The sequence below is a fragment of the Martes martes genome (genome assembly GCF_963455335.1).
Source record: "Martes martes genome assembly, chromosome: 1".
In the NCBI taxonomy this organism is placed as follows: domain Eukaryota; kingdom Metazoa; phylum Chordata; class Mammalia; order Carnivora; family Mustelidae; genus Martes; species Martes martes.
The window spans coordinates 202366875-202499586 of NC_137888.1; the positions used below are offsets into that span (position 1 = coordinate 202366875).

Consider the following 132712-nt stretch of genomic DNA (forward strand, 5'->3'; position numbering starts at 1 on the left):
GGGCTGGCTCCCACTGGTACATTCCTACCGGTGGAGCAAAAGTCTATCTGGGAGGGGGGCAGAGCGGACAGTGAATCTCCAGGGGTCTACTAGACACTGCTCTCTCCTTGTCTTCCCCAGGCCTGGCCAGTATGACCCAGAACTTGGAGCCACTTCTGACACAGGGCTGGGACTGGGCGTGAGTCCTGGGAAGTGAGGTGGGGCAAGGGCTGGCTGGGATTCGTAGGTGGGTGGTGCTAACGGGCTTTGGGGCCTCCTGACCCTTCTCTTCTTCCCCAGGCTCCCTCTGGCCAAGCTGGCCGTCCGCATAGGGCTGGCATTCGTGGGATCCATGCTGGGTGCCTTCCTCACCTTTCCAGGCCTGCGGCTGGCCCAGACACACCTGGATGCACTGACCATGTCGGAGGACCGGCCCATGCTGCAGTTAATGCATAGTGCCAGACTGGGGGGCGGGGTGGGGGGGAACCTAAAGGAGAGGCTAGGGGGATGGTGGGTGCCCAGGCCTCACTCCTCTGTGCCCTTATCCCTAGGTTCCTTCTGCATACCAGCTTCGTGTCCCCTCTGATCATCCTGTGGCTCTGGACCAAGCCCATTGCACGGGACTTCCTGCACCAGGCACCCCTGGGGGAGGTGCCCCTCCCCCTGTGCGCATCCGGTGGTGCCTGGACGGGGTGTGGGGGGAGGTGAGGGAAGGGGGGGCAGGGGGTGGGGTGGGTGCTGTGTAGCCCAGTCTCTGAGGCTCAGGGAGAAGCCTTGGATCCTGGGGGAGATCCTGGAGCAGGGGCGGCCTCCCTAGCCCCCTCACTTCCCTTCCCACAGGCTGTCGGACTCAGCCTTCGACTCCCTACGTCTCTGGGTGCTGGTGGCCTTGTGCCTGCTAAGGCTGGCTGTGACCAGGCCTCACCTGCAGGCCTACCTGTGCCTGGCCAAGGCCCGCGTGGAACAGCTGCGGCGGGAGGCCGGCCGCATAGAGGCCCGTGAGATCCAGAGGCGGGTATGGGCACCGAAGGTTGGGAGGGGACCTGGTGCTCAGGGCAGGGGTCCCTGTCCCTGGGGCTTAGGGTTACCAGAAGCCCAGAATGCCCCCTCCCCCACGTAGTCCCTGCTACCGGCCCCTAGGTGGTGCGCGTCTACTGCTACGTGACGGTGGTGAGCCTGCAGTACCTGACGCCGCTCATCCTCACCCTCAGCTGCACGCTGCTGCTCAAGACGCTGGGTGAGAAGCGGCTCGGGGCGCGTAGGGTCGGAGCCGGGTGCGTGGAGGTGCGGGCGGCGGGGGAGCGAAACCCTGCGGGGATGAAGGGGAGCGAGGTGGCAGCGGGGACTTGGTAATACTCGGGGGCGGGGAGCGGGCGGGGCCTGGAGGGCTCGGAGGAGGGGCGACTAGGAGGCGGGCCGAAGTTGGGGTGGAGGCAGGAGATGAGAGTTGGGGTGGGGGCGGGGGTAAGAGGTGGAGCCTAGGGCTGGGGGGAGGGTCCCAGAAGTCAAACCCCGCCTGTACTTCTACCCCTCCCTCCCTCCACCCTCTTCTCCGCACAGGCGGCTACTCTTGGGGGCCGGGACCGGTCCCCACGCTGTCCTCCGCCGCGTCCTCAGCCCGCGACCGCCTGGTGAGCCTCGGGGAGGATGAGGCCCAGCAGACGGCGGCCCGGATCGCTGGGGCGCTGGGCAGCCTGCTCACGCCTCTCTTTCTCCGCGCCGTCCTCACCTTCCTCATCTGGTGGACAGCAGCCTGCCAACTGCTCTCCAGCCTCTTCGGCCTCTACTTCCACCGGCACCTGGCGGGCTCCTAGCCACCTGCAGAGGACCCCGGGGTCCCAAGGTCCGGGCCTGAGCCAGCGGCTAAGGGCCGCCTCCTCCGTGTGTGCCTCAGTGTCCTCAGGTGCCAGGTGGGCCCGGGAGTCCCCGCAGCACCTGCTGTGCCCGCCCACTTCACCGCAGTGCCTGAGCCCTGGCCCCTCGGATCTCGTGCTTCTGCTTCAAAACTGTTGCCCTGGGCCCAGGGGCAGAGGATCCCAGGGTCGTCGTTCTCGGACTGCATGCTCCGCCCCACCCCCCATCTGAGGCAGAGGTGTGTGTGTGTGGGGGGGGGTGTCATTCTTCTGAACAAATAAAAGAACAGGCTGGTTTTTACTGTCAGGATTGGAGTGGTCTGGAAGGCAGCTTTCTGCATGTTGGCATTTGGTGCTGAGAGAAGAGAATGACAGGGGAGAGCACAGGGCGACACCGAGAGTCAGCAAAGACCTGGAAGCAAGAAGTGAAGGGGAGACAAGAAATGCAACAATGTTGAGAGGAGATGCCACAAGTCGGGGGAGAAGGAGAACAGGGGGGTTGGGCCTGGGGGGGGCAGGGGCGGGGGAGAGTGCAGGGAGGGGACTCGGGAATGAGAAGGGAGGGAGATAGAGATGACAGATGAAGCTTTAGAAATCTTGCAGGAGGAATAAAATGATAAAAGATGGAAAACAAAGGGTGGGGGACAAATGATATCAGAGAACTAGCCCCGAAGATCTCCCAAAGAAGAGACTTCTGGGAAGAGACACTGGAGCAGAGGGAGACCCTGACAGGACCAGGCGATGGCAATCCACAGGACCGCAAGCTTCCAGGTGCTGCGGGACAAGAGCCCCATCCCAAGGCATGTGTCTGGAAAGTTCCAGAATGAAGACCAGCTCCGTGCCAGGACAGGTCACACCTGGAATCAGGAGATGATGGAGTTTGTCTCCTAGTTCTGCCTGTTCTGCACTGTGGCCGGCACCTCAGGAGTCCCTGAAACTGGTGCCCGGAGCCCACTGGCACAGTCCCCCCTCACCCCTGCAGCATCAGCCAGCGGCGCTGGTGCATCTGGCCACCCAGCCCTTCGCTTGCTCAGCCAGGGCCATGCATGCTCTCTGCCCTCAGAGTGCAACACCCTGCGGTTCAGGGACACACAGGAAGGCAGAATGGCCCAAAGAAAAGCAAGAGTGGGGCGCCTGGGTGGCTCAGTGGGTTAAAGCCGCTGCCTTCGGCTCGGGTCATGATCCCAGCGTCCTGGGATCGAGCCCCGCATCAGGCTCTCTGCTCAGCAGGGACCTTGCTTCCTCCCTTCTCTCTCTGCCTGCCTCTCTGCCTACTTGTGATCTGTCTGTCAAATAAATAAATAAAATCTTCAAAAAAAAAAAAAAAAAGCAAGAGCGTGAGTGGCACCGTGTCAGGCACAGCAGGTACAAAGGGGTGTGGGGCCCACAGGCCAGCCAAGGCAGGAAGAACTCCCGACGGCCACTGGCTCTCACCGCCGAGCGTTAAACCACAGACTTTGGGACACATTTCACAACTGAAAAAAAAAAAAAAAAAAAGGAAAGGAACAAAGTGGAACCACAATCAGGGAAAAATAGGGAAGCTAGAAGGGGTGGTCAGGATCCGGTGTTCTCAGAAGTGTTACACTCCTGTTGCCTGGCTTCAGTGGTCATCACCGCACATCAGCGCTTTGCACAGGAGGGGATGAGTCTGCCCCAAAGGGACACTAGTCAGTGTCTGGAGACTTTCCAGAGACAGTTTTGGTTGTCACGACCGAGAGGAGACAGGGACGCTACTTTGTCTGGAGGGTGGAGGCCAAGGATGTTGCTCAGCACCCTGAGGAGCCCGGATGTCAGAAGCCCCGTGTTACAAGAAACAGAAGGTATCGGGGTGCCTGGGGGAGCTCAGGTCGCGATCCTGGGGTCCCGGGATTGAGCCCTGCATCAGGCTCCCTGCTCAGTGGGGAGTCTGCTTCTCCCTCTGCTGGTCTGCCTGCTTGTGCTCTTCTGCGACTCAAACAAATAAATAAAATCTTACCAAAAAAAAAAAAAGAAGAAGAAGAAGAAGAAAGAAAGAAACCCATGACAAGTCAAACTTTCAACTCCAGAGAAATGAGCAAAGGAAAAAACCAGTGAAAAGAAATGACATAACAAATCAGAAGCGGTACCCAAGATGCACCCACACCATTCACACCTCTGAACCACTCTGGTCCGGGTCCCTGGGGCCTCCATCTGGTCAAGCCCTCAGGCCTCCTGACCTTGCTGTTTCTTCCCCTGTCGCCGCCTGGTCACCACCCAGGCTCTGGACGTCCTGGGGCTTCCCGGTCAGAATTGTGAAGATCCACAAGGCTGGTGACTGGATCTCACCGAGGGGAGGCGCTGAAGTATGTTCTCCCCAAATTCTATGTGCAGATCCTAACCCCCAGGATCCCAGGATAGGACTATATGTGGATACCAAGGCTTTAAAGAGGTTATCAGGTTCAAATAAGGTCATAAGATGGACCCTGATCCAACAGGACCGGTATACTTGTAAGAGGAAATTTGCTTTTTTCCTTCCCCCTTTTCTTCATTATAAGAAAAATTAGATACAGACGATACAGACATGCCCAGAGGGAAGGCAATGTGAAGACACAGCCATCTGGTCAGCTGCGAGCCAAGAGGCCTGAACAGACCCTTCCCTCATGGCCTCGGAAGGAATCAAACCCGCTGCCATCTTGATTTTGGACTTCCGGTCTCCAGAACTATGAAGGGAATAAATTGGTTTTAAGCCCCCAGTCTGGGGTACTTTGTTATGGTGCCCACAGGAAACTCCAGACAGTGAAGGTATGAGGTACAAAGGCTACCATTGGGGTGCCCGGGTGGCTCAGTCAGTGAAGTGCCCAACTCTTGATTTTGGCTTAGGTCATGGTCTCAGGGTCTTGGGATCTGGCTCGGCTCAGTGGGTTCTCGCTCAGGGATTCTCTCTCTCCCTCTGCCCACCCCCCCCATCACGTGCATGCATTCTCTTGCTCTAAAATAAATGAATAAATCTTTTTAAAAAAATGTGCTACCATCTCCTTGCAGGAGTATCTGGCATTTCTATTCTTCCCTGATTAGATTCCCTTCAAAGATGACTCTGTCATGAGGACTCAGGGCCCATGGTTTACCTGGGAGGTCACCCCAGGGAGACTCCTTGGGGGCAGAGACACGAAACAGGGAGGGAGGAGCCCCGTGGAGGGCCTCGGGTGACAGTGGATCTCACTTGAGTGACCCACCCCAGTGGTGAGAGGCTGTCCACAATCATTGGCTGAGGGCCATTCCTGGGGTGTCAGGGCTTCCTCACAGGGGCCCCCAGACCGGGCTGCAGGGGCTTACAGCCCACAGCAGTTTTGGCAACCATGAATGCTGGACTTAGTGAGGGGCACTGGCAGCATTGGTTAACATATCCCCTGATCTTTACTAACAAATTGTTCCTGAAAAACCATAGACACACTAGTGCATAGAAGCAAAGAGGCATATACAAGATTTGTTTCAGAAAATGCCAGGAAGCTCAACGCTAACTGCCTTCAATAGACAGGATACCACCACTCCTATTGCTAGACATTGAGAAGTAGTCGAGAGCTTCAGGCCGAGCTGGATCCAGCAGCCCAGACAACATCACCAATAATCCCACTCCTTTCTTCATCTCTGCTGGGTTTTCTGCAGTGTCAGCTTCATCCGGGGATCACTTCCGATCTTGTGATCGTAGGACAGTCCCACCAGTTGCCTGTGCTGGTGTTTCTTCCCTCAAGGCCAGTGGGGGAGAGGGAGGGTGCCTCTAGAAGTTCTCTCTGGAAGTGGTTGGCAAACCTCCCCTGCTGTCATGGGCCCAAATGGGGTCATGTGCCCACCTCTGTGTTTTAGGGGATGCAATGGTGGTTGGGGGAAAATGGGGATTTGATCCCCATCTTCCAAGGATCAGAGGCTGGGACGAAAGGTGGGACTGACAGAATCAGTAGGACGTGAGAGGCAAGCTGGATGGGCCCCAGGAGCCGCCACCGCATTGTCATCGAACAACCCTGACGGCCATCAATAAAGGATGGGTAGAGGTTATCACAGGCCACCACCCAGGGGGAAACACCAAACTGTGGCTGAACAATGAGATCAACCATACGCAGTGGGGACCAAGGTATAAGAAATCCGGCTGGAAGAAAGCAGCAGGCAGAGCGGCTCCAGGCCACTGAGGCTGACCCTGCAGAGTGCGCCCACCCAGGCACACGTGCTTGCCCAGTCACCCCTCCCCTGGCACGTGGAGGCTCCTACTTCCTGCCTCTGGCTGGTTGGGCCCTGCAAGTTGGTCCAGGAGCTGGACCGCAGCAGAAGCAAGTCTCAGTGGCTGACGCGAGACCTCGGGGCCCGCAGACAGCCGCTCTTGCTCCTAAACCAGCTGCAGAGCGGATCCCCTGGCACGTGGCAGGCTGGCAGGGCACCAGGGACAAACAGCGGGACTCTGCGGCCCTGCTCGCTGCAGCAGGACGCAACCCGTGCTGACCGGTGACGTGGTGAGCCACCTACGTCCTCAAAAGGGGCAAGTGTTCATGCACAGGATGTCTCTGGAAGGACGCATGAGAAACCGGTAACAGAAGATACCTCGGCGGAGGGAACTGGCAGGTGGACCTACTTCTCACCGCAACCCTCTGTGCAGTTGGGAGTTTTCTAGAAGACCTGTATGTAGTAATAATTCAAATAATAAACAGATTAAAAAGGGTTATTCAAGGGGTACCTCACTGGCTCAATCTTTCGAGCACTGACTCTTTTTTTGTTTTTGTTTTTGTTTTCCCGGAGAGGGAAAGGTAGGGGAGGGGCAGAGAGAGACTCCCAAGCAGGCTCCACTCCCAGCACAGAGCCTGAGGCGGGGCTCCATCCCACCGCTCTGACATCACCACCTGAGCCCAAACCAAGAAGTGGACGCTTAACCCACTGAGCCATGGAGGCGCTCTGAGCATGTGACTCTTGATTTCAGAGTCTTGAGTTCAAGCCCCACACTGGGCGTGGGGCCTGCTTTAAAGGAAAAAAAAAAGGTTTATTCAAGAATATTTTATTTTAAAAAATCTGTCAAAATAACCTCAACTCTAACCATTTTTGGTTCACAGGGGTGGAGGTCAGGGGTTAAAGTTGCAGAAAAGAAGAACATAGTCAGGAAAAAACATTTTAATTTTTATTAAATATACTCTCTTGGCACAAATCTTTAAAATATATAAACATTATATATAAACAAAGTGTCTTCATGGCATCAAAATGTAACTCCAGATCAGGATGGACACTAGTGGGAGGGGTGAGGCCGAGGAGGGTACCCGCCCAGCTGTGTGCAGGGCTGGAGTGGGGGGGTGGGGCGGCGGGGGCGGGGAGATGCTGCTGAGGCCCAGTCAGCTGAGAGCCACCTCGGGGAGGCACACCGGGGCCAGCAGGACCTGGGGGCCCTTCCCTCTGTGGCCCAGCCTGCGGCTCAGAGAAGGGTGCCGCCTAACCATTCCTTTGGTCTCACCTGCCTGGGGTGGTCCCCAGCCCCTGCTGCTTTCTCTCGCCCCAGCGGGCCCTTGGGTCCCCACCCCATCTCCCTGAGAGGGGCCCCTGCCTCTCCTGCCTCTCCTAGGCACGGGGCAAGGCTGGCAGAGGAGGTGGGAAGCCCCCCAACAGAACAGCCATGGACTCCGGGGACGAGACTCAGGCTGGCTGGTGGACACATGCAAGGAAGGACAGAGAGAGGGGTCTTCACACACGCAGGTCCAAGGCAAGAACAGAAATGGGACAGAACACGAGGGAGAAATGAAAGTCATGACTGGAAATGTGCGTGGGGCAAACATGCCCTCTCAGACCCTTTCGCACAGGGCGGCTGCCCATTGATCCGGTCACCTCTGGTCACTCTCTGCTGGAACCAGATCAGGCTGGTTAGGATTTACTGTGACTAGACCCAGGGGCAGCCTGATTGAAAAGCAAAGCCAAAAGAAATCAAGAAACTCCACAGGTCATTCAGAAATGGGTGTTTCTGCATCTGTGACACCCGGCAGACCCCCGGGAACATCTCCATGAGACCGCTCCCTGGGGGTGCCCTGGGGTACCCTGATTGCCCACCCCCAGGCCACACAATGTCTCAGGGGCTCTCACTTTGGGAGGATCAAGGCTGCGGGTTACCTCCATGCACTCTGTTTATGCAAATCAGACCACCCTGTGTGCCTTAAACTGCCCCGAGTCCTGGCCAAGTGCCCGCTAAGGAGGGGAGCCAGGAATGCATCAGATACCACAGGCCCCCCAGGAGCCACTGTGCCTAGGGGCTGAGGGTTAGGGCCTGAGGCCTGGCCTCTGGTGGTGAGGCATGTGGGACAGTGGTGGGAGCTTCCTGGCCCAGAGGAGGTGACCTGGGTCCCCGCAGATGCCTCCAGGTTAGGACTCAGACCCAAAGCCATGGCGATTCTACAAACCCTTCTGGGAACATTACAAACCGGGTGGGTGGGCAACAGAGGGGATGACCCACTCCTGGGGCCCTATTTGCGCCATGGAGTCCAGGACCCAAATAATGCTCTTGGGAGAAGCCCGTTCCTGATCAGGAGGCTCTGGTGACAGAGGAGTCATGTCATCTGGGAAGTAATGGCAAAGGCAAGAAAGGTGGGTGGGGGAAGCGGGGTTGGGGGGTAAGATGCTGTTTTTCCAGCCCACACTGAAAACGAGGCCAGCCCCACCTCACCACAGCCGGGAGGCTGGGGCCTCTCTGTCCATCCTGGGGCTCCCTCCTCTCTGTAAGAACAGGGGCAGGCGAAGTCTGGCTCCAGGCCCGGTGGGCATTGGGTCACTAGAACCAGGACCGTGTCCCAGGTCACAGAGCACCAGGAGGTGGCGCTGGTCACTCCCAGCTTGGGGCATTTAGGGCAGCCCCTCCAGGAAACAGGGCCGCCCGCCTGGGGAGGAGGGCTGGGGAGAACGCGAGAGGCCCCGCCCACCAGTACCAACATTGCACTTCAAGGGCCGCTGCCTTTGAGATCCCGACCAGGTCCCCCAGCTTGTTCTACAAGGTGCTCCGACGTCCCGGTTCCCAGGGTGGAATCGAGCACACCCTCACCCCACAGGCTCAGAAACAAGGGGTCGGTGGTCCGCCGCACGCGGAAGCCCGGCTCCCTGGCGCGCCGGTCCCTAGCTCTGCAGGTGCCGCAGCAGGATCTGCATGAGGTCGAAGGTGGTGAAGCTGATGCCCACGGCGATGGGGCCCTTGAGCCAGTTCATGCTCAGGCCCTTGTAGAGGCCGCGCACGGCGCCCTCCTCCCGCACGATAGCCTGCAGCGTGCCCATGATGGAGGCGTGCGGGTGCCCGGTGACCCCAGCCGTCTGCATGCGCCGCCGCACCACGTCCAGCGGGTACGAGGCCGACTGCCCGATGAGGCCGGCGCAGGCCCCGAATATCATGCGCTCAAAGGGGTAGGGCTGCGGGCGGCCGCTGTACTCTGCGGGCGGGCGGGGACAGAGGGGACGCGTCATCGTCATTGTGTGGGGGCCAGACCCGGGAGCTGGCGCTCACATGAGCTCAGAGCTCAGGATCCGACCCCCTGCTCCCCAGGGCCTTCCCGCCCCGGGCACCCTCACCCTCTAGCCATTCCTTTTGAGAAGAAAACTTTTTAAGAAAGGCAGAAATGCACAAATAATCACTTAACCAAGTCCTACCGCGCAGAGCGAGCTCACATCTGATCCCTCTTGTCCCTGCTGGCAGCCCTCTCCACGCCCCCAGCCTGCTCCATGGGCACTGTGGGCAGGGGTACAGGGGTAGGCAGGACAAGCAGCTGCCAGGACAGGACATGTGGGCAGGACAGAGTGGTGCCAGCAACCAAACAACAGAGTTCTTTAAAAACGTGGGCTTAGGGGCGCCTGGGTGGCTCAGTGGGTTAAGCCTCTGCCTTCAGCCCAGGTCATGATCTCAGGGTCCTGGGATCGAGCCCCACATCGGGCTCTCTGCTCAGCAGGGAGCCTGCTTCCCCCTCTCTCTCCGCCTGCCTCTCTGCCTACTTGTGATCTCTCTCTCAGTGTCAAATAAATAAAATCTTAAAAAACAAACAAACAACGTGGGCTTATAAATTTAACAGGAGCAAGCCCCGTGAGACAGCGCTCCTCACCGCCCACACTGGCCGAAGGTGAAGGACTCCACCAGCACCCGAGGCGGGTGAGTGCGCAGGGATGGGGCTGGGCAGAGGGGGAGTGGAGTAAATGCCAAAACCTGGGGCTCACACAGAACACGCAGGGAGGCACTCCGGGGTGATCACCTGTGATCACTGTCAGGCTGATCACAGACAACCTGGGAACAGGGGAAGCCGGCTTACAACGCCGATGGGACAGAGCCTTGGATACTGCGGGATAGACTCAGAGGCAGCCTGGGGCCCTGCAGGGGGAGCAGAGCTGGGAGCGGGAACAGGGCGCCTTCGCTTCACCTGGAACATCTGCTTTCTTTAACAGAAACCATCTTGGAACACTATGAACACCTGGTCGCCTGGGGTAGCCGGTCCGGGTGGCGGTATACTGTTCTCTGTAGGCTTCTGCACTTTCTGAATTCCTCGAAATTACCACCACCCAAGAGGCCTCTTCCTCTTCTGGCTAGGTTGTACCCGGATGCTTTGGGCACAAGTGACTGCCACTGGTCTTGGTGACACTCAGGACATCACCAAGCTGGTCTTAAAACTCGGCAAGGAAGGCTGGGAGTCCAGCTGCCTCCATGGTGGCCTGGTGTCCGTCCCATTCTGATCCGGACCTTGGCCGGGAGCTTGTCCCTCCCAGGGCAGGGACCTCAGTGGCCCGCCTCTGAGTCTGCGCGGCCCCAGGGAGGCGCAGCCTGTCCGGCCTGCGCGGCCTCCCTACCGGCCCCTTACCTCTGTGCAGGCTCTTGAGCGTCTCGTAGGTGAAGAAGCTGAGTCCCGCGTACGGAATGACCCCCAGCACGGTGGGCGTGAAGCCGTGGTAGAGGGTCTTCAGACCCTCTTCGCGGGAGATGCGGATGAAGACGTGAAAGATGTTGCTGTACCTGCAGGACAGAGGGATGGGGCGGGTGGTTCACGGGCACAGAGAGGGGCCGCGGGCCTCTGCTAATGCACAGCTACCCCCTGCCCCCAGAGTCCGGCGGGCCGGGGGCTGAGTGTAGGTACTTGCTTTCTTTAAGGAACACAACTGTACTGCGAAATCTTTGGCACTGAAGGGGGAAATGGGTGCCTCAGGCCGTATCCCACCTTCACCATATCCCACCTTCACCGCCCAGATCACTGCAGGGAGCGGCCCTTGTCTTTTAACCGTGGCCATGTGTAACCTATCTATGCTAATTCAAAATGAAGAGTTTGAGGGGAGCGGAAGCGTCTGGGTAGTACAGTTGGTTAAAGGTCCGACTCTCAGTTTCGGCTCTGGTCACGATCTCGGGGCCATTGAATCAAGCCCCATGTCAGGCCCCACACTCAAGTGTGGAGTCTGCTTGGGATCTGTGCTCTCCCTCTCTGCCCCTACCCCTACCCTACTCTCTCTAAAAATGGACGGATAAATCTTTTAAAGAAGTGCAGACTGTGGATGTGATATAAGCAGAAGCTGAGCCCTGGGCAAGGGGAACAATTACTGCCTTTCTAGAGCGGCTGCAGGCGGCCCGCCCAGCCCGGGGACTCACATTTCCTTTGGGGTCACGGCCATCCTGGCTCTGACCAGGTCCAGGGGGTAGGTCAGTGAAGCAGCTGTCGTTCCGGCCAGCGCACCTGCAAGGAGGCGGGGCCACGGGGGCAGGGCTCTGAAAGAGGGGGAGGCGAAAAAGTGAGAACCCCTCAAGACTCGGGGTGCCCACAGGTCTCAGCCAGTGGGGAGAACCAAGCAAAGGGCAGGGGCTGGCTTCCTCATGGCTGAGTAGTGGGGTCCCTGGGGTGGATGTCATTTTGAGGTTCCCATGGCTGCTGTCCATTCCCGACCGCTTGTGCGGATGAATGAAGGAAGAGTTCCTTCCCTGCAGACACTGCGGGGCACAGCTGGGATCATGGGACCCACGGGGACTTGGGTTCTCAGGGAAGGACTTCTGCCGTGGTGAGTGTGCGGAAGGCAGGAGGGCAGGGTGATGGGACAGAACTAAAAGGGTTCTGGCGGGGGGGCAACTGGGGGCGGGCACTCACTCCCCGTGGAAGCCATAGTAGCGGCCCAGGACCCGCTTGTACTCCTCGTGGGCGCTGAACTGGATGGCGGCGTAGGGCACCACGCGCACCATGGTGGCCGAGTTCCCGCGCCACAGGCTGAAGAACCCCTCGTTGAGGTAGGTGAAGTACAGCAGGCGGAAGGCCTCCTGCCGGGGAGGGGAAGGTCAGCACACCCCCGTGAGCACCCTCTTTTGTCCACCACTGTGACAGGGGCCCACGTTATCGATCCCCTCCCCGCCGCCTTACCTCCCCCACATTCTCTGGGCCCCACACGGGGACCCCTCTCTCCCTACTACCCTGACCTTACGAGGAGTAAAGTGAGCCAGGGCAAGCCAGGTTTGCAGATGGCAGCCCCACAGAGAGGGTGTGTGGTCGGTCTGTCTGGTAGTCTAGCTTTTAAAGACACGCTTTTTCTTTCCCCAAGAAGGTAATGCCTCTTCTATTTAAAAATGAATCAAATGGGGGGTGCCTGGGTGGCTCAGTCAGTTAAGCATTTGCCTTCGGCTCGGGGTCATGATCTCGGGGTCCTGGGACCGAGCCCCGCATCGGGCTCCCTGTTTCTCCCTGTCCATCCCCCTCTCCCTGCTCTTGCATTTGTACTTGCTCTCTCACTAATAAATAAATAAAAAAATAAAAAAACAAAGAATAAAATGTGAACTCCAAGTCCTCTCTCCACCACTCCAAGGATGGGGGGGGTCTCCTGTTAGTTGCCAGAATGGGCTACACCCGGGCAGAGCTTGGGGTGCCAGGACAGGTGGCCCCCTGGTAGCTTGGGGAACTGGCTTGTGGAGGAACCAGATGGAAAAAACACTCTGGAAAGCCTCTCCCTCCACCCCGGGCCCTGTGCCTCCATCACCTCCTGCCAGCCTAGTAGGGAACACGGTAGTGACCCCAGAGCCAGGAGTTGGTGACCTAGTGGCTCACCTTGGCAGAAAATCTCTTTGAAGACACTGGAAAAAAACCAAAAACATAACAGAGACCATTAGCTGTGAAGGGCAGAGCTGGGTCTGCGGGACCCTCAACGCATGGGGAGCGAGAACCACCCATGTGGATGCTCCCCCCACCAGGGGCCAAGGGGCGGGGCGTGCCCAAGAAGGGTCACCCTCCTCCAGGGAATGGCCTCACCTGCTGCGCCCCGCACCACCACCCCCAGCCCAGCCCACCTCCCCACCCCTCAACCCCCACATGCTGACTTATCCCCAGGCAGGGGGAAAGTGAGGGTCTCTGCAGATGCCTGTGCCTCTTGGGCTTGACACTCAGCACCCCGCACCCGGCTGGACCCCAAGTCAACCAAATCCCTTCAGGAAAGGCCTCCTCGCTGCCAGCTGTGCAGAGTGACGGAGGGCCTTGGGCCTCTCAGAACAAGGTCCCAGTGTGCTCTCTGCCCAGAGCTGGCCCTTTCTTCCCCGGGTGCGGGCACGATGCCCCGACCAGCCTCTCCCACCCTCGATGGCTTGCACCTTGCTCCCCAATGCCACCTGGTGCCCTGCTGGCAGGGGCCTGAGCCGCTGCGGCCACAAGGGTGGCCGCAGCCTCCCTCTCCTCATTCCCCAAGTGTCTGCGGAGTGTCTGCCGTGTTCCCAGGACGCCCTCGCACACCCATCTGTGTGGACGTGTGTGCACACCGATGCGACAGGCATTAAACCCAGCTCCCCGCGGGGCGCAATGCTGTGCCTTCGCTCCAGGTAACAACGCTGCCGACACAAGGGGAGCTGGACGCCCAGCCACATGCCCTTTCCCATGCCAGCCTGCACCTTTGGGAGGCTGATACGAACGTCCTGTTTTGAGGATGAGGAAACCGAGGCAGGGAGAGGCTAAGCGACCAGCTTGTGCAAGTGGGGATGGTCTGGCTTGAATCTGAAGTCCCTTCCTCCCCAACAGCGGAGGGGCAGGGGGCCCAGCTTATGCCTGCCCTCCTGTAGGCACTGGTCACTGTCTGTGGGACAGAAAGGTCTCATCTTCAGGGGATCCTATGGCTGCTTAACCCAAGGAGGGAGGGTGATGGTCATCTGAACCGGGCCTCCCCAAAAGATATGTCCGTGCCCTTGAGCCCAGTACAACTGAAGGCGACTTTATTTGGAAACAGGGTCTTTGCAGATATAATTTTATTAAGATGAGGTCATACTGGAGTGGAGTGAGCCCTAAATCCAATGACAAGTATCCTTCTAAGAGGAGAGGACACCGACACGGAGGGGAAAGCAGAGACTGGGGTGCTGCGACCATAAGCCAGGGATGACTAGAGCCCGGGGCGCTGGAAGAGGCAAGGAGGGCTCTGGAGTCCACAAAAGGAACCGACCGGCTGGCACCCCGATTTCAGACTTCTGGCCTCTGGAACGGAAGCTGCTTGGTTTGTGGTACTTTGTGATGGCAGCCCTGGGATGCTAACGGTGTTTCTAAGTGGATTTTAAAGAGGCGTATTTAAAGCCAATTTGTAAGTGCAGTTTGGGGGCTGCGGAGGTGGGGGGCTGCTGAGAAGCCCCTCTGGCACACAGGACAGACGCACAGGAAGCATTTACCTTGGAAGATGATTTTGGTTCGGTCCAGGGGAGCTACAGCCGTTTTGGCAAGAGCACCAGCCAGGGCCCCAGACAGGAGGGAGCTGAGAACTTGCCTGTGATCGCTCTGCAAGAAAACACACACACACAGTCTGTCATGAGGGAGGGACGGACAGGGGTTGGCTCTGCTAGACACCTCCCCCAGCAGGAGCACCTTCCTTCTGTCCCCAGTCAAGGGCTGTAAAAGGCACAGCTGTCCAGGCTTCATAGTCCTGCTGGGCCCGGGGCACAGTGGGGCAGAGGGAAGGCTGTCGTGAGTCCAACAGCCACAGAACCTGGGTGGGACATAGTGAAAAGCTTCCGAGGGACAGGGACCATCAACATGAGAGGTGACCCACTGGTGGGGCTGTCCCATGAGTTTCCAACTTCTCAAAGACAGCCTACAGTTAAGACTGACCCCAAACAGAAGGGTCACCCCACCCCAAGAGGAGACTCTGGCTGTGCCTACCACCTGTGTGTGCTGGACAAGGGCCCCTAGGGTCCGGGGATCAGGTGGTGTCGGGCAAGCAGACCCCGTGTCCGTGTGACCCCTTTCCACAACGTTCCATCAGGCCCGCAGTGGTCAGCCAAGGCGAGGGTGATGGTGACGGTGGCCGGCCTGCATAGTTAGGCCAGCCTCAGAGCCAGCACCTTCCCGAGTCTTCTCGAAGCTCCCCGTGAGGAGTCGCACAAGAAGTCCCCTCATCAGCCTGGAGTCTCCGTCCCCCCAGCTGACTTGGCCACAGAGCTCTTGCCAAGCAATCATGAGGAGCATTGGGGACTGGAGGGGCTCGAATCTTCCCTGGCTCTGCAGTGATGAAGGACGGTGGGGGGCAGGCTGGTCAGTGATCCCAGGACTCCCCTGGAGTCTGACAGGAAGCAGGTGCCCCAAGGGGCCGTGAGACACGTGTGTGGGGGGGGGGCGGGTAGGGATGTGTATAACACCCCACTGTCCCTGGTGCTGCCAATCCACAGGGAGAGCCAGACATAAACTAAAGCTTTAGACAAACATGTAGGGCGCCTGGGTGGCCCAGGCAGTTAGGTGCTCGACTCTTGATTGTGGTTCAGGTCGTGATCTCAGGGTCCTGAGATCAAGCCCCGCATCGGGCTCCGTGCTCAGTAGAGTCTGTTTGTCCCTCTCCCTCTGATCTTCCTGCTCAAGCTCTCTCTCTCTCTCTCTCAAATAAATAAATAAATAAATACAATTAAATAAAAATGTGTGGAGTCACCAATCTAGGATCACCATAAGGAGGGGGATTAGGGTCCCAGGAGAACATAGGGTGGGGGTAGGGGGCTGAGGTGCAGCTAGCCGTGATGTGTGTGAGACTGTATTAGAGGGGGAGGAATGGAACACCCAGGGGCCTTAGTGAGAAGAAGCTGGGGGTCCCAGGGGACCACAAGAAAGGCAGGGTGGTTGACACAGGGAAAGGGAGGGGGCACAGGGAGGAGAAGATGAAAGGCGGGTAGGGGCTGGACTCCACGGTGCCTGTGGGCTCAGCAAGCAGGCTGGTGTTTACCCAAAGAGAAATGGAGATGCACGGAGTAGGCAGACCATTTTAACTGTAACCAGAGAGGAGGCAGCACCTGCAGAAGCTCAGGGGGAAAAGATGGGGGACAAGACCAGGGCACAGATAAGGGGCATGTCGGGGGTATAACCGGCAGCCTGGGTCTGAGTGGGCATGATGGGGTCCAGGGCCACTCCCCAGGTTTGCTTGGCTCAGTGGGTGGATCAGGGTAAAGGGCTGGGCTCCAAGTCTGTCTACACACCTGGCCTGAACCTGGGTTCTGTTCTGATTGCCTACAGTGACCAATGCCTCTCTGATCCCCCTTTCCTCACCTCTGACACACCGATGTGTTGTCTGCTGGCCAGGTTTGGGTGCTCCCTGGGGCCGTGACACCCTGCGACCCGGCCCTGTCCCTGGAGGGCTTCAGTTCCTTTCTCTTAATGTCCCCAGGACCTCCCCTCCCTAAAGAAGCAACTTCCCATGGCACTGTTTTCTAAGTTTCCTAGGTGGAGCTTCCCTGCGGGGTTCCATCTCCTCCTTGTTGATAGAAGCCTGTCACTGGGGAACCCTGCCTTTTCTGGATCACAAAGCAAGGTTCTGGAGGTCTGGCTATCTACACCTACTTTGTGAATTGAGGATGTCAGGCACCAGAAGGTTCGGTGGTATTCCTTGCACCAGCTCCGAGGCCCAGCCGGCCCCAATTTCCTCTAGGAGTCAAGGTGAGCACCGTTTATGTCGTGAGCCACCGTGAGCTGAGGGCCTATCCATGGTCGGTCCGTGTGCCCTGCTGCTACTAGAGGCAGAGCCGAGGTACCCCTTCCGCGGCCTTCACCAGGCAGCTGCCTGGGCCGCCTGTGGTACTCACAGTCACGTGCCTGGCACGTGCGTCCTTAAACCCTCACTCAGGATCCGGTGCTCTGGGGATGTGCCGCGAGCCCAACCCCTGTGCTCAGCAGAGGGGGCCGCCACCACCTTTGGCCAACACTCCTGGTGACTCTTAAGTGACCAGGGCCAGTTGATTCTTTGAAGAGCTCAGCCCAGGCATCACGGAATGGCCAGGCTCCATACCCACCCGCCGGAGAGAACCCGCAAGTGAAGAATGAGCCAGACAGCCCAGCAGAGAGAAAGCAGGCAAGCCCCAGACAGGAACCATGTGGGCTGTGAACACCCCGAGGCTCCTTCACCAAAGACGCGGGACTTGACAGAGTAAGCTCCTCCCATCAGGCTGGCCGAGAGAACCAGACTGACCATGGCCGTGCCGGCCAGTGCAGAGGAAAACCAGCCCCAGCAGTGTCTCTGCGCATGATGGATGCCGGGCCTATGGCCGGGCCCATTTGGTGGGATTCAGCCGACCCGCCAGGGGCTGGGGACTTTGCTACACCGGGAGGAACAGATGTGCCTGCTCTGGGGTTTGGCCTTGGTCCCCCACACCATGCCCAGTATGGCAACACCAGCCCCACACACTGACCCTACAAACCAGTCCTCCTGCCCACCCGGTGCTTCCCAGGACAATCTAGAATCTGGGGAAAGCTGGGGGTGGGGCGGAGGATGACCCAGCTGCAGCCATGGATCCCACGGACTTTGAGAATGGCCCGTGGGCGCCGGAGCTGGGTTTCTGCGTGGGGCTGGGTCAGCCTGTGCTCCGGGTACAGCCGCAAGAACCCCTACTGGCCTCTTCGGTGAACAAGGACAGGGCCGCTCCCAGTTCTTTCAAAGGGAATATCCCTTTTCTTCAAGTGAAGGGTGGACTCAGAGATGAACCTCAGAGAGGAGACTTGGAGCTGGGAGCACACACCCTGCATGCGAGCGTCTGCCCTCGCGGCTGGCCCTGCCCGTGACTCATCCTCTCATGCTCCTGGTCGCAAATCCCAGCAAGGAGAGGAGTTCAAGGACACCTTCTGACAACCTAGCCAAAATCGGGGCGAGGTTCTAGCGTCATACCAAGTGGCTGGGCAGACTGGATCCACATCACAAACGGGACTTGAAATGGAACAGAAGGTGGCCAACCTGCACCCCACTCCGCCCACAGCCTCCCAACAATACAGCTCGGCTCAGAGTGCGTGTGCGCGCGTGGGGGGGGGTGCGATTTGCCCCGGCGTGCAGGAACACGGAAGAGGGACCTCAGGAAGACGCCCATCAGGGAGGCAGGGTACTTGCCTTAGAACTGACTGGTGAGGGCAGGATGGCCTCGGCATCCTCACGCACACGCGCCGTACTCTCCTTCACACCATTACCCATTCCAGGCCAGCTCTGGGCGGCAGGAGACTTGGTCCTGGGACAGAAGGGGCAGGGTGAGACCGGGTGAGAGGAAGGCCAACCCGACTTGCCTCAGGCCTGTGACTCATCCCTGAGTCACCTGAAGCCAGAACTGCCCCAGCACGGTGCTCGTCCCAGCCTGGCTTCCGTGCCCTGCGGGGGAAGGATGTGGGCAGCACCTGCAATCCTGCCACCCAACCCTGGTCCCTGGAGCAGATCGATTAATCATTGACAAGCGCCCTCCTTGTCAGCTCTCTGATCTGATCATCACAAGCCTCTGAACTGTCTTTTTTTTTTTTTAACCTAGTACCACCCTGGCAGGTGGGCTCAGAGACGTGAAGCCACCCTGGCAAGGTCACACAGCAGGAGGAAGAGGTGGTCCCACCTGCCTAGACCTGAGCACCCACTGGGCTTTCGTCAGCTTGGACCTGAGTATCTCTCCACAGAAACACTTAGGAAATTACTTTTTCCTACTGTAAGTTTGCCTGATCTTTCTGGTCAAGCTTATAGTAAAGGGTCCTCATACTTGAGGATTCGTCCCTGGAAACCTCCATTTAACCTCGAGGAGGAAGTACCTGCAAAGCTCAGCAAACCACAGAGAGAGGAAGAGACTGAAAAACGGATGAAGGACGGATGTCACCAAGATGCCAACCTTGCACTGGTGTTTCTGGGGTCTCGGTTCCTGTGCTTTAAGATTATCCAAAAAATCAAGGCGCTTTCCTGTAAAATGCTGCAAATGACGCAGACATCCCGATAGTGGGCTGTGAAGGCCTCTCCTGCCTTCCAGGTCCTCCCAGGGACCCTACATCAATGCCGGGGTCGGGGGTGGGTGGGGAGAAGGTCCTAGAAAGCACAAATGGGATTCCCCTCCACTTGTCCTCTGCTGCTGATTCTTACCTAAAATGAGCCCTGGCTCCAGGAGGAATGACTGCTTGGAAGACGGGGCAGGAATGAGCCCCGAGCACCCTGAGCTGCCAGGGAGGAACCAAACCCATGCAGGTGTGACAACGGGAGAGGGAGGGGAAGGAAAGAGCGGCCAGTGGCCAAAGCTGGAACACCCTGAGCAACAAGTACTGGATTACAGCCCGAGGGATAAAATAAATAACCCCAAGCCCACGGTTAGAAGGAAATGATTAGGGGCAGCTGGCTGGCTCAGTGGTGGAGCGTGTGACTCTTGAGCTCAGGGTTGTGGGTTCGAGCCCCATGTTGGGTGTGGAGATTACTTAAAAATAAAATCTTAAAGGGGCGTCTGGATGGCTCAGTGGGTTAAAGCCTCTGCCTTTGGCTCGGGTCATGATCTCAGGGTCCTGGGATCGAGCCCCACGTCGGGCTCTCTGCTCAGCGGGGAGCCTGCTTCCCTTCCTCTCTCTCTGCCTGCCTCTCTGCCTGCTTGTGATCTCTGTCAAATGAATAAATAAAAAATCTTTAAAAAAATTTTTTAAAATCTTAAAAAAGAAAGAAAGAAAAGGATGATTGAATACATAAATACATAGGAAGAGATAATCTCTCAGGCAGAAGAATCCCAAATAATTTGTGTAGCTGCTCTGCTCTGGAGGAAGGGCGTGTGTGTGACTTTCCACCCCTTGGGTGTGGGCTGCATGTGGTGACTTCCTTCCAAGGAGTGCAGAACCCACAGTGGGAAGAGAGTAACTTTACAGCAGAGACATCTGACAGAGGCCACCCTGGCCAGGTTATCAAGGTCAATAGCCACCAAGAGGCTGACGGCATGTGCTGTGGATACGGTGTGACAAGGAGGACACTTCACCTGTGTAGTCCTCATTGAACCAATCACCCCAGGTGAGCCAGGAAAAAAACACAAAACAAATCCCAGCTGGGGAGCATCCTACAAAATACCTGACCAGTTCTCCTCAAAGTGGTCAAGGTCATTGAAAACAAGAAAGCCTGAGAAACTGTCTCAGCCCAGAAGAGCCCAAGGAGACATGACGACTAGGTGCAGGTGGGATTTGGGGACGAGAAAAGGACATCAGGGAAAACCAAGGCAATCTGAATGAACGAGAGCCTTTAATAATTGATAGTCACCTGTCAGTATCTACTCATTAGTTGTGACAGATGTACCAAAGGAAAGTAAGATGTCATTAGTAGGGGGAGTTAGGTGTGTGGGGAGTTGGGGAGCTGGTACCTTTGACAATTTTTATATAAATCCCAAACTGTTCACAACCCCACAGGGAGACACTAGGCCCTAGGGAACGTCTCAAGCCAGCTGCTGGGGTCTCTGCTTGTGGGGGGCACAGAGACCGCATCACCCCGACCCGCGGTTCGGACAGCTGTGGTCCGAGGCTATGGACCCCAGGGGATGGTGCCCACACCTGGGCACGCAGATGGACAGTGCAGCCTTTCTCAGCGCTGTGTCGGGAACATGGGCACGTTACTGTGGACACATTCTGTGAAACTGCCTTCCTGAGAAAGGATCCAGCCCTTTGGTCCCAGCCTCAAGTGGCCCTGCTCTGTGGCCTCACCCTCCCTCCAACTCCCGCTCCAAGCCACCCCTGCAACAATAGCCGGTTAGAAGCCGGCAGGGCAGGGGGTGGCTCCTCACTGGGCAGGCCTCGCAGGCTCAGAGGGGGCTGCCTGTCGAGCCCGCTGGACCTTTCTTCCCTCAGGTGCCTGCCTCCGGGACCGGCTGCGGAAACTCAACGCAGACCACTCATGAAGGGGCCTTGGTGTGGTGGCTGTGGACAGAAACAGTGTCCCTACACAGAGTCATGCTGACCTACGAGACTGTGTCACTGCAGGTGACAGCGCGCCGGAAGCAAGTCACGGGAGCACCCCCAGAGACATCTCCACCTGCGACTTGTGACTGGATTCCAAAGGGATGGGGTAAAAGGTCTCTGCAAATGTAATTAAGGAAGGGATCTCGAAGGGAGATCATCCTGGATCATCCCCTCACCGGCGTGATCTGGTAAGACAGAAGGGGAGACACAGATGGGAAGGCCATGCGACTGGGGGCAGAGACTGGGGTGATGTGGCCACAAGCCGGGCACCCCCGGGAGTCTCCAGAACTGGGAGAGACAAGATCCTACCCTGGGGCCTTCAGAGACTGTGCGGCTGCCACTCCCCCACCCCCGACACACACCTGTTTTGAACTTTGAACCTCCAGAATGATGAGAATGAAATTGTGTTGTCTCATGCCTCCAGTCTGTAGTGACTTGTTATGGCCGCCACAGGACACTAAGACTGAGGGCCCTTTTTAGGGAAGGGGGGAGTGTCCCGGCCCCCCACCCCACCCCAGTAGAGCGGGCAGTCTGAGACTGCCAACTGCTCCCTAGGGTTCAGCACCTCCTGGCAGCTCTCCAAGGCTCACAGGGTGGAAAGGTGATCCTTGCCCTGGGGAAGCGAGGGGGGAAAGATCTCAAGAGTTTGTCCCTTGGGCCAAAGGCTAATTTCTCTAAGAAATAAAGAGTTCTTTGCTCTTTCAAGTTAGTAAAAAACAAAACAAAAAACAAAAAACAAAAAAAACCACCCCAAGACCAAAAAAAAAAAAAAAAAAAAAGGCAAAGAAACAGCCAGGTCACCAGGAAACAACTTTAAAATATGATAAAAACAAAAAACAAAAAAAACAAAAAAAACCAGACAGGCGCCTGACTGTGCTCACAGAACTCCACGTGAAGGCAGTTTGTAAGTATAGAGCCAGGAATGCAACGGGCATGAGATGGGGGTGGGCACAGAAGGAGGCTGGGGGGACACTTCTCTGCGGAGGGGGGGTCTGGCAAACGCCTTGGAATGTGTGCTCCCCAATACATGAGCATGAGGACTCGGGGCCACTAAGATGAATAGGTAAGCGCCGGTGAAGGCCTGGAAGGGAAGCGACACAGAGGGAGGGGACAGAGGGAATGCGTGACTCACATCCCCACGGGAGAAGGCCACCCAGCCTGTCTGTCACTCATGAGCAGACCCCATCTTGACGAAGTGATCAAGGTCAACACCACCGGTGACAGGGCCGACAGGGCTGACAGACAGCTCGCCTCCCCCATGTGGTGCGCCAGGAAGGACGCCCCGTGGTGTCAGTGGGATTCCTCCCAAAGGATCATGAGGAAGCATCGGACAGACCACACCAAGGGGACGCTCAGCGACACCTGACCGAGCAGTTCTCAGCCCAAGTCCAAAGTTTGTGGATGATGAGGGAGGCACCGAGAAGCCGTCACGGGTCGGGGAGAGGAGGCAGATAGTGCGACAGGGGGGCCTGGACTGGAAGGAGCCCTTTAGGGGGAGCACTGGTGAGGCCCGTGGCCAGGCTGAAGGGGAGCTCCCACGTGGCGTTGCTGCCTATTTTCTGCCACCTGACTGTGCCCGGTACGGTGCTAACCAACACTGGGGGTGGCGGGGTTGAGCGTCTACTGGAACTCTTAGCACTTCTGCTACTTTTCTGTCACCCTAAAATAAAGGCTAAAGAAAAAAATGCCCTATAAAAACCATGAGCTTCTGGATGTGCCAGAGGTTTCAGAGAAACACACTTCAGATGCCTGTGGCTGTTGAGGGGCTGGGGGGCTGATCTGGCTTCTCCTTGTCCATTTGAGGCCTCCAAGCCAGGGGCTTAGTGTGTTGGGCTGGGGAAGGGCGCTGGCAGCCACGGGAGCCCCGTGCAAGGGACTGGGGCTCCCAGTTTGTGGGGAGACCAGCACCGTTCTCAGCGGGGAGAGCCTGACCCTGGTCTCTCTTGGGAGTGGGGTGCTGGAGGTCACAGCTGCGGGGCCTCAGGCCGAGGCCTTTGCCCAGGGCCCATCTGTGGCTCTGCATGTGGGCTGAGAACAGGGTGAAGGCAGACGCTACATACGATGACACAACGGCAGTTTTAGAAACTCCCTCTGCTCCCGTGTTCTTTAATCTGACCAGACTTCGCCACCGATAGGGGTGCTGCTTTACCGATGGGGAAACTAAGGCAGCACGAGTCCCCTGCTGCAGACAACTATGGTGGTAACTGCTGCCACCATCAATTAGGGGTGTCGTGGTCACTGGTTTCTCTCTCCACCTTGCTGATGACACACGGAAAAACTTGGGTCAGACCAAGGGCATAGGGAAATCCAACCCTGACTCCGGATTCCAAAGTCATGGCCATATCCTTCTCCTTGGAGCCCTTACCCCTGGACAGCCCCAGGACCTGAATGGTTCTCCTAGAGAACCACGTACCCCTTAAGACTTTGCTTAACCTGATGGGACAGCAGGATAGGGAAAGCGGGGTGAAGGTCCGGCTTCCCTCAAGCATCCCGTGAGGACAACTTGTACCCAGACTTCAGACAACCTGTTCACAGAAGCGTCGTGCACCTAAAGGGACAGCATAGGTTCCTGAGCTGCAAGCCAAGGGGCCCAAGGCTCTGTCCCTGGGACGGGAGCCTGGAAGAGGCAGACAAGGGCTTGCGAGGCCACCCACAGGGATAGACAAGGTGGGGGCACTGGGTAAGCAGTTACTGCTGTGGGCTGGCACCTGGCAGAAGGAAGGAATGGGAAGAGGTCCCTAAGGGACCAAGGCCTGAGAACTTCCAGTCTTGAACTTGGAAAGTATCCCTGGTCTGCTGGCTCCCACAAGCCTAGAAGAAGCCTGCAGAAATCATATCCGGGAGTTGATACCCTGGGCCTTGCATGATTCGAAAAACCTAATATCCTGGACACAACCTAAGTGCATGAGGCACACGGCAGGCTGGGCGTTTGAAACACATTCTGAAACATGGACATCTGAAAACACGGACCGAAGGTCTGACTGGGAGGAACCCCGGCTGCCCTACCTTCCGGACGTGGGGACTCACGTGAAACACTGCCCAGGGATTCCAAGGCTCTGGTTCCCTGGCAGCGGAGGACAATAAGGGGCAGTGGACAGTGACCCATGGCGGTATCTGATAAAACAGAAAAAGAAGCAGCACGGGCCTCTTGAGACCCTCCAGTGCCACGGCCTGAAGAGTCAAGAAGGGCGACCACAAAGAGGGAGCCTGGCCCGAGGTGCTGGTCGTGAAGGGGGCCCGGGCTGGCCTGGTCGGCGAGACTATTACAACTCCTGTTCCAACACGACTGTCCTCACAACTCCGGGCTTTGTTCTGTCTGGCCAGTTAGTCCCCCAGCTGCCCTCTTCTGCCCCAGAATCCCACTCCCTCATGCCCCAAGCCCATCTGTCTGAGGTGTTTTCTCACCATGAGCCTGCGGTTGTGTGGTCTTGGGAGGACCTCGGCAGTGAGGAGAGCTGAGCCCCCCTCATGACATTATACCTGAGAGCACAGATTTAATCCCGGTGAGGCCGACTTGGACCTCTTGGTCAAGGTGGGGTCTGCAGCTGTCTGTCCCCCTGCTGAGTGACCCTGTTCCAGACTCTTCTCTTTGGAACCAGCGCCCCATGGGGAGTGGGGGGAGTTAAGCTCCCCTCCTGGAGAGGGAGAATCGACATCTGTGACTAGGAGTTCTTACACCAGACTGTGCTCTCTTCTCCCCAACTGACCGACTTCCTCAGTCATTTATTCAGATCACGATGACCTTGTGGACTGCTACTTAGGCTCTGTTACTGATCTGCTGTTCCAACGCTGGCCCCAGGCCGAGATGCCTTCTGCCCGCTGGAGGTTGTGGGGCAGGAGGGCAGTGGGAGGACGGACACTGTGCAGATAAGCCGTAGTCCAGAGGATCCCAGAAGCTGCAGGAGCTGGACCAGGATGCTAGAGGACAGGTGTGAATGTGCCCAAGCCTGATTCAGCAGACGCAGAGGTGAGGCTGGGCGGTGCAGGGACCAGGGCAAGCTCCTGCCTGAGGCCCAGCTCCGCTGCTCATCTCCCTGGTCCTCATTGCACCCATGTCATCCCTCTACCCCACTTGCTCACTGTGCTCCTCCGGCTTGTGGGACACCCACCCCCAGCCTTCCGCAGGGCACTCTGGGTTACCTGGAGGCTGGGCAGGGGGCACCGAAGGGAATTCACTCCTCTGCTCCCAGTAAGAGGAGCCCGGACAAGTTGGACTGGTGCTGCTGGGCAGGCCAGGGCTTGGCTGAGCTGGGAGCCTGTGACTGGGGGCTGAAGTTTCTAGAATCCTCCTGTCCTGACACTCGGGGGGATGGTCCTAGAAAGGGGAGACTTGAAGACCGGCGTGCTCTGGTCCAATACTGACACCCCTCTGGGGTTGAATCTGATGAACCATGTGCCTGCTAAGTGCACACCCTGGGGAGGTGGCACCACAGTGGACAGGGGAGATGGCACGGGGAGTGTGGGCACATGGCCCACAGGGATGCTGCTGAGTGGGGCTCTGTGGCAGGAGAGATGCAGGGCAGGGTCTGTCCTGGGGTCTGGGAAGGCTTCCTGAGGAACGTGCAGGGTGGGAGTGGTGGAAGGAGCTCCCCGGGGTGGCCGGAGCAGTGAGAAAGGGGACTCCCCAAGGCTGGAGGCAGCTCAGGCTGAGTGCACGCGGGCCATCGAAGGCTCTGCTTGTGGGAGAACGTCAAACACCCCTGCCCCACAACACCCCTGCTTCCACCTCCGGACCGCAGCCAGGATGACCGCCACATGCCTTCCCCAGCGCCCCTCCTCAGTGCTGGCGACCCTGAGACTGCATCTGGGGACTCGGAACGCCGGCATGCTAGTACAGATTGTCTCACGGGGATGTCGAGCACCTTTTGTGAACACAGTCACACGCCTCTGGTGCCACACGACAGAGAAGGATGAGTTGCTGTCACACACAACGACAGGGACAAACCTTGGACATAACAGTGGAGAGCGAGAAGCCAGCGCGGAAGACTGAGCACTGACTGAGTCTAAGTACAATCCAAACACAGTCACACAAAGTGGTCTGTCCGAACAGTGGCATGACATTGAGCTGTAAAGAGGAAGGACCTTCTGACATGAGCCACACTGCGGATGAACCTTGAGGACATCGTGCAAAGTGAAATGAATGAGTCACAGAAGGACAAACATTTAATTCCACTTATAGGTCTCTAGACTCCTCCCATTCAAAGAGACAGAAACTAGGATGGTGGGTGCCAGGGCTGAGGGAGGGGAGCAGGGAGTCAAGGTTTAATGGGCACCGAGTTTCAGTCTGGGAAGACGGAAAAGCTCTGGAGAGGGATGGCGGTGATGGGTGCACATCAAGGAGAACGCGCTGTTGACGAACTACACACAAAGGAAATCCGATGACCGCACGTATTACATTATGTGTGCTAGGTCACGATTGGGAAAGACCCAACACAGACAATGAAGCATCAGCGGTGATAAAGATCTGACTGGGGTTGGCTGTGGGAGGTGGGACAGGAAAGGGTCAGCGAGGAGCCAGCTGGGGCCTTGAAACGCTCTGCACCTCGATCCGGTTCCACATGTGAACACACATGGAAAATGCCTTGAGCTGTACACAGGAATTACTCACTTTACTGTACGAAACTTAAAACAAGTTTAAACATTAAAAAAGAAAAACCCCCAAGCCGCACAGCCTTTCCCAGGCCAACTGACCGTGAGCCCGAGTACTGTGTTCTCAACTCCCAGGGGACGCTAATGGCACCAGAGGGACGACACGCACTGCTCACTCTTGCTCACCTTCCTCCTCACCTGCGAAGAACACCTGCTGATGATTTTGGCAAAGCCCAGAGATGTCTAAGCTCCTGGAAGGCAGGCCACATGTGCAGGGGGTTATCTGGCCCCTTTTGGAGACAGCACAGCGGGCAGCCACCCACTTTGCCTCTGTCACCTTGGAGAAGGGAGGGCTGACCCTTCCCTTGACTCCAGGGTGACCCAGGTGACCCTCAGTTTGGAGCACCAGACCCAAAGACCGGGAGGGTTGAGGGAGCCACTGGGTCAGAAGTCCCCTTTTTCTTGGGAGGGAAAGCAGGCAGGCCCTGAAGGCAGCTGACACAGAGCCAAGCTCAGGGAGGGAAGGGATGGATGTCTGCCGAGCCGGGCTGTCCTGGGGCCCAGTGGTGCCAGAAGAACCTGGGAGCTATCAAAGAACATGGAAGGTGCCAGAACCCACAAAGTTCCCCTTCCAGTTCAGCCAGCTTGAGATGGGTTTCTGTCCCCAGCACCTTCCAGAGTCCTGACCTGTGTGTTTCCCATACACTCTCCCAGCCCTGTGCTGTGTGTCCAACCGTGGACAACGGCCCCAATGGGCCCGGCCCCCGTGTGTTCTCTGGAACACATGGGGTACCCAAGAACTGAGTTCAGGTGCCAGAGTCTTCCCCAGCAGCGGGGTTAAGAGCCAGGGGTCAAGTGCAATGGGGCCACCTCCACCCCACATGCCACGGGCAGGCAGTAGTCACAGACCAGCCCCAGTGAACAAAAATTTATTTTTTCACATATTTCTGTTTAGGCAATCTTACCACCCATCAAAAAGCACAGCCAAGCAGGACGGGGGTGGCGGGGGGGGGGGCAATTCCACAAGCTAACATACTGAATGGCATGGTCTAGGAAACGGGAACTGGGGCTCTGGGATCTTAAGCAGCCCAGTCTGTGAGCGCCCCCCCCAACCCTGGGGCTCTGGGATCTTAAGCAGCCCAGTCTGTGAGCGCCCCCCCCAACCCCCGCAGCGGCTCCACGTGTGCCTCCATCCTGATACACGCACGCACACACACACACACACACACGTGTGCCTGACTCCCTCAGCTCCCTGGCCAGGGCCACCATTCCTGTTGGTGAGTGTGTGCCACTCCAGGAGATAAAGAAAATGTTTGCGCAAACAGGGGGGCAGCTTCGCAGTGGATGGAGTTTACAAGCCGTCACGGAATGGATCCTGTAATCTTTCAGTAAACGGAAGCCAATTAACATCCTCTCTGGCTGTTGATAAAGGCTGTTTTCTTTTCCAGTTAATGGGCATTAACTTCTGCTGTTAAGAGAGCGGTAGCATCTTACATAATGGCTGTTCCCTGGTAACCCAGCCCCAACCAGCTGTTGCCCGTCTCTCCCTGCTGCATTCCCTTCTACTCGGGTCTTCCAGACAAACTGGCCTCTGCAAGACAGAACATCCCACTGTCAATCACTGTCCTGGGTCCTTTCGACACAGGGCTGCTGACACCTGTTACCAACTGCACTTGAATGACCTACAACAAACCAAGGTACTCAACGCTACTCATGCTCCTCTCATAAGAGGGTACACCTGTGGAAAGCCCTCATCCCCAAAAAAGTCTTGTGTTTTCGCTGCGGGGAGCCTAGCACAGTGCTTGTTACCTACTCAATTATTTGCTGGTTGAAGTCACTAATTTTTTGGACATACCAAGTTTTGCTTTGGCTGTACTCTCCCACCCTGTGTCTGGCAAACTCCTCCGAAGCCTGCAAAGCCCTTCCTAAATGTCCTGGCCTCACCTCCCGGAACTTAGTTGCTCTGCCCTATACTGAGCACTCTGTGGTTCCCTATGGCACGAGACGCGGCTGCTTTCCACTAGCTTCCCCGGCAGGACTGGGGGGTCTGTGGGAGGCAATGGACTGGGCTGTGTTCAGGGTCCTTGCTTAGCAAGCAGTCAGAGGCACATACCTGCCAACAGGGGCTTCTGCTATCTGTCATCCGGCCCCTCGGGCACCCTTCACAGGGCAGCAGAAATGCACCTCTTCTATCCTGTCCACGTCCTTCCCTAAGTAGGAGCAAATAGGCTCCCAGCCACACCATGCTGGTGTTGTGGGAAGATGGGTGACCTTGGGCATGTTACTAAACCTCCTCAGGCCTCCGTTTCCATCCGTTACTCTATTCCCGGGATAGTGCTGGTCAGCTGGGTCACGGGTGTGGGTAAGTATCATTCCGCCTTATACTAAGGAGTCAGACGGAGCTGGGATGGAGCCCATGGCACACCACCCATTCCTACTGAGCGGGTCTCCCCAGTTCCTAGATCTCACCATTCAGCCTGCATCCCCCATGCCGGGACCTCTGAAAGAGCTAAGCATCAGTCCCTGGTGTCCAGCATCGCCCCACCCCTGCTTTCTCCAGGTTCATCTCCCCAAAGCATTAAACAGAAGCTGGCTGGCGGGGCCCTGCTGCCCGCCACATGACAATGGTTTAGGAAGCATGTGTTCCAGCCAAGCGCTCTGCCAATGCCAGCGCCCCTGTCCGGCACAACGGGCGGCGCCATCTCCCACTCTGACATTCAGAGCTAGCTGACACTTGGCTTTGACCCGTGAGCTCCAAGCCAAAGGGGCTGCTCACAGCCCCCAAACCTATCCCTTCTTCAAGGCCCAGCTCCTACATGCCCCCTTGCCAGCCCAAGGCTAGACCAGCCTAAGGCCTGACCAGTAATGGGTCCTGTCTGCCTGTCCAGTCTGCTGGAAGCCAGGCCCGCCAGCCTCGTCCCTCCCCTCCTTCAGCTACAGGATCTTCCTCCAGCTCTGGGCTGCTACTCCAGGGAGTTCTAGGAACACCTGCCCCAGAATCTCCAATACGCTTGTGCGGGATTCCTGAGCTCCTCCTCAGGCTTAATCTGGGGTCTGCTTAGTGAGGCCTGGGAGCCTGCCCTTACAGCAAGGACACATACTGCAGACTGGATGGGACTTGGGTCAGCATGGCTAATTAACACTGAACGGAAACATGTATGTTCTCTTTTTCCACTCATCCCATGGCAAAGGCACATGACCTAGAGATGGAATAACGGTGATGACATCTGTCGGGAGCACTTCATGGGCACGTTTCATCAAGGCAGGCTTGCAACTGGTCATAAGGTGTCACCTCCTGCCCCGGTTCTGGTCCCCTGTGCTGGGGAAGCACGGGCTGCTAAGGGCTCTGAGCTCAGGTATGGTGACCATGCCTTGTTGGCAGTGGCCTCGAGGTGAGTCCCCTCCTGTGCCTGTTATGGGCTCCATGGACCAGGTCCCTCAATCTCCTCTCACACTCTTTGCCTTGTGTCCCCAAATACCCAGGCTCTCTTGTTCCCTTTGCTTGCAATGCTTTGCCATCTAGCTAACTCCTTGCTGGTTTTCAGATCTGAGAACCTTCTGCCCCCTGAGTTAGCATCCCAATCCTCTGCTAGAACTCATCAATCACAGAGCCCCAGTCACTTGGTGAGAACGGATCCACATCTCCGTCCCCTACCCTTCTGAGCCCCAGTGTTTCTGCCTCCTCTGCATCTGTCCCTGTCTCACAGGTATTTACAGACCGTAGAATAATGGTATGGTCAGGCTTCAAGTTCGTCCCATTCCTGGAGCCCAGGCTCCGGGCACCGTGGTGGCGTTTCGGCCATCTTAAAGATGCCCATGTCTTTAAGCAGCAGAAAGCATGAGTGCTACCAGTGACTTGCCGAAGGGACAGGGGTCTGGATTCGGGCTGACCTGCGTCCATCTTGGCTCCTGTTATGTTCTCCCCTTGGTGACTCTTTTATAGACTGGGATGATCTTGGACCAAGCTCACAGTCCAGTAAGCACACGTGCTGAGGGCGGGCAAAGAGCAAAACATACATGCAACATGTTCACTTGTCTGCGTCCTTGCTAGCTCTGGGCAGATGCCTCCACCTTCCAGCAAGAAGGCAGGTTTAGTGAGGGGCTGCCCACTTCAACCTCCCAGCCCTGTTTTGCCTGAAACAGCAGAGGCAGCTAGACAAGCACTTCTTTGAACAACATCCTGGCAGAAATTCTGGCTTTGCAACTGGAGGGGTTAAATGGTGCTCCCCCCCAAGTTCATGGCCATCCGGAATCTCAGAAAGTCACCATATTTGGAAATAGAGTCTCTGCAGGTGAAATGAGTTAAGGATATTGAGACGAGATCGTACTGAATTTATGGTGGGCCCTAAATCCCACGATGGGTGTCCTTGTAAGAAGGAAAACACAAAGGGAAGAGCGGTGTGTGAAGATGGGGGCAGAGACTGGGTTGACGTGGCTGTAAGCCAAAGCCCTGAGGACTGCCAACAGCCACCAAGCCAGGAGAGGGGCCCGGTGACATTCTCCCTCAGGTTCCCTGGGAGGAAGCGACCCTGCAGTCTTAGTCTGTTGGGGCCGGTGACAGAAGACGATAGCCTGGGTGGCTTCCAGACAATATGTCTCACAGTTCTGGAGGCTGGGAAGTCCATGATCAAGGTGCCAGCAGACTGCGTGTCTGCTGAGAGCCCTCTCCCTGGTCCACAGATGGCTTCTCGCTGTGCCTCACCAAGCAGAAGGGGCAAGGGCCCGCGTGTAAGGGCTCTGATCCCATTCAGCAGGGCTCCACCCTCAGGACCTAATCACCTCCTCAAGGCCCCACCTCCTAAACCCATCACGTTCGGACTAGCTTTCAACACAGGAATTTCAGGGAGACAACCATCCATCTCTAGCACCTGGCAACACCTTGATTTTGGCCTTCTGACCTCCACAACTATGGCAGAATGACTCCCTCTTGTCTGAAGCCACTCAGTTTGTGGTAATCTGTTACAACAGCCCCAGGACGCTGACATGACAGGAGTCTAAGGCCAATGCTCCGGGCACTGGCTGGTGCCCTGCCCATGGCCCTGAGGTCATTCCTCCCCTCCCTGGATCTCTCAGGCCACCCTATTGACACAGCTCCGACAGAAAACCTGGCTTCTGCTGACCTTTGTTGAGACCCTAGAATCCAAGCACTCAGCTGCAGCAAAAGATACTCAGGGAAGAAAACAAACGTTGACAAGCATATTTTAAAAATAGCGCAGTGACCAGGGAGGGGCCGCCGGGGGCCATGTTCTACTTCTTCAGTTGAGTGTCAGCTTTGTTGTCCTTTACACTCTCTTTTCACACGCACATTATGGACTTGCTATTAAGAAATATTTCGCACTCCAAATAGAAAATATAACGCATTTTTAAAAGAGCTGGTTGGCAAAACCCAATCAAGCTAACAGTTCTGATCATCTCAGCATTCCCCTAGTGTCTAACTGCCAAAACAGAAGAACAAAAACAGGACAACAGGTGGGAAAAGGCCTGGCCTCAGTCTGATGATGCCCTCCACCTGGCACCAATGGCGGGAAACAGCTGAAAACTTCCCCCAAAAGATTTAACATCTGACTTAATCTCAATCTCATCTGACAGTCAAGTTCTCCTGCTGGATCCAAAGGGAAAAACAAAAACTTAGTAACAGCCAACATCTTAAATCTCCCCTCCCAGGACTGTGGCCAATGCCCAGGTCTGTCTCTAACAAGTAACGGACCCTCCCCTCCCCAAACCCGGCCCCCGGCCAAACCCAAGGTTTCCTCCAGAGCTCTACAGAGGAGGGACTCAAATATTCCTTAGATTGAACTTTAGTCCAACTGGGGAAGAGGAATAGAGATATAATGTTTAATCACCACTGCACGGGCCAGAACACCCAAGAGATGGACAGAAAGCCCAGAAGCGGCTTTCAAAAGGATCTCTCGGGCTGCGCTTTACCTATCAGACTGGAGAAACCAGGATACTTGATAGTTAACTGTTCTGGCTGCTGGGAGAAGAAACAAGCAATCCAGTTTTACAGTGAGAGAAAACTGAGGGCAGCACAAAGTCTCTGGAGGAACATTCACCATTTCAATGGATATGCCCTTTGGCCTGGCCTCTCCTAGGAAGCGCCCTGAAGACCAGGAGGTTTCGGAAGCATCTGGGCTGGAGCCCACACATGTTCATTGCATATCTGCTCATGCCTGGGTCCGTCTATTCATTTCAGCGCAGCTTGTAGGAGAAAATATGAGTGACAACTTCAACAGTCATCGGCACGTGACTGGCTATAAAACTGGCACACCCATTTGGTAAGAATCTCAGATAAATCTATCAGGGGTTTAAAAGAGGTGGGGGATATACAAGCCATAGATTATCTCTGGTAGGAAACAGGGCAAGTTGACAATGGATGCTTTTAGAAGGGTACAGGGTGCAGACAAACCCGCCTGGTTTTCACTGTATGTCCTTTTGTATTTTTTTAACCATATAAATCAATTACTTTGTCCAAGTTTATATATTTGCATATGTATATATGTAATCTATGTACATCTGTAGTATATAAAATGTGTATATGCACATATAAACATGTATGTATACATCTACATATATATACACACACACAAGCACATACATAAACACACATTTTAAATGACACTTTTGGAATGTGGACAGAAAACCCCCTTGGCTTCGGTTTCTGAAGGTGAAGGTGACACGACCCTCTGGCATATTCTGGCACCATCTTTGCCAGGAGAGACAGAGGGGGTGAGGCATTATACAGACTTCACAGGAAACCACACCATGTTATGACTTTTCCACAACAAAGCTACTGTCTCCTTCTATGCTGCACACTTGCAAATCATACTCCAGGGAACTTACACAGTTCCAGAAAGATCATTACTCCTAGCACCACATCAGTTTTACAGTTTGGCTCAGAGTGGTTATAGTGTTAGCTCTCCTCACTCTGAAGAGTGTTTCCCTACTCTCTAGGTTTATCGGCTTTAAGAGCCCAAGGAGTTCTTGAGGGTCAGCAAGGGGCTTCGGACTGCAAGAGCTGGGGTCAGAGGCCGGAAGCCTGTAACTCCCTCCCAGGCGACCCAGCCGCTGGAGGCAGCCAAGGTGTTGAAGTCCTGCGCCTGCAGTGTCCCCGCCCCCACCCAGCCCGAGACACTGAGACACGTGCTACGGCAACGATCAGGGGCCGCCCCTTCCAGCTCAGTCTTTCCGGACTCAAAGTCATGACTCCTGAGGAACAGCTGCAGAGAAGGTGGGGGTCCCCTCCCCTACCAACCCCTCAGAGAAAAGCACAACAGATGGGCAAAAATGGGAAAGATCTACAAAGAAGGGTCAGCAAAGCTCAGGGAGGGATGGGCTCTGCCTCCCCAATTCAAGTCTCTTTATGTTTGTTGCTGATAAAATGGAGATAATTCTGGGTTCGCCTGGCCAAAAGGATTATTGTAAGCCTGGAAATCACTTTACAGACTATCATAAACGAAAAGATAACATCTGGGTGGGCTCTTCTTTTGGGTGGGGGAGGGTGATATCCTGAGATTGCTAGGCTTGGGTGAATGTTGGGGGACCTGGGTGTGGGGGGGGTTGCAGTTCAAGGATTACAGAGGGGCACAAATACAGGTGCACATGTAAGAAAGTACAGGTGGGCACATAGACTGGGGTGTGTGATGGAGAAGGCCTGGAAAGGCACAGGGCAGGTGGAGGGATGGGGGAGATTACCTGAAGGACCTGACCCAAGTGGCTGAAGAAAGGAAGAAAGCAAGAGAGGGGCACAGACCTTGATGTGAGCAAAAGTAGTGAGGGGATATGAACCGGCCCAGGTGTGAGTGGGGGGCCACGAGTTGGGCACCACAGGCTCAGGCATAAGTGGAGGGGGTGTAGGCCCAGTGGCAGAGGTGGGGCTGCATGGATCTGGGTGTGGAGGTTTCATCAAGAGGAAGGATTTTAGGTGATCTGGGGGGTATATCCATGAGGACGGGGGCGGTGGCAGGTGTGTGAGGGAGAATATCGGTGGGGACACAGACTCAAGTTCGTGTGGGTGCGAAGATCCAACTGTGCCAAGCGCCTGGAGACACGGCCCCAGAGGTGTGGGGGATGTCAGCGAGGTGGACAGTCTCAGGTGTATTGGGGGGGGTGTCAACAAAAAGGGACATGGTGTCAGGTGTGCGCGGACTGACCGTGAGGGTTCAGATCCGGCTGGGAGGGCCCCCAAAGAGCACCAGACGCGGGGTGTGTGTGGGGCGGGGGGCTTTAACCTCTCTCTACCCCTGCGACGCTGCTGTCACGCCCTGTTTCGCCCGCCCCCGCCCCCGCCCCCGGACCAACGACAAGACCGTGCCTCGCCCTGGCTCGGCCCGAGGGGCGCGGGTCCCCGGACGCCTGCGTCACCCCGCGCCCTCTGCTCCCCCTCACCGGCTGGGACGCGTCGCCTTCACCACCACCGCCACCGTCGCCGCCGCCGCCACCGCCGCCTCCGGCCACCGCGGCTCCGCCTCGCGCACCACCCCTCCCAAGCGCGCGCGGCGGGAGGGGTTCACGCCACGCTCCGATTGGCTGCACGATGGCCAATCGGCGTCGAGAAAGACAACGATTGGTTGTCATGAAACAGACGGGCAGCCCCCAAGGCCAGTCACTGATGGGTAGAGGCGGGCTGTTGGGTAAGGTTTTCGGTCCCAGAGATGGTCCTGCAGGGTGCGAGGTGCTGGGAGGTGAGGGCGGGGCGGTAGGCGAGGATTGGAGCACTGAAAGAAGACGAGCATCCCTAATGACCAATCCCTGAGGGGCAAGGGCAGGGCTCCGAAGTGGTCGACGCGGCTGGCGCGAGAAGAACGGAGGGTGTAGCCTAGAGGGCGATGAGGATTGGCTGCGACGCCGAAGACAGGCAGGCCCTGTGGCCGATCGCAGGGGCCGTGGGCGGTGTGCCTAGCGACAGGGCAGTAGAGCGCAAGGTGCAGAGTTTGGCCGGGAGCGCGGCGGCGGTAGGTGGCCTCAGATGCCCCGGGCCGGGTACCCTGAGGCTGTGTCGAAGAGGCTTGGCCCTCGGACCTCCGCAGCGCGGAAGCAGGACCTCCAACTCTGGCTGTAAACATGGGCCATCTCAGCTGAAAAGACTCCTGGATGATTTTACATTCCTTCACTCCCCGCTATTTCCCTACCAACTACAAGGAGACGGCAGACTCTCTGAGGTCACTCAGGCTCGTCCTCTGCAGCTCCGGGTTGTTGTAAAGACGCGGAAACAGGTGGAATCCTACCCATGAGCTTTATGGCTTTCTGCAAGTATTGTACTTGTCTGATTTCAAGCTTTCTCGTTTACGGGATCCAATGACAGCCCCTTCCGGCCTCCTCCCGGATAAGCCTTTTGTGAATCAACTGAAAAGTAACGACTATCTCATGAGGTCAAAGCGACCACTGGCCATTTTACGGTAACACAGTGCAGAGAGCTCCTTGCCCACAGCGCTTCAGGTAGCTGAATCTAAGGGTGAATTTAGAGCAGCCTGCTCTTTGGAAGTGGGGTAAGGCAGTGTCAGAGAAGAGCCACCAGGGCCCTGAGCCATCTGGGCCGATTCCATGTCCAGCCACTGGCCCAAATCCATGTCCAGCCATAGGCCCAAGACATAACCTTGGGCAAGGTGGTTGTGGATCAGTTTCCTCAGAGGACAGTGATTCCTACACCTTGATCTTTCCTCTTTTAGGCTGCTCCCCTGGGAGAACTTATATCCCAGCCCTTGCCTTGACCTTCTGGTGAAAGCATTGGACCCACAGCAGGGCCATCTGGCCCATGAGCCTCAGCCTCTCTGTGAGGTGAAGTTCATGGGATTCTTTGAAGACATATGCCAGCAGTTTAGAGAAGACACCTGCCATCCAGTGCTTTGCTGTGTCCCTGGCACTCCCCCCAAGTCCACCCAGTTCTCTGATTCACCAAAAGCACTCTCCGAATCTCGAGGGCAGAAAGGGTTACAAATGTTCCCAGATACTGGCTCTTATTTCCTCTAGGTGCTGGCTAGGGTTGGTGGAGATCAAGTTCAGAACCAGGGAATGCTGGGAGGGAGCAACCTGAAGCTAGGCCTTAATAAGTGTTCACGTTTCAGGGCTGGGCAAGTCGCCTGCCTAGTGCTTAATCCACAACATCTCAAAGGGCTGCCGGTAAGGACGGTAAGGAGGACGGGGAAAACACTGAGGCTCACACTGTCAATGTCACTAGCCTGAGGCCACCATCTGACTCAGGATATTCCCATGATATTCCCACCTGGGCCTCTCTCCCATACCTCCCTACTGTGGTTTGCTTCCCAGCCAACTTCCAGGCCCTGATCTCCATTCTGCTCTCTGGACAAGCAGAGGACATTGAGGTCTGCTGAACACCTAATGGGTGTCAGATCCTTACTGGGTGATTCCCAGATGGTGGGGGAAGGGGACAGCACCTACTTTGCCCATGAGAAAACTGAGCCTCACACTACAAGTGTCCTTGCTGAAAGGGCCAGAGACTGGGTTTGAATCCCAGCTGTTTTTTACTTGCTGGCCACCAGACCTTCAGCAACTGACTCAAATTCTCTGCTTCAGTTTCTCCAACTACCTCCCAGGGTTGAAGGCAAGCACTAATGAGATGAATGGAAGTAAAACACTCACAACTTCACTGGTCCACAGCCAGCACTTTTTGAGTGTTGGTGATAGATAAACTGTTCTCGGGGCCTGTTTCCCTTTCTGTAAATAGCACTTCATGGAATGTGGACATAGACCAACTATGGGTGGGGTTTGCCACCCAAAGAGGGAGAGATCTTCATGCTACAGGAGTCCCTACCCACAGCACCCACCTGCCAGGCCCTGGGAGGGAGGCAGCAAGCTCCTGGAAGGTCTCACGGTACGCCCAGGGACAGTGCCAACTGAGGCAAGGGTCAGGCAGCAGCCCAGCACCAGGCTGCCTCTCCTGAGAGTGCCAAAGGCACTGCCTGGGCTCTGGCTTCTTTTGCTTGTCAGCATGCTGGCGCCGGTCAACCTCCCTGCCACCTTCCAACAACGGCCAGTAATGCCCCTTGGCACCAGCGACTGACACCCCCACTGTGGGCACTTCAGCTGTGCCTGGCTAGGGTGCCTGGGATCCCAGCTCTTCCATGTCAGCCTGGCTGGCTCTAGGCAGGACACTGTCTCTCTGTCCCCCAGTCTCCTCTAGGTCTCAGGGATCCCTGGAATCATCTGACACGATGGGTCTGAGCCAGGCCTGGGCAGAGTGACAAGGCTTAATCAATGGAGGCCAGAGAGCCATTTGCCCAAGGTCAGGTTAGCAATGCTGGCAAGAGAGGAGGGGCATGGAGGCAGGCCAAGCTGGGTTCTCATCCCACTGTGGCCCCTCAAAGGCCAGCGAGTCTATTTCTCATCTGAGAAATGGTGTGCATAGGCCCTGCTTCTCAAAGATGTGTGCATAAGCCAGGACCCTGGGTCCTTCCCTGGGTGGAGAGGTACCTGCTGAATGCAACAGTGATGTCACCCAAGCCCAGCTGGTGTCAAGGCAGTTACAGTCAGCCTCCCAGAGATTCAGAGAGGCTGCGCCACTCACCCAAGAGCACACAGCAGTAGAGACATAGCCTGAATGTGCCGGCCCCTCCCTTGCAGGGGTTTCCTCCTCAGCTCTGGTTTCCAGGTCATCAACGGAGATGGCAAACACTCTTTAGAGAGGGGCTATGTACCTTACTGGGGCTGTGGTCCTGTATAGCAACACACTTACCCTGTTTTCAGGGGAGGGGAGGAGGCTGAGGTTCACCTGAGGCGGCAGAGCAGGGACTGGAAGCCAGGTTTGGCCAACCTCAATTCTGTGCCTACCCACTCTGGGGACCTCCAAACAGACCCTGAGCCATGCTCACTGACGAAGTCCGTTCCTTCAGACTAAGGTGGGAAGGATGGAGAAGCTAGAGCCCTGCCTCCCCAGAGAGGCCTGCAACTGTAGGAAAGCTGGCCAGGAGCTCGTTGGGGGAGAGCACTAGAGCTGTGGGGGCAGAGGCCTTCCCTCCAAACCACCCCCTTATTATTTAGATGTATATTCAAAAACATTCAGAGGAAGCTGGAGCAGAGCAGGGAGACAGGAGCCTGCTTACCTGCAATTCCTGGGCAGTAGGGGACAGATAAACACGAAAGCACACAAGCAAGGTGACCTCATGTAGGCTCAGAGATCAGAGACACAGCACAAGAGGTGATGGGACCAGGGCACCAGTGAAGGACAACAGCAGATCTCTCCTGGAGGCAACATGTGAGCTAGAACTTGGTGCCAGGGAAGAGGAAGCCATGGGGAGGGCTGGGGAAAAGGTGCTCCATGTAAGGACAGCATGTGCAAAGGCCCGAAAATGGGGAAGCTGATGTGGCTAGAAAGACAACTAAAAGAGAACGTGGTGAGGGGCACCTGGGTGACTCAGTGGGTTGAGCCTCCGCCTTCGGCTCAGGTCATGATCTCAGGGTCCTGGGATCGAGTCCCACGTTGGGCTCTCTGCTCAGTGGGGAGCCTGCTTCCCCCTCTCTCTCTGCCTGCCTCTCTGCCTACTTGTGATCTCTCTCTCTGTCAAATAAATAAATAAAATCTTTTTATAAATAAATAAATAAATAAATAAATAAATAAATAAATAAAATTAAAGAGAACATAGGGAAGATGAGGTTGGGAGGTGGGCGGGGCCTGGAGGACAGTTGGTTTTTCGGAGAGGGCAATGGGGAGCCTTGGGCAGATTGAGAGCAGAGCCTGGGCAGGAATTACAGGAACGGCACCTCAGGCTTCCCCAGAAATGGGCTGGCATCACCCACCTCCCATGAGACAGATGATGATACATGAGGCTCACAGGGCCTGCAGAATGCCCCAAGGTCACATGCGTGGCAGAAGTCAAGGCAGGGCAGCCTGGAGCAGGTGCAAGAAACTTCTACATGCTGGGTGTGTTCCCAGTGGGGGATGTCAGGGTGAGGTGACCGGGTTAGAGGTTCATGTCAACCCCCCAGAGCTCGCAGGGCCCTCCCAGCCAGGAGTGGGGAACAGTTTGCCACCAAGGGGAGCTAGGACCCGGGTGATGCCACCCCCCACCCCAGCTACTCGCCCAGCCATGGAAACCAGAAGCCTTCTAGGAAGGGGCTTGAGCTGATATTAAGGACCAAATTCAGGTCCTCCTTGAGCTAGGGGAGATGTATGACAAGCAGTGGACTGGGTGTTTCGAGAGAGGTTGGGTACCACGCCTGGCGCCCACCAGAGCTCTTGAAGCTAACCACCCGATTGGGCCACATGGGATGCACAAGCTGCCGGGTGACCACAGCACGACCCCCAAGTATAAATGCAGAGGAGCGCTGGGGTTTGCTAAGCACAGCTGCTTGGGGACCCCCCAGAACACTTTGGAGGTACAGTGGATATTTGAGGCAGTAACACTGATGTCCATACTACAGATGGGGAAACTGAGGCTCAAAAAAGGAAGGCAGACTTCCCAAGCCGCCCAGCGAGCAATGACCTCAAGCAGCCAGGCAGACGAGTACAGGACAGTCCTTCGAGGGTGACTGAGGTGGTGAAGCTAAGGCAGTCGGGTGCCTCCCATGTGCCCAGCTCTGCCTGTACACCCCACGGAAGGGGGCTCTATTTCCCCCCTCCCCATTTCACAGAAGATCAGATCAAGGCTTAGACAGAATATGTCGCTAGCTCAAGGTCACAGAGCTCAGTGAGACATAATCAGAAACAGTGGCCTTGGGGCCGAGACCCCAGGTATGAACCATGGCCCCAGCAGACCATATATCCCAGGCGGTTCTCAAAACCCCTTTGCTTTCCTTAGCGACTCCATGGCCTCCCCAGACATCTGCCCCTCTCCCATTCTCTGAAGCCATGGAGGCAGCACCCATACTCCATCGCGCTATGGAAGAGATCCCTCCATTGTTAACTAACAGTCTTTTATTACTGGGCAGTACTGGCTGGCCTGGGACCTCTGGAGGCAGAAGAGCTTGGTCCCTGCTCTCTGTCCAGTAGAGCAAGGCACCTACAAACCATATTATAAGTAAGAGACGAGCAGGGGAGAGAACAGACTTGTAGGAACCGAAGCTGTGTCCCCACCCTCCTGTGAGACTGGCCAGCGAGGAACCCACATTTCGGTTAGCACTTTGCCCCCAAGCAATACTAAGGGCCCTCCTTCTGGTAGGAAAGGGCACGGGGTGGGGTTGGGTGGGCAGGACGGGTAACAGCAATGTGGTCAGCTGGCCTGGAGAACAAGGCGAAAGGAGGCCAGGACCCAGGGGCTGCTCTCTGCTGTGTAGACGCTTCACCATGGCTCCCTTCCCACCCCAGCCTGTACCTGGTGACCATCAGAAAACACCTGTCACTGAATGGGTGAGGAATCCGGGGAGTAGAGTGATGGGACATGGACCTCTTCCCTGTTCCTGAGTCACATAACTCACCCAGAGCCATGGCCCAGACTGAGCCTGAGGTCACGGTGCCAGGTTGCCCTTCTGGCCAGTCCACAGCTCTCGAAGCTCAACACGGCAGCCAAGGTCCCGAAGGGCAGCCTTGGCCACGTCCTCGCAGTCACGGTGGGCAGCACGGGCCTGCAAGATGAGTGCTTCGGCCCCCAGGTCCAGGATGGGCTGTGAGAAGGCCTGGCTGCGGGCCACCAGGTTACGGATCAGCATGCAGGCCTGTTTCTGGGAGGAAGAACTGAAGGTGAGTGGCGGTGTGCCGGTGGGTGGGGTCTACTCTGACCTCAGGGCCCCCTCATCATAACACAACAGGACGAAGGTGACCACAATCAGCGTACAGTAGGTGCCTACACTGTGTGACTTATCAGGCTAGATTCATTTCTCTGCTTTATCCTCTCAGCCGCCCTGGGAAGCAGGGCTAATTCCCCCATCTCCCAGGTGAGGAAACGGATGCTCAGGGCAGTCAAGTGCGGCTGATCCCTCAGGTATGGGACCCTCAGCCTCAGGGCAAGATTTCCCTGTGGCTGGCAAGAGGCTGGGCAGGGGCCCCAGGAAAGGAGCGCAGAGAGACAGTGGGAAGAGGGGGTTGTGCACAGGGCCCACCTGTCAATTACATCGTCACGTGTTCATCAACATCTGTGCCCTGCTTATCTGCTGTGTGTGGGTGCCACAAAGCACCCCACCATTAGGAAAAGAAGAGAAGTACGTAGGGTGTGAGAGGCTGCCCAGCCAGGGTGGTGAGGGGTGGGCAAGGTGATTGGTGAGCCAAGGGCAGTGTTCCCAAGGAGACACCAACCCGAAGAGGGAGGCAAAGATCCATAGTGGGACAAAGCCTGGTATGTCTGAAGACCAACAAGGAGGCCCCTGGGCTGGGAGGGCGCTCAAGGTGGAAGGCAGAGAGAGCCCTGGAAACTACAAGGAAGCGTGTGGGTTTCAGGCAGGGGCACAAGCAGCCCCGTCTACTGCTCGGCTTCACTGACTCCCCAGTAAGGGGACTGTGGGTCCCACGTGCTGAACATGAAGGAGCAGCCCACGGATGGCAAGGAATCTTCCCGAAGTCCCAGAAGATCCCCACCTGCTCTCCTCCCATCTCCTCCTCTTCCTATCCCTCTGAAGGAACTTTTAGGAGAGGAAAAGATCAATGCTGGAAGAGCAAAAGAGCAGGAAGACAGCCGAGGGCAGAACTGGGTGCATTCTCAAGGATGGGAAGTAGATACCTTCGGGAGCTGGGAAGGAAGAAGAATTGGAGAGAAGTGGGCTAGGCTAGGGATGAGGACAGGGACAGGGAGGGCCTGGGGTCTGCCCCACCCTCCTGCCCCCAGGCCCACCTGCACTCCAGCCTCTGCAGGGTGCGCCTTCATGGCCCGCAGTGCCACCAGGGCGCCGCCGCCCTCCATGATGACCCGGCTGTTCTCTGGCTTCCGCAGGGCCAGGACGCACAGGGCCGCACAGCTCTGCTCGCATACCTGTGGGGGTCACGGGGACAGCGGAGACAATCAGATGCCCATTACCCCGAGGGCCCTCTGTGGCCACCACTGTTAATTCCCCAGGTGAGTGCCCTGCAGTTTCCCCTGGAGAGACCTCGGCCAGCCCGCATATATACCTGATCAGTAATAACAGGGATGATAAAAACCTCAACCACGCGCTTAGGGGGGATGGTCTCAACCGAGGCCTCTCGTGGGCCCCACCCTAGCCCTGCTTGAGGAAATGGGGCACAGCACCAGGTGAACCCAGACACTGAGCTGGGACTCCAGCCACTGTGCCCCACCGGGTGCGCCCCCTGCCCGGGGTAGGTACCTGGGGACTGGCCAAGTGCTGGGTCATGGCGGCCACGATGGACTCTGTCCCGCCAGCTCGGACAATGGCGTCCTTCACATCATCATTGCCTGCGATGGCCCGCAGAGCACTCAACACTTGCTTTACAACGTCCTGTGGGGGTGGGGGGAGGTGGGGGTCAGCTCTGGCCAGCTCGTCCTCCTGTGCTGGGCCAAACACTAAACTGCTTGGTTGCTGGTTTGTGGGGGTGCGGGGGGGGGATGGTCTTGAGGGAGGGTCTGTTGTTCCATGGTCGGAACAACAGGTGGGGCCACCCTGGGGCACACACGGAGCCAATAAGGGCAGGGGAGGCTCGGGGAGGTGGAGCCTATGAATTAGCCAGCCTGTGCCTAGCCCAGGTGTCTGGACAACCTGGACACCCACCCCTCACGAACAGAGGCGGGCTTGTGACTCAGGCCAGGAATCAAAGCACAGGGTCCCCTGGCCATAGCTGAGTCCCCAGGTCCTGAGCTGAGGACAGCTGACCAGATGCTGCTGGGACTGCTAACCGCCCTGCTGAGGGGCAGAGTCATAAAAGAGAAAGCAGTGGGAGGGAAACCAAGCCTCCACCCACTGCCTGGCTGTCCAGAAGTACAAACAAAATGCATTCCCTCATGTGCTTAAGCTGGTTCAAATTCAGCTTTCTGCCATGTGTCCAGAAGGAGACTGGCTGATATCACCAGCTGGGGCTGGGGCCAGCAGGACCGTTGGTGCCACAGTACAGGGAGGTACTCCTGCCCTAGGTCAGGCATGTAGAGAGGGAGTTAAGTGGCTGCTAAATGAAAGAATAATGAATAGGAGGCCCCGCCCCATTTTATGGATGGGGAAACCGAGGCACTAAGGATTTGCCTCACCCAAGCATCACACTCCTGAGCGGGGGGGGGGGGCTGAGCCAGCCCCTGCTAACACCCACTGGCATTCCTTCCACTGCTGGTAGAAAATACGAAGGTGTTAAAGGTCAGTAAGAGAGGGTGGGTGGATTTGTTTTCCCCCAAAACTTAACTTCCTGCCCAGGGGTCAATGAGAAATGAAAACTGCACTTTGCTTCCAGGGTCAGCAGACAGGGCCAGTGTGTTCTGATTCAGGCTGGTCTGAGTGGCTGGGGCTCAAGGGGGCAGAGTTCACTGGGAGGTCTGGAACCTTCCTGCAGCATCAAGAGAAATGACAAATCGAAATCCAAGTGAATGGCACTTCACACCCTAAGACGGCCTGGACACCCACCTGGTGGTCGCTGCAGTTGGCCAGTAGGGCCACCAGGACACCGAGGCCCCCAAGGTCGACGACCTCCTGGCAGAATTCATTGCGGACGGCCAGGCGGGATAGGGTGCTACAAAGCTCACTCAGGACACTGGGGTTGTCAGAGAATGCTGTGGAGAGGGAGGGAGAGGAACCACTGGGGCAAGGACATGGAGAAAACCAGTCCCAGCCTGGAACCAGGAGCCAGCAGTCCTGATACAAATCCTGTTCCACCTGGGAAGTGGGGCCCTTCTGCCCAGCAGGCGGGCCACACACCAGGAGAGCCCCACTGAACACCCAGGCTGCCAGGCCTGGAGTGCCCCCTGCTGGCCGCAGGAGTAGACAGCCGAACACGCCCTCCCCCACACCGTGTCCCAGATAAATTCCAGACCAACTGATGATCCCCACTAAAAAAAGAAAACCATAATAGTGCTATAATAAAACATCCAAGACTATTTTTATGTTCTTGGGGTGGGAATGACCTTTCTACGTGCAACGGGAAACCCAGAAACTGTGGGGACATATGGATAGGGCAGACTTGGGTAAAATTGAACACAGATGCGGAAGACAAAGCTCAGAGGCCCTAGGGAGGAGAGGCCTGCACTGAGGCTCAGATGGGGGTGGGGTAGGGAGTGGAAGAGTGGGGGGTAGACAGCCCTAATTTATACAGAGCTCTATGACAGTCAGCTGGTATGTCTCCCTGGTCAAGGTGCAGCCCCAGCAATGCCGGGAGCACTAATATGGGTGGAGGAATTCTCTAGATGTGGTGACATCTGTGATCAGCTGACTTCAAGATGAAGCCTGATAGTCTGACTGGGCCTCAATCCAGTCAGCTCAAGGCCTTAAGAGGGAAACTGAGGTCTTCCTGAAGAGGAAGAAGCTCACTGGAGGATGGTGGTATTGGCTCCTCCCCAAGCTACTCCGTGGATTTCAGACTCACCAGCCCCTCGGCCACATGAGCCAATTCCTTGAAACACACACACACACACACACACACACACACACACCCCCCAATGGCTCTGCTTCTCTGGCAGAACCCAGACTGATAGGAACTCCTGTCAACAAACGAGAGAGATATAAACTCCCCCTCAGAAAAAGAGCTCGACTTCACAGATAGCCAGACTGTTTTCACCTTCTCCAGAGGTATGAGACTGAGGTAGTAGGCTCGCCTCTCCAGAAGACGGCCAGAGGCACACAAACAAGACTAGCTATAGGGCCAGAGCTACAGGCAGGCTGGGAAGAACTCATTCTTCTGTCACCTTCTGTGCACCAGACCACAGTCAGGCCTTTTCTAGTGGGTACAATGGATGGGGGCAGGGAATTTTGGGTCTGAACATCAGTGCTGTGGTCTCCCATGGCTGGCTTGTCTTGGTCATCCCAGTTGGGAACATGTACCTGCATAACTATTTGAGGCTAAGTATGAACCAAACTGTAAACCTCCACTGGGGACCAGACACACTCCCCCACTTTTGGGAAACACCCTTATTTGTCCCTTTGGGGAGCTCTCCTTTCCGTGTACTCTCAGTCTGTGGTTGAACAGAGCCAAGCCCCTTCCTCAAATGGCTCCAGAGATGGGCACAAGATTTGGTCTTGGCCAATGAGACCTGGCTTGGAACTCACCTAGAGCAACCAGTAGTAAAGAACTATTCCACTAGGGCTGGCATGTGGGTGGGAGTAAGCCAGAAGAGGCAAGTGGAGCCTGGAGCCAGCCATGCCTGAAGCCGTCCTAAAACCCAACTCTCATTCTCACACCTGCTCCTACCTTTGGCGGCCTCAATGAGTACCTTCAAGCCTCCATTCTCCTGCACAATCATCTTGGCATGGTCGTGGGCATGGCCAAAGGGCACACGGATGTCATCATCGAAGGTCATGACTCGGAGGGCCCAGCAGGCCTCCCTGACTACGTCGGCACAGTCACCATGCCGGGTAATGGCACCCGTCAGCAGAGGCAGCACACCGGCCTTCACCAGGCTCTGCCGATTCTGCTCGTGCTTCAGGCTGGCATGGCACACACAGCGGATGCCAGAACATGTCAGATCAGCCGCGTCAGCATTCTGGGCCAGTGTGACCACCAGCAGCTGCAGGCCCTGGGTGTCTAGGAGATCAGGCTGGCCATCGGTCAGGGCTGACAGGGCGTTGAGGGCCTGGAGCAGGAGGCCCTGGTCGCTTGCTACAGCAAGCTTCCAGGCGGCGAGAAGGATGGGGTAGGCCCCCTTCTGGGCTGCCAGGAAGCGGCTCGCCTTGTGCTGCTTGCACTGCTCCAAAAAGCGGGTGAGGTGTGTGGATACTTCCTGGGGGCGAGAGCGGGCCACGGACTCCTGCAGGTCATCCAGGGCCTAGAGGACATGGGAGAGACTTCAGTGTCAGCTCAGCCCAAAGAGGTTCTACAGCAACAATGCCCTCCCGCTCCCCCGTCAGATCCCCCTTCCCGGGACCTAGGCCTGTGGTGGAAATGCAGTCCAGCTGTGGTAGCTTCCACACGTGGGCTTCTAGGAGCTTCGAGCTCCAGAGGTCACAAAGAGACGGAGAGACCCAGCTATCTCAGGGTCCCTCCATGGAGCCACACACGTGAGCGCAGGCACAGTCAATGCTCCAGCCCTAGCTGCCATTGCAAGAGGCTCTCTAAGCAAGTCCCGTGGAACCATCTGGCTGAGCTCAGTCAAACCATAAGGAACAAGAAAATGGCCATTGTTCTGGGTTGTTTACTATGCAGCTACAACTAACCGACATATCCTCCAGTGGCCACCTCACCAAGGAAGGTGAAAGTTACCTTTGCCAGACTGGCCCCTACCAGATGTCTCCTGTTTGTCTCTCCCATCCATTCCACAAACGTTTATCTGCCAAACGAGACCACACCATACACACTGTTGATTTACCCAAATTCAACTCAAAGCCCTTGGGGGGAAAAACAGTAATAATGAGAGGAAACGATATGAAAAGAGCATCCAAGTCTAGCTGCCATTCGATTCCATGACCTCCAGATCTGCCTCAGCAATGAGCCCAAGATGAACCCGAGCCTCCTGGGACTTACAAAATCACTGGTCCCTGGCCCTAGGGAGGGCAGCTCTACAGATGCCATCAACCCAACACAGAGGGCTGGGATTTGGCCACCACTGCTCTGAATGGCAAGGATGCCAGTTGGCTCACCGTCCCTGAGCTGGACTTAACTGAGGATATGTTGCAATGACACAGAATATTAATAGGCTTAAAGCAGAGAATGTGCCTCGAATGGACATTCACCAAAGAAAATACACTGGTGGCCACTATGGCGACAAAAAGATGGTCCACATCGCTAGTGGTTAGGGAAATACTCGAGAAAGTAAATATACAATTACCACGTGATCCAGCAATCCCACTTCCAAGGATATACCCTGAAGAACTGAAAGGAGTCTTAAAGAAATGTCTGTATATCCGTGTTCACAGCAGCATTAATTCTGGGAGACAAGAGCTAGAAGCAACCCAACTTTCCATCCACGGATGAATGGATAAACAGACTGTGGTCCATCCACGCGATGGAATATTATTCAGCCATAGCAAGGAACAAAATTCTGACCCAGGCTCCAACATGGATTAACCCTGATCACATTACGCTGAGCGAAAGAAGCCAGCCACGAAAGGACAAACTCTGTGATTGCACTTAGAGGAGTCCCGAGAGGAGTCCCATTCAGAGGCGCGGGAAGGAGAATGCTGAGTGACAGGGGCTAGGGGAGGGGAACAGGAAGTTAGTGTTTCATGGGGACGAGTTTCAGTTTGGGAAGATGAAAAAGTCCTGGAAATGGCTGGTGGGTGATGGTTCCACAACAGTGTGAAAGTACTTCGTGTCACTGAACTGTACACTTAGAAATGGTTAAGATGGTGAATCTGTGTTATATTTTACCACAAACCCAAAGCAGAGGATGGAGCATTTGAGCAGGAACTTGGCAAGAAACCTGAAAAGCGGTGGCCCAAGTGCCATTAAGACGCACAGTGCTGGAGTTACAACACTCTGGATTTAGTCAGGTGAGAGAGGAAAAGATAAAGGGCACTAGCTGCACACTAGTCTCTATCCAGTTTGTCGGAATCTCCTCTTGCCCCGGATGGCATCAGGAAGGTGAGTCTCTGTGCTGGCTGGCTGAGACAGTGGTCTTCATGGCCCGTAGGTGCTGCCTGAGACCCCAGACTCTGTGGTTGGCTGAGGAGAGGATAGTCACTGAAGTGAAGGTGGCAGAGTCAGCTGTGCCCCACCTGTGACACCTCGGCCTGATGATGGGGGCTTTGTCCACTAACCTGGGAGGTCATTCTCTCTATGGCTGATGGCTTGGATTCTGACACTCCTCGCATATAAAACCAGTCCGGCTTGTTTTCTCCTTAGTGTTCCAAGACTTTTTGGTTTTGTTTCTGCAAGTTTGTGTGCGACAAACTTCCTGACTCTGGTAGACTCATTTCAAAAGACATCAGCATAGTTGAATTTTTCCCCCACAGATAAGCATTTTTCACACGTCGGAGCTGCAGCAGCAGCAGAGGTCAATGCTGCTGTAGCAAGAGAAGGGGCTGGTTCAATTGCAAGGTGAGAATAAGGGTGGAAGGATATGAAACCAAAGCGTGTGGCGCCTCCCACACAGGAAGGGAGAGATGGGGTTTGGTGGAAGAGAAGGGGACAGGGCCTTTCAGATTTTGCTACAAATGCTTGAGTACTGCTTGAAACTTTTATGCCAAGAACATATTCACATTCTTCTTCAATAATGAAAAATAAAAGTCAAATTAAGAAGAATAAAAAAGTGAAGGTTGTAAACAAAAGTTTTCTGTACTGCTGATAGAAAACAACAGAGCTGTTCCCAGCTTGATTTCCCTGGGAGAGGGACCTGGGTCTGGGTCCTAGCTCTGCCCTTCACTGGCTGTGACCACAAGTGAGTCATTTATCTTTTGGAAGCCTCAGATTCCTAATCAGCAAAATAGGCCAACAACAGATTGAGATAATATGTTTTAAGGATTTAGCACAATGCTGAGCGCTTAAGAAGTGCTCAGTGATTCTTAGAGACTATTGTTACTGAGACCCTTCATATGTAAAGGGCACCTACAAATCAATAAGAACGAGATGAACAACCCAATAAAAAAACCGCCAAGACAACAAACGCATTTCTTACTAGCAAATAAGTCAAAACAATGAGGTAATTTTCTCAAAATCTCTGTGAGGCTGGAGATGGTGAGGACCCTGAGAGCAGAGAGAAGTAAATACCTTGCCTTAGGCAGAGCTGGGTTCATACGCAGGGCTGTGTTCTCCAACTTCCTCTTTTGTCACTATATTCACTTGCTGTTAGGTAAATCATTGTTTTTGTCTTCGGATTACCCGCCTATAAAATGGGGATAGTAATCCCCACCTTGCAGGGGTCTTGAGAGAACAATTGAGACAACACAAAGCAAGTGCCTTGCACAGAACTGGCTCCACAGTCAGTTCTCAATAAACACTACAACCTTTTGCCTTTTTACCAACAGCTTATCATTGTTTAATAGGTGACCTTAAGGATGGCATATAATCTCTGTGACCTTTACCTTCCTTGTCTGTGTGCTGGAGAGTGAGGGTAGGCTCTGGGCCTCTGTTTGCCCATCAGTAAGTCAGGGGGGATGACAACACCCACCTCACAGGCCAGTTTTCGTGCTAAAGGGGCAGGCTATAGAGTGTCCTACTGAACAGTCAGTGCTCCACAGGTGGTGGCCTTACTGTGATCCCACGCTTTCTGTAATTCCTATTCATCTTTGAGCAGACTAAGTGGTTGGGAGGGTCCTCCTGAAAGGCTCCTCCATGGTGCCCTCTCCCCCAAGGCTGCCAACACTGGGGACAACCTGAGCGTTGTCCATCCCAAAAAGGACACTCAAATGTGGACTCAGGGAGCCCTGGCTGCAAGCTCGTGTGTAAGGTCAGCCATGCCCACATGGGCCACGCCCTCCTACCTGCAGGATGTCGTGTGTAGGTTCCTGGGGTCCATCTGCAGAGACTTTGGGTGCCATCTTTATAATGTTGCTCAGATCAACCCCTGTGGGGGGGGTGGTTTAGGAAACAAGTGACAGCCATCATCCCCACAGGCCTTCCAGAACATACTCATGTCCCTTCTTCTGGAACCACCCCACTCTGGAGGCCTTTGGGAGTCTGCTCAGCTCCCCACCCTAACCCCCTCCCTACCAGGGCTGCATTCATACAAGGGATATAGGATATGGGGAAGGTGGTCTTTGCCCCTTGGCCCTGTCCAACCAATGGGAGCAGAGCAGTCGTGAGGCTGCAGGTCATCACTGCAGTGAGGGACATGTTCTACTTGGTGAGCTAAGAGGGGAGGGGACCCCACAGCCTTTTCCCTTGGGGCTCCCATTGTTCTTCACCCTGGCTCCACCCCCACCCTCCCTTGACACCCCCAGGAGAAGCCTGCACTGCACAAGATACATGCGGGTACTCCTCCAGTCCCTGGCCAGTATCTATATCCCACTCTGTACCGGAGACACCAGCCTCTGACATCTGAGGCTGGACCCCCTGAGCCCTTGCCCTCTTGAGTCTGATGGGGCTTGGCCAATGGGAAATAGGACTTCAGATCAAAAAGAGTGGGAGGGTGGGGTATTTATTCCCAGCTCCCCGCCTCTGCCTCTGCCAGGTGACTCGCCAACCCCAGCCATAGCCTGTTGTGGGGACGGGGAGGTCCCCTCTATGGCCAGCAGGATCTCCTAACCCTGGCAACACCACTATAAATAGTCCCCTCCTAACCACTGTCCCCCATAGCCTATTTTGAAAATGCCACAGGCTGGTGACCAACCTTCCATGAACTCAGGCTGGAGTGTCAGTGAGGCAGGGAGGCAGGTGGCCCTGTTTCTTGGGAGGCAGTCAGGAAAAGCCTCTTCAAGGAAGTGGCAATTAAAAAAGAGACCCATCTGGAAGGATTCAGCCCTGCAGATGTCTGGGTGGGGTCAAGGCAAGTAGAGGGAGGATAAGAACAAAGTGGGAAGAAGCCGCCAGCCTGCCCAGGGCGGGGCCCAGGGCTGCCACCCGAGGCAAGACAGAGCCATAGAGGGAAATCATTCTCTTTGCACGTTAAGAGCTGGGGACTAGAAGTGACTTTCGGCCAAAAAGCCAGACCAGCACTGGGCCTGGCCACAGTGCCTTACCTTGTGATTCGAATTGTTCCACGGCCTCTTTTACTGCCTCCTCTGGCCCCATCTCGAACTCTTCAATGTTTTCACGAACGGCTGCATCGAAGGTCTCCTGGGTGATGCGCTTGGCAGACATCTTCATCTCCTGCTCAGGGGGCGGCAGGTGCCCGCCTGACAGACACTCTCAAACTGAGAAATCAAGACAGGAAGAAAGCTTCATGGAGGATGAGATGATAACCACGAGCCTGGTTATCACTTAGGGAAGAGTGACCAAGGGCCAAAGCCCAGGACCTCCCAGGAAAAAGTCTTACAAGCTGGGTCACAGGAAAGGCTGATACCCCAGCACCTGCACAGCCTCTAGAAGTGCAGAAGAGGGCAGATAGTTGACATTTTATCTAAGAAAGAGAAAATGTTAATACATGTCCTTTTAGTTAACAAAGAATAAAACAATAGTTTAATAATATTACAGGTTATAAGTTGTTATGTGATCATAATGAAATAACACGGTTATAATGCCACATTTTACATAATGTGTTATTTACGATATGCTATATTTGTCGTAATATGTAACACAAGAACTATACGGCATTTTATTATATAGTTTAGGTATTTCATATGTAACTATGTAATAAAACTACTTATAATGGTATGGTGTTACACCAACAAAAGTTTCAAAATAAAAGTTAATTATAATAAAGTGGAATGCTAAATCAAAAACTAATAGAAATAATTACCATAAGGGGAGGTAGGAAAAAGAGGGATGAGGCCAGGACTAGAAGCTGGATTATTTTCTTCAAATGTACCTTGCTTCATGGTTGTTGTTGTTGTTGTTAAAGATTTTTTTTTTTAAGATTTTATTTATTTATTTGACAGACAGAAACCACAAGTAGGCAGAGAGGCAGGCAGAGAGAGAGGAAGGGAAGCAGGCTCCCTGCTGAGCAGAGAGCCCGATGCGGGGCTTGATCCCAGGACCCTGAGATCATGACCTGAGCCAAAGGCAGAGGTTTTAACCCACTGAGCCACCCGGGCGCCCCTGAATATTTTATTTATTTATTTGTCAGCAAGAGAAAGAACAAGCAGGGGAATGGCAGGCAGAGGGAGAAGCAGGCTCCCCTCTGAGCAAGGAGCCAGATTCAGGACTCAATCCCAGGACCCCGGGATCATGACCTGAGCTGAAGGCAGACGCTTAACCGACTGAGCCACCCAGGCATCTCATTTTGCTGAAAACTGGCAAATAAAGAATACAGCATTCATCCTACTTCCTAATTACCGGATTATAAAGACAGGAAGAGGAAAAGTTCTGTTTTGTAGATGAATTCCAACAAATTATCACAACAGGCCAGATTTAGATGACAGTCCCCATAGGCCGTAAAACCGTGAGGAGTGAAACTGATGGGGAACGTGACAATGAGGGGACTGTACCCTCATCCACTGTGTGATTTCACATGGCCAGAAGAGAAACCCAACACTACCTGCCTCCAGACAGGAATGAAATGCACCTGTGAAGTCCTCTTGCCAAAAACTCAAACCCAATCTGACAATGGATCCAATAGAACTTTCTGCGAAGATGGGATATTCTCCATCTGTGCCGTCCATGTGGGTTCTAGCACTTGAAATATAACTAGGGTGACGGAGGCACTGAACGTGTACTTTTTATTTTTTTTAATTGTATTTATTTATTTTTTGTTTTAAGTAGGCTCCACGCCCAGAGTGGAGCCCAACATGGGACTTGAACCCACTACCCTGAGATCAAGACCTGAGCTGAGATCAAGAGTGGGCTGCTTAACCGACTGAGCCCCCCAGGCGCTCCTACCACTCTCTCTTTTCAACAAAGCGGGCAACGGACCTCAGGCCTAGAGCCTAACAGGGGTTAACAACTCCTTTCATTTTGCTTCTTTTATTATATCTACTTTGTTTATTGGAGTAATATTAAGTTTCTGTTAAAATACATCACTTTTTAAATTTGTAACAGAGTTTCAAGAATAGTACAAAGAACACCTATTTCCTTCTAACTTTACCAGTTGTTAACATTTTGCCAAGTTAATCTCTGAGAGCGTGTGTTCCTGCACACACATGTGCCATGTGAGAATACGCTCCAGGAATCAGATCCTTCCCTCTGAAAGACGTCAGCATGAATCTCCCAAGAAAAGGGCACTCTCACACATTCAATGTGCAACGAAAATTTAACACAGGAGATTTAACAGCGATATGTTACTATTTTATAATATACACTCCCTGACCAACTTTCTCAATTGTCCTAAGGCTGTCTTTCAAAACAATTATTTTTCCCGTCCCAGGTCTGTTAAAGAATCATGCATCACAGAAAATGTAAGGGGAACAAAGGCACAGGGAGTACTAGGACAGCAGGAGGGGAATGTGGCAAAAGTCCAAGGGCAGATTTGGGCTGTATGGGAAACAGGCCACTCAAGCCTGTGCTTCTCTTTCTGGAGGTGGCACAGAAAGTGAAGACTCCATTTGTGTTTGTGCAGATGTTTTGGGGGAGGAGGAGGACAGGCTCTGGGGCTAGCAGTGGCGACTTGAATCCTAGGCCCTCCACCTAACCTCACTGTTCAACTCTCTCTTGTGTGACATGGGGATAAACAAAGAGAATCTACCTCATAGGACTGTAGTGAAATTTCAAGCATACAATCCCTATAAAGTGCTTAAATAGGATTTGGCACAGAGTAGGAGCTCAATAAACATTAGCTGTTGTTCCTTTCCTTTGTTGTCTAGGAGTAATTCAACCAGTTTAATTGGGGGGAGAGGCATAAGGGCATCAAACACCTCACCTTGCTCCCTTGCAGATAGCCCCCCTACTTCTTTCTGCCCCCAGAAGAACCAGGATCCCTTTAGGGGTTGCTAAGGATTTCCATGGTCAAAGGTGAAGAAAAAAAAGTAAGGATTTTGTTTCAATAAAGAGCTTCTCAGTGAGCCACCCAGGCTGGTATGTGTGTGGGGTGTTCCTGACCAGTTTCGAGGGGCAGGAACTTCCCAGCTGGGGCTGTTGGAAGGATTCCGTTCCTGACTCTGCCACCAAATGATGCTTCCACCACCCCAGCCATGCTTCAGACCTGAGTGGGCCAACAGTGAGTGGCCACACTATCACAGCGACACAGTCCAAAAGGTGAATGTCAATTATCCCTCTTTATGGATGAGAAATCTGAAGCTCAGAGAGGGGAAGAACCTGCCAGAGATCACACAAGCAGTAAGAGGCCTGGCCATCATGCCGCCCTGCTTCATTAACGCCTTCCCTCCACCTGGGTTCTCTGCAGAGTGTCTGCTAGCTCTTCCAGGATTCCTCCTCCTGGGTGCCTTCCCTGACCACTTAGAACCTGTATGTGCTCTCTGGCCTTGGCTCCCGTACCCCATGAACCTTCCTCTGCCCAGTCCTGAGCTTGGGAGATCAATGTCTGGCTCTGGGATCCCCCTCTACGGCAAGTCCTACAGGGGTCCCCTAGGTTGGGCACAAGGCTAGGTGGCAGAATGAAAGTACGTATCTGGAGTTCATGAGAAAGACGGTGCCTAGGAATGGTCATCTGGGAGCCACCTGGGAACAGTCCAGGTTAGGAAAGGGGAAAAACAGCATTACCAGTCCCCATGATAGGAGCAAGGTGTCCTGGAGAAAAGAAAGGGAGTTAGCAAGACCTCAAATGACAGCCGGTTTCCCTTTCTAAGCCAGGGTTCCACTCACTGAGAAAACGGTGCCCTGACATGGCAGGGACTCTATCATCTTCCTCCACCCAAAAAAACCACCCTGGTTCAGGCACAGTCCTATGGGTAGTCTCACCAGGTTCCTCCCTGCCACACTCTGTACCTCTATTCTCCACTCAGCAGGCAAGGAGAAACTTGAAATCACAGAGACCTCACTGCTCAAAATCCTGCACTGGCGTCCCAACCCTCTCAACAAAATCCAATCTACTTACCAGCACTTTCTCTACATGGACCTTACCTAGGTCTCTTACCTAGACGTTCTCACCTGCGCATCCCAGCCAGCCAAGGGACGCTCTTAATAACCACTGTGGTTAAAGCAGCCCCACCCTCCTATCGCATCATCCTTTTTGAGTACCGTATCTACCTGGAGCGACATGTCCATTTATCTTATTTCCTTTTACTGTCTAGCCTCCCCCCCCCCCAATTAAAATTTAACCTCCACGACAACTGGGGCTCAGTTAACTTTGTTCATCACCTTCCCCCCTGCCCAGGATGGAGTCAGACACGCAGCAGTCACTCAGTACATAGGTTATGAATGAATGAATAATGAAAAGAAATGAATGAATAAATGAATGAAAAGAAAGCGGAGGCAAGGGAAACAGGAATTTTGTTCCCTGGCGCTTCTGTAAGAGTCATTCCCCAAAATCAAGTCCCCGGGGGCGGCGCCACAGTCACCAGCCCGACCCCGCGGTGCCCACTCCCCTCCACGCGCGAGGGAACTCCGCAGCCCCCGCTTCTCACCCGGTTTTCACAGCCACGTGGGGAAAGGGTGGGGCTCCCGACTGTCACCGGCAGAACCACCTCTGGTCCCTTCCGGCCACCGTACGGGCGCAGGCGCGCTGGCGCCAACTCGCCTCGGCCTCCTCAGCTCCACGGAGCGCTCCCGGAGAGATTAAGAGTGACCGCGAGCGCAGGTAAAAGCCGAAAGAGCCAACAGGTGTGCAGCCACGGCGCCTTTGGCGCGTTTTCCCGGCCGCTTTCCGTTGCCGCCGCTCTCAGCAAATTAATCTTTCGCCTCGGGAGTGTCTGCCCTGAGAAGCGAGCAACGCGCCTGCGCAAGAGGACTTGGCGGCGGCCGCCTGCGCCTGCGCATCAGGGCTCGGCGGCAGCTTGCGCCTGCGCGGCGCGGCGCTGCGGAGACCGTTGGCTCATTTGCATGTCCCCGCCTCGCGCGGCGGCGGCGGCGGCGGCGGCGGCGGCGGGTGAGGAGCCTGAGGCGGCGGCGGGGGCGGCTCCGCGCGCGGTGGGTTCGTGGGTGAGGCCTGGGCCCGGGCGTTGTCGGTGGGCGGGCCCCCGGGTGGGAGGCCCGGGTTCCGCTCCGGGGCCCCGGGGCCCCGCGATGACGCCGCGAGCTCGGCCCTCGGGCTGCGCGCCGGCCGCGTCCCCGCCTGCTCGGCCTGGGGGGCGGTCTTCGGCCTCCCAGGCCCGACGCCCCCTTGTCTTCGTTCTCGGAGGCCGGTAGGAGGCGGGCCACGCCCGAAAGGGTTCATTCGTTCATTCATTCCACCCGAGCCCAGAGCAATTCCGTTCGTAGGGGGATTCCTGCAGCCGACCGCTGTATCGGGCTCTTGACCATTTTTCACCCGGTTCAATCCCCACAACAGCCCCCACCATTAGCTGCCCATTCCATGGATGGGGAAACGGAGGCGCAAAAAGGTTCGGTCACTTGATTTGATCCGGAGCCGCCTGACTGGGAGACCCTATCCTTCGACAGCAGAGAACAAGGGGCGCCCCAGGAAAAGGGCTTAAGGATGAGAAAAGGGGATGATGGTTGTAAGAAATGGCTCGAAGGAAGGGCAGGTTTGGGTCTTGAGGTTGGAGGTTTCATGGCAGAAGGGGTATTTTGGTTAAGGACGCAGCCACCGGGTTCCTGAGCGTTGCTTCTCAAGTCTTTTTTCAGTCAGTCTTCAGGGCTTTGTCCCCAATACCAGTGCCCTGTTTTCCAGGTTCCGGTCTGGGCTCTCTGACCTTGGGTGGGTCACAGCCCGAGTCTTTTTCTTTTTCTGTATACTGTCATTCATAACAGGACCCGCTTTTCACTGGGTTGTTGGAAAAACTAAAGGAGATTGTGAGAGTCCTTTTCCTCCGAGAGGACCTGGTACAGAGCAAGCTCTGTCACTAGCCAGGGATTCCTCCACTCACTTGTTGAGAGGCAGTTCTCAGAGGGCCGGGCAGTTCTCAGAGCCTCTTTGCGTGTCTGTGATACAAGAGAATAGAAATGGGAAAGATCACGTCTCTCCTAACCACCATTTGCAAGGGTTATGCTCCGCCCCCCGCTTACGTTCAGTTGTGTGTGTTGCTTTACTGCAGTTCTCCACTTAGCCCCAACAGGTAGGGATTCTGAGGAAATGGGCTCGGAGAAGCAAGATAGATTGTCTAAGATCACAGTGCTTGTTTTGTTCCTTCTAACCAACACACCTGTGAGCTCCGTGAGGGCAGAAGCCCCTTTAAAATAATCCAGCTTCCCTCTGAAGCACCATTTGAATTATAAATTACTGTCTCATTACTTTGAGGATTAGGTGAAATTAAGCAGGCTGTGTGTGAGCGTTAGTTGTCATTCTTAGTGTCTTTTTTTCCCCTCTCGCTACAGGTCAGAGAAACATGGCAGCTAGGCGAATTGCACAGGAGACTTTTGATGCTGTTTTGCAAGAAAAAGCTAACCGATATCACATGGACCCCAGTGGTGAGGCCGTAGGTGAAGCTCTTCAGTTTAAAGCTCAAGGTGAATTAAAGTGCTTGATTTCTTTGGGGGGAGGGTAGTTATTGGGCATTCTTTTAGGGTCAGGGCAGGAGGATATCAGTGCCTTGGGCAAACTATTAAACTCTTTGAATAGGGAAGATAAAGTTATCTCTTGGTCTACCTGTCAAATCATTATGTAGAAGTGGGTATTATGATCTGAAGCTTCTCTGCTTCTCTCCTCCCCCACCTGAAGAAGGGTTCTTGAATCAGTCTGTCTCCGTCGTCCCCATCACTGCTGCCCACATTTGAGCTCTTACTAGTTCTCGCCTGGATTATTGCAGTAATCTTCTGAACCGTTTCTCAGCTTCTGGCTCCATTCCCCTCAAATCGGCCCTCCCCGACAGATCTATTAATGCCAGCCTTGCTGGGCCAAGGTCCTGCTTGGATTCTTCGGGGTTCCCCATTTTGGGGTACATCCTCAAGACAAGTGCAGGAGCAACCAGGTGATGGTAAAAGTGGTGTGTACAAGATGAGGGCATGGGAGGTTGCCAAGTGTAGGCCTTGCCTGAAAACATTGTCACACCCACAGAATCAAAAATGGTGCACACACCGTTTGCAAGATGACGGGGGTTCCTCACCATGGCACCTAACGCTCCCAGCCCTCGTCTCCTGCCTTTGGGGCTCATGTTTCAGTGACACTGCTGCCTATTTGTGCTTTGAATCCCTCCCCAGCCCAGGCCAGCCTGGTTAAGTCTCTCAGGCACTAAGACCCGGCTTGCACGTGCCTTCCTCCAGGAAGCTTCAGCAGGTTTTGAGCTTGATTTGATTGCTCTCCTGGGCCCACTAGGCACTCCCTTTTTTGAGGTGGGCCAGCCTCCTCCAGGCTTCCTTTGGGCCTGTGCTGCTCCCTGCACCAGCCTCTGAGCCAGTGTCCACTGAGGAAACTGCCTCAGTGTTGATTGAGTGAGTCTGAATGCTTAGGGCAGGGATAATTTGTGTACTTTGGATGGGGAGAAACCAAAGCCTAGAAGCTATCTTCAGCTACTGAAAAATGCTTGAGTATTTCTACACAAGAACATTCCCATTATAAGGGATTGGAAGAGTTAAGAAGTAGTTAGGAGTATGGGGCGCCTGAGTGGCCCAGTTAAGCATCTGCCTTCGGCTCAGGTCATGATCCCAGGGTCCTGGGATCCCATATTGGCTCTGCTCAGTGGGGAGCCTGCTTCTCCCTCTGCCACTCCCCCTGCTTGTGTGCACGTGAGCGTGCTCTGTCAAATAAATAAAATTTAAAAAAGAAAAAAGCAGTAGTTAGGAGTATAATGTAAAAGTTTCTAGCTGTCTCCTTACCCCTCAGAGGTAACCATATCTGTGGTGTTTTGTGAATACTTCAGTTCTTCTATGATACGTTTATGTAATCCTAAATACTTCCTTATTGATGTATGCATACACACATTTATGTGTATGTATTTATATGTGTATGTATACACGTATATATCTAGAGATTTAAATCCTGGTTTATTTTTATCTAGAGACTCAGACGTTAACTGACATGTATCTTAGTCTCCTCAAGAAAAGTGGGGGGTGGGAGCTGTACCAGGAAACCAGCAGGATGCTAGATGGTTCCGGAACCACCACTTTGTCACAGAGCTAGCTGCATGGTCCATCCACTGGCCTTTCACTGTGTCTGTTCTAGTCTGTATTGCTTTACAAGGCGTCTGAAAATCCCGTTGTGCAGACCCCGTCCCCCACTACTCCTAATGCTGTTGCCCTAACCGTGCTGTCAGTAGCCATCAATACCTGCGTTATCCCAGTGGCCTTTTTGCTGGAACATCCATATTCACTCTTGTACCTGAGTGGTCAGTCCCGTGCACTAGCCAGGGAGGCTTCCCCTTTGTTCCAGACCCCTTCATGGCTTTCCATCTTGTTCAGAATAAACTGTGGAATCCCATTGAGGGCCTGACTTGATTTGTTACCCCCATTCTGTTCACATCTTCTAGCATAGCGGGTCCTTAACTTTGCTGCTTGTTAGAATCATCTGGGGACCCTTTGAGATTTTATTTATTTATTTATTTACTTATTTATTTTAGTGAGAGAGCGCATGCGCAAGCTAGAGAACACGCACACGTGCATGAGGAGGGGCAGAGGGGGAAGGAGAGGGACAAGCAGACTCCACAATGAGTGTGGAGCCTGACGTGGAGCCCAATCTCATGAACCTAAAATCATGAGCGGACTCAACCAACTGAGCCACCTAGATACCCCTTGGGGACCCTTTAAAAAATCATAATGCCCAGGCCACATCCCCATCCCAATTAATTAAATCAGGATGCCTGGGGATCCCGAAGGACTCCAGTAAGCAGTAGAGTTTAGGAGCCCCCTTTTATCACTTTGCCCCTCGTTCCTCTTCCATTCTGGCTCTACTCGTTCCTTGCTAGTCTTACCTCTGGGCTTTGTCCTGACGTCCCACTGCCTGGAAGGCTTCCCCCATAACTGCACAGTCTGGCCTCTTACACCAGGCCTCTGCTGCGCAGATACGTTGCTGTCAGAGCAGCCCTCCTTGACCAGCCTGTCCGAAAATGGCTCTCTTCTTCCTGCTCCTGTCTGCTTGATTCTTACATGTGGCGGATTTCTGTTTATTGTTTGGCTCCCTCAACTGATAAATCTAGAGGAGTAGGGACTTCGCTGTCTCCTTTCCGTGCTCTATAACTCCATTGCCTGAGCAGTGCCCACACACAGTAGTTGTTCATTTGCTTATTTGTTGAACAAATAAACTTGGGTTTATACACAGCTTTAGCTTCTTGTGGTATCTTGGCCCATTACTCCTTCCTGGCATCTCTTTCCCTTTTCTTTTATTTGACTTCTTGACTAGGTAATATTCTGCCATAAGCTAGAAAGTTAGAAAGCTACTCTGCAAAGTCTCCCTGAGGCCTACTCTTCCCGTGTTCCTGGTTTCTTACAGAGTTTCTTTATGTGTGAATAAGCAAATGCAAATTTAGGCTGCTGTTTTTCTCATTTCTACACATTCTGTTCCGTTTTCATTGGGGCCTCTCTTGCTGTGGCTTGTTTAGCTTCTGTGTTCTCTCTTACCTCTTTTGGTCTCTCTGTTTTTTTCAGAGGATTGGTTGGCCCAGTGGACATTTGCAAGGGAGCCTGTCTGCCACCTTTGGGTCAGATGCTCAGCTATGGTTGGCTCTGGTGGGTTTAGTGTCAGACATGGCTCCAGCCGTAGTGGCACTGTGATCTAACATTTTCTCCTCAGAGGCAGGGAGGGCAGGCAGCCGCCAGAGGAGCTGTCTACTGTGCGGTAAGGTAGAAATACACAAGTGTTTCAGTTGTAGTAAAGAAGCCCAGGTTATTTGGGCGCCAGACACCCTTTTGTGCATCTAAAAGAGGGCTTATAAAACAAATGCCTGCGGAGCCTAGACAGCAAGGCCAAATGAAAGACAGGCACTACTGCCCAGCCTCTGTGGCCTGTCATCCAGGCACATGCAGGGCCAGTGCTTGGAGGTCTCCTATTTTTATAAGTTGACAGTCCAGATTTTTAAGTAAAGCCACCCACATTTTAAATGTTAGAAACAAATATAAATTTCTAAAATGTATTCTGGCAAGAAAAGGACCCCCCCTGGCTGCTGGTATGTGGACTGTCTTTTTGCAACCTCTGGTCTAAATTACCTTTGTGCTTCTCTTTGAATCATTTATTTCAGATCTTCTAAGGACAGTCCCAAGAGCTAGAGCAGATATGTATGATGACATTCCTAGTGACAGCAGATATACTCTGGCTGGATCTGTAGCCCATGCTCGAGACACTGGAAGAGAAAGCCTGCGAGGTGATGTATTTCCAGGACCTTCCTTCAGATCAAGCAATCCTTCTGTAAGTGAAGACAACTACTTTCGCAAAGAGTGTGGCCGGGATCTGGAATTTTCCCACCCTGATTCCCGAGACCAGGTTTTTGGCCACCGGAAATTGGGACATTTCCGTTCTCAGGACTGGAAATTTGCACTCCGTGGCTCTTGGGAACAAGACTTTGCCCACCCCGTTTCTCAAGAATCCCCTTGGTCACAGGAGTATAATTTTGGTCCTTCTGCACTCCTGGGGGACTTTGGTTCCTCCAGGCTGATTGAGAAAGAGTGTTTGGAGAAAGAGAGTCGGGATTATGATGTGGACCGTCCAGCGGAGGCAGACTCTGTGCTCAGGGGCAGTGCCCAAGTCCAGGGCAGAGGCCGAGGTCTAAACATCGTTGACCAGGAAGGGCCCCTTTTAGGAAAGGGAGAGACTCAGGGCCTGCTCCCAACTAAAGGGGGAGTCGGGAAACTTGTCACACTAAGAAGTGTGAGCACGAAGAAAGTACCCACTGTAAATCGTATTACTCCCAAAACTCAGGGCACCAACCAAATCCAGAAAACCACCTCAAGTCCTGATGTGACCCTGGGGACAAACCCAGGGACAGAAGATATCCAGTTTCCCACTCAGATCCCTTTGGGGCTTAATCTGAAGGATATTCGCCTCCCCAGAAGAAAGATGAGCTTTGACCTCATAGATAAGTCTGATGTCTTTTCAAGATTTGGGATAGAAATAATCAAATGGGCAGGATTTCACACCATAAAAGATGATGTTAAATTTTCCCAGCTTTTCCAGACTCTCTTTGAACTCGAAACCGAAACCTGTGCTAAAATGCTTGCTTCGTTCAAATGCTCCTTAAAACCAGAGCACCGAGATTTTTGCTTTTTTACTATCAAATTTTTAAAGCACTCTGCTTTGAAAACACCCAGAGTTGATAACGAGTTTTTAAACATGCTTTTAGACAAAGGTGCTGTGAAGACCAAAAATTGCTTTTTTGAAATCATAAAGCCCTTTGACAAGTACATCATGAGGCTTCAAGACCGGCTCCTGAAGAGCGTCACACCCCTGCTCATGGCATGCAATGCCTATGAGCTGAGTGTCAAGATGAAGACCCTCAGTAACCCCCTGGACTTGGCTGTTGCCCTGGAGACCACCAATTCTCTCTGCCGGAAATCTTTAGCCCTTTTGGGACAGACTTTCTCCTTGGCCTCCTCTTTCCGGCAAGAGAAAATCTTAGAAGCCGTGGGCCTCCAAGATATAGCTCCCTCTCCTGCCGCATTTCCAAATTTCGAGGACTCTACTCTGTTTGGGAGAGAGTACATCGATCACCTGAAGGCCTGGCTGGTCAGCAGTGGGTGTCCCCTCCAGGTCAAGAAAGCCGAACCTGAGCCAGCTCAAGAAGAGGAGAAAATGGCTCCTCCTACCAAACCCGAAGTTCAGGCCAAGGCTCCGAGTGGTCTGAGTGATGGTAAGGAAAGCCCCGAAAGTTCCTGTTTATTGTGATTAGTTTGTTTTGCATGTGTTCTTGCAATGTCTCTTATTTTTGAGATTTTTGCCCCGAAGTTTTTTTAGCCAACTGGAAACATTCAGAGTTTTAGTAGGAAACTCCTATTGGCCAGTGTGTGTGTGTGCTGTTCATTTTGTAAGCGTATATTAGGAATCTTCTGTCTACCACAGAAGTTTTTAGGCATTTCTGGGTCACAGACTCCTTTGGGAATCTGATGAAAAGGTGTGGCGCTTGCCAGGAAAAAGGCACACATATTTGTACACAATTCTGCCTGTGCTTTCCGGGGGGTTTATACCATCCTGCAACCAAGGTTAAGGACCCTTTGTTAGCCTCTCCCTCCCCCCACTCTAAGGTATTCATTCACAGAGGGGAAAGTAAGCACTGGGTACTGTCTCTGGGGAGTCCCTAGGCTCCTAAGGGACAAGCCAAGAAAACCTCCTGTGCCAGGATTAAGGGGATGGAAGAGACCCCAGCCCGGAGGAGGCCGGGAGGCCATGTTTGAGCTGTGTTGAGGGACCAGTGGAGATTAGCCACGTCAGCCCAGGTAGTAGAAGCACCTTTCTACCCACTTGCTTTTCTAGAATGACTAAAAGTCGATAGATCAGGTAGGTACATCTGGTAACCTGTAGTTAATGAGTCAGCTTCGTAGAGGTTCCAGAAAGGCCAAGAAAGAGGTAATAGTTTTTTAAAAAAAGGAAGAAGTAGTAGTAATAGAAACATTTGGCTGTTTGGTGTCCCTTCTCTCTCCCTCTTAGCACCAAGGGTGGATGCTCTCCTAGCCCAGACATCCCAGAAGTCATGAGCATATGTGGTGCCCATGTGACCAGCAAGGAAGCACTTTCCCCCTCCTTTATCTCAAGAGGAAGTCCTTTTCCCCACAAGGCAGTGTTCAGCTTCCATTGCCCTAGCCAAGTGGGAAGGCCTTGTTTGTCCCTGAATCTCTTTACTCCTCTATACCCTTACGGAGCCCTGACTACATCAGGCACTGGGTAGGTCCCACCATGAATGGGCAGCCACCCCTCGTCCTGGAGAGGGAGCCTTCCAGAAGTGGGCTCAGGGCTGAAGCAGGACCCTTCCTCCCCACACCTCTCATAGTGGGGGAGTGGAAAGTTAGTGTAATGATGATAATGAAGAACTTTGTTTGAAGGAGGAAGAAAACACCCATAACTGAAAGTCACCCACCACTGTTTTCTGGTTTTGTTGCTCTGCAGGTGCCCTCCACAGCAGCAGTCTTGAGTATTGAAAACACTACAGTCTGTTCTTTTACAGGATCATCAAAGGCCTTTTTCCGTGTTTCTGCAGCATTTGCTGCCTCATGATGCTGACCTAACGTAAATGACCTCACCCTTCCCTTGATGTGGGACTCAGGCTGCCTTTTACTAGAGGCCTCTGAGGCTGAGCAGAGTCGGGTTCCCTTGTAACTGATGACTGCAAACCTGGGCTGTCTGGACAGCAGATAGCTGGCACCAGCGCCAGTCTCATGGGGGACTGCCCGCCACTGCTTCCATTACTGTCAGAAACATGGGGATGACATCTTCCGGTGAATGTTTGGATTACCACTATTGTTATTTTTTAAGTTTCCCTCTACAGAATATGGTCAGGGGAGGAGGACTGCGGGATCAAAGCTGGGATGCTTGCTTGTGGTTACCTTCTCGAGAGATGGTTGCAGTAATCCACAAATTGCATTGTTTTTCAAAGCTTCCAACTTTGAGTCTTTTATTCTTTGGTAAGATCGTGTAAAACTAGCAATTCTGTAAGATGAGAGCCGATATAAAAAAATAAAAAAGGAAAGGAAGCAATTTCAATGGGGAAATAGTTGCAGTAGCATGACAATTGAAGAATCCATTTAGCGGGTATAAAGAGTTCACAGTGAGGTTTAAAATAAGCTCAAAGCTGCAACTCGGGCATGAGCAAGGACAGGACAAACTGGGAAACTTCTCCAGTTCAGGAGTGGTTTTTATCGAATGACTAAACAGACCATTCTGTGCAGTTAAAACCAGCAAATATCTGAAAATGAAACAGCCTTACTAATTGAGTGCCAGATGCTTTTCTGTGTTGCCAGGGGCGTTTTTTAAATTGAAATTCATGTTAAGGTGGCTCAGTCAGGGGGCGCCTGGGTGGCTCAGTGGGTTGGAGCCTCTGCTCTCAGCTCAGGTCATAATCCCGGGGTCCTGGGATCGAGCCCCGCATCGGGCTCTCTGCTCAGCAGGGAGCCTGCTTCCTCCTCTCTCTCTGCCTGCCTCTCTGCCTACTTGTGATCTCTGTCTGTCAAATTAAAAAAAAAAAAGAAAGAAATTAAAAAAAAAAAAAAAAGGTGGCTCAGTCAGTTAAAGCTCTGAGCCTTGATCTCAGGGTCCTGAGTTCAAGCCCCCTGTTGGGCTCCACACTGGGTCTGGAGCCTACTTAAAATAACAAAAACAAAAAATACACCTCATATTGAAGGAAATTTACTCTTTAAGAAATGTTTTTCTTTTCATACATTCAGCAAATATTTTCTGTAAACACCTATCTTATGGCCACTGACTTCTTTGATTAGGGAATTTTTCTTTGTAAATTTACATATATGTTCTCTGATTATAAAGCACATGCATATTTATTTTTTATAGATAAAGCACAAAAAAAATGAAGTCGCTGGTTAATCTACCCATAGAGAATACCTATTAATATTCTGGCATGTTTCCTTTTTTTTCCTGCGTGTCCTTATTTATGTATCTTTTCTTCCTGCCTTCATACTGGGAATCATAATCTAGATTTTTCTTATGTATTTTGTACAGAGTCACATTTTATATCTTTATGTTTTTCACTTAATGTGAACATTCCAGTTAAGCAGTACCTGACAAGCAGAATAGAATTGCTACGTATCATTTCCTTCTGTAGAATATGTGCATATGTTGCTCTGTACAGTCATTGTAAGCTTGTGACTTTCACTTTTAGTGGTTATGCTCTTCTGTCTTTTGGGAGGATGTTTTGGGTATTGGTTTTTAGAATACCATGCTGCTTTCCTCTTTTCAATGCTGATTTCTCTTGAGTGAGGATTTTGGTCACTGGTGCCTGCTTAGATTCTGTCCTAAGCCTCTGACTCCGTCCTGGTCGTCCCAGGCCCGATGTGTTCCGGTGTATTTTCAGAAAAGCCCTTTTTTTGTGTTCCAGCGGTCCCCCAGCGAGCGGATCACAAGGTGGTGGACACCATCGACCAACTGGTCACTCGTGTTGTTGAAGGCAGCCTGTCTCCCAAAGAGAGAGCTCTTCTCAAGGAGGACCCTGCTTACTGGTAGGTCTTTAAATGTTGCCCCTCTGAATCCCTCCCTTAGAACACACAGCAAAATTCGTGTCTGGATGGTCTCCGATGCAGAGGGTGAGGTAGCGATTTTGAGGCGTGGTATTAGCCAGTGGGAGGAGCATGAGAGAGGGTCGGGTTCACCTACATTCAGGCCCCAGCTCCGCTGCCGCCCTGCCACCCTGCCATGGTCTCCCTGCCACCCTGGCCTTCTCTCATCCGGGCAGGGAACCCCTCGTGCCTCTGTGCTGGCTTAAGGATGAGGGGAGAGGCGCGTGCAAAGAGCACATGAAGATCAGGGTGGGTCACCACAGTTGTTCATGACTTACTGCGCTGTCTGTTAAACTCTCTTCTCCTTTTGCCTTATTGCCTCTTCACGTGAATGGAACAAGTTTTTAAAATTAAAGTTTTCAGCATAAATACAGTAGTTGCTGGGGCGCCTGGGTGGCTCATTCGTTAAGCATCGGGCTCCCTACTCGGCAAGAATTCTGCTTCTCCCTCTCCCACTCCCCCTGCTTGTATTCCCTCTCTCGCTGTGTCTCTCTGTCTACAAATAAATAAAAATTTTTAATAAATAAATAAAATCTTTTAATACATACATACATACAGTACTTGCTTATTAGAGGAAGTCGAGAACAAGACAGTGGAGGGAAGCCCCCCATGTGCCCGCCGGTATCTACTGCCAGTTTTCCTTCTTTGCTTCCACTCTCTCTGCCCGTTGTGGGCTGTTTGGGTTTTCGTGTCAAGTAGCTGTGATTTCACTGGGCTATAATGTATCTTGCTCTTTTGGGGTTTATGTATGTATTTTTCTTGCTCATTTTAGATAGCACAGGAAAATGCTCGTATTCCTTATTTTTCATAAACATTTTCAGACAGCTGCGTTTGTTAGTCCATAGAGGAGGTGGCCGGAGTTCAGTCAGCCGTCCCTCTCTGGTTGCGCTTTCAGAATGATTTTGATTGCATACTGTTTCAAACTGGTTAAGTGAATGGCTTAGCGCATCCCATTTTCTTGTGTGTTTAGGATTACCTCTAGATTGCCGCAAGTGGAAAATGTTCACACTTTAACTTTTTTTTTTAAGATTTTATTTATTTTTTTAATTTTTTTTATTTATTTGAGAGAGAGAGCGTGTAAGCAGGGGAGGAACAGAAGGAGAGGGAGTAGGAGACAGTTCCCAGCAGACAACGCATTGAGCACAGAGCAGAGCCCGACGAAGGGCTCAATCCCAGGACCCTGAGGTCATGACCTGAGCCAAAACCAAGTCAGGAGCTTAACCAGCTGAGCCACCCAGGCGCCCCTAACTTTTTAAATCCTAAAAGTGGCATATGTCCTTTAGAAAAAGGTAATAGAAAAAAGTAATAAAGAAGGTAAAGATGCTATCACTCAGCAGTCCACCACTGAGGTCCCTGTCAGCATGTCCTGTATTTCAGACCTAACATCGCTGTCCCTCTTAGCAGCGGTTGCGTGCTCTTCCGTTGTACACAGGTACCCGAGCACACTCAACCGTTGCCAATTGATGCGTTCTTAGATTCTTCCCAGTTTTTCCTCACTGTAAACACCATTACAATAAACAGTGTTTTCCATTTATTTCTGTCTACATTTCTGGCAGTTGATTAGGGTAATATCTGGGAGTGAAATTTCTGGGTTAAAGAAAAAGTTAACTTGAGAGGCCTTTGATCTCTGTCATTTTTCTCAGCTGCAACACGATTGATCTTTGAGACTGGATAATCCTCTGGTGGGGGCTATCCTTGGTTTTGCAGGACACTTAGCAGCATTCTTGGCTCTCCTCCTTACATTGGATACCAGTAGAGTTCTCTATCCCAGACCCTGCCCACTGGGGGCAGGAGTTGCCTTTGATGGAAGCCATCAGTCTTTATCATCAGGTTACTTTCTGTGGCTTATCTGTCCCAGTTGACACCTGTTACCACTCTCTAAGCGTGCCATGCCCTCACCTGTGTTTTAACTTAAAGATAATTTCATAGTGTGATGTTTTATCTCCTAGTCCTTTGTTAATTAACAAAGATTATACATTTCCTCATAGTACATCTAGTTGTAGTTCCTCTTTTTAAGTGTCTATTTAGGTCTTGTGTGATAAATATTGTACCCATTCTGGACTCCGTATTCTTGCTATTGTAATTGCTAAAAGTGCTTCAGAAGCTTAAATTTCCTTGTAACGTTACTAGAGTTTTGGTCTTAACCAGCGTCATTTACCGGGCGAGAGGGTTGGAGCTTATATGGTTTTACTTTTACAGGATTCTCAGACTCATTTGGATTATTTTCATGTTTAGAATGAGCTGTGTATATAATTTAAAAATTAAAAAAACAAAACAAAACAGCCCAATAAGCAAATTGTCCCATCATAATTTATTGAAAACTTGATTATCAAACACTCTTGCATTCTCTGTACTTGGTACTATTCTCGGCACTTTTCTGATTTAAGCACTAGCTGACTGAATCTTCATAAACCTTGTGAGGCAGATATGTTCTTATCCTTATTTTATAGATAGGAAACTTGAGGCTCAAAGAGGCCTCTTACCTAAGGAGTGCAAAACTAGTAAGACAGACTTGAGATTCTCATCCAGGTTCTTGGTCTCAATCAGTGTGCATGCTGAAGGAAGGAAGCTAGATAACCTCAGATTGAAGGGTGAAAGCAGAGACCAAATCCTCTTGGGTAAGGTACTCCAGAGTTGGAAGGCCTAGGGGCAATTTCCAGGTGATTGGGCTGGAGAGAAAGGGGACCCCAAGAAGACTGAGGACATGTACCTCTGCATCACAACTGACCAGGCACATGGTCACTGACAGCCAGTGGTAACAGACAGAGTCATAGCCAGAGTTGTAACTATGGGAGGTACAAAATTAGAAGTAAGCATTGAATTAGAAATCAAATATTTGAGGAAAATCATCATGAAGAAGAGTCACCAAACTCAAATAGAGCTGACCCCTGAGAAGATGGAGTTACTATAAGAAAAATAATTAGTTTAAATGTATACATGTGTAATTAACAGTCTTAGGTGGAAAATAGTATATTGTATCCATGAAACAGGAGCTTTTTGTTTTTGAAAAGAACCTGTGTATGTTAAAGATCTTGGAAATGAAAAGTTTCATTGTTGAAAGAAAAATGTCAGTGGTTGGCTAGAATAGACCCAGATGAAGAACGGATTAGGGAGCCGAACTCAGACTTGACTCTGAAAACTCCTTCAGAAGGAATTACTGGAGACTATCAGGAGAAGATGTGGTGCCAAGAAAGAATGATAAGAAACTAGTAAGCTTAGGGGGTGCATTAGAATTCTTAAAGAGTACGTGTTTGTAGTTCATCAAAAATATCAATTGAATTGGGGCGCCTGGGTGGCTCAGTGGGTTAAGCCTCCGTCTTCAGCTGGGGTCATGATCCCAGGGTCCTGGGATCGAGCCCCGCATCGGGCTCTCTGCTCAGCGGGGAGCCTGCTGCCTCTCCCCTCTCTCTCTGCCTGCCTCTCTGCCTGCCTCTCTGCCTACTTGTGATCTCTGTCAAATAAATAAATAAAATCTTTTTAAATAAATAAATAAAATCTTCCCAAAAAACAAAATGTTTCCACTTTGACCAGTTCCCATACAGTTCTCTGCTCCTCAGAGTCAGTCTCTTTCGGTATTTTAAGCTGCTTCTAACAGTTACCTCTTGATGATTAGCCTTGATCTGTCAGTTTTGGGCATCACTATTGATATCCTGGAAGATAAGTGAGGCTTTAGCTGCTTTCCTCTTAGTCACTCATCAGAAGACCACCTTCTTGACAGGCTCCAATGCTGTGTTGGGTTCTTTGTCTTAGTTAACAAATGAAAAGTTCAGACATTAGGGATAAGGTAAGAAGGCTTTGCATTGTCTCCACCCTTCAAGGTACAGCAGAGATTTGAGATTCCCACCTCCTTACAAGGAGGAATAAACACTGGTTTGTTAACAGCCCGCCTCGTGGACAGAACGGGCGGCTGCCTGTCACTGAGGCGGCCTGTGCCTCCCTGTGCGCCAAACTGGCAGTGGTGCCTACATCTACTACAGCGTCGCCTCCTTGTGTAGGGCGCCGGTTGGCAAGGCTTCCTCCATTCTCTCTGAGAGTGCAAAGCGGCAGGCCCGTAGAATGGTCCCAAGGGTACAAGACATAGAAGTGAAAGAATCTTCTGAGTTGTCCCTTTGGAGTGGGAGGGCCCTGACCCTTGCTGGACCATGCTCTCTAGGGACAGCCACCATGTCCACGTGTTTACAGACTTGGGAAAAGGCAGGTGGGCACGAATCCCTCTTGGCTGGCCCCCGCAGGATTGTCCAAGGCCCTCAAAGCAAATACAAGATCTAAACAAATTGATACTTGGCCCAGGGTGGGGGGGGGTGGGCAATAGACCCTAAAACCCCAGATAATCTAGATATATAAGGTGATGAGCAGGAAAGAGGTGGATATTAAAGTTCTTGTCTTGTTAAAAGTGAGGATATAGGGATGCCCGCGTGGCTCAGTTGGTTAAAGAATCTGCCTTGGCACAGGTCATGATCCCAGGGTCCTGGGATTGAGTCCCACTTCAGACTCCTTGCTCAGTGAGGAGTCTGCTTCTCCCTCTGCCTGCCGCTCCCCCTGCTTGTGCTCTCTCTCCCTCCCTCTCTCTCTCTCTCTCTGACAAAAAAAAAGTGAGGATATATCTGGTGACTAGTTCTGAACATAGAAAATAGTAGTTTAAGTGTATATTGATTAGCCAGTAAAGACCTAAAAGTGGATGTGTAACTTCCACACTACTGTAGAGGGTGAAGCTGAAAAGAAGAAGTATTCATCCCAGTAAAAAGCAAGAAAGGGGAAAAAATTTAAAAGGAGGGCAAGTAGGAAACAAGAGTGCAGTGGCACCACCTAAAATGCCAGCTGTTGTTTCCTCTCAGAGATAAATAAAACACAGAGAGTAGGGAATAAAATGAAAAAATTACATACCAAGCAAATGCTATCAAAAAGAAAGGAGGAGGGCTGCCTGGGTGGCTCAGTGGGTTAAGCCTCTGCCTTCGGCTCAGGTCATGATCTCCGGGTCCTGGGATTGAGCCCCGCATCGGGCCCTCTGCTCGGTGGGGAGCCACCTTCCCCTTCTCTCTTTGCCTGCCTCTCTGCCTGCTTGTGATCTTTCTCAAATAGATACACAAAATCTTAAAAAAAAAAAAAAAAAAAAGAAGAAGAAGAAAGGAGGTATGTAAAAGTCATTTCAGACAAAACAGAGAAAAGCATAAAAAGGGGCAAAGTAAGCTACTGACCAGGCACAGTCATCATGTAGCTACAACAGTTGGGAATCTTTTTTCTTTCTTTTCTTTTTTTTTTTTTTAAGTTTATTTATTTGACAGGCAGAGATCACAAGTAGGCAGAGACGCAGGCAGAGAGAGAGAGGAGGAAGCAGGCTCCCTGCGGAACAGAGAGCCTGATGCAGGGACCCGATCCCAGGACCCTGGGATCATAACCTGAGCCGAAGGCAGAGGCTTTAACCCACTGAGCCACCCAGGTGCCCCTCTTTCTTTTTTTTTTAAGTAGCAGTGTCCATGCCTAGTGTGGAGCCCAGCGCAGGTCTTGAACTCACAACCCTGAGATCAAGACCTGAGCCAAAACCAAGAGTCAGACACTTAACTGACGGAGCCAGCCAGGCACCCCAATACTTGGGAATATTGATGCCTGAACTATGTAGCTTTAAGCTGTGTAAATAAATAAACAATACTTAGAAATATAAGAGGAATTGACCAATCTATATCATGGCAGGAGGCTTGAATATAATTCTCTGACATGGGTAGATGTCATCCAGATAACGGAATATTTAGAACACAATGAACAGGCATAGACAGGTAAAGATGATGTGCTAATATTTGTTGAGCAGTTTATAAATGCCACACAGTATCTAAAGCATTTTCCTTAAAACAAAAAGAGTAATTCAAGCCTTACAACATAATGAAGTGGTTTATTATTACTATCTATGCCTCTTACAGATAGAGGAACTGAGGCACGGAAAAGTTGAGTAAATCTCTTGGCTAATAGGTGGCTATGCTGGGATTTGAACCCAGCAGGCTGGCTTGGGAATGTTCTGTGCTCTTAATGTTATGTTCCACTTGGGGAGATGGATCTGTGACTGACATTCTCAGACTGCACTTGGCGTCAGAACTGTCGGGGGGAACGGGGCTTGTATCCTGGGCTTCAGAGTCACCTGGATGCTGACTCTGCTTTCTGCTCTGGGTGAGAGGGGGTACCCTTGCTGGAGCTGTGTTTAATTAACAGGAGAACCAGGCCGTTTCTGTTAGTCACTGCCCCTTTATGTGGGAACCCTTGCTTGTTACGGGCCATCCGGCAGGATGGTGTTGTTGGCCTAGCAGAGTGTCCGGGGCAGCGATGGAGCAGGCATGCAACCTGTTTCCAGATCCAGCCGGACCTTAACGGTGCGGATAGCAGCAGCGAGAGCTGCCCAGGGAGCTGCCCCCCAGCGGCTCTCCGCTTTAGGCCATGCTGCCAGCACCCTGCTTCACGCAGCCCTGCATCCAGTCAGCCTCTGTCATTGCTAATCAGGAACCTCACCAGTTCAGCCGCCTTTTAACATCAGGCAGTCTGAAAGCCACCTGAAATGTTCCCCTGCCCACCAAACAGTATTCATTCCTCTTGAACACAAACTGAAACTGAACATTCTCGAACTCTTGAAATGTGCCAGGTCCCAGAGAAACTCTCAGCGCATCCCAGGAAAGGAAAATCACATGGGCCACATTACACAATGCATATAAGTCAAAACTAGAAACAACCAAAATAAAACTTGCTTCTAAATAACTTTTGAGTGAAGGGGAACGAGAATGGACATTAGAAACTTCACAAGGAAGCAGCAGGGGGCGCTCTGCACCCTGAATGCAGCTGCAGCCGTTCAGTGTGGGATGCCTTTGTCAGAAATAGAGTGAATGTGAGCATTCACCCATGAGGCCAGAAGGAAATGGCAAGAAAAGCCCAGACCCTAGAAGGGAAGGATTAATGGAGATGAAAGAAAGTGCTCACGAAGTGGAAAACAGTAAAGAGTGTAAGTTCCCCTCTGTGCCTCTTACTGTCCTTTCCCCAGGGCTAATTAAGTTGGCTGTAGGAGTGCCTGGGTGGCTCAGTGGGTTAAAGCCTCTGCCTTCGGCTCAGGTCATGATCCCAGGGTCCTGGGATCGAGCCCCACATCGGGCTCTCTGCTCAGCAGGGAGCCTGCTTCCTCCTCTCTCTCTGTCTGCCTCTCTGCCTACTTGTGATTTCTGTCTATCAAATAAATAAATAAAATCTTTAAAAAAAAAAAAGTTTGCTTTATGTTCTTTCCACCCGTGTGAGGAAAGCAAATGCCCAGGGATCTGTGTACACAGAGCAGATTCATGTGGTCCATGTCGATGCTGTTCTTCTGTAGCTTGCTGCCTTCTCTGCCCGTATTGTGGGTGTCTTTCTGTGTCAGCGCTTGGGACTCACCCTCCTTCTCTTTCCTATACTGTTCTTCTTCTTTTTTTAAAGATTTTATTTATTTATTTATTTATTTGTTTGACAGAGCGTGCACAGGCAGGGGGAGCAGCAGGCAGAGGGAGAGGGAGAAGCAGGCTCACTGCCGAGCAGAGAGCCTGATGGGCTTGATCCCAGGACTCTGGGATCATGACCCAAGCCAAAGGCAGATGCTTAACCACCCCGGCACCTCTGTCTCGTTACGACGCCGGCATGTGATTTCATAGCCGCGGCACCCTGGCCTCGGTGGTGCAGTTGAAGCCAGGGTCTCTGAGTACCCAGCCTCCCTGGGCCCTCTAAAGTATATCATCTCCCAAAAACGGCACCCACAAGCGACAGAGTAGCAGTGTCTCTGTGGCTACAGAGTGACTGTTACGAGGCCACCAGGAGTCGTGAGCACCTTCATCACTGGGGATGAAACCCAAGGAGGAACGACCAGTGCTGGTTTAGAGCTCCCATTGCCCTGCAGTTACTCTGGGCAGGAGGGGACCCGGGTCGTCAGTAGGGCAGAGCCTCTCAGACGGCAGGCAAGGGTGTGCAGAAATGGGATCGTAGCATTGATTCGGTACGTAGTGGTGTTTTTTTTTTTTTTTTTTTTATTTTTTTTTTTCGTAGTGGTGTTTTAACCAATGTCCTTCTGTGCCTGTTTTGTTATGTAGGTTTCTGTCCGATGACACTAGTCTAGAGTACAAGTATTACAAACTGAAGCTGGCAGAAGTGCAGCGGGTCAGCCACACCTTGCCGGGAGCAGATCAAAAGCCGACAGCGGCCGAGTGTGCGGTCCGGGCCATGCTGTACGCCCGGGCCATCCGGAGCCTCAAGAAGAGGCTCCTCCCAGGCCGGCGGCGGGGGCTGCTCCGCACCCAAGGGCTCCGGGGCTGGAAGGTGAGGAGAGCAACCACTGGGACCCAGACCCTCCTCTCCTCGGGCACCAGACTGAAACACCATGGCCGGCAGGCTCCAAGTTCATTGCAGGGAAAGCTGTCCCAGCCAGATGGAAATGATACTGCCAAGGACTGCCCACCTGACCCGGCCGGACCCTCTCCTGGGGACCCCAGCCCAGAAGCCTCGGGCCCATCCCCCAAGCCAGCAGGAGTGGAAGTCTCTGGAGCCCCTCAAACCTCCTCTCCCTGCCCATCTGCTGACGGTGGGTGCTCCCTCCCAGCCCCCTCTTACGGGCCCCAGTCCCAACTCTCCAACCTCCAGGGGTCTCTCGGGAGTGGGGGTGGGAGACCTGGGTGGTCTGAGCAGTGGTGTAGCAGGCAGAAGCAACGGGGACCTGGCCAGGACAGGTGCACGTGGAGGTGCACTCCGCTTATTTCCTAGAGGGGCTGGCCCTCCAGTCCTTGTAGCTGTGTTCCTCCTGTCCGGGGATGGAGCTGACTCACTGTGCTCCCCTGCAATGTCGTTCTACTGCCCCCCTGCCCCTGAGTTGTGCTGTGGGCCCACGCTTGGGGCTTCGAGCTCCTCAATCCATTTCTCTGTTCTTGCCCCTCTTTACATTCCATAGGGCTGCCCTCGTCTCTTATTCTGCTCCTTCTTCCCCAAGGTCTCTGTTTCCTTCCTCAGACTTAGCTGACCTGCAGTTTCTTCTGTTTCTCCTGGCCATTACTTTTTCTCTGTGTGGCAAGCCTGCCCCTGACCCACTTAGCGCTGGGTGTGAACGGAGAGGGGAACCAGAATCTACACCGCTGCTACGTTCTCTAGCTGTCGCCATATAACGAGCCGTTCTGAACTGTGGCTTCAGATGGGGGGCGCAGTGCTCCGAGTCTGCTGAACTGGGCTGGGCCCACACGTGTGTTTGCAGGCAGCAGGTTGTGTGGGGCCATCGGCGGAGGTAACCAGTGCCCAGGTCACAGGCATGTCGCCCCCGGCAGCCAGCCTGGATTTGTTCACCTGACAGTCAGGAGGGTGGTGGAGGTGCTCAAGGCCTCAAGCCCAGGTTCCACACTGATGCTGCCTCCTGTCAGTCAGCAGGCGGCTCCGGGCCAGCCCCGATTTGGGGGGACAGAAGAGGATCTTCTGCTGGACAGAGCTGCAGAGTCCCATGGCAAAGGGCAGGGATGCAGTGAGGGGGCACGAGGGGCTGTCTTTATAATTAGTCTCCATACCCACCCCCCCAAAGCAGAAATTGGAAGCAGCAACTCAGAACTGACATGTGACAGTCGCTTTGTTTTGTAGTTGACACAAAGACCATGGAGACTGCGGAGAAACTGGCCAGATTTGTTGCTCAGGTGGGACCAGAGATTGAACAGTTCAGCATAGAAAACAGCACCGACAACCCCGACTTGTGGTATGTAGCTATCGTGCCCTTTGAATTTGAGTGTCCTGAGAGCCCCTGGGGTGGCCTGGCAGACCCTTCTGCCCCGGGAGGCACCCGAGGAGAAGTCATGGCTTCACTTCTGCCGAGCTCAGGGCTGTGAGGAGGGAGTATCTGCTTCGGGGTGTTGGGCGGTATTGCCCTCATCTGTGACATCAGAAAAAAACCTCCCCTGGAAGGAAGTTTAAGTTGTATTTGAAGGTCAAGTGGACTTTGATCAAGGCAAGGGGGAGAGAGCACCCAGGCATAGAGGCCAGTGGGTTCCCCAGAACCTTTGCAGAGGCCGAGTGTTGTGGGGGAGGCGGAGGCGGGGCACTATCCCTGGTCACCCCAGTGCTCCGGGCGGTGATGGATGGCTCCCGGTCCAGCCGTGGGCAGCCGGCACTTCCACTTAGCAGTGGCCTGGCATCCTCTTGCCAGGAGGGGGTGCTGCTACCACTGTCCTTCCTCAGATGCGGTGCCCACTCAACAGCACACAGCCTGCCAGTGACAGAACCAGGAGCCTGCTCTGCCTTGTGGGGCGGGCTCACCTCCTTCGGGGGGAGGCTGCCCAGGAGCCCCGTGTTTGTGGTACTGAGCCGTAACCCAGGTGGGGCTCCCATGCTGTGTGAATTGTATCCTCCCGTTGGCTGGGAACTCTGGACCCTTGCCTTGCTGCTACCATGCTGGAGAGCCATGCCTTAGTCTAATTAATGAAGACTAGGGTTGAAAACTACACGTGTCCTAGAGCATTGCTGGGACCCGGTAGTGACCCAGCACATTGTTCTAGCTTGTTGGGGACCTTGAGTAGGTTCTGCACTGGGCCTGCCTCCTGCTTCCTGTGAGACCCAGTCCAGCCTCGGGGAGCACCGACGGCTTCATGGGGTTCAGCCCATTCTGTCTTTTAAAGGCCTGGTGACCTTGGGGCCAGCTGGGCCTAGCACGCCTCACAGTTGGGCAGGACCCAGTCAAGGGGATGGCTCCGCTAAGGGCAGCCGGGAGCATTCCATAGGTTGTGTTGTCTGTCTGTCTGTTTTTCTCCAAGTGAGAGTTCTGCAGTTTTCTGGCACCTGCAACTGCCAGGTTTGAGTTTATTTGTCACCATTTCTGACAGCCTTTTCTGAGCAATGTTTCTTAGGCGGCACTGTCCCTTCCCTCCCCACACAGTCCCCCACTGTACGGCAACATTAGGTGGAGTGATTCCCTCTGTCCCCCAGTCCGGTGCTCAGGGAGCAGTTTGAGAATGACTGCACCCAGCAGCACACATACATAATAAAGGTCGAAGTGACTTGTGTTTCTTTTCCTTTAGAAAAATTATACCTCTAATGTGCTCAATAGTCATCTGAGTTAATTCCTTTTTTGTGTGTGGTTATGTCATCAATTTGACATATAGTCAGGTTCATTTGTTTCTACAGAGATTCAGTTTAGGGCTATATTTTTCTACCCTTTTTAATTTAATTTTAAAAATAAATTCAGCATTTGAATGGTTCTAAAGTAGAAATTACAGAAGGTAAGCTCAGAGAAGTCTCTGAGTGGGAATCCCCCACCAACAACAGGAAACCATTTTCATTCAATTCTAGGGGGTGTGTGCATTTCCCCCTTTGTTCTGCTACCATTAACCCCTTTGTTCTTACATGTAACTTTCTATATGTAATAGACACTTTCGCGTCTTGCTTTTTACCCTTCACCACCTATCCAGAAGTCCCTTGTGCCGCCACTGCCCCCCACTTCATTCTTTTGCCCACTGTCATTCTCCACGTGTAGCCACACCAGGGTCACTCCCCAGCCTTCGGCATTCACATTGTTCTTTTGGCCTTATCAGTGGCCTCACACACAATGACTTCCTGGAGAGAATCTTCATGTATCTTCCAGAAGGGGGACTGTAGGGCCCCAAGGTCAGTGCACTTGTAATTTTGTTAGATAATGGAAATTCCGCTCCCGTAGGGCCACGCCTAGAGCAGTGTCCAGAGTACCTCTCCCCACCCCTCACCTTTTGGCATGCCTTAGGGTCAGTAGGATTTATGAGAAATTTCTCATTTCCATGAAATTTTAGTTTCCATTTTTCTTAGGAGTGAAATTGAACATCTTTTCATAAACTTAAGTGTCCTTTATTTTCCTGTGGACTGTTCATTTGTCTCTTAAAAAAAAAAAAAAAAAGAAGGGTTTGTCCTTTAAAAAAGCTTTGTTGTTGTAAATAGTTTGCATTTTTTACAATTTTGTGTAAATGCAGCTTGTTCTCACTTTTTGTCCGGCCCCTTACCCAGCGTAGTCGTTCAGAATCAGCCGTGTTTGTTGCATGTGCGCCCAGTTCATTCCTCTTTGCTGCTGAGTGTGTCCCACTGCGCAGCTGGACCAGTGGTTTCCCCACTGCCTGTTGATGGCACGGAGATGTTTCCAGTCTGGGTCGGTTACAGATAAAGCACCTGTGAGCAGCTGTGCATAAGGTCTTTATTTTTCTCCAGGAAATACCAAGGAAAGGCTGGCTCCATGATGGGTCTGTGGTTAACTTCTGAAGAAACTTCCAAGCTGCCTTTCCGAGGAGTGGCACCATTTTGCATTTCCAGCAGCCTGGACGAGAGCTCTGGTTCCTCCCCGTCCTTGCCAGCACTTGCTCATGTCAGCTTTGTCATGTTAGCGTCCCAGCGCGGGGAGATGGGGTTGCACTGTGGTTCTCATTTCTCCAAGGACTAGCCGTGCTGAGTGTCCTCAGGTGTCCTTGTGTGTTTTCTATACTTAAGTGTCTGGATCTTCGCTCCATCTTTTGATTGGATTGTTTTTTTACTTATTAATCGGTTTTGAGGGTTCACTATACATCCTTTATCGGAGTCCTTTATCAGGTGTATGATTTGCAGATATTTTCTCCTGGTCTATGACTTGTTTTCTCATTCTAGCTGCCTTTTGGAGGGCTCAAGTTCTTAATCTTTGCCCTTCTTTCTGTTGGTTTTTTTGGACTTTTTCTTTCTCAGTGTTTTAATAAAGATCTTTATTTTGGGGGTGCCTGAGCAGCTCAGTCGGAAGGGCATACAGCTCTTGATCTTGGGGTTAGGAGTTCAAGCCCCCACGTTGGGTATAGAGATTACGTAGTTTATTTTATTTTATTTTATTTTTTAAAAGATTTTATTTATTTATTTGACAGAAATCACAAGTAGGCAGAGAGGCAGGCAGAGAGAGAGAGGAGGAAGCAGGCTCCCTGCTGAGCAGAGAGCCCGATGCGGAACTGGATCCCAGGACCCTGGGATCATGACCTGAACCGAAGGCAGAGGCTTTAACCCACTGAGCCATTCAGGCACCCTATTTTATTTTTTTTTAAGATTTTATTTATTTATTTGACAGAGAGGGATCACAAGTAAGCAGAGAGGCAGGCAGAGAGGGAGGGAAGCAGGCTCCCTGCTGAGCAGAAAGCCCAATGTGGGGCTTGATCCCAGGACCCTGAGATCATGACCCAAGCCAAAGACAGAGGCTTAACCCACTGAGCCATGTAGTTTATTTTTAAGCCATCTCTGTGCCTGACTTCAGATACCATGTTTCTGGCCTTTGTGTTGGTGTTTTCTGTCCGTGCGTCCAAGGACTGGTACCACACTGCTGTAACTGTAGGGGCCTCATACACTATAATATCTGTAAGGCCAGAACCCTTCACTGATTTTATTCAGAGTTCTCCCAGATACCCTTACAGATTTTTTTTTTCCTCTGTGAAGTCTAGAATCATGTTCAGATGCAGGAAAAAAAATGAGGCATTTATTGAGATAGATTTATGTATTGATACTTTGATCAGGGAAGAATTGACATCATTATGAGCTTGAGTTGTTCTAGTCAAGAACAAGGGTTTCTTTCCTTGGGTCCAAGTGTATTTGTGTCCTCATGCATGTTTTCAGTTTCTCACACTAGCTGCAGCCCTGGTTCAAGGTGTCCGGGGGACCCAGAGGCTCAGAAAGGCAGTATTGCCACCACGTTGACGCAGCTTCACTGTAGAATGAGGGGCAGGAGTGATGTGCCTTCCTCTGTCCTACCTGGCAGTGTGAAAGGAACTGGACAGTCGCAGAGAGTGCATGGAAGTCCCAGAGTAGCTGGTGACAGACTAGAAGGGGATAAGGAGAGGGCCAGGTTGGATCTCTGACTACAGTGCTAGAGCGTTTTCCAGCACATTCCTTGGTCATTCCTGCATACCGTGTTCCTCCCCCTCCCTCCCCTGAAAAGCAATGAGGCCTCTTAACTTTGCTCAGTTACCACCAGTCCTCAGATCTCTATCTCCTTGTGTAGCTGCACCATCAACTGTAGTTGGTAGAAAGGGGTTAGGTTATTTGTTCCCTGGTCCCACTCCCAGCTTTGCTGGATCTCTTCCGGACAGTTTAGTAAATATGAATGTCCAGAGGTCACTCTGATTAACCAGTGCCCTTCATCCTTGTCCCAGGTTTCTCCATGACCAAAATAGTTCAGCCTTCAAATTCTATCGAAAGAAAGTATTTGAACTATGCCCGTCGATTTGTTTTACATCGTCTCCACTGAACCTCCACACTGGTGAGGGCGCGGATTCTCAGGAAGGCCCCCTTGATCCCATGGAAGGGGAAGGAGAGTTCGAAGATGAGCCCCCTCAGCACGAGGCTGAGCTGGAAAGCCCAGAGGTGATGCCTGAGGAGGAGGAGGATGACGAGGAGGAGGAGGAGGACGACGAGGAGGAGGGGGGTGAAGAGGTCTCCACTCCTAGAGGGTCCTCCAGGTCCGCAGGAGGGGTGGCCAAGTCGGAGGGCTCTGAGGGCAGCCCCCCCACCGATGGCCTCCCGAGCGAGGCGGCTGAAGATGGCCCAGCTGGGGCACCTGCGCTGTCCCAGGCCTCCTCGGGGGCCTGCTTCCCCCGGAAGAGGGTCAGCAGCAAGTCCCTGAAGGTCGGCATGATCCCAGCTCCCAAGAGGCTGTGTCTCATCCAGGAGCCCAAAGGTGAGTGCCAGGTCATCGTCCCATTTGCCCTACCATGGCCTTCCGGTCAGCGCCTCAGGAGGAGCCGTGCTGCTCAGTGGTGACCAGGAAAAGTTGTGGAGACCAGGTGACGTCGCCTGACAGTATGGAAGAATTTACTGGCCTTTAGCCCAGGCTTTTAGCCACAAGATGACCAGCCGGTCCCTGTCTCCCTTCCCGCCTCTAATTACACCTGCCAGCCTGGACATTATCTCCCCAAACCCCCCAGGGCTAACGGAACATGAAATTCTTTGGTCTTGTGTTTTTAACCTAAAATAATTGTAGTGTTTTTGCATACCACTCCGAAATGTTCCTGCGAAGCTTCGCGTTGCCAGCTGGTGTAGGGCCGGCAGTCCGAGGACGTGCTGCTATGTTGGTGCAGCGGCCGTGTGTCAGCATTAGAGGCTGCTCAGTGTTTCCAGGATTGCTCACAGTCCAGGGGAGGAGCCCTGGCTGTGAAGGGCACAGGCCTTGGTCATGTCAGCTGTTTCCTGACCTTGGGGAGTACCCAGCCTTCTGAGTCCCTGGACGGCCCAGGGCGCTGACGTTTGCTTAGTGATGATGAGGAAGGAGGGCACAGGTGGGGCTGGTCTTGGGCAGGGTTAGTGGGAGCCTTGTGCCTTGTGCTCTGCTGCCTGGGCCACGGGAGGTCATCTGCTCTTCTTCTGTGGGGAGGGTTAAGATTCTTGAGGTACCGTTTAATAGCAGTAACACACATCCTTCTTAAGGGCACAGTCTGAGGAGTTTGGGCAATCATGTACAGCCAGGAATTCCTCCAGCACGGTGGAGCTGGAGCCTTTCTCCAGAAATGTCTGTCTCTCTCTGTGGTCCCCTCCCCATTTTCTGGCCTTGTGGTCGTGCCTTTTCTGGACTGTCAGCAGGCAGAATGGGATCGTGTGCGACCTTCTGATGGACCGGCCCTGGCCCTCATTATTCCTCGTGCCCCCCACCCTTCCAGGTGTCATCACAAACGCAGGCCTGGGCTCTGCTTGCTGCCGTACCTTCCTGGGAGGTGGTTGTGGCAAACGGTGCCCCGTCTTGTGTCACCTCTGTGCTCACTGTCACACTTACTCCCAAGAGCATCAGTTCAGTTTCTCCTGCTGACAGAATACTCCTGTGGTTTGTGTTTGGAAACTTTGGCGCTACCACGGATTGCCAGCTGTTCTACCCAATTCAGACGTCCTTCAGAACTTCCTGCTGCTGGCAGCCTCTCCGAACGCCTTAGGTCCCTCATGGGGAAAAGTGGAGCTCTTTCTGTTTCGGAAGCTCTCAGTTCCTTGGGTGGTTGATGAGAAAAAACCCAGCCCTGCTGATCTCTCCTTCATCAAAAATAAGGCTATAATGTGATTCAGCACTCTGTATGAGAAGCACGGTTGTTTTGTACTGGAAAGTTCTATGTGGACTTTAAGTCTTTATCTGCGGAACAGTTGCAGAGACTCTAGGAGGGCGGGAGACTGCGAATAATTTATTTGTTGAAGCAAAACGTGTTCTTACAGTCATGGAAAGTGGCCCGTGCATCGAACCCTTCATCATACACACGGGAAGTCCTGTATTAAAGTAGACTCTTCCCCATCGAGCAGCCCTCACTGGGGCCGGTGTATTCCTGCCTTTGTGCTCCTGGTGCCCATGATTCCTGAGAGGCAGCCCTGCAGGCCGCGGTGCGGGTGGTGCTGAGAGATGCAGAGAAATTGACATGTGTGTGTACGGGTATGTTTCTCGTGTCTTCCAGTTCATGAACCAGTTCGAATCGCCTACGACAGACCTCGGGGTCGGCCCGTGTCCAAAAAGAAGGTGAGCATGACCGAGTTCTCACACATGCCGTAGTCAGTTGGGATTTGCCGGAGTTTTAAAGGACACTGTGGCTTGTAACTAAGAAACACTGGTACTTTAGACCGCACGATGTACAAAGCATAACAAATAGCCTTTTTTCTCAGGGATTTCTTGAAACTGTTTTGTGTTGCTGGAAGCATAGGTGGGTAGTAGTGTGTTTATTTAACCAATAGGCAAGGCCTGATACACGCAGTGTGTTGGGAGAGATGAACAAGGTAACGTCCTGGCCCTTAAGGTTTGGATTTAGCGGACTGTAAATGTAGCTATAGAGCTCGCCGATTGGCTAGAAGCCAAGACATTGTGTGGATGGGTGTGTGCACACACGTGTGCAGTAACTGGCAGACCCTGCCCATGTGCCAGGCCCCGTCTGCCACCTGGAGGCAGCAGCAAGCAGGGCCAACAGGGACAGGAATGTGTGAGACTCTTGTGGCCCATGTGCTGGAAGCAGGTCTAAGGGAACTAGGGAATAATGTGGGGTTGGGGGTGCCATTTATTCAAGGAGGCCTGGGAGAGGCCCGAGGGTGGTCTTGTGTCAACAGGTAGCCCTTTGTGGCACCTACATGGGGTGGGGAGGTGAGGAAATAAAGGCAGTGAGGCCCCAGGTCATAGAAGGCCCGTAGACAGATGTCAGCAGTGAGGCTTCCTCTCTGGGGGAGGCCCTCGGGGACCCATAGTGGTAGTTTAAGGGGAAGGCATGGCCGCTGCGGCTGCTGTGCTGAGAGCAGCCTGTCAGCAGAGGGCTGGGGAGAGCCAGGAGCCGGGAGGGTGAAGACACAGTCAGTGGGACTTGCCGATGGATTGCATGTGGAATAGCCAAAGCCCCGCATGCAGGACGCCTCCGTGGCTGTCTACTCGGACAGCTCGGAGTTCGGAGCTGCCACTGTCTGAAATGGAGAGACCCGGGGTGGGGGTGGAGGGCAGGTCTTCAGGGAGATAGGGTGCACTCCAGACAGCTAGGTGCATACATGGGGGCAGGTAAGGCTGGCCAAGGTCACCTAGGACATATGTGGGCACATCCCAGGTCCTTAGAGGTCAGGGAGATGAGCCGGGAACCAGGTGAGGTCTCTGCGGCTGTGGGGTGGTCAGGAAAGCCTGTGTGGTGGACACCTATTCGAGAGCTCTGTCGGTCTCAGCAGCCAGAGGCGGCGTCGGTGAACAGCAGGGAGGGGGGACTTTCCTGGGCCCAAAGCTCGTGGTCCTAACTGATGTGCTCAGTTTGAATTGGTGCTCACCCCCGGCTGCGCATCCGGTGGTCTGGATGAGGGGGCACCTGGGCTCGGGCTCCGCCTGGCCCCCTGATCTCAGCATGTGGTTCCCAAGTCTCCATTTGTACATCTGTGACTTGGTTCAGAGGGGCTTTATGGGTGAAACGAAATGCATGTTAACTGGCTGTGCAGCCGAGGCCTGCGAGCTTCAGTCTCTCCGTGGGCCAAGAGCTTCTAGCTTGCTCCATCTGAGCCACTTTCCCGGAGGGGTGCGGATCTGCCCTTAGGGGACCTGTGGCCGGCCTTTCCCTTGCCTTACCCACCATCTTGTCCTCCCATACTTGTTCCTGCTCAGACCCTCAGACTCTCACCATTACCCCCAGCACCAGCTGATCAGGATAGAGGAGCCCTTTCCCCATGTGGCCTTCTCAGCCTACCCAGGCTGTCCTCGGTGTTAAGTAAATGTTTTTAAAAATAGGCTCAGGTGGTAGGGACAGTGTATACTTATGAATATTCATGAGTAAATGAAAACATTTTCTTTTTTTTTTATTAAGATTTTACTTATTTATCTGGCAGAGAGAGAACACACGTGCATAAACAAGGGAAGCGGCAGGTGGAGGGAAAGGGAGAAGCAGGCCCCCTGCTGAGCAGGGAGCCCGATGTGGGGCTCGATCCCAGGATCAGGACCTGAGCTAAAGGCAGATGCTTGACTAACTGAGCCATCCAGGCACCCCATAAACGGAAATATTTTCTTTTTTTTTTTTTAAGATTTTATTTATTTATTTGACAGATAGAGATCGCAAGTAGGCAGAGAGGCAGGCAGAGAGAGAGGAGGAAGCAGGCTCCCCGCTGAGCAGAGAGCCCGATGTGGGGCTCAATCCCAGAACCCTGGGATCATGACCTGAGCCGAAGGCAGAGGCTTTAACCCACTGAGCCACGCAGGTGCCCCCCGCCTGCCTGAGGCCTTTTAACCTGTCTTCCCACAGCTGGCTCTGGCGCCCATGTTTTATCCAGGGCTTCTTGCTCCTCTACTTGTAGGGTCTTTCCCAAGCCCCATTCCTTCCAGCTTTCCCAGCTCTCAGTGAGGTCTGCTTTGTGTTAGACATGGATCCCAGAGTCCCAGTAAAGCCCAGTCTCTGCCCCTGGGGAGCTTCCAGACCTGGGATGGGGCAGCTGGACAGATGAACAAGTCATTCAGGTTTGCTGAGCAATGTCTGAGGGCGACAGGAGAGGTTTCCAGGATAGGGTCACTGCTCAAGTTTTGGAAGCCCATAGGCATGTTCCAAACGGGGTGGGGGAGTAGGGAGGACCCTGTGAGCCACTTTTTCACATAGAGTCTCTCTACAGCAGGTTCATGGTCTGTTCGGCCCCCTCCTGCCTCAGCCCTGCCTACCCTCTGACTCCTATACACCAGGGGCCTTGCTGCCTCAAACCTCTGCTCTGGTTACCCCCAGCGTGGGGCTATACCCTGTGGTCATCACCACCACTTAGGGCTCTTCCTGCCAACCCCTTGGCCCCAAGACCCTCCAGCCCCTCGGGGTTTTCCTCATGGTCTTAGCACCCCAGTGCTAGTGGTCACACTGGGGCCTGAGAGGCTGGTCTGGCTGGGTTCTGTGGGGGCACCTCTTACTCTTCACTTTTAGAAGCCCCAGCCCACCCAGGGAGCGTTGCTGGGAAGTGGGAAGCGGCCCGTGGCTTCATCCCAGTGTCTCCCAGTGTCTGTGGAATCAGAGTCAGTTGCAGCGGGGGAGGGGGTGCTGGACTGTGCCAGGTGCAGCACAAGCAGACCCTTGCTCCGGGCGCTTTGCGCAGACCACTTGCTATACCCTTATCTCTCCTCAGAAACCCAAGGACTTTGACTTCGCGCAGCAGAAGCTGACTGACAAGAACCTGGGGTTCCAGATGCTGCAGAAGATGGGCTGGAAGGAGGGCCACGGCCTGGGCTCCTGTGGGAAGGGCATCAGGGAGCCCGTCAGCGTGTACGCAGCAGGCGCTTGGGGCCAGGGATGGGGTGGGCAGCGTGCTTGGAGAGAAGAGGCTTTCTCTGGGATTCTGGTCCTGAGTCTTTTGATCCGCAGCCTGATTTCTTGGCTCCCCTCATGTTAAACATGGCTTCAAACTGGCAGGGTTTTTTCCCTGACAAAGGGAGTCTTCGGATGAGGTGAGCAGCAGATAATTTACAGATACAGGTGTTCCTGCAGGCTCCTTGCTGCACTTACACAGATGAGTTAAATGGTTTCTTGGCCCCTGGCATTTCAGCCACATTTCTTATTATTAGAAAAGCTCAGTGGTAATTCTAGGTAGTTAGAATAAAAACCACTTTGCTTTTTCCGGGAACCCACAAGCCAGCTAGCCAGGGTGGGAGAAGATGGCCTAGAGTTTTTTAGGCCCCATTAATATCCAGCAGGGATTTCATTTAAAACTGAGCTTACCACCTGCTGGGGGAGGCTTTCTGCTGTAATCAGGCTTCTGAGCACGCCCCTCAGAAAGTCCGCACACCCGCGCAGGTGAGTACCCTTGTTCCTCGCGGTGACTCGTGTCTTCACTTTCCCTCTCCTTTTCCCTGTTGTGTGTCCCACATGCCTCCATCCACTCTGACTCCTTGTGCCATTTCCAGTCCCCTGGTGGCCAGGCTCTGTGCTTGGGTGTGGCTAACTCTCCGTTTTGCTCCTAGGGGAACTGCGTCGGAAGGGGAGGGGTTAGGTGCCGACGGGCAGGAGCACAAGGAAGACACATTTGACGTGTTCCGTCAGAGGATGATGCAGATGTACAGACACAAACGGGCCAACAAATAGGTATGTGTGGGAGCTGGTGCATGGGGCGTTCCGCCCAAGCTGACGTGCTGGTACGTAGAGGCGGTTCCTCCCCCAAAACCAAACAGGAAACCACGCATGCACGCACGCACGTGCACGAAAACATTCTGTGAGGGTAACAAGAAGTGTTTGGATATGGACGTGTCCCACCTCTCCCCTTCCAGGTTTGGTTGAAGGCGCGAGCCCCACGCTCACATGTGTGCAGCCCGCCAGCGGGCCTTGGGAGGGGCCTGGTGTCCCTCGAGTGTGAGGGCGATCTGGAAACCGGCGCTGCACCGGCCAGCTGCTTTGCCACATTCCTTTTCTGAGCATCTTCAAATCCTTTTCCTTCTCAAGGGCCTTGGGCCCATATAAACATTCCCTTCTTTCTCTTCTCTTCTTAGTAGCCTTCCCACCCGTCATTTCCAACTCAGTTATGAACAAAATCATTCTCTCCCTGAATAGATGAAACCATTGGTGAGACAAATAAGGCTCGAAGCAGCAGTTACTCTTAAAGCACCACCTCTGCCCGGATCTGCCCTGGAGCCAGTGGCCAAGTAGGTCTGGTGCGTCCACGAGAGACGAGCGCCTCTGCAGCTCTGGTGTGGAGGTCCTGCTGGCTTTTCTTCTTAAAAGAGAGTGCACCTCTTCGATCTGCTTTTGCCTTTCCCCCCTTCCAAATGCTTGCGGCAGCCAGTCCCCTGCAAGTCTTCCTGGCTCCCGCCACAGAAGGTGGTGCTGCCTTTGGAAGCACCGGTCCCTTGTTCGTGCTCCAGCTCTGGCTCTGGTCGGGTCTCCCGTCGCAGGGCGCCTTGTTCTCTGAGGTGCTCTCTTTGCAAACTTGGTGCCAAAATGATGACAGATGGTGGCTTTTTGTTGCTTCTAGGCTGTAAATAGGGGCTGTAATCTGGTATTAGCGGAGTCCGCTCTGGCACACAGCCTGCGGGCTGGGGCTCCGGAGCTTTCCGAGAAGCGGAGATGCTGGATTCCACAAGAGCGTGACTGATGGAGGCTCGGCTTTTACTTGCCTCCCGAGAGACAGAGTGGAAGTTGAGCGACAGGATAACAGCTGTATTTGATGGGGAGTAATCATGATGTTGATGAAACTTCCCTCGAATTCGCTTATCTCCCTAGAATCCACAAACTGCAGTTTGCTTTTTTGAAAAACCACATATGGAGTCTCTTCTGCGAAGGGGTGGGGGTGTGAACTCTTCAGGAAGCTTCGTTTCTGGCATGCGCCGCAGGGCAAAGAATTGTGTTGTCAGGGCCCTTGTACAGAACAGAAAGCGTCCTCGTCCTCGTGGGGCGGGCTCGCAGCTGCTCGCTATTTCTAGGCGCGTGATCACCGCCCTTCCCTCTTCTCCCGGCGCGCGCTCCTTGCAGCTACGTGCGAGGTTCTCGGGCTGCGGGGCTCTCAAGCCTTTCTCGTAAAGCAGCAGCGTGGAAGCTTTAAATGCGTGCTCGGATCTGGGAACCTTGGGATCCTGCTGACTCTGCAAGCTGGGGGGAACAGAGGGGCACAGCTGTGAGTTGCCATGTCGGCCCATCTTCCGTTTCTTAAAGTCTTAGGCCTCGCCTCTAGGCCCGGGCTCCTCAGGCTCCGTCTTGACGGGCCCACCCCCCCCCCACCCCCGTCGCAGGCCTGTGCTGTGTCTCTTTGCATCAGGTGCGGCCTCCAGGCTCTCCTTGCTTCTGGCTGCTCTGTTGCGTGGGCCCCTGGCAGATCTTTATGGCCGGGGAGATGACGAGGCTCCTTGGCACAGTTGAAGCAGCCTGCAGGGTGGGGGGACCACAGCTGTAGGGGTTCATCTCCTTTCTTTCCTCATCCTTCCGGTAGCTTTCCTTGTTGGCCGTGGGTGGAGCACGTGGATGGAACTCTGAGAACAGGGCCTTGGTCCTCTCTGGCCTTTCACAGAGCGCCCGTTGGCCCCGAGCAAGACGTGGACTCCCCAGATAGGTTCTGGCTCTTTCTCTGCAGCATAGATAGCTCTGCCCATCATCTTCACTCTGTGCTAGTATCTTCGCTCTTGGTTGACTCCGCTTTTATCTGTAAGTAAAAAAGGGGTTCCCAGGCTATAAGCCCTGTCCCTTCAGTCTCCTGCCACTCTTCCTCCTGGGGACATCCCGCTTTGAGCTGACCCTGGGAGCCTTTGGCAAACGTCAAAGGGAACACCTTCTTGATCCTGGAATGTCCTCTGAGCACTCAGGTGATGCTTTTCCTGGGGGGTGGCGTCCTGGGAGCCGGGACGGAGCCTGATGATGTGTCCTCATGCCAGCTGTTGGCTAGGGACCAGGGCACACACGCCCTCGGCACTCGCCCTCGCCCTCTCTGGCAGGGGCTGCTTGCAGGGAGTGTGTGTGCGAGTGCGATGTGCGGTTGTGTAGCCTTGTCAAAGTCACAGTGTCTTTTCTGTCATTCTAGTTCCAGGGTCTCTTCCATGAGGACGACAGGCATCCGGAAAGTGCTAACTCACCACTTTGGGTGCTTACTGTCTCTGGCTTGTTTCCATCACTGGAAATCATATAGAGAATTTTAGCGTTTTTGGTCCTTGGTAAAACCTAGAAGACATTTGTGATGTTACAAAACGGAAGTTTTTTGGTTTGTTTTTCTTTTCTTTTTTTCTTTTTTTTAATCTAAGAAGTTGTGAATGTTGTTAATCATTTAGCAGTTGCAATAAATGTAGAGGAAACCCAATTTTCCGTGGTCTCTGGTGATGTGTTTTGAAAACGTGGTGGGTCGGGGACCACGTGACAGATACTGACGTACCTGCAGGGAAGCAGGTTGGACACGCCGCGACCTCCTAGGCGCGTCCTCTGCCCGCCGGAGCCTCTCTGCCAGCTCGCCCCCACTGGCGGGCCTGTTGAGTTGTTGGGAAAGCCCGGAGTGTGCCAGAGAGCAGGTAGGGACCAGGGCTAACCATAGGGCATGGGCATGTCCTCTTCTGAGTGGGGGATTACTGCTGGGTATGAAACCCACCTTCGAGAGTGTTGGGGATACCTGCCCTACTGCCCCCTTCAAGGCTTCACCTGCTCCCAGGGTCAGGGCTCCAGCTGTCAGGTGTTCAACCGGTGCTACTGTTCAGGCTTCCCCCTGACCAAAGAGGCCTGCCTACGGGGCATCTTCTCAGCTCCCTGCTGTTCCTGAGGGCTGCGACTCTGTGTCTGACTCCCCCACCGACAGCTTCTGGCCCTGTGGGGAAGGTCTGAGGGCAGAGGCTGCATCAGGCACAAACCAGACCTGCAGGGGCCTCCCCCTGAGGGCAGACTGACGTGTGGGAGCCAGGCTGCTGTTGGACCCAGGGCAGAGGGGGCCCAGGAAGGGGCCAGTTAGGGCTGGATGAAACAGAGCCCCCTAGGAGCTGATGTGGAAACCCAGGTGCCCCTTACCTTACTGTGTCCTGGAGAACGTCCTTCTCTTGCCTTCATCTTTTTTTTTTTTTTTTTTTTTTTAGATTTTATTTATTTATTTATTTGGCAGAGAGGGATCACAAGTAGGCAGAGAGGCAGGGAGAGAGAGAGGGAAGCAGGCTCCCTGCTGAGCAGAGAGCCCGATGCGAGGCTCGATCCCAGGACCCTGAGATCAGGACCTGAGCCGAAGGCAGAGGCTTAACTCACTGAGCCACTCAGGCGCTCCTCTTGCCTTCATCTTGACAAGAGCCCAAGAAGGCAGTGTCTGACCGTGGGCCTCAGTGCCCTCGGTCAGTCCCCCTGAGACGGTCACTCGGACCCCACAGCTGCCCCACCTCATCTCCCACCCCTTCTCAAGAGACCAGACAGAGGGCATGTGCAGAATGGCTCTCCAGCAGCTGCCCCTAACAGGCCAACACCACCTTTTGTCACCTGCCCGGGCTGGTGAAAGTCACTTAGATGAGGACACATGGAGCGAGAGTCTCCAGCCTGGGACACCCATATCTAGGCTTTGACCTCAGGCTTTGTTTCCACTCCGCAGCCTGGGGAGGATTTTCTTCTAGTCTGGCAGGAAGGATTTCCTCTGCTCTCTTGTTGTTCAGAGCTAACTGGGACCTAAATATGCCTTTCTCGGCCCGGAGGGCCCCTCCCCTTTCCTTCTCCTCCCCAGCACCCTTTCCTGGAAGCCTTCGGGGTGCCCCAAGGCTCTGAGAAGAATGTGTAAAGCAGCTTGTGGTTTTAAAGCAGGCTTTTGCTCAGCATGCACCCACATGGGTGTCCATAACGTGGGTGACGCACGCAGACCTGCATGTTCAAGCAACACGTGTACATATTCTTTGCAAACGATGGAAGCAGATACTTGCAGAGTGAGACACAGAAGCTGCCCCCTCACTCCCACATAAACATGAAATATAAATATCAAATAAAAACTTTTTTCAAAATAAGACACCAGGGGCGCCTGGGTGGCTCAGTGGGTTAAAGCCTCTGCCTTTGGCTCAGGTCGTGATCCCAGGGTCCTGGGATCGAGCCCCACATCGGGTTCTCTGCTCAACAGGGAGCCTGCTCCACCCCCCCGCCTGCCTTTCTGTCTACTTGTGAGTTCTCTCTGTCAAATAAATAAATAAAATCTTAAAAAAAAAAAAAAGGGACGCCTGGGTGGCTCAGTTGGTTAAGCAGCTGCCTTCGGCTCAGGTCATGATCCCAGCGTTCCGGGATCGAGTCCCGCATTGGGCTTCTTGCTTGGCGGGGAGCCTGCTTCTCTCTCTGCCTCTGCCTGTGCTCACTCACTCACTCTCCCTCTCTCTCTCTGACAAATAAATAAGTAAAATCTTTAAAAAAAAAAAAAAAAGACGCCAGGTATGCTCCCTGGAGACTTGCGTCCTCATGCGACTGGAGCTCCAGAGTCTAAATAAATAAATCCTTTAAAAAAATTTTTTTCCCCAGAAAATTTACATATATATGTAATGAACTGTTGTTTAAGTTCCCCACCCAGAGGCATTTGAGTTGTTCCCAAACCTTGGCTCCTACATCCCAGCACTCTGTGTGCATAAAGCCCTCGAAATGGCATTTCTGGGACCAAGGGCATGCTCCTGGCATCTCCCCACTTCACTGCCTCCCTCCACGGCATTCCTGTGCTATGCGATTTTGGGGTGACCCCGTGAGCACCCCAGTTTCCCTAACTGTGCCTGCCTCTCCGGGATGTGGGGGGCTATGGTCCCTGGAGGAGGCAGGCTCTGCCCTCAAGGTGGGCTGAACCACAGAGCATGGGCCCTGACCCCTCCAGACCCTGTCCCCATGCTCTGTTCCAGATAGGGACCCAGCTGCCACCCCTCTGTGCTTCCTCCAGATTCCCCCACTCTGAGCCCCTGAACCTTGAGCTTCCTGCGGGTGACCTTGTTTGGCCTGGGCAGAGGGGAGCCTGGGTCCCTCCAGTTCTTGATGTTCCCTTCCATCCAATGGCTGCCTGGTGTCCACCCACGGAGGTGGGTCTCGAAGGTCAGAGATGGGCCAGCAGGGAGGAGGCCACACCAACCCTCCCCACAGCTGGTGAGCAGTAGGACTCTCCGAGCCTTGGTTGCCTTCCTGGAAAATGAGGCCTTGGGCTTGCAGAATGAAAAGCAGTAATCTAGGACCTCTCCCGGAGAGAGGGCTTACTTGGGAGGGGCTGGTCCTGATCTGGAGCCTGTTTCCCCTCCTGGGAGGCAGACCTTGTGCACGAAGATCCCCAAGCCCAGTCACAGTACACCCAGGCCCTGCTCCGCTGCCAGCTGGAGGACGGGGTCACACCCCCAAATTAACCCCCTTTGAGAGAGGAAGGGTTGAGGCCTAGGGTCAGCCAGAGAGGAGTAATGTGGAACTCCCGTGTGTTTGGGGGGCTGAGAGTTGCGGGGTGGAGGGAGGGTGACAGTGCTGGAGCTGGAGCTAGATTCTTGCCTAACTCCCACTCTGCCCACTGCCCCCCACCCCCGCATTGTACACTTGGGGAAACTGAGGCTCAGAAAGAGGAAGAGCCTGGCCCCAGGCTGCACCAGTTCTTCAAAGCCTTCGAAGTCTCCACACCTGCTCCAGCCTCAGTTTCCCTGTGGGTGGGCCTGGCACGGCGTTGCAGCAGGCAGCAACCTTTCCAGCCAGTGGCTGGGACTCAGAGTTTAGCCCCGGAGTTGGGTATCGGTTCCTACGTGTGAATGTCAAGTATTGAGGGGCTCCAAAGCCACCCAGCCGGCCAACATGGCGGGGGGATGCTCTCCCCTGCCCCCAGACCCCACCATGTCTGTGGGGACCTCCACTCAACCTCCAAGGCCCACTTGCCACCCTTCTCTCTCCAAATAGAGCCCTCTGGCTTCCACAGGCCTGTCCCTGACCCCCTGAGCCAAGGGTGCCCAGCTCTGTCATACCCAGGCTGGGGCCGCCTCCACAGGGGACCACATCGAGTGAATGTTCAATGAAAGGACAACAAACAAGTGAACTGTGTCTAAAGTCCCATCCTTACAGAAGGGACCCGCCTTGGGATGCACAGTAAACCCTAGCCACGCCTCACCTTGGGGGTTACGACAACAGGTGACCTTGAGCAAGCTCCGTGCCCTCTGGGACTCCGTTGCCTGCGTCCATAACATTGGATAAGGAAGCGTGAACTAGAGGAGTCAAGGATGCCCCATTAATTGAAAATCCACTTTTTGGGGCACCTGGGTGGCTCAGTGGGTTAAAGTCTCTGCCTTCGGCTCAGGTCATGATCTCAGGTCCTGGGATCAAGACCCACATCGGCTCTCTGGTCAGCAGGGAGCCTGCTTCTCCCTCTCTCTGCCTGCCTCTCTTTCTACTTGTGATCTCTGTCTGTCAAATAAATAAATAAATAAAATCTTAAAAAAAAAAAAAAAGAAAATCCACTTTTCTACAGTATTTCCATCACCATTTAAATATACGGTATTGGACTATATAGAAATAGAAACACAAACTCCAGTCTGTAAATGGTGGTCACGAATTCTGGAAAACTCCACACCCACCTATTAACAGATGTTCCTTTGGGAAGCGGGCTGGGTCGTGGGTAGAATATTCACTCTTTTTTTTTTTAAGATTTTATTTATTTATTTGACAGAGAGAGAGAGATCACAAGTAGGCAGAGAGGCAGGCAGAGAGAGAAGGGGAAGCAGGCTCCCTGCTGAGCAGAAAGCCCAATTTGGGACTTGATCCCAGGACCCTGAGACCATGACCTGAGCCAAAGGCAGAGGCTTAACCCACTGAGCCACCCAGGCGGCCCAAATATTCACTTCACTGCATACGTTTCTGTGTGGTTTGAAGCTTCTGCTTGTATCATTTTAAAATGGCAAGAAAATTAAGGGTCTCAAAATGTGGATGATAAACCCAAACTTGAATTTGCTTTGAGAGTCAAAGGATATCACAGGTATCAACTTCAGAGCCCATAGCACAGACTGTATCCTGTGCCAAATCTCCTGATAGTTCCTGGTCTCCGTGGAGTCCAATCCTCGCATCCAACAGAAGCAGGTCCATTTCTCGATGGAGAAACGGGCCCTGAACAGTCTGACTCCAGACCCCCACTCAACACCAGGATTTCCACTTGGTCGTATCTGGTTTTGAAGCTCCGCACAGACACACACACATTTGCACACACACACAGCCCCATACACACACATGCATGCCCACACCCAAAGATACACGCGTGCCTGGACAAGCTCAAAGACAGGCACCTGCAGACACCGGCAGACGTACTCACAGGTACGCGTGTACTCGCGGTTTACTTCCCACCAAGCCGATGCTCACTGCCCTGGGCACTTGGACATTCCCAGGAATCGAGCTCCTCTCTGAATCGGGGACCAGCCACTTCCTTCAGACCCCAGGAGGGGGACCTCATGAGCTGAGCTTTGCTTCACTCTAGTTTTCTCCAGGGAATTCTCAGGTCACACTTACGGGAGTGCCGCCCGCCCGCCCGCCCTCGGTTCCTGGAGCTCTTAGTCTGGTTGTGAGCAGTGAAGTTTCCGCTTCAGAGATTTCAACATCCACGTCTTGGTGACTTGCTTTTTTTGCCCAGAGGCAGCTCCGAGCAAAGCGGAACTTGAGGTTTGGAATACTATTATCGTCTTTGTCATGCTCCTCCTGCTACAGATAAAGGTCGCAAGCCTCTACCTAAACCCTGTGATGTGCTGGGCGGGCCACAATGGGGGACCTTGGAAAATTCCCTTCACCCCTTAATGCCTCAGTTTTTTCATTTGTAGGATAAGGATATCCCTCCCACCCTGGAGCATCAGCCGAGAAGAATTTCTGTGTAAGGGATTCAGAGGACAGCAATGCAGGCAGCCAATAAATTGCCCGAGAAGAAGTGCCCTCCTGCTGACCACATGCCAGCTAAATGTTCGAACTGCTAACACCCAGCGCTTGCCTGCTTGCCTGCTTGCCTGTGTGGGCAAGGACGACGCCCCCCTCCCTGCTGGGTTCTGTGGGCATTGCCCCAACTTTTTGGTTTCTAATTCATGTAAACATAACATGAAATTAACCATTTTAAAGGGAACAAGTCAGTGGCAGGTAGTACATTCCCCATGTTGTGCAACCAGCAGCCCTGTCCGGTTCTAGAACATTCTGTCCAATCACTCCAAAAGGACACCCTGTGCCCATTAGCCATCACTCTCTATTTCTCCTAACCTCTCCAGCCCCTGGTAATCACTAATCTCCTTCTTAAGTCTATGGATTTGCCTGCTCTGAACATTTCCTATAGATAGAACCACACAACATGTGGGTTTTTTGTGTCTGGCTTCTTTGACTGAGGATGGTGTTTTCAAGTTTCAACCATATCGTGGCGTGTGTCCGAGCTTCATTCCTTTCTCTGGCTGAACAACATTCCGTTGCATGGATGGACCGCATTTTGTTTATCCACTCATCCATTGATGGACATGTGGGCAGTTTCTACTTTTTGACGATCATGAGCAGCACGGCCGTGAACATGGTGTACAAGGATTTGTGTGAACACCTGTTTCCCTTTTTTGGGGTCTATACCCTGGAGTGGAATTTCTGGACCATGAGGTACTTCTGTGTTTTGAGGAAGTGCCAAGCTGTTTTCCACAGGGTTGTACCCCACTCCAGCCTTTGGACCAATCCACCAGAGACAGTGTCTTTAAAAGCCTTATTACAGGGCACCTGGGTGGCTCAGTGGGTTAAAGCTTCTGCCTTTGGCTCAGGTCATGATCCCAGGGTCCTGGGATTCCCCGCATCCGCATCCGGCTCTCTGCTCAGCAGGGAGCCTGCTTCCCCCTCTCTCTCGGCCTGCTTCTCTGCCTACTTGTGATCTCTGTCTGTCAAATAAATAAATAAAATCTTTTTTAAAAAATAAAATAAAAGCCTTATTACAAAAACAAAAAACAACAACAAAAAAAACCAAAAAGCCTTGTTCCTCTCCTTCACAAGGGCAAACCCACTGAGGTCAGCCCGGGGCATGAGGTCTATCCACAGATCTAGAACCCTCACTTGTGCCGGTGGAATCCTAGGGACAAAGCAAAGAAGGGAAGGAAGGGAAAAATGAAGGGAACTTCCGATGTGAAATGGGATGGAGCGCTTAACCAAGAGCATAAATATGGAGATAAAATCCCATTACGAAGTATGATGTGATTTTCTAGAAATTTTGTGCAATGGGGACCTATCCCCTATCTACAAGGAGGCTCAGCTATGTTTGAGCCCCAAGAAGACCAGAAAATGGGGCTTCTAACCTGGGGAAACGGGTAAGGGCGGGGCAGGGGCTCTTCCTGCGCCCCTCCTCCCTCCCCCCTTCCTCCCCCACCACCCCCGCCCCCGCCCCGCCCCCGCTGCATGCCTGTCACGCCATGAAAGCAAGCCTGTGCAGTTTGGAAAGAAAATCCATTGAAGAATATTCAAAGGAAGTAAAAATGACGGAGCACGTGTTGGCAGCAATTGTGGGTCTTTGTTTCGGAGACAGCTGTGCTTTTCTGAGGAAAAAAAGCACCAGATTTGAATGGAGACAGTCTCTTTCCGTGTCAACTGGGTGATGAAGCACTGCTTCCTTTTAGGACCTCAGCCTGCAGGCTGCTGTGAAAGTCTTTCCAGCTTCTCCCTGGCAGAGTCTCTCCGTTGCCTTCCTCCATCTATCTGTTGGTTCACTCACTCACTCACTCTTCATTCATTCATTCATTCATTCATTTGTCACATGTTTGAGGAGCACCTAACCACTGGAACTTTCTGCCGAATGTCTAAAACCACAGTGAAATGGCCAACTGCAGTCAGTGATTTGAAGAAAACATCTGAGGTACAAAGAAAGGGTAGTAATGGGGCCCAGTCTGGGAGGTGACATTTCGTGAGCGATCTGAAGGATGGATAAGAGCATGCCAGGCAGAGGGAATGACATGTGCAAAGGCCCTGAGGTACAAATGAGCCTGGCTGTGGAAAGAGGATAAAGAGGCAAGAGGGAGTCAAGGGTAGGGGGTTTGAGGGTGAGATACAAGTATGTATTTTGTTTTGAGGCAATGGGGAGCCATGGGAGGCTTCAGAGCACAGCAGGGATGGAGCCCTATTTATACATTTTTTGTTGTGGTAAAATTAATGTAATGTAATGTAATGTAATGTAATGTAATGTAATGTAATGTAATATAATATAAAAAAGGTAATGTAAAATTAACCATTTTAAAGCAAACAATCCCACAGCATTTAGTACATTCACAATATTGTACAATTATCACCTCTATGTAGTTCCTCCCCAACATTTTTATCACCCCCAAAAGAACCCTGTGCCCATGAGCCATCACTCCCCATCCTCCTTCCCCCAGGCCCCAGCAACCACTCATCTGCCTTCTGTCTCTATGGTTTGCCTCTTCTGCACATTTCTTACCACTACGATCACACACTATGTGACCTTGCGTGTGTCTGACTTCTTCAATTTATACTTTAAAAAGAACAACTTGGAAGGGCGGGAATGGAAGCAGGCACTGTGCTCTGCCATCCCCACCCCTGGATCCCTGCCCCACTTAGCAACAGCCCCAGGAACTCGGCTGAATGCACCCCCGTTACTTGTTACTTAGTCTCGCCTCCCTCCACCTACCTCACAAACTCCCCGCCCCCCTGTCTGCCTGGGAGCTTTCTTGCAAAATCACTCACCCGCAAATCCTCTCTCTGGCTCTGTGTGATTGGGTGGGGGGATTGCCCTGGGCTGGAATTGATATCCCCAGGGCAGCCCTGACCAGTTGGTATGGGGGTATGGATACCCCTGCAGCCTTCCCCTCAAGCGGGAAGCATTTCCAGACCACCCAGCAGGACAGAGACAAGGCACCCCCTTACTTAGTCTCCCCCCTCCTCCACTGACTTCACAAGCTCCCCGCCCCTGTCTGCCTGGGAGCTTTCTTTGAAAATCACTCACCCGCAAATCCTCTCTCCGGGCTCTGCTCCTAGGGCAGGCCACAGGTGCTGGAGGCCAGGGTGGAGGGTGTCATGTCCTCCAGTCCCCATGTAACAAGCCACTCCTGCCCCAGAGTGGGCCAAGAGAAACAGAGTGGCCGACCCTGTGCGCCAGACAGCTGCTTGGCCAAATGACCCCATGTGTTCACCAGGAAGGATTTTCCAAGCAATTCTGTCGGTGCATGGATGCCCCGGTCTCAACGAAGCCATGTCAGAACAGCCATCGTGTGACCATTGCCCCAGAGCCTGGACCGGAGATGCCCACTCACTCCATCCTTTTGGTCTTCAGTATTCTGGGTGGCTTATTGCAGTGGTCGAGGATGGCTGGGCCCAACCGTGTCCCTCAGAAAACTTTCCAGATCTGAGTAAACAGGAGGCTCGTGGAGCTGGGAGTGTTGTTAATGACATCAGATGTTTTATAACATCAGCCACAGCCCAGGACACTCACCACACATGTTCCTTTCCTCTTAGATGATTGCAACCTGTTTTACAGATCAGGAAACTGAGGCCCGGAGAGGTTGTTTAACATCTTTATCACAGGGTGCCTGGGTGGCTCAGTGGGTTAAGACTCTGCCTTCGGCCCAGGTCATGATCTCAGGGTCCTGGGATCAAGTCCCGCATCGGGGTCTCTGCTTGGCAGGGAGCCTGCTTCCTCCTCTCTCTCTCTCTCTGCCTACTTGTGATCTCTCTGTCAAATAAATAAATAAAAATCTTAAAAAAAAAAAAAAACTTTATCACACCACTAATAAGGGTTCTATCCATGGGAACTTTTTGGCTGCATAAAACCAAAAGGGAACTCATTGGTTAATGGAATTGAAAATGATGGCTTCAGGCTCAGCTGGATCAAGGGACTTAACCAGCCTCACCAGGCAGCATCTTTCTCCATCCCTTGGCTCTGCTGCCCTTGTGTCGGCTCCGTTCCCAGGTGAGATGGCAACCAACAACTCTGGATTGACCCTTATCCACTCAAGCAACATTGCAAAAGCTCTGTTATCTGATAGCTTTGTGGAAGCAGCAGCACTGCATCTTCTGACCCAACCTGGGGCATACGACTGTCTCTGAACCAATCACAGTGACCAAAGGTCCTCAGTAAACCGACTGGCAGGACCTGAGTGACCTAGCTGAGAAGGGAGAAGCCTATACATGCTAAGATGTTGATCCCAGAGGGAACAGCACATACCCTGCGAGTGGGTAGAGCCAGGATCCAAACCCAGGATTCCACCCCGGAGATAGACTCAGCTCAGAAGCAGTTGTCCTAGCACATCCACCCTTGCACACGCCTCCAGCTTCAAAATTGCCCTCATCAGTCCTGGGGAGGACCCCGGGAGTTCCCCACCACCGAACCCCAATACCCACTCTCCCCCTCCTCAATTTCATCTGTAAAATGGGTCATAGGGAGGAAGCATCTTGCACTCAGTGAATGGTCAAAGGCCACGCTGGGGTTGCAGAAAACAAAACCCACATTGAGAGGGCAGGGAAAGGGCTTCTTGGAGTGACGGCGGGATCCACGCTGGGAGAGGCCTCAGCTTCAGGGGTCGGGACTCAGCAGGAAAGGTACAGCGGGTACCAGGCGCTTGGGAGCAGAGGCGGAGCACGTGGCTGCTGGCCCAGCCCTGGGAGGCCAGGCTCTGAAGGCTGCATTCATCTTCCCGGGAAAGGCACAATTCTCTCTTTCCCCTCTGCCCCTCCCGGCCCCCTCCTCCGCCCTACTTTCTTGTTTACCCATTCAGGGCCACGATTTATTTTCGGACCAGAACGTCCGTCCTCCTCACTGTCTGTGGCCACCTGCCAGAGCCATGCACTGGCCACACCAGGAGAAAGGAGGCCAGAAAGAATCTAGCCTGGCTGAGAGGACACAGGGTCTTGGGGAAGGTTCTAGGTCAGGCCTGCCCTTGACCTTCTGTTTATCCTCATAGACAGCAACTAGGGGTGTGTGTGGCCCCAAATTTCTCATTTTGTCACACTCTTAATGACGGAAGAGATTGACATGCTGTTTACAGCACTGTCTTTGTGGTGGACATGAACAACATCATTGGGAATCGGCCTGGATGAGTGAGGTGTGGTTCAGGATGAGTGTGGAAATGTCTCAGTATATTACTCCTTCAGTTCGTGTAGATGAATGAGGATGCACTCATTTTCATTTTCATTATTTCAATTATATTATTTTATTCTTTTTATTAGGTTTGATAAGGCTGAGTTCGTGATCAACCCCCAGCTTCAACTTGGCAAACTCCTATTCATCCTTCAAAACCCAACACGCATATGCCCTCCTCCATCCTTCACACGTCCACGCAAATGCTCCATCTTTCCCCTCTCTATGCTACCACCATCTGTTTATGACTCGCCCCGTTCTAGCACTGTGCCTGGTACACAGTGGATATTCAGTAAATGCAGGGATTTGGGGGAACATTTTTATTTATTTATTTTTATTTTTTTTAAGATTTTATTAATTTATTTGACAGAGAGATCACAAGTAGGCAGAGAGGCAGGCAGAGAGAGAGGAAGGGCTGAGCAGAGAGCCCGATGTGGGGCTCGATCCCAGGACCCTGGGACCACAACCTGAGCAGAAGACAGAGGCCTCAACCCACTGAGCCACCCAGGCGCCCCTGGGGGTACATTTTAAAAAATGGCTTCATTGAGGGGCGCCTGGGTGGCTCAGTGGGTTAAGCCTCCGCCTTCGGCTCAGGTCATGGTCTCAGGGTCCTGGGATCAAGCCCCGCATTGGGCTCTCTGCTCAGCAGGGAGCCTGCTTCCTCCTCTCTCTCGGCCTGCCTCTCTGCCTACTTGGGATCTCTGTCTGTCAACTAAATAAATAAAATCTTAAAAAAAAATAAATAAAAAATAAAAATAGCTTCATTGAGTTACAATTCACATTCCATTTCAATTCATCCATTAAAGTACACAATGGTTTTTAGGCGAATCACAGCTTTGATCAACCATCAACCACATTCAGTTTTAGAAAACTAAATTATCCCCCAGACAAACCCTGCCCCCATTAGCGGTCACTCCCCATCCCTCTCCCCCCACCCCTGGCAGTCACTCATTCACTTTCTGTCTCCATGGATTTGCCTGTTCTGGACATGTCACAGAAAAGGGATTCCCCAACAGGTGGCCTCTTGCGTCTGGCTTCTCTTACTCGGCACAAGGTTTTCAAGGTTCACCCACAAGGTAACGTGTGTCCAAGCTTTGTTCCTTTTTACGACCGAGTATTTCACGGCGTGGTTGGGCCACATTGTGTTCATCTGTTCATCTGTTGGCTTGGGTTAATTTCTACCTTCTGGCTAGTGGGAATAGTGCTGCTATGACCAGGTATGTCCAGGTGTTTGTGTGGACATCTATTTTCACTCATCCCAGCTGTAGACAGAGATCGGTAAGTGTTGACTGGTTATTTTGACCCCTGTTAAACTGTAGTCAGTTGTCACCTGGGTTGGGTAGAGGAGCGATCCAGTTGTGCAGGCTTAGAAATCAGGAATCTGGGCTGCCCGTCCTGACTCATCTGTGAAGGGAGACACGGGGGCCCGAGATTACACCAATTGCCTTGGAGGGACCCCAGGACACCCCCCCCCAACCCAGGCAGAAAGTTGTCAGCCGCTGTAATCACTTCCTCTTGTCTAGATCTCTCCAGAATGAAAATTTTCTAAATCAGTTGGTCCATGTCTCAGCAACCGTTGGGTCTGCAACTCTCTGTGACCCCAGATCAGGCCATGGGGTTTTGGGGGTAGCTGATCTAAGCACCTTCTCCGGGGTTTATTTTGGTCGAGGGTGGCGGGCTGGGTCAGCACCTTGGGGGCAGCCTCTGCCCGGGACTGTGAAACCTGAGGCCTCTAGTGGGTGTCCTTGGCCTGCAGGTATCTTGGGTAGTGTCCGAGGCTGAAAGCCTGGTCTGCGTCCAGCCGGGGAAAGGCCAAGGTAAGTGGCTGAGATCTGCCTCTGGGTGCTCTCTGTTTGTCAAGAGAATGCTGTCTCTGAAAAGCAAGCCGTACTAACCCCCAGTGCCAGGCACCTGAGTGTCTGCATCAGTCAGGGCTCTCTGGAGAGATGGAACCAACATGATATGTGTATATTATACATACGAAGAGGTTCGTTTTAAGGAATTGGCTCTTGTGATTGTGGGAGCTAATAAATCTGATATCTATTTCCAACTTTATTTTATTTCCTCCCTGGAAACTCAGGGGGGATGTCTATGTTGCAGTTTTGAAGAGAATGCCTTTTTCCTTAGAAAACCTCAGCTTTTGCCCTTTTCTCCTTCAACTGATTAGATAAGGCCCACCCAGGCTGTCCCGGAAAATTTCCTTTCCTTAAGGTCAATTGATCAGTTACGTTAACTACATCTAGAAAATGTTTTCACGGTAACATCTCGACTAGTGTTTGACCAAACAGCTTGGCACTATTGCCTGACTAATTTGACACACAAATTTTAACCATCAGTACGCTGTTCCCCTGTTCCTCTACCCCTACACACCACTCCTAGAATGCCATCTCCTCTGAGAAGTCTTCTGTGATGTGCCCCACCACAAAGGAGAGAACACGGAGGTGTGTGACTGGCTGCATCTGGGCAGAGGGGGCCGGAAGGAGAGCGGGCAGGGCAGGCGGGAGGGATGCCTTTGGAGGAGTGGTGGGTATTTCAGCAGAGGCAAGAGCTCCAAGGCCAGTCAAGGAGCCCAGGTGATGGGGATCCCTAATAGGCACTGGAGTGAACAGGGGTCTAGTTAGATATACCAACTATTGCCAAGACTTATCACTGGCTATTACGGGTCTATTAGCATCCTGAGTGGGGAATGGTAGGGGAGCAGGGGTCAGGGCCCAAGTCCAGGCAGGAAATGTCAAGGCCTGGGCCAAGGGCTATGGGGATTGGGGGGGTGCAGATTCAAGAGGTTCTGGGGGGGAGACTGAGTCAGCCTGGGATGTACGAATACAAGTTGCTAAACCATCATTCTGAGCCCTGAGCTGTGGGCACAGTGCCAGAAATACCTCTTTGGGCTGCCCAAGGTCAAGGACCCAACACTGAATGTCCACAGCAGAGGCCCCTCGGACGCTACCCTGCGGTGCAGCGCTATCTTTTTCTATGAGGCTTTCTTACATTTCTACTTGGACAAGAGCACGCAAATCTTTCATCTGCTGCTCTCAAGCACAATCCCTCCCTTTCACAGTTGGGACTAGATTCAAGGTGTTTCCAGATTCTTCTCCTTTTTTTTTTTTTTTTTTTGCAATTTGTTAGCTCTCCCCTAAGGAATGGCAAAAAGCTTAAAAGTCCCATATGGGTAAAGGAGGAGCACTGGGCCATGTCTTAGGGAGTTCAGTCCCTCTCGGGAATATTCTGTCTTTTTGATATTTAGTTGCTCTGTAAGACTGACAAGAACAGGAAAAAACCACACCTTTTTCCAAGAGGTTGTACTGACTGAATGGAAGGATCTTGCCTAAGGCGCTTCCAAGCAGCCTTGCTGGGCACTAATCTTAGAGATGAGAAGTTGGAGACTCTGGGAGACCAGGAGACAACTCAGCTGCCTCATGATGGCCCCATGGGAGGCATCCTAGCCCGGACTGCCCGGACCCACAGTAGGACACAGGACATCACCGAGCCCCACATTTGTCATCTGAGTAAAGGGGACCATGCTCCCACTTGGTAACAAGACGCCCTGGAGATCCACGTCAGGGGGCACACAGCTTGCTATTATTGTTGTTATTACCTTTTAAATTTTAATTTTTAATTTTCTTTATTGTTACTTCTTGCAGTTTTTTGTTTGGTGGTAAGACATACATGGAACACAAAATTCACCACCTTAACCATGTTTAAGTAAGTGTACTTTTCAGTGGTATTAAGTATGTTTACATGGTTGTGCAAACCATCACCGCCATCCATCCATCCCCAGAACTTTTTTTTTTTTAGAACTTTTTTTTTTTAAAATTTTATTCATTTGAGAGAGAGGGAAAGAACAAGTGAGAGGCAGAGGGAGAAGCAGACGCCCCACTGAGCAAGGAGCCCAATGTGAAGTTTGATCTCAGGACCCTGGGATTGTGACCTGAGCCGAAGGCAGATGCTTAATCGACTGAGCCATCCAGGCACCCTCCTCCCCCAGAACTTCTTCTCCTTCTTCCTAAACTGAAACTCGGTTCCCATTGAACACTAACTCCCATTTTCCCTCCCCCAGGCTCTGGCACCCACCATTCCACTTTCTCTCTCTACGAATCTGACCAGTCCAGGAACTCGTAACAGTGGAATCGATCAGTATTTTTCCCCTTGTGGCTGGTTTATTTCACTCAGCCTAATGTCCTCAAGGTTCCTCCATATGGGTTCACCCAAATCAAAACTTTATTCCTTTTCAAGGTTAGTATCCTACCATATATACACGCCACATTTTGTTTATCCATTCATCCATAAATGGACACTTGGGTGGACTTCACCTTTTGTCTGTTGTAAATAACGCTGCCACGAGCCCAGTGTACAAACATCTTTCTTAAGTCCCTGTTGTCAGTTCTCCCGGGGACACACCCAGAAATGGAGTTGCTGGATCAGGCAGCAATTCTAAGTTTAATTTTTCCAGTAAAAAATCCAGACAGTTCTCCACAGCAGCTGCAACACTGTACCTCTCACGTTCCAGCCAGCAGCACACGAGGGTTCCGATTTCTCCACATCCCCACTCACGCTTGTTTTCCCTTTGGTTTCATGATCACCGCCCTAATGAGCATAAAGCGATACCTCACTGTGGTTTGATTTGCGTCTCCCCGGTGACTAGTGATGCGGAGCGTCTTTTCGTGAGCTTATTGGCCATTTGTGTATCTGCTTTCATAAGAGCGTCTGTTCCAATTCTTTGCCCGTTTAAAAATTGGGCGATTCGTCTTTTTTTTTACTGTTGAATTGTAAGAGTTCTTATATATTCTGGATATTAATCCCTTATCAGATATGTAATTGGCAAATATTTTCTCTTGTTCTGTGGGTCGCCTTTTTACAGCCCAATTGTTTCTTTTGATGCAAGAAAGATCTTAGTTTAGGGGCGCCTGGGTGGCTCAGTGGGTTACACGTCTGCCTTCGACTGGGGTCGTGATCCCAGGATCGGGGGATTCAGTCCCGTATTGGGCTCCTTGCTGGGCAGGAGTCTCTTTCTCCCTCTACTGGCCGCACCCCCTGCCCTCTCTCTCTCTGTCAAATGAATAAATACAATCTTTAAAAAACAAAACAAAAGTCTTAGTTTTGATAAATTCTAATTACACACACACACACACACACACATATGTATTTTTTATGATTTTATTTATTTTTTTGACAGAGAGAGACACAGCGAGAGAGGGAACAGAAGCAGGAGGAGTGGGAGAGGGAGAAGCAGGCTTCCTGCTGAGTAGGGAGTCCGATGCGGGCTTGATCCCAGGACCCCGGAATCATGACCTGAGCTGAAGGCAGACACGTATATTTCTTTTATTGTCTGTGCTTTTGGTGTTTATATCCAATGAACCACTGCCAAATCCAAAGTTGTGAAGTTTTTGCCCTATGTTTTCTGATTTTTAGCTCTTATGTTCAGGTCTCTGATCCATTTTGAGTTCTTCTTTTTTTTTTATACTTAACTTTTTTTTAAAGATTTTATTTATTTATTTGACAGACAGAGACCACAAGTAGGCAGAGAGGCAGAGAGAGAGGAGGAAGCAGGCTCCCCGCCGAGCAGAGAGCCCGATGCGGGGCTCGATCCCAGGACCCTGAGATCATGACCTGAGCTGAAGGCAAAGGCTTTAACCCACCGAGCCACCCAGGTGCCCCTTTTTTCTTTCTTTCTTTTTTTTTTTTTTAATTAATTTTTGAACATGTGTGAGGTAAGCGTTCAACTTTTTTTTTTTTTTTTGCATGTGGAGATCCAGTTTTCCCAGCACCATTTGTTAAAAAGACCTTTTTTCTTTCCCGAACTGTACGGTCTTAGTATCTCAATCAAAAATCATTTGAGTGGGGGCGCCTGGGTGGCTCAGTGGGTTAAGCCTCTGCCTTCGGCTCAGGTCGTGATCTCAGGGTCCTGGGATCGAGCCCCGCATCGGGCTCTCTGCTCGGCGGGGAGCCTGCTTCCTCCTCTCTCTCTGCCTCTCTGCCTACTTGTGGTCTCTGTCTGTCAAATAAATAAATAAAATCTTAAAAAAAAAAAATCATTTGAGTGGGCGCCTGGGTGGCTCAGTGGGTTAAAGCCTCTGCCTTCCGCTCGGGTCATGATCCCAGGGTTCTGGGATTGAGTCCCGCATCATCATCGAGCTCTCTGCTCAGCGGGGAGCCTGCTTCCCCCACCCCTCTGTCTGCCTCTCTGCCTATTTGTGACCTCTATCAAATAAATAAATAAAATCTTTTAAAAAAAATCATTTGAGTATATATTTGAGGGTTTATTTCTGGGCTCTCTATTCTATTCTACTGGTCTACATATCTGTTCTTATGTCAGTACCTTACTGTTTTGATTTTACTAAAGCTTTGTAGTAAGTTTTTTTTAAAGATTTTATTTATTTATTTGACAGAGAGAGAGAGAGAAAGAGCATGAGTAGGGCGGGGGATAGCAGCAGACAGAGGGAGAGGGAGAAGCAGGCTCCCGGTGGAGCAGAGAGCCCACTTCGGGGACTCAATCCCAGGACCCAGGGATCATGACCATGAAGGCAGACGTTTAACCCGCTAAGCCATCCAGGTGCCCCTGTAGTAAGTTTTGAAATGGGGAAGTTTGAGTCCTCCAACTTTGTTCTTCTTTTTTAGTGTTTTGGTTATGCAAGGCCCCTTGAAATATATTCTGTATAAGTTTTAGAATGGGTTTTTCTATTTCGGCAAAAAAAAAAAAAAAAAAGTCACTGTGATTTTGATAAGGGTGGCATTGAATCTGTAGATCCCTTTGGGTAATATTATCATCTTAATGATATTAACTTTTCCAACCTATGAACTTGGGAGGCCTTTCCATCTATCTATGCCTTCTTTAATTTCTTTCCTCAACATTTTGTAGTTTCCAGTGTAGTCGTTCCCCTCCGTGGTTCATTCCTAAGTATTTGATTCTTTGGAGGCCATTGTAAATAGAGTTAGTTTCTTAATTTCCTTTCTGGATTGTCATTGTTAGTATATAGAAATGCAACTGATTGTTACATGTTGAGCTTATATCCTTTTATTTTGCTCTGGCAGGTTTTTTTTAATGGTGAAATCTTTTGGGGTTTTCTACATTAAGAGCACCTCCTCTGCAGAGATAATTTTACTTCTTTTCCAACTTGGATGCCTTTTATCTCTTTTTCTAGCCTAATTGCTCTGGAGAGGACTTCTAGAACTAAGTTGAATAGAATTGTGGCAAGTGGGCAATCTTGTTCTAGATTGAGTGTATCTCCCCAAAATTCATATGTTGAAATCCTAACCCCCAATGGGATGGTATGAGAAGGTGAGGGCTTCAGGAGGTGATGAGGTCATGAGGAGGGGCCCCAAAGTGGGCTTATAAAAGAGCCCCCAGAGGACTCTCTTGCCCTCTTTCTGCCATATGAGTATATAATAACAGCCCAGAAGAAGGTTGTCACCAGCACCTGACCGTGCTGGCACCCCGATCTCAGAATTCCAACCTCCAGAACCGTGAGAAATAAATTCCTGGTTTTTATAAGCCACCTAGTCTCAGCTACTTTGCCACAGCAGCCTGAACAGACTAAGACACTTATCCTGTTCCCGATCTCAGATGACAAGCTTTATGTGTTGCATCACTGAGTATGATGTGACCTGTGAGTTTTGCTTTGTAGCATTCTCATACTGAGGAAGTCCCCTTCTCTTACTGGTTGAGCGGGTTTTTTTAACCTGAATGGGCGTTGGATTTTGTTGAGCACTTTTTCTGCATCAGTTAGGATGACCATGCCATGTTTATCTTTCCTTCTGTTCAGGTGCTGTACAGGACACTGACTGTTGTACGTGGATCTGTTTGGTGAGATTTGGTAGAATCTCACGTAAGTGGGAGCAGCTTTGCAGCGTAATGACTGTGAGGTCCTTCCACGTGACTGGGGGCTGGCTGCCAGCTCTTTTTGTGGTCTATAGGATCTCACAGACGCCTCAAGCACAGGGTCTCCATCTTCCCATGGAGGCCTATTTTTTGGGGGTCTCCATTTGGGGTGACTAGCAGTGGTACTGTGGGGCACATTGGTGTTGCATTTCTGGGGGGCATGTTTCAGTAGTGGGGTTGCAGGTGTGGGCGTGGTCTCCTATGCATGAGGACTGTTTTGATTTCCACTCTCTCCTGGCTGCATCACTGTCCTGAGACACTCACTTAACCAAGCCCTTTAGGGTGGGGCTGGGGGCTGCTCCCAATTGCCCTCAGTCCTAGATATTTTCCAAGCTGGGCCACGCTGAGCCAGATCCTCTCCGCTGCCTCTCATAGAAGGACAGCGTCTGGGGTATTTGATGCCCCCGCCATCTGGCCTTTCCTGGGGACAGTCCCCAACAGCCAGTCCCATGCAGACGGTGTCTGCAGGCTGATTCCCCTTCAAATCTTTCTCCTTAGGCTCCAAAATGAAGAGCCTGGGACAAATGAGTGTTCTGAACTCCCAGGGGGGCAAAAAAAAAAAAAAAAAAAGGTAGTTCCAGGGGGGCCTGGCTGGCTCAGTCTGCTAAGCATCTGCCTTCAGCTTGGGTCATGGTCTCTGGGTCCTGGGATGGAGCCCTGTGTAGGGCTCCCTGCTGAGCCAGGAATCTGCTTCTCCCTCTCCCTCTGCCCCTTCCCTACTCCCTCCCCTCCCCCTCCCTTGCCCCACACTTGTGCATGCACTCTCTCTCTGTGTCTCTCTCTCAAATAAATGAAATCTTTTAAAAATAAAATAGGGGCACCTGGGTGGCTCAGTGGGTTAAAGCCTCTGCTTTCAGGTTGGGTCATGATCCTGGGGTCCCCAGATGGAGCCCTGCATCGGGCTCTCTGCTTAGTGGGGAGCCTGCTTCCCCTCCTCTCTCTCTGCCTGTCTCTGCCTACTTGTGATCTCTGTCTGTCAAATAAATAAATAAAATCTTTTTAAAAAATTAAAATTAAAATAAATAAAAATAAAAATAAAATAAAAGGTATTTCCAGAAACTGGTGCCACTATGCTCATGTTCACATCATTTGTTTACAAATTTTATAGATGGCTCCGCTCTGTGCAGGGCGCCGGGGCCCAGTGATTCTGGACCCATGAAGTACCTCAGCCCTGACGAGCCCCCCTGCCTGAAGAGCAGAACCAAATCCAGATACTCCCAGCACCACAGGGTCAGGGCTAGGCTAGAGGGAAGAACTGAGGCTGGGTAATCCCAGGGAGCTGGGCCCTGCCTGGGGGGTTGGACAACTTCCTGGGGAAAAGATACTGGGTATTGAGGGATGAATAGGAGTTCGGCAGGTGGCAAAGTAGTGGTGGTGAACCTGATAGAGGGAATCTGCAAGAACATGAGGGCAGGAACATTGAGCAAACATGGGGAACCATGAACAAGGTCAGGGACGCTGCTCAGGGATCCCTGTTTGCAGAGCAACCTCGGGGGAGGAAGTGTCTCCTGCAGAAACAGCGGCCATGTCTTCCTCAAGGTCTGCCTCCTCTGCTCTATCCTGAGACCAGCTCCCACTTCAATGTCCTGCAAGAGAGAAACTTGCTCTTACCAGGATCATTATGCTGCCATGGTAAATGGACATCAGCTTTGTGCCTCTTTTTTTTTTTTTTTAACGAATGTGACCTTTTTAAAGATTTTTTTTTAATTTTATTTATTTATTTGACAGACAGAGATCACAAGTAGACAGAGGCAGGCAGAGAGAGAGGAGGAAGCAGTCTCCCTGCCAAGCAGAGAGCCCGATGCATGACTCAATCCCAGGACCCCGAGATCATGACACGAGCCGAAGGCAGAGGCTTAACCCACTGAGCCACCCAGGCACCCAGTTCTGTGCCTCTTGAGAGCAATAATATGACACCCACTGCATGCTGGCCTCATGTCAGCTTCTTGTTGTCAGAGGCTAAAACAACCACTCAGGGAGGTTCTTGGCTTTGGATTTGAACTCCAGTCTGCAAGGAGGCGTGACCAGGTGGAGATAGCCCTCTCCTGGATCCTGCATCGTTTCATTCCATCGTAACCCCAACACAGGGAGGGCGTGGCAACAGAGAGAGTCTGAGCCCCGAGTAGTAAGCCTCCAAGAGAGCTTTCCTGCTCCAGGATCCACAGTGCGAGTTCCAAGGAATTGCAGAGCCTGTGACCCCTGCCTGCACCTATAAGCTCTTAGAAGTTCAAACGGGGCAAGGGGCCGAGACCCACACTCAAGACGGGTCCCTGCAAGGGGGTGCACCCAGGGTAACTAACCCACCCCAGTGACCATTTTCCCCTGATTATAAAAAATGTTGGGCAATTTCCTGATGGAGAATCAAAGAAGCAGAAAAGAAAACAAACGAAAAAAGTCACAACCTCTCCCATAATCGCCCAGCATGGAGATAATCTCTGTTGGTATTTTCAGGCACTGCCTTCCAGCCTCTAAAAAATGGTCTCATTATTTTGTTGTCATTGTTATCCAAGTAATGTGACTCTACTGGAGAAAAAGCAACCAACGAGATAAGCAGAAAGAAATAATAAACAGAAATTACCTATCATTTCCCAGACAAGAACTGTTAATACTTTAAAGTATTTATTTTTCTTTGCACGCAACCCTTCACGTCTCCTGCAGACAATTTGGAAAATGCAGAACAGCAAAAGCGGAGTGGTTGCTTTTTCATTCCTCCACCCAGAGATGTGCCTGGTTAAACTCTGTGCTTTTCCACACTATGAATGTTCGTCAGATGAAGGATAGCAGCAAGTGGGTATGAGCAAAGGCTCTGGACCTGGACCCAGACAGCTCAGGTTCAGATCCCAGCTCCTCCCACTGGCTGTGTGTCTTTGGACAAGAAGTTTCACCTCTCTGAGCCCCAGTTTCCTTGTCTGTACACCAGGAAGGATGATCATCATTCTGACTTCCTCCAAGGGCGTTGTGAAATTGGAGATCATGCAGTTGCTGTACCTAAGACATTTTTAAAAGCTTAATTTTTATACTTCTTTCCTCTACTTACAAAAATAAGACATATGTACTTCACCCACAATATCCGATGTAGGAAGGGCAAGGCTGGCAGTCCCCCTCGCTGAGCAGGGAGCCGGATGCAGGACTCGATCCCAGGACCCCAGGATCGTGACCTGAGCTGAAGCTAGACGCTTAACCGACAGATCCACCCAGGCGCCCCTAAAAGGTAATTCTTTAAGCGAGACTTCCTTTTGTTATTTTATTTTAAATACAAAAGGCGGGGGGGCAACATGGGTGAAGGTAGTCAAAAAGTATAAACTTCCTGAGATTATAAATAAATCCTAGATGGAATGTCCAGTGTGGTGGCTAGGGTTAATAATACCGTATTGTATACTTGAAAGTTGCTGAGAGAGTAGATCTTAAACTTCTCATCACAAGAAAAAATACTTTGCAACTCTGTGTGGTCATGGATGTTAACTGTTAGAGTGATCGTTTAGTGATATACACAAATACTGAATCGTGTACATCTGAAACCTCTGTAATGTTACAAGTCAATTGTATCTCAATAAAAAGGACGCCTGTGTGGTTCAGTCATCAGGGTCCGCTCAGCGGGGAGCCTGCTTCCCCCTCCCCCTCTGCCTGCCTCTCTGCCTACTTGTGATCTCTCCCTCTGTCCAATAAATTTTAAAAACGAAAAAAAATAGTCTCATGTTCCACTGACTAAGCCAGCCAGGCACCCCTGCAAATCTCCCCTCCCCCACTTCATTAAACTTTTTATTTGGAAATAATTCTAGATTTATGTGCAGTTGTCAAAAGTAAGACACAGACCTGAAAGCATGTATTCATACAAAGCTTATAGCTGAATATTCACAGCAGTGTTATTTAGACTAGTCAAAAATAGAAACCAGGGGTGCCTGGGTGGCTCAGTTTTTAAGCGTTTGCCTTCCGCTCAGGTCATGATCCCAGGGTACTGGGACGGAGCCTGGCATGGGGCTCCTTGCTCAGCGGGAAGCCTGCTTCTCCCTCTCCCACTCCCCCTGTTTCTGTTCCCTCTCTTGCTGTGTCTCTCTGTGTCAAATAAATAAATAAAATCTTAAAAAGAAAAGTAGAAACCATCCAAATGTCCACTGACCAATGAATGGACACAAAAAATGTGAACTAGCTACGCAGTGGGATATTACTCAGCCACCAAAAGGAATGAAATACTGAAACATGCTAATCTTAAAAACATGATGCTGGGGCGCCTGGGTGGCTCAGTGGGTAAAAGCCTCTGCCTTCAGCTCGGGTCATGATCCCAGAGTCCTGGGATTGAGCCCCGCATCCGGCTCTCTGCTCAGCGGAGAGCCTGCTTCCTCCTCTCTCTCTGCCTGCCTCTCTGCCTACTTGTGATCTCTCTGTCAAATAAATAAATAAAATCTTTAAAAACAAAAACAAAAACAAAAACAAGATGCCGAGTGAAAGGAGCCAGACAAAAAAGACCGCATATTATATGAGTCTATTTCTATGAAAGGTCCCAAATAGACAAGTCTACAGAGACAGAAGAAAGTAGATTAGTGGCTAGCACGAGGTGGGGGAAGAGGAAAATGAGAAGTGACAGCTAATGGGCATGGAGTTTCTGTGGGTGATGAGAATATTCTGGAATTAGACAATGATGATGGTTGTATAACTTTGTGAATATACTAAAAACCACTGAATTGAACCCTTTAAGCGAGTGAATTTTATGGTATGTGAGTCATATCTCGATGAAGCTGGGGTTTTTTTGTTTTTTTGTTTTTTTTTTTTTAAAAGAAGAAACAATACAGAGAGGTCTGGGTTACCTTTTACATCACTTCCCCTGATGCTGACCTCCTGCGTGATTCATACATTATCACAACCAGGAAGTTGATTTTCGGACAATCAAGAGACCGTATTCAGATTTCTCTAGTTTTACATGCACTCATGGGTGTCTCATAGAATTTAAAATAAAATAAAATAATAATAATAATAATAATGGCAGCAGTTGTTTCAGTTCCAATCACACAACAGGCCTGCCAGATCCAATAGCACAACAACTCCACAAGTTGGGGACCATCTCCCAGAGGATACTCAAAATGAGAAAGGGCTTTGCCTAAAGTTGAAATTTTGTATATGGCATGAGGTAGGGATCGGGGTCCGATTTATCCCACGTGGATATCCGGTTGCCCCAGAACAATTATTTGAAAAAGCCATCGTGTCTAAGCTTCACACAGGTAACCAGGGAAGGAAAAGGGATTCCCAGCCAGATCTGTCTGACTGCACGCTCAACTCCGGAACAGTCTCCACGTTCCCTGGGGGCCTGTCCTAACGGCCAGCCAGCTGAGCAAGCTTTGCCCTGTCAGCAAAATGCAATGACTTTCTTGAGAATTGCCAAAGGACACAGGGTGGGGAGGCACAGGCCAGCTCTAACTCGCTTCCTTCCTGCAGGGACGATGAAACATCTCACGCTGCCTCCTGCCTGGTCTGACCCCTCCTATTTTTATTTTTTCCCTTTTCCTGCCTTCTTTCCAGGGGAAAGTTGGATGTCTTGGCTGCATGTCCATTCCAGGAGATCCAGCACATCTTCAGCAAGGGGACATTCAAGATCATGCCCATGTCCAGCACCTCCTTTCGTCCCTTGGGATTTGTGGATGTGAGGCTCCCAGGCCACCCTCAAACCTGCCCAGTGCCCCCCAAGTCTCCCCAGATCAAGGAGAGTCCTCATCAAACATTCCCTACCTTGACCAACTTCTCAGGATCGTTCCCCGATACCCCCTCGGGCAGGCTGTCTCTCCCCAAGAGACTGCTCCAGCTCATCTTTGGTCTGGGGATGATCAGGGAGCCAGGAGGTCTGGGGGCCATGGATGGTGCCTAATTAATGCTGAACTTAGTAATAGTTTCACTCTATGATTCCTTCTCCCTACATCAGCCACAGGGGGCTTTTCAGAACTTGAAAAATACACCAAGTTACCCTTTAAAAATTGCCTGTGGCTCCCATCATCCTAGAAGGGAACCTCCCTCCTCTGTGCAGCCCCGCCAGAAGGCCCAGTCCCTGCCCATCTCCCTGGCCTTCTCTCCCTCATTCTCCCCCTTGTTCATCCTGCTCTGGCCTCTCCACCCTCCTCGATGCTCCTCAAACACACCCAGTTCCTTTCCTCAAATATGCCCAACTCCTTTCCCACCTCAGGACCTTTGCACGTGCTGTGCCCTCCAGCTGGGGTGCCCTTCCTTCCCCATCTCAAAGTGCCTGAGTCTTCCCCTCTTTCAGATCTCAGCTCAAAGGTCACTTCCTCAGAACAGCCGCCCCCACCCCCATGCTCTCCAGGCCATCTCCCATTTCCTGTTTGGTTCCCTTCTCAGTACATATTGCCATGCGACCTCTCCGTGTTTATATATTTGCCTTTTCTGTTTATCATATCCTCCACATCCAGCCCAGAACCTGTGATGTAAAGATGCCTTGATATATATTTGCAGAATGGATGAGAGAATGGTGAGACAGATCCAGTTAAGGGGCCGAAAATGACAAGAACCCCCTTCTGAGGCCCAGCTACAGGGTGGACTGCTTGTACCTTCCCCAGTTTGGAGATGGGTACCTCTGGAAGCAGCCAGTAGGGGTGGAGGGTGAGGGTGCAGCCCAGACCCTCCCTCCCCCCAGCCACTGGATTTAGCCCTGGGGCAAAGCCAGCACTCTGAGCCTGTTTCCTTCTTGGAAAAACAGGCATAGTAATCATTGTGACCTCTCCAGCCCACCCCTCCACCTGGTTTGGGCGGGGGCGGGGTCCAGACACATCTTCGGCTGGGATGGTGGGGGGGCCAGGAGGCCTGGGAGCCTCGGCTGGTGCTTAATCAATGCCGAAGGGAGTCATAGTTACACTCCATGCCTCCTTTTGGGTCTTAATGTGTGGAGTTCCTAGTACTTCCCTCTGCCTCTCCTCCCCCTGCCTCTCCTCCCCTGGGGCGGGAATGCTTCATCTCTCTGGATCTCCCTGAACCCCTGGATTTGGAAGAAGATGGGACCTTAGGGTCTTGGGGGTCCCCACCCCCATGTCACCCCAGGGAGGGAACATCCCCAGTACCCCGAGCTTCATGGCAGCCCAGATGGGGAAACTGAGGCTCAGAGATGGTTCCCTACCTGTCCAGCCCTTCTCAAGGTCTTCCCAGCAATGCCTGTCTGGGCCTCTCCAGTACAGACCGAGGAGGGGCCCAGGGGGCCGAGGCTCAGGAAGGTTGCTTTGACCACCCAGAAGCACAGAGTGGGGAGGGACAAAGCCCAGGTCCTCCTGATACAAGGGCATCCAGGCTGGCTGTCCATGCTGCAGGATGACAGCAAAAGCGACCAAACACGCCTAGTTCCGAATGCCGATGAGTGCCAGGCACGCGCAGAGCCAGGCGGTAGAAGTGTGAGATGATTCTGAGCACCTCCCATCTGACACCCAGGAAACCCCTCCTTCCCTCCCTGTTTGGTTCCCTCCCTCCCTCCCTCTTTCCTTTGAGCATCCACACCAACTCATGGATTTTCAACACTCATGCTCCAACCCCTCGGGTCCTTACTCTAGTTCTTGCTTACTCATCCCATCGTTAGCCTGCGGGTGCCCCTCAGTGTTTGCTCCTTTCACAGGACCTCAAGATCTGTAGAAGCTTCCTTGCTTTCTGGTCTCACAATAGACTCCTGGCTCTTCTAGCCTGTCTCCTGCCCAGATATGGAACCAGTGCTTTCTCCAGGAAGGAGCCCTGGCTTCTTTTGTGGGAAGTGAGACCAGAGGGGTCAATGAAGGGGCTCCTAGCTACAGGTCTGGTTACCGTTTCTAGGCCTTTTCAGTGGACTGAGCCAAAGCACGCTTTTTCTTTTTAGAAGATAATACATTCTGTGTTCCGACTGATTTTCCCATTCAGTTATTTAGGATTGCAAAATTTTAACTGTCATGCTTTTATACAGGTCGATCTTTCCTCTAACATTGAAAACCTTGGCTGCTAATGTTCACAAAATCACTTATTTACTTTAGCAAAAAATATAATAGCTTCAGAATAGCAACACCAATATTGTTACTAACACTATGATTGTCAAAAACAGTTTAAGATGTCTTAGTAATTCTGTTTGTCCTTGGGGTAAAGCCCACCAGGGAATGTACTGTGTTCAGATGACTGCGTCTTAAAGTCATCTGAAGTAATTCCTGTCTGCAGCATTAAACCACCAGCTCAAAAACAGTTAGTTTCATTTGTCTCATTTTGATTTCAAGGGTTTTATTTGTTTGTTTTGTTTTGTTTTTTTAAAGATTTTATTTATTTATTTGACAGACAGAGACCACAAGTAGGCAGAGAGGCGGAGAGGAAGGGAAGCAGGTTCCCTGCTGAGCAGAGAGCCCGATGTGGGGCTTGATCCCAGGACCCTGGGATCATGACCTGAGCTGAAGGCAGAGGCTTTAACCCACTGAGCCACTCAGGCACCCCTGATTTCAAGGTTTTATTTTGTTGCTTTTTTTTTTTTTTGGTCTTTCTCTCATATAATTTTTTTCAGAGATTTTATTTATTTGACACAGACACGGAAAGAGGGAATGAGTGCACAAGCAGGCAGAGGGAGAAGCAGACTCCCCACTGAGCAGGGAGCCCAATGCAGGGCTCTATCCCAGGACCCCGGGATCATGACCTGAGCCGAAGGCAAATGCTTAACTGACTGAGCCACACAGACGCCCTTAATTTTATTTTATAACCATACAAAACATTGACATGATCCCAAAATTGCATTTAGAAGACAAGAAACCAGCTTTTTTTTTTTTTTTTAACATTTTATTTATTTATTTGACAGACAGAGATCACAAGTAGGCAGAGAAGCAGGCAGAGAGAGAGAGGGAAGCAGGCTCCCTGCTGAGCAGAGAGCTGGATTCGGGGCTTGATCCCAGGACTCTGGCATCATGACCTGAGCCAAAGGCAGAGGCTTTAACCCACTGAGCCACCCAGGCACCCCAAGAAACCAGTTTTTAGACGGTCCCTTTCATCCTGTTTCTTACTCTTAAATTTTGAGGATTATTTTTCCATTTCAAATATAAGCAATAAATGATAGCATATTCTGTGTACTTTTCCCTGCTTTGCTCTTTGTACTTTGTAACATACGGAAAGATGACTCTGGTTGCTTCTTATGGTCGTGTGCGCCACTGGGTGGATGTATGGGTCATTCACCTCCACCATCCCCTCTAGGTTGCTTACAGTTTCTGTTATTATCAAGCAGTTCACTCACATCTCTTTGGGAAAGATCCCTAGAAGTAAAGTGGCTAGTTCAAAGGGTAAATGAACATGTAGATTTGTTCATTCATCATGTTCTCCTTTCCCCTCTTTCATGCCATTATACTATTTTACATTCCTATGAGCAATAAATACCTGTTTCTCTGCAGCCTCACCAAGGAAGTAGGATCACAATTCTATCTCCATGTATTTTTTTTCCCCCAAACAAAATGGAAATTTAATTTCTTTCTTGTAAGAGTTCAGAGGTAGATGGTCCGGGGCAGGCCTGGTGACTCCTCCACAAAGTCCTCTGAGATTCAGGATCCTTCCATCTTGACCTCCATGCCCAATGCCTCTTGGCTCAAGGTGGCTGCTTCAGCTCCAGCCATCATTTGCATCCCAGGTAGTAGGAAGAAGGAATGGGATAGAGATGGTCCAAAGAGATGCCCTCCGTGAAATTTTAATTTGCATTTCTCATTAGAACATGTTTTCAAGGCAATCGCATTTACTTACTGTCATTTCTTGCCCCCCCCCCTTTTTTGGACATAGGATAGTTGATTTTCTTATTTGTTTTTGGAAACTATATATTAGGTATATTAATTCTTCTCAATATAACTTGCAAGTATTTCTCCTACTTCATCATCTACATATCATATTACATTGATAATGATGTGTGGTGACATACAAAACTTTTGTTCTGTTTTACATATTCACAGACTTACATCCTTTCCCTTCTTCTGGGCTCTGAATAACGATTAGGAAAGCCCTCTTCCTTCCCAAACAGTAAAGGAGTGTGCACACATTGTCTTCTAGGGTTTGTAGGTATCTGTTTACAAGTACTTCTCTGATCCATTAGGGATTATCCTACTATACCTGGTGAGATATAGACCCAATTTTATATGTTTTTGTATTACTCTCCAGTTGTCCCAACAACATTTTTCCTCACATAAATTTGAAACTGGAGGGAGGGAGCTACTTAGGCCAGGTGGCAGCACTTGAGCTGAGTAACCTGAAGGAACAGCCAATCAGAAGGAAGAGCTGAGGGAAGGAGCTGCAGGCAGAGGGACCAGCATGTGCAAAGGTCCTGAGGTGGGAATGTTGTTGCCCCGAGGACCAAGAGGAATGCTTGTGGCTGGAGCGAGCGAATGAGGGAGAGTGGAGGGAAGAGAAGGCGGAGAGGAGAGCAGTCTTCTGAAGCCTCCGGGGTGCAGAGAAGTTTCCAGCTGTGGTGCACAAAAGGTCCTGTCTGGCTCACATATGGCCTGGCCTGCCATTTGTCAGATGTGGAAACAGACATAGGGCGGCCTGGTGGAACCGAGCGCAGACAGGTGGTGAGGATCTGAGGATCGCGACCTCACTTCCCTGAAGAGGACCTTAGGCCAGCGGCCTCCTCCCCTCTCCTAGTGCGTGGGCCAGCAGCCTCATCTACACCCGCTCCCTGGAGTTGCCAGAGGGGACACCGCAAACTCCAAAAACCCCCGCTTGCCTCATCTGACCGACAGTTTCTTCTCAACCCCATAAACTGTCTCCGCCCCGCCCAGGCTCCGCCCACCAGGTACTACTCCACCTAGTCCGCCCCAAGGGGGTAACCCCGCCCCCAGCCCTGTGGCTCCGCCCACTCTAGTCGAGTAGCCCTGCACCCCCAGGCGCAACCTTGCCCCTGGAAATCCAGACTCCAAGCTGCACACGGCCTCAGCATAGAGGTGCCGCGTCCATCCCCACCAGAACCCGCCAGGCGCGTCTGGGTTCAAGCCCACTCCTCGCTGCCCGCCTCTGTGTGGCCTCAGCACCCTGCCGATCTCTGTGCCTCCCCTCCTCTCTATGCAGTGAACACGGGACTAACGTTGCCCCCAATATCTGCCTTGCGCGTTCTTGCTTGTGACCTCAGGGGTGTCACTTCACCTCTCCGAACCTTAGCTTACCCTTCTGTACAATGGGTGTGGGTCGCACTCCCTCTTGAAAACCCTGCTCTTCGTTCCCCAACCGTGTTCGCTTTGGCAAGCACTTAACTGCGTTTTGCCTCAGTTTACTCACATTCAATGGGGCTGCCGGGAGGGCGAACTTTGGACCTGCAGGTTGCCCGCTCCGCGTAGAACACGTACTCAATAAACATTTAAGGTCGTTTGGTCAGTTGGTCCAGGAGAGGAGATGCGGAAACAGGCTTGGTTGGAGGGGGCTGGCTGAGGGAGAAGCCCGCAGACCCAGGTCCCAGGGCAGCACTGAACCTCAGTTTCTTTACCTGCAAAATGGGCCTGTGAGGTTGTGGTGAGGTCAAAGGGAATTCCCCCACGGGAGCTTGGTGACAGCACAGAACAGGTGCTTTAGACATGAGGGGTTGCCCTCTGGTCTTGTTAGGAACAGCCATCCCCAGGTGGTCCACCCTTATTCTAGAAATATTTCTCGTTGGCCCCTGCCTCAAGCAGACCTCAGGTGCTCCAAGGGCCTGGAGGCCGGCATGCGCTTGGCACTTTTAAGGACAAGATTTCTGAGTCTGGCTGGAGTGGAGAGGAGCAGAGAGGGGCAAGCACTGGGCATCTGAGGCCAAGGAGGATCCGTCCCCCGGGGCTCAAGCTGAGTGGGAGGGGAGAGTGTGACTGGTCTGCGGTTCTTTGGGGCCTGTGGCAGAGGGAGGGGCTGAGAAGCCAACTCCAGGTACTGAGTCCTGGCCTGGAGTCGGCCTGGGTCTCCTCACATCTGCCCCTGCAAAGACACCTCACATCTGTCCCTGCAAAGACACCTCACCCCCCAACTCACATTCCAAGCCCCACACAACCTGGGGCTTTGGGAGGAGTTGGGAGGACACGGAGAGTCCAGAGTCAGGCCTGTGTCCACCCCCAGTGTTGCCCCCGCTCCTCCTCCCCCGTGGGCCCGGGGCCTGTGGCCGTGGCTGTGGCCATCACAGTCCTTGGGCTCAGTTTCTGCATCTGTGACGTGGGGATGATCATGTGAGCCTGGGAGGTTGAAATGCCCTGGAGATGGGGGTGGGGGAGGGTCTGGCCAGGAGTGAGAGTGTGTGTGTGTGTGTGTGTGTGTGTGTGTGTGTGTGTGTGTGCAGGGACTGGGGAGGGGTCCTCTTTAAAGGGCTGTAGAGAAAAGAAGCAAACCCAGAGCATATGACTTTCAATTTGGTCACCGTTGTCTTAGTTGGGACCCGCAGAAGCTGCCCCCAGGAAGCTGTGGTCCAGGGTGGGGACATAAGATGGGGAGGGAGGGAGGGAGGAAGCCTTGCAGGTGACACTGGGCAACAGGGGCACAGTCCCACTGAGGACCCGGGGGACGTGGCAGAATGGTCCCACTCCAGGAATGACTTGGCACTTCCGGCCAGCCCCACAGGTGGGCAAAGTGGGCTGACACCAGAGCAACGGCTTTAAGAACCGGGCAGGTCCTGGGGGGGGTGGACAGAAGAAACCGCTCCAGCGCTTGCTCTTCGATCCTCATCTCAGTGAATCCTCCCCCGCCCCTTGAGCCTGGCGTCAGTGCCCTCTTGAGTAGCTAAAGTAACTGAGGCCCAGAGAGGGTGTGCACACGCCCCTGTCACACATCCAGGACAGGGCAGACCCAAGATGTCCCCAGGGTCTGTGTGGGGCAGGCAAAGCGTGGAGCTCTAGTCCTACCCCCAGACAACGGGTACCTGCCCAAGACCCATGGCGACTGCCGTGGTGGTCAGCAGGGAAGAGGCCCCGGGATTCCCAGGCCGTGGGTTTCATGGAGCCGACTTTCCAGAAGGGATGACCACCACCTCCTTGGTCATCAGCCTGACCCATGAAGAGTCTGTCCCTCCATACAGCTTATCCCTTCAGCCCCGAAGACATCCTGAGTCTACCTACTTTTACCTGGTGCTGCCCAGTCTCCTCCCAGAAGCCCTCAGCCCTGCTTCCAACTCTCTTGTGCCTCCCTAATTCTGCCGAAGGGGGCTTCTCCAAATCCTCCTGTGATCTTCCAACCTGGTGGGAATAGAACTCAAACTCCCCACCAAGGCCCTGCCCCATCTGGACCCTCCCACTACCCCTACCTGCAAGTGAGCTCAAGCTACTTTTTGTCTACCTCTGTCACATACGTCATTCCCACCGCTAGGCGGTTTGCACATGCAATGCCCTCTACAGGAACTCCTCCTGTATCTGCCCCTTTCACTGAGTTCCTCTGTCCCTTAAGTCTAGCTATCCCCCTCCCTGGGGAGCCTTATCCCACTCCCCCAGTCCAGGTCTGGCTCCTTGATATACGCTCTCATTGAACAAATTCTTTTCTTTCCAAATAGCTCTGTTCATACTTAGACATTCATTTCTCTGACTATATCTTCTGCACTGGATCATTGCTCCACAGGGACAGGCCCAGGTCTCTACTTGTTCCCAGTAGCATCCCAGGCTCAGCCCAGAGCCAGCACACAGTAGGACTCAATGAGTGCCCAATAAACCTCTTCCATCACCTCATCCTCCCCACCCAGGCTAGGACCTCCCTTTGCCATTCTTTCCCCCATGTGATCCCTCTGGATTGCAGGCTGGGAAAGGAACCAGCATCTCAGCCCTGAAGTTCCCTCTATGTCCCTCTTTCAGTGCCGCATGTCCCAAATTATCCCTGGTCTCCTCCATCCTCCTCACCTACTCCGGTGAGCCTAAAACCAGGGGAGCCCCTGATGCCTCTCATGCCCAAACCCACATGCACTCAGGTCCCTGGTCCTCAGCTGTTTGGCTGACCGTTTGCTATCCCCATGGCTCCCAGGTTCCCACCCAGACCCCACCTGGACTCCTCCCTAGACCCCACGTATGGCTCACCCCAGAGAGTCATGCCTGGCCCACCTCCCTTGCTCATACACCTTCATGGCTCCCCAGTACCCTCAGGTGCTAGAGGGAGGGCCCCGTTGCTGCCCTGCTGGCCTGGAGGCCCTGCCCTTGTGTGAAGGGCCCACTGGAGGCCAGGAAGCCTGGGAGGAAGCCAGAGAAGAGGCTTCAGATCCCAGTACTTATCCCTTGCCCACTCCAGCCAAAGGCTGCTGGGCCATAGGGAGAGCCTGTTTTTGAAGGTGAGAGGCAGCCTGCCACTCACTAGCCCCTCAGCCCCGCAGGGCCCACACACCTCTTACTTACAGCCTCACAGAAAAGTGCAGCCTCTGCTAATGGCCTGAGGCCACCACCAGCTCTGCTTGCTGGCCTGAGACCCCGCCCTACTGTTCCTGAGCCCCGCCCCTCACCTGCTGCCTTCCCCTGCCCCAGCCCCCTGGCCTGGCCCCTGGGGGACACACAGCCCCACTGAAGCAGTTGCCAGCCCACAGAGGCCCAGACTGAGGCCATCTCTCACTCCCATTTCACAGGAGGGAACCACTCTCTTAGAAACCCACGATGGTAACAATAATTGATGTGTCGAGTAGCCTCAAAGCAGGGAACTTCCTGTCTGTTTCAGGAGCAGGTGCGGAGTGGCCTCAAAGGCTGAGCAGTTTTGCAAGAGGGGAAGGAGAAAGGGCATTCCAAGTGGAGGGCACTGCTCGGACAAAGGTGTGGTGGCCGAAGGGGTGGGAGGGGAATTGGAGGTCTGCGCTTGACCTGGTGTCATTACACTGTGGGGAACAGTGGGAGATAAGGCTGAGCTGGATCACAGGGGGCTTGGATGCCTGTAAGAACCATAACCGGTTCCAGCATTTATTGAGCACCTACTGTATGCAAGCTGTCCGGCACTAAGTCCTGTTTATTTATGATGACTCCTCACACTGCCATTGGAAGACCATGCTCACAAGGGTAGGATGGAGACAGAACCAGGCCCTTAGGTGGTTTCCTCCCTGTTTGGGGGCAATTAATTCAGAGCGTCCAACAGGGAAGCATGTCGACTGTTCCGCAGATGTTTAGTAGACACACAACTGGGAGGCCCCTCTGTTACCTCCATACAGGTTCCCCCAGGCGCTTAGGTTGGGCTGGGCTGTTTTGCTTTGTTTTTATTTTATTTTATTTTATTTATTTATTTGACAGAGATCACAAGCAGGCAGAGAGGCAGGCAGAGAGAGAGGAGGAAGCAGGCTCCCCGCGGAGCAGAGAGCCCGATGTGGGGCTCGACCCCAGGACCCTGGGATCATGACCCGAGCTGAAGGCAGAGGCCCCAACCCACTGAGCCACCCAGGTGCCCTACTTTGGTTTTTTTTTGTTTTTTTGTTTTTTTTTTCTCTGTCCAGAGAGTGCTTATGCTGACCAGGAACCAGGAACTGCAACCAATGGGGCCCCAGGGCTCGTGTTTTATGTTTGGAGACAGTTACAGGTGTCATCTCAAGCCAGGATAGGGCAACCCTTCTCTCCGCCACCCCCCACCCCTAGGTCCAACTCCGCAACCACTCAAGGCCTGGAGGCCCCTCCCTATGGCCAGAGCCCCAGCCTGTCACCTCCTAGGACACCTTCTTACCCTTACCTTGGGGAGTTACTCTTTGGAAAAGTTTCCGTTCACCTCCCACGCTCTGTGTGGTTAAAAGCACACCATTCATTTGCCCTCCGGCTGTTCATAAAACTAGACATCGAGGGAAATGCTTACAAGCCAAGAGAGGCCAGGAACTGTGTGACCCGCCTCTGCCCCCCACCTCACCTTGCCAGAATGCCTTTTCCGGGGGGTGGATTTTGCCTTTTCTCACTGGGCCCTGATCCCACTCTCTGTGGTATATTGTGCCCAGCCTTTTTGTGGGACATGACAGCGACCCCTGGATTCTGATGGTTGTTTCAGGAACATTCATGTATTCAACAAATTTTTACTGAGGACCTACTGTGCGCCCGGCAAGGTTAGTGGATGAGTGAACCAATACATGAATGAAACAATGTCAGGGAGAGATGGGAGTTACGAAGAAAGTAAGAGGACCCATGGAAAGTGCTAGAAGATATATGGGGGAGGTGGTTGGGTGTGGCAAGGGGAAGCTTCTGGAGGAGGTGGCATTTGAGCAGAGTTTTCAGGACTTTCTGGAAACCAGAGACGTCAGGTTGGGAGTCTCTGATTTTAATCCACATCACATCTTGCAAATCAACCGTCTCTAATATTTATTTGCAAATGTCAGATGTTCAAGGAAATGGACACATTCAGCCACTGCTGCTGGGAACAAATTGAGACATGGGGTACCAATATGGGAGGCAGTGTGGCCCTAGGTACCCATCAAAAGCCTTGAAAATATAATTCCACTTTAAAAAAATTTTTTTTTAAAGATTTTATTCTTTTATTCAACAGAGAGAGAAATCACAAGTAGGCAAAGAGGCAGGCAGAGAGAAAGGGAGAAGCAGGTTCCCTGCTGAGCAGAGAGTCCGATGCGGGACTTGATCCCAGGACCCTGAGACCATGACCTGAGCTGAAGGCAGAGGTTCAACCAGGTGTCCCTCCACTTTTTTTTTTTTTTTTAAGATTTTATTTATTTATTTGACAAAGAGAGATCACGAGTAAGCAGAGAAGCAGGCAGAGAGAGAGGGGGGAAGCAGCTTTCCCCCCTGAGCAGAGAGCCCGATGCAGGGCTCCATCCCAGGCCCCTGGGACCATGACCCGAGTGGAAGGCAGAGGCTTAACCCACTGAATCACCCAGGCGCCCCCCCACTTTTTTTTTTAAAGATTTTATTTATTTATTTGACAGAGATCACAAATAGGCAGAGAGGCAGGCGTGGGTGGGGGGAAGCAGGCTCCCCGCTGAGCAGAGAGCCCATTGCGGGGCTGAATCCCAGGATCCTGGGATCATGACTTGAGCCGAAGGCAGAGGTTTTAACCCACTGAGCCACCCAGGCGCACCCCCCCTTTTTTTAAAAGGATTTTTAAAAGGATTTTATTTATTTATTTGAGGGGGAGTGTGTGTGTGCACACACCAGTGAGCGGTAAGAGAAGAAGAAGGGGAGGAAGAGGGAGCGATTCCAAAGCAGATGCCCCTCTGAGAGCGGAGCCCTACTCGGGGGCTCGATCTCACGACCCCAAGATCCATCATAACCTGAGCTTCACCGACGGTGTCACCTAGGTGCCCCTGATTCCACTTTTAAGACTGTCCTCAAAAGGCATCCCTGCAGGAAATAACCTAGATGCCCAACCATAGGGGATCCATTTAAGAAATCACAAAGAGCCCCAGATGGGCCACAGTAAAGTCTGTCAACACAGGAGGGTAGATGGGCGTCCCTCCATGCGGAATGTGGTCCTCGACTGGTAAATCATATGTACACGGGACGCCTGGGTGGCTCAGTCCATTAAGTGTCTACCTTAGGCTCAGGTCATGATCCCAGGGTCCTGGGATCGAGTCCCTTGTGGAGCTGCCTGCTTGGTGGGGAGTCTGCTGCTCCCTCTCCCTCCATCCCGCCCTCTGCTTGTGCTCTCTCTCTCTCTGACAAATCAATCAATCAAATCTTTAAAAAATAATAAATAAATAAATCATGTATAGCAGGAGACAGTTGTGGCTGGAAAACATAAAAAAGAAAAAAATCTAGAATGAAATGAGCCATCATGTTCATAACAAGGATTTCTGGGTGTTGATTTTATTGTAAAAATTTCACGCACTCAACGGATATTTTGGGAACACATGGTGCGTGCCAGCCCATGCCCAGGGCAGAGACCACGTCTGGGTTGAGTTTCTTTTGCCAGTGGTTTGCAAACTTACCAGTGAGCACCAAGCATGTCATCAAGTGTATAATAAAGATTCATTCAGGAAATTAAATGCTATAAGGGAGCTATTTCGGTTATTTACATTACATTTGTGTTTTCTGAAGCTGTTTTTACACTGAGTCCATATTACATTGGCAATCAGAAAAGAAAACATGTAAAGATGCTTCTGTTAGAAGATGTACGTGTGTTAGAAGAGGGACGTGTTAGAAGATGTACGAGTCCCGCGACCTCCCTGCTCCCCTCCACCCAGCCCTCTGCCTTCGCAGCCACCCCTCCTTTCCTCTAGCCTGGCTCCTCCTGGCTTCTCATCAAGAGTGGGGGCCTGGGGCAGGTCTGGGCTCCTGGAACATGGGCAATTAAGATGAGACAGAGATTTCCAGATGGAGGAACTGAGGCTCAGAGAGGTAAAGTAAGCTCTCCAATGTCACACAGTGTAGAATTGTCAGGGGAAGCTGTCTCCTCCCAGAACTCCTTACTGTTCCTTAAATTGGACACAGGTCAAGCCCAAATTCCTTTCTTCTCTGTGGCCTTTTTATTGGGCTTCTATGACTGGGGCTTTATTGCTGATGGGGGAGATGGCACCCCCCTCCATGGAGGTCTGGCTGATTCTTCCATGAACTTTTTTTTTTTTTTTCCTTCCATGAACTTTGGGCAGAGATCACTGGTCTTCTCCTCAGTACCCACCTCCCATTGGGGTTGCTGGGCCCCCGAGGAGCCTCAGCCCCAGGACCTCAAAGAGCCCCCGTCTGGGGAAGCCAAGTCAGACACATTCATTCTCAGCTCCATTGGGTCAGGCTTGAGCCACGTGCTCTGTCTGAAGAGCCTGGAGGGCTGCATGGAGGAGGGGACACAGAACTGGGGCTTGAAGAAGGAGAGTGTTAGACTGAGAAGAGCTGCACTGATGCACGGATAGGGAATCATGGATGATGCCTGCATTTGTGGGAAGGTGGGCAGATGGGGGGGTGGCAAGGTGAATGGGTGGGTGGTGAATGGGTGAATGGGTGGCTGGGTGGGTGGGCAGGTGAACAAAGAGGTACGGGAGTGGAGAGGAGGCACTTGGCCTTGGGCCTCTACACTCTGTAAGCACCGCCCCCACCCACCTCCCAGCAGCCCCAATGTAGAATGTCACAGTGGTGGCGCCCCACAGCGCCGCCTGCCTTGCGGCCCCTTCTCCCACCTGCCCCCGACAAGGGGTTCTTTTTTTTTTTTTTTTAATGATTTTATTTATTTATTTGACAGACAGAGATCACAAGTAGGCAGAGAGGCAGGCAGAGAGAGCGAGAGGAGGAAGCAGGCTCCCTGCTAAGCAGAGAGCCCGATGTGGGGCTTGATCCCAGGACCCTGCGATCATGACCTGAGCCAAAGGGAGAGGCCTTAACCCACTGAGCCACCCAGGCGCCCCCCCGACAAGGGGTTCTTGAAGGGCCAGCCCCTTCACTCATCTGACTCGTGGACACCTGACCTTGAACCTGCCTGATGTTGTCCAACACCACAGAGACCCAGGCTGGGCGCTATGACTGCTGGCTGGTGGAGAGCGCTGGCTGGTGTCACCTGCAGGTCCCTTGGCCAGATGCACCCTGTCTTGGACACAGGCCCCACTATGCAGTTTCTAGCTGGGCTCAGAGGCGCCCCCAGGAGACAGGTCAGCCTGCTGGGGAAATCCCTGGGAGTGGCCATTCTCCTAGGTCTGTAGTGCAAGTTTGCCTTCCTGTCCCTCACCCTCCTCACCTGGACCCTCACGGCAGTGGTGATGGTGGTGGGGGTGTCATGTGCACCCAGGCACCCCAGGCCCTTGTGGAAGGGGTACCCGGGAAGGCCCCCGATTGTAGCCTAGACATAGAGTCTCCCCCGTGTATGTAGTTGGTGCCCAGTGTGTGATCTTTTCTCTTCCCCGCAGTGGCCTCCCTCCCCCAACCCAGGGGACAGCAGGCTCCTCTGCGACCTCCTTTGGGGCCGCTCAGGGAAGCAGGTGCTTCCGTCCAGTTGGAGGCCTGGGATCTCAGCGATAAGTCCAGGGCCAAGATCAGGGCTAATGTGTGGGAGAGAAAGGAAGGCTGGACAAGGCAGAAAGAGGGTTGCTGAGATGGACTTCCTCCCTGAGGCCCTGGGAGGGATATAAACTCAGAGCCTGTGGACATCCCCAAAGAAATAATGATAGTGCTCACAACAATGTCATTTGTTTGTCAAGCACAGCCCCAGGATACCTTCTGCAGCGTGACAATGGAGGAGGAAAGTATTAAAATCAGTCCATCTGTCAAAAGCCTCCCATAGCTCTCCAGTGCTCAGAGTATAAAGCCCATACTCTTTGCTGGGGACTATGGGGCCCCTTGTGACCCAGCCTATGGGTCTGCCCAGCCCTAGTTCGTCCCCACAACTGACCCTGTTCTGGCCACACCCACCTCCTTGACGCTGCTGCTCCAAGGAGCTGCATTCCCACCCCAGGACCTTTGCACATACTGTTCCCCTGAATCACAACCTCATCAGAGCAGCCTTCACGGACCACCCATCTTTGCTTGTTGCTTTGCCTGGTTTTCTTTCCTTGGTAAATTGCTGTCAGAATCATCCTACCTCGTGGTCCATTTGTCTTGCTCACCAGGTAGCTGAAGCGCCCTGAGGTCAGAGCCTTCTGCAGTGCTGACACATAGTAGGTGCTCAATAAACATGCATTAACGGATTAACCCCCACCTTACAGAGAAGGAAGCCCCTTGAAAGGCCCCCACTGCATCCATGGAGACAGGCTGTTAGACCCCTGGAAGCTGAGCCTGGATTGTACCTAATCCGCCCACAGGAAAGTGAACGCTCCCTTCCCCCTCCTATGGGTAAATAAGCCTCCAAAAGCTGCAGAGAACAGGGTCTGGTCTCTCAGACCTGGGTTTAAGGCCAAGCTTTTCCACTTAGCCAGCTTTTAATTTGGGAAATTGGCTTGCGCCTCCTGAGCCTCCGTTTCCTTTTCTATAAAAATGGAGTTGGGGGCGCCTGGGTGGCACAGTTGGTTAAGTGTCAGTCTCTTATTTTGGCTCAGGTCCTGATCTCAGGGTCTTCAGATTGAGTCCCGCCTCAGGCGCTGCGCTGGGCGTGGAGCCCTATTGAGATTCTCCCTCTCCCTCGCCCTCTGCTCCTCCCCCATTCTCTCTCTCTTAAAAAGAAAGGAATTAAAGATAGGGCCAAGGAGATTCCTCCTGCTCTAGGGTCCCTTTGCTCCTACCCCTGCTGGGCAACAATAGGGCCCCTGAGAGGCCTTTCCCTGAGCTGGGACTCCAAGGAGCGCCCTCCTACCCCCTTACACCCCATCTGCAGGGGTTGTGGCAGTGGAAGGAGTCTGAGAAGGCTTCCTGGAGGAGACTGGTGTCAGAGCTGGCATTTCAGGCCATTGGTGGGGCTGAGTACAAAGGCTCAGTGGTGGGGCTAAGGGCAAGCATTCAGAGCTGGGCTTCAGCTGCTAGGACAATAGCAACACGGAGCCAGATTCTCCCTCTGAAGTCTCCAGCAGAGCCATGGAAGCTACCAGAGCAGGAAAGTGAGCAATGCATCCAGTTACAGGGATCCACAGAGCTGGTTTGGGGGCCACGCAGAGGGGCACATGCTGATTCTCGCCTGTGCCTCAGGACCAGGATTGGCCTCCCCTGGCAGACCGAGGGAGGAGGCTGCAGCATCTGAGTCACTCGGTTCCTGTAAGAACATTCGGCACCCAGCGGCCCCATGTGGGCTGTCACCAAGCGGGAACACGGCCCCCGGAGCCCCTCCGTGTTGCTTTCCCCACGGCTTCCCGCTCTCTGTTCCCACAGCTGTTCCTCAAGGCCACAGAAGGAGAGTAGGAGGAGAGGGCAGGCAGAGAGGAGGCCATGTAGGAATTTGGGAGCTTGGGGGGAAGGGAGCTTCCCTGGCAGAGGGTCCAGTGTGTCCTGGGGCTGTCTGGGCCTCAGGACTTTGTCTCAGATGGGAAAATGGAGGCTCGAAGAGAGGGAGGGTCTGCCCTCATTCTGCACATGTACAGATACCTGATTCTCTCTCAAGAGCTGCCCTGGAACTTGCGATGTAAATCTGATGATGTCCCTCCCTCTCTGTCTCCAAACTCTCCCATGGCTCCCCAGTACCCTTGGGACAAAACTCATATATTATACCACCACTTATGAGATCTCACCTGTGACCTTCTTAGCCCTCAGTGATCCCTACTCTCTTCCCATTCACTCCTCTCTGGCTATCCTGGGCCCCCACTGTTCCTCCAACACACTCAGTCCATCCCACCTCAGGGCCTTTGCATATGCAGTGCCCTCTGCCCAGAGTACTCTTTGTGAATTGTTATCCCCATCTGACCCCTCAGGAAAGGTGCAAAGAGAGGAGCTCACATGTTCAGTAACATTCATCAAACCGGTGGGAGTCGGGATTTGCACCCAGGCCCATCCAGCTAGCCGCCCCAGCCTTCTCCCCACAGTGGTGTCACATTTAAAACAGGCCTCCAGAGCCACGCACCTTAGAGCTGGATGATTCTCATTCCGTCCAGATCTTGCAGCTTCCAGCTGGGTGCCAAAGACTCTGAGGCCTGGGGCCCAAACCCCTAGCCCCCCTGCTCAGGGATCTTCTGGGCCAACCTGACCCCTAAATTTCCCACTGTCCCTCCTGATGTGGCCGCAATTATCCCGCCCCACTTTCTGCCCTTCATGCAGAAGGATGGCGGAACCTTCAAGGACGACACAGCCAAAAATAATCGGGCCCCGACCTACCTCCCAAAAGTGGGGCAGCCCCGCCCAGCCACCTGGCACCGCAGAGGTAATTAGTGCATGTGGCAAATGAGGGTAATTAGGTCTGTGGGAATCAAGCCACAGATCCAGGTTCGGAGTTCGGAGGGGGCTCAAGTGCTGCTTACCCCCACCCCTCACCCAACCCTGCTCCTGGGAGCTTAAGTCCATAACCCAGTGTCAGATGTCCTCTCCCATCCCAGCCCCTTCATGCCTTCCTGGGGGCTAGTTGTTTAATGAATTAACCTTGGCCTTGTGCAGAAGTTGAGTTGGATTTGAATTTAAGGTGGGGTCTCTTTCTAGTGATGAAGAATCATCAATATCAAGTCATCAAATTCACCTGTGCTAGGACCTCTATTCATCCACTCCATGCTGGGAGATATCAAGCCCAAGAGTGGCCTCAGCTCAGCCTTGAGAGGCCTTCAGGCTCGGGGAGTGACAGCTAGACACAGATGCCCCCAGTACCTAGGATCAGGGTTGGGTCAGAAGGAGGGAGGATGTTGGGGAAGGTCTAGAGGGAGACATGGGAGGGCTTCTCAGAGAAGAGGGCATTGAAGGTGGGACTTTGAGGGATGAATAGGAGCTTCACAGGATGCTATGGTCTGGTGACTGGCCCTATTGCCCATGTCTGGGGGAACATGGAGAAAGAGGAGTAGTGTGGCTAGAGGAGCACTTAAGGGCCCCCTAGCTAAAGATTTAGACGTTATCATGCCAAGTTGGACCCATTTCTGCCCTTGAAAGCTCATGCCCGGTTGGGATCCTTCAACCCACAAAAGAAAATCTGAAGAATTTAGCTCAGGATCAAAACCGTATGTCCAGACAGCCAAGAATAAGTGTAATGTTACGACAACCAGCATTTATTAAACTCTCAGGGTCATGCCCTTTTCACACAAGGACTTGTTGGATCCTTAAAGGAAACTTCAGAAATGGGCACCATTTTTATGTCCATTTTATAGATGGGGTAACTAAGGCACAGAAAGGGAAAATGGCTTCTTTAAGGTCACACTGCTAGTAAGAGTCAGGGCTGGATGTCAGTCCCTGGTCATGTGATTCTGGAGACCACCAAGGACCAAGACCAGGGATTAGAGATCTTCTCCTTCTTGAAGCATTTAAAGAGTTCCTGCTGCAAGTCAGGCTTGGTCTAGGTGCAGACCCATGGAAGAGGTGGACAGTAACCAAATCATGTCATAAACAGATCTAAGTGACCACTGTCATCCACACCTGGGCATGTGGCTTTGAGAAAAGGTGACAAACTCCCTTTGATCTGGTGTGATAGGAACTCTCTAGGGAAGAGAAACAATTTATCTCAGTCCACAGGAGGGTCAGAGGCCAGAGTCTAACCCACAAGAGCCACTCTGCAAATGCAGCCTCCCTAGAGCCAGATAAACTGTTCAAGTCTCCGCTTGGTCCCTTCTGTGACAGGAAGTTCATTTTCTTATATCTTCTCTCAGGCCCAAAGGAAAGCTATCACTTCTTATCAGCCACCCTGGGGTGGTGGCCTCTGCCCAGTCTGTAAGGACATCCCCAGGCAGAAGAGGGCTCAGGCTGGGGTGGAGGTGGTAGCTTAGGGCAGCCGCCTACCTGACTACCCAGAGGAAGGTGAGGAGCTGCTTGTGTTACCTGGATTCTCCTGCCTCCTCCCTGTACGCCCAGCCCTGTATGCTTACAGCCCATTCTCCAGGTGAAAAAAGTGAGGTCCACACTGACAAAGCCACTCCCTCAATTTGTACTTGAGTAGCACAACTTCAGGTCAGGGCTGCTCAAGGCGACCTCCATCCTAACTCCTTCTGGAGGCCTTTGAGTGGGGCCCAGGGAAAGAATTCAACTCCCCACTCTCCCTCATGTTGTTGCCTTCTGCCCACACAAGGAGTAAAGTCTGCCTGGGCCCCTCTCTTGGCTGCCCCCACAGAATGGCCACCTGGCCCTGGGTCTGCCGCCGGCCAGCACTCAGCACACCCTGAGCGGCTTCCAGAAGCCTAAGCCCTGTCGGCACCTTTCCCAGTTACTTTTTTTTTTAATCATTTTTTTTTGGTAATAAGGAAAAGTCACTCTTTGCACAGAACAGACGGTATTTTCTTTGTTCCCCACAATGTTCAAAGCGTTTTGTGGCTTCAGGCCTGAAAGCTAAGCCAAATCCTTTGCTTGTGCAGATGCCTGGTGAAGTTGAAAGCAGTTGGGGAAACTGAGCCTGAGCCTCAGTTTCCCTAGCACCTCATACTGGGTGAGGCTGGGGCTCCAGGATGGGCTAGCCCTCCAAAGAGTGCCCAGACCTGGCC

At 52.5% G+C, this 132712-nt stretch overlaps 4 protein-coding genes across 15 annotated transcripts in view; 2 read left to right on the forward strand and 2 right to left on the reverse strand.

Moving 5' to 3' along the window:
- TMEM161A (transmembrane protein 161A) overlaps nt 1-2141 on the forward strand; it is a 16121-nt gene extending 13980 nt beyond the window's left edge. For 3 of the 4 annotated variants that reach the window (XM_080803196.1, XM_080803193.1, XM_080803195.1), the window contains exons 7-12: nt 121-178; nt 280-423; nt 531-644; nt 820-994; nt 1120-1216; nt 1540-2140. In XM_080803196.1, coding sequence (XP_080659322.1) covers nt 121-178; nt 280-423; nt 531-644; nt 820-994; nt 1120-1216; nt 1540-1793 — 842 coding nt within the window. In that variant the 3' untranslated portion in view covers nt 1794-2140. Of the gene's footprint in view, nt 1-120; nt 179-279; nt 424-530; nt 645-819; nt 995-1119; nt 1217-1539 lie in introns of all 4 variants that reach the window. The other variant, XM_080803194.1, reaches the window with a different exon arrangement.
- Nucleotides 2142-6923: 4782 nt separating this feature from the next.
- SLC25A42 (solute carrier family 25 member 42) lies at nt 6924-35015 on the reverse strand. Its single transcript, XM_080825590.1, has 8 exons — nt 34919-35015; nt 18114-18228; nt 14434-14539; nt 12842-12867; nt 11897-12063; nt 11407-11523; nt 10631-10782; nt 6924-9220 (listed from the first exon to the last, which is right to left on the reverse strand). Exons 2-8 carry the CDS (start codon nt 18192-18194, stop codon nt 8913-8915), a joined length of 957 nt encoding a protein of 318 aa, XP_080681716.1. The 5' UTR covers nt 18195-18228; nt 34919-35015; the 3' UTR covers nt 6924-8912.
- A 5365-nt stretch (nt 35016-40380) lies between these two features.
- On the reverse strand, nt 40381-55867 carry ARMC6 (armadillo repeat containing 6). 2 transcript variants are annotated; one of them, XM_080827781.1, is made up of 9 exons: nt 55532-55867; nt 51095-51268; nt 49898-49980; nt 45732-46305; nt 43955-44100; nt 42716-42847; nt 42247-42384; nt 40901-41143; nt 40385-40485 (listed from the first exon to the last, which is right to left on the reverse strand). In XM_080827781.1, exons 2-8 carry the CDS (start codon nt 51219-51221, stop codon nt 40931-40933), a joined length of 1413 nt encoding a protein of 470 aa, XP_080683907.1. In that variant the 5' UTR covers nt 51222-51268; nt 55532-55867; the 3' UTR covers nt 40385-40485; nt 40901-40930. The 2 variants fall into 2 exon arrangements, with proteins under 2 accessions (XP_080683906.1, XP_080683907.1); XM_080827780.1 differs by having other exon boundaries at nt 40381-41143.
- A 12-nt stretch (nt 55868-55879) lies between these two features.
- On the forward strand, nt 55880-89336 carry SUGP2 (SURP and G-patch domain containing 2). 8 transcript variants are annotated; one of them, XM_080827802.1, is made up of 12 exons: nt 55880-55992; nt 57381-57512; nt 61172-62776; nt 65966-66086; nt 74225-74450; nt 74523-74712; nt 75747-75858; nt 80273-80796; nt 82544-82605; nt 85692-85828; nt 86524-86644; nt 89064-89336. In XM_080827802.1, the coding sequence occupies exons 1-11, from the start codon at nt 55947-55949 to the stop codon at nt 86642-86644; spliced, it is 3276 nt and encodes a 1091-aa protein (XP_080683928.1). In that variant the 5' UTR covers nt 55880-55946; the 3' UTR covers nt 89064-89336. The 8 variants fall into 8 exon arrangements, with proteins under 8 accessions (XP_080683928.1, XP_080683925.1, XP_080683927.1 ...); XM_080827805.1 differs by having other exon boundaries at nt 55976-56045; XM_080827799.1 differs by having other exon boundaries at nt 74225-74712.
- Nucleotides 89337-132712: the final 43376 nt, after the last annotated feature.

Excerpts from the sequence above, each read along its gene's own strand:
- SLC25A42 (XM_080825590.1), bottom strand. The coding sequence starts at position 18,194 with ATGGGTAATGGTGTGAAGGAGAGTACGGCGCGTGTGCGTGAGGATGCC. Across the intron at positions 10,783-11,406 it reads GCCGTGACCCCAAAGGAAAT|GTACAGCAACATCTTTCACG; the intron begins GTGAGTCCCCGG and ends TCTGTCCTGCAG. Across the intron at positions 9,221-10,630 it reads GCTCAAGAGCCTGCACAGAG|AGTACAGCGGCCGCCCGCAG; the intron begins GTAAGGGGCCGG and ends GCCCGCCCGCAG.
- ARMC6 (XM_080827780.1), bottom strand. The coding sequence starts at position 51,221 with ATGAAGATGTCTGCCAAGCGCATCACCCAGGAGACCTTCGATGCAGCC. Across the intron at positions 44,101-45,731 it reads ACTCATTGAGGCCGCCAAAG|CATTCTCTGACAACCCCAGT; the intron begins GTAGGAGCAGGT and ends CCCTCTCCACAG. Across the intron at positions 42,848-43,954 it reads CCAACTGCAGCGACCACCAG|GACGTTGTAAAGCAAGTGTT; the intron begins GTGGGTGTCCAG and ends CCACCCCCACAG.
- SUGP2 (XM_080827798.1), top strand. The coding sequence starts at position 55,947 with ATGTCCCCGCCTCGCGCGGCGGCGGCGGCGGCGGCGGCGGCGGCGG. Across the intron at positions 55,993-57,380 it reads GGCGGCGGCGGCGGCGGCGG|GTCAGAGAAACATGGCAGCT; the intron begins GTGAGGAGCCTG and ends CTCTCGCTACAG. Across the intron at positions 74,713-75,746 it reads TCCCTGCCCATCTGCTGACG|TTGACACAAAGACCATGGAG; the intron begins GTGGGTGCTCCC and ends TTTGTTTTGTAG.